This window comes from Gossypium hirsutum, chromosome A09 (assembly GCF_007990345.1).
Source record: "Gossypium hirsutum isolate 1008001.06 chromosome A09, Gossypium_hirsutum_v2.1, whole genome shotgun sequence".
NCBI lineage: Eukaryota > Viridiplantae > Streptophyta > Magnoliopsida > Malvales > Malvaceae > Gossypium > Gossypium hirsutum.
The window spans coordinates 81,827,604-81,953,521 of NC_053432.1; the positions used below are offsets into that span (position 1 = coordinate 81,827,604).

Sequence of the window (125,918 nt, forward strand, 5' to 3'; positions counted from 1 at the left end):
ATTTCTTCGTTTGTTACACGAATCGGATTAATTCAAACAAATTAAATAAGTCTCATTTAATAAGTTGACCTACATGTGACTCTATTTGCAATTGTCACAAGCTTGAATCTACAATCCATGGCACTAATATGTATATATTTGACTCCCTAATGTTTGATCTGGCTTCTTTCCGTTCATAATGTTACTATACAGGGAAGGAACTGGAACTTAGGAGAACTTCTTACTTATCCCGGAGGCGGCAGTGGGTTAATGAATTTATAGAAAGATTACGGACCCTGCAGGAGCTTTGTACGAAGCGGCGAATGATGGAATCATCACTTGCCCGTATTATTTCACTTGCCTCTGCTCTTAATAAGTTCAAACATTTCGTTTTGAACTTTTTGCTGGTTTTGCTGAATGAAACAAATCTTCTATTTGACTCCCTAAAAAAAGTATTTTTGGGTTTAAGCTTGATAATCACGGATAGAGCTACTCTTACAATTAAGGGCCGCTCAGATTTTATGTCCTTTCAAATTTTTAAGTAGAAATTATAATTTTATAAATTTTAGTATGGACTGGAGTCTGGACCCTCTCAACTTAGACTACAACCTACATTTTTATTACTTTTTAGATCCAATTATGCCAAATTCATTTGCAATTTTTGAACTTATATTTGTTCGTTTAGGAATGAAAAACACTTTAAATTTGTTGACTTCATTTTAGAAACTTCAAAATGTGTGGTGATTCAAAAAAGAACTTATGTGGTTATATGTTATTTTATGTAGATATTATTTAATTTTATATATATATATTGCAAGGTTATTTATTTAGATACTACTCTTTAATGCTTTTTAGACCCAATTCGAGCTAAATGTTTGATCTGGCTTCTTTCTGCTGATAATGTTACTGTACAGGTAGGAAACTGATGTTTAGGATTGATTCTGCTAACAGCTTTGTCCGGCAGCATGATGCTGGCTTGTATATTGATGTTGATGGAATCAGTGAAGAATTACTTGCTAAAACTAGAGGAACAGATGCCTATCGCAATATTGGTGCTCCTGGTATTTCCCTTGCCTCTGCTATTAACAAGTCATTAAACATTTCTTGACTCCTTCAACGGCAACCCGTAGCTCGCAAGAGATGATCTAACATGGTTTAAGACTTTAATTGGAATCAATGGCGGTGTAATCACTGCCCTGATTTCCAAGTCCTCTGGCAACAACCCCAAATCACTTCCGACTGAAATAATGGAATCATTTGTGCATGTTGTGCACTTGTTGGATTCGTCGCTAGCTTAGCAGGCCTGTACCTAACCACCAATATGCCGAAGAGCTTACCATTTGGCTGTGACCCTGAAGTTTCGACTCAAAAAATGGGAACTGTGGGAGGCCTTGCTAGTGCCTTTGGGTTCATATCGGGTGTGCTCTTGCTCTTGCCAAACAACCTATTCCGAGGGATCACAATGACCATGGCCTTTGCTGCATTCATAGTCCCCATCTTCATCAAGTTGCATCCATTTTCGAGACCACATCCGGACGGTCTGCTTCCGGGAGCTGATACAAACGTTCCATTTTCAGAAGCAGATGCAGACTTGGCGGATTGGGTCTGAAAGTTGAGAACCCTTGGGTTTTGATTATTATTTGGGAAGAATTTGAATTTGCTATCTCTATCGGGTGCATATAGTTAGCTATTTTATTAAGTTTTTCGATGTTCATTAGAGACTAAATTCAAAATCAACACTAAATGATCGGACCAATTGTTTAGAAAATTACAAAAATTATGTTCAAAAGATGTTCGGGGAAATTTCACAACTTTTTCAAGTAGAATTAGTGAAAAAAGAATCTATTAAAAAAAAAGGCTGCCCAGACTAGGGGTGAGCGTTCGATCGAATCGAATCAAATCGAATGAAAAAATTTCGAGTTAATCGAGTTGACGAATCATATTTTATCATCCTAATTTGATTTAAAATTTTCTCGAATCGAGTCGAGTGAGATGGAATTCGAATCGAATCGAATCGAATTCATTTGTTCGAGTTAAATTTTAAAAAATAATTTTGGGTCCTTGTAATCACTGTCACCCATCATAATAAAATTTATCCACCTTAATCAAAATTTTTATTAACTTTCATCACCTCATAATTTATTTATTAATCTTTTATATACGGGTTAGCTTATTTGCTTGCTTAGTTTTTTCAATTATCTTTAGATTCTTGTCACTATGTATTTTGGAATTAAAAAATATATTAAATGTAAAAATATGATTTTTTAATAAAAGTTATTTTAAAGATAAAATGTGAATACCAATATAAAATTTTAACATGAATATTTAATGGCATAATTAATAATTTAATTTTAATATAAATATTCAATATGACTAAACAATTTAATAATATAAATAATATAAAATGTGAAATTTAATTTAATAATATAAATAGTAGATATAAATAAAATTATTACTATTTATGTTTAGTGATTTTTTTTGGATAATTTTGATTTTTTATTTGAGAGTAAAAGGTGAGAAGTAAAAATTTAGGGGGAAAATAAAAAGTTTTGGGGGATAAAAGTTTGAGGGAAAGTAAATGGGGGAGTAAAATTTTGGAGGGAAAATATTAAAAAAAAGTGGGGGGATGGATTTGGGGAAGATAAGAGGTAGGATTGGAAGGAAGTAAATGTTTTAGGGGGAAAGTGGGAGGGAGTAAAAATTATGGGGAAAAATAAAAAATTTTGAGAAAAAGTAAATGGGAGAGTAAAATTTTGGTGGGAAATGGATTTTGGGTAGATTGGGGGGTTGGGATAGAAGGGGAGTAAAAGTTTTGGGGGAAAGTAGGAAGGAGTAAAAATTTTGAGGGAAAAGTAAAAAGATTTGGGAGTTTGGGGTAAAAATGTAAAATACTATAGTTTAATATTCGAATTATTCGAATTATTCGGGTTATTCGAATTCGAAAACTCAACTCGATTCGAACTCGAAATTCGAAAAAAAATTCGAGTTGACTCGAATAACTCGATTCGTTTAACTTGAAATTCGAATTTTTTTTTATTTTTTCGAGTCGAATCGAGTTTTGCTCACCCCTAGCCCAAACCAATCAATTTTAATTTTTTTTTGTTTTTTTTTTTTGAATCTACATTCCAATTTCAAATATAAAATCTATTTGAAAATAACTAAATAGAATTTTAATAGGTTGTTGAGACCTACAAAAATAAAACCTACTTAAAAATATAAATGAGTAGATAATAGCAAGTAAGGTTGTATCCACAAAGACTGATCATAATTTTATTGAGGGTTAGGAAATCAAAGACTAAATTTAAATTAAACTTAAGGAAGAAAGCAATAAATAGAAGTTAAGTAAAATCAACAAGGAAAAATTACAACCAAAGATAAAATCTCTGTTTGATTCGTAGATTTAATCATTAATACAAAGATGTCCTTAATGTCTTTAGTAAAGTAATCAAGAGGCAATTCATTTGAAATTAATTTCTTGGTCGGTAAATAACTTTATAATTCAATGTCCAAAATTAAAATTATAATTTTTATGTCTTACCGTTTTTATGATTTTTAATTTTTTAAATATTTTCTATTATTTCTATTATTATAATTTTTCTATATTTTTAATAATTTTAAAAAATATAATTTATTATAGGAAATGTACACTATTAAAATCATTCGCAATTAATCGGTTAAGTTCCGTCGCAACCTGTGCAAATCTGTAAACAGCTAGCTTCTTCCAGAGTTACAAAATTCAAAACCCATTATCACATGTTGAATCTAGACAAATACGCACTTTATTGAAACCATACATTGACCTGGCTTGACCTAAAGACGAAATAAAGGTGAGCCAAGATGTAAAACAGATTTTAGCAAACAAGAACTTTACCATGCTATATAATGGTTTATTAAAAATGTAAAAACTTCCATCAAAAAAACAAATGTAACTTAAACTAAACTACTGCAACTAAATTTCAAGAAGGCGATTGGTCCAAAACTGCCGCTCGTGAGTTGAAAAGCAGAGGATACAACTTAAAGAAGAACCAACACAAAGTACCAGCCAGCAAGCATCCAACTCATTAATTCTTTGAACTGCTCCAAATATTATCAAATTTACGCAGCGGATTGGGCTGCAAGCCTCTTCCGGGCTTCCTCAATGATCGACAACTTGATACCCTTGCCCTTAGGAAGCAAAACCCACAGCTTTGTCCCCTTACCAATTGTAAACACATTGCCAAGACGGGTTGCAAACTCGTGGCCAGCAGCATCTTGAACATGGATTGTCTCAAAGCTACCCTTATGCTTCTCTCTGTTCTTAATCACTCCAACACGTCCCCTGTTCCTTCCTCCAGTGACCATGACAACATTCCCGACATCAAACTTGATGAAATCGACAATTTTGTTGCTCTCTAAGTCAAGCTTGATGGTATCATTAGCCTTGATCAATGGATCTGGGTAGCGGATTGTTCGGCCATCATAAGTATTGAGGTATGGAATACCCTTCTGGCCAAACTGGACAGACCGAACTTTACAGAGCTTAAACTGCAGAACCGAAGATGAAAAGAACATGGCCAATCATTAGAATACCATCCACGGGATAAAAAATATGAAGAAAAACTAATGAAATATTAGACAACAGTAACAAGAAATATAACAAATTGAGGTGCATCGATACAAACCTTGGACTCATCACCGGTGATGGCATGAAGGCGGAATCGTCCTTTTGTATCATAAAGGAGACGGAAGTCCTCATTTGTCTTTGGAATTGACACAACATCTGGAAGTAGGAAATAAAGAATAACCACCAATACATAATTCAAAGACTTTGAAGCACACAGAAAAGGTACAAAAATAAGCATCATGAAAGGTGAACCATTAAAAAACTCTAGAAAACTAAATTATCTGCTAAAAAAATTTGCCAATTCGCCATGTACTTAAAAACTAGAATGAAAGGAATGACATCAGGCCGATTTGCAACAAAATGATTTGAGTAGAAGACATGCAAGATTCAAAGAAATGAAGCTGTACTTCGCATAAGTTTATAATTTGAAAATACAAAAAACTCCGTTTGATCCAGAAATCAAATTCTACATACCCATGAAACCAGCTGGATAAGTCTTATCAGTTCTAACCTTCCCATCTACCATAACATGCCTCTGCATAAGAATAGCAATCACTTCTCTATATGTCAGAGCATATTTTAATCTGTTTCGAAGAATGAGAACTAGTGGTAAGCATTCCCTGGATTTGTGAGGTCCAGATGATGGCTTTGGTGCCTGCATGAACAGAGAAATTATAAGAACACAAAATAGAGGCAGTGAATTGAACTGGTAAGGATGTAAAAGGGTTTTTGAGATAATAACATACAAATGCACCGCCAAGTTTGTCAAGCATCCAATGCCTAGGAGCATTGAGCCTCTTCAAATGTTTCTTCAACCCTCTAGCCTGCAACAGACAAGGAAAAATATAGCTTTAAATAAAGCCACAATGCATAGACTTTGAAGCACAAGAACTTTCACCAGGGAGAAAATAAGTCAACCCAGAACCAAAACGCAAAGTAGATTTCACACATTTAGAAACTAAATCCTAGATAAAATTGTAACAAACCAGATATAAAGGAACCTCTCATCAATTGAAAACTAATATAAAACACAATTAAAAGTAACCATATGATCTTAACATTCACTTCTGCAACTACACTTCCTATTTCCCCATCATGTGGAACACAATGTAGATTTCACACATTCAAAAACTAAATCATTGTTAAACTTATGGTGAAGCAGATATAAAAGAACCTCCCATCATTTCAAAACTACTATGAAAACACAATTAAAAGCAACCATTTGATCTTAACATTCACTTCAGCAACTACACTTCCTATTTCTCCATCATGAGAAACAATATTAAAAAAAAAAAAAGAAAGCGCTGTTGCCATACAAAACCAGATATTAGCTACACAAGAAAAAAAAAGAAAACCCAATTTCATGAACAACCCAAGAATACCCATCCAGCAAAAATCAACAATACATTCATTTTTTTAATAGAGAAATGTTACAAAAAATGTCAAAAAATAGGAAACCCGAGGATTGAAACGATAAGCAAAGAATTAACACAACAGCGAAGAGGAGAACAAAGAACTGACCATTTTGGTGGAATGTAGCTGTTAAAGCCTTTACTTTTCCAGGGAAGGTGCGAATAAGAGAGAGACGAAAAAACCCTAATCTATATACAGTAGCATTTTATGGTTAAAACTTACTAAATTGGGCGACCCGGAAGGAGGCCCAACTCTTCTTTTATCAATAACCTTTTAATTAAATAATAATAATAATATAACATCTGGTACTCAATTTAACACTTTTTCTAATTTGTATCATTATAGTACTTGTATTTCAGAAAAATTATATATTTTGATATTTAAATATAATAATGTTAATTTTTTTTAGTGTTCACTTCAGATTTTAAAAATTATTTAATGTGAGTTAATTGCTAACATTATTCAATTTGAATTTTATGATTTTATTAATAGAATAAATTTAGTGTAAAGTGTGAATTTGTTTAATTTATTAAATGTAATATGATAGATGTAATTTTTTTGGGGGTTTTAAGATTAATTTAATGAAAGTTATTATGAAGTTTCATCAAGTTAATCTTAAAATTCAAATAAAATACTAAAAATTAACATCGTTACCTTCAAATATCAATATAAATATAAAATTTATCCAACCTGAGTATCATAAAAAAAACACAAATATCTCATTAAAAAATCAAAATTTGGATACTGAATAATGTATTAAGTGAAAAAAATATATTATTATCATTATTTCAGTATGAAAAAATAAATTAATATAAAAATAGAAAACAACATGAAGAAAAACATAAACAGAACACGATAGAAGTGCTATAAAAAATAATACAAATTATATCAGCACAACACATACACGAATTCCCAAGGGTTTCAAAGAGTTTATGTTAAAAATAAAAAACAAATATTGATGATATTTGATTTGGATCGAATGTATCGAAAATGAGTTAGGATATCGACTAAATAGTGGTTTTGAATCAATTAATTAGAAACTTGATGTAAATGAATTGAATTAGGCAAAAATCAATTAAATAGAACGGTTGAAACGAATTTTTAATTTTTTATTATTTTTAATCATTTTTAATTGCATCGGCTTGAAAATTTATTTTTAACCCAATATAAATTAAGTAAACATTTCAGAATAAAGTCATAACCTATATGGAAATATGTATAATGTTTTTTATAAGATAATACTGTTATTAATAAGGAACTAAATAAATTAGTAAAATGTAATGCACAAATGTCATGTTTACAGAATAATCATAACAAAAAAAGTTAAGGGCAATATTATCGTGAATACATCACTGGAATAATTCAAAAATAAACTAGAGACATAATAACTTGATCAAATCGTTGAAATTTGCATCATATTATTGCCATCATCAAATTAACCTGAAAATGAACATTAATCAACCAATAAAAATTGTCAAAAATCTCAACAAACCTACTGCATTAGTGATGTACAAAAGACTAAGTCTCAAATGGTCTATTTCCTCATCATTGTATCAAATATGTCACCATCAATATAATCTATCATGATAAATCCCTTTGAGAACGATTCTTAATAGATCTAGTGACACACTTATATTGACAAATTTCGCATATACACTAGAGAATGACTACAAATTAAAAGTGAAAATAAAACCACATTTGCTTCAAAGAAAACAAACCGGGCAAAATAAAACCATAAAATTAATAATAAAACTGTGATAATATGGATTGAAATTAAAAACAAAATAAAACTTTAAAAAAATGTTGAAAAAACTATAATTAACAACTAGTCTGAAGATTGACAACACCACCATCAAAGTAAAGATTTAGCTTGAAAAGTTGAGTGATTAAGATTTTTTATGAAAAGAAAATAGTCAAAATCAATGTAATATTTGATTACAACAAAATTGGTTATTTAAATATTACATTCGATAAAAAGATTAAAGATCATTTTAATTGTAACACCCCTTACTCATATTCATCGCCGGAATAGGGTAGGAGGCATTACCGGAGTTTACCGAATTAATTTTCCATTAATACGAGTTAAATACTATTTATTTACTAAAACATGTCATGGTGTCCTTTAGATGGGCCTCCAAAACCCAAAACATACTTCGAGACCAAACTAAAATTAAATCGAAACCATAAGAAATTTTTTTTTTTTGCTCAATATAACCCCTTTATAAATATCTAACCTTCCCTGCAATTTTTAAAACCGAGACCAATCCAACCAACCAATTCATTTCAATCAATTTAATACAAAATTATACTTCTATTATAATTATACTATTTAACATACTCATCATTCTTTACTTTGATGTATATTCATTAAACAAGTCTTAATATTTATATAATCACCAAGCCTTATACATGCCATATAAATCAAAAAGGAAATTTACAAAAGCTACCGGAGATAATCTGGATAGTGTGATCCTCTATGTTGATCCGATCCTCCGTATACTTTCACGTCAATCTACAAGAGACATTGAATACACTCAAGTAAGCTTATAAAAGCTTAGTAAGTTCATAGGGATAAAACATAAATCTTACCAAATATTTATACACTTATACTATATACACAATTATTAAGTTCACCTGTCAATCACAGTCATTGGTGAGTTCCCTGTATAAACTCACTACCACTTATCCATTTCCATTAATTCTTTTGGGCCCATTTGTCATATATCATTCTTTAACCAAATTAGGGAATGGTAACGGAAAATTGAGTACTTCACTTTCACTTTGCCATAGTATAACTATGGTCTTGCATATGATCACTTATCACTTTTTAAAATCATAGTCCTGCCACGGTCTTACACTGATCACATTTATCACTTGTCACTGATCAGATAAGTGTAGCTAAAGCTACCACTTATCACTTATCACTTGTCACTGATCAAATAAGAGTAGCTAAGCTACCACTTATCATTTGTCACTTATCACTGATCAGATAAGTGTAGCTGAGGCTACCACTTATCACTTGTCACTGATCAGAAGTACTCAAATCCGACATTCCACTCAATTTGATCATTTATTCGATTTTCGGGTTGTTATTTTATTTTCTATTCATCAATAAATATATTTCATCATACATTATATAATTCATAAAATTAACATATAATCATTAAGCTTCAACCATATGAACTTACCTGGGTCGATTTGTAAAATTTGTGAAAATTCAGGGACTAATCAGCTACTTTTTCTTTTCCTCGACTTGCTTCGGGTTCTCGATCTATCATTGTAAAATCATTCATTTATCAGTATTGACTTCATCTTCAACCCGCTTATAAGTAATATTATCTATAATTTAATTGTTTACTTATGTATATTCCAATGCTGTCTATCGGTGTCATAGTCACTAAATTATTTTTATCTTTAGCTACAGAACTCCAAATTAGGATCCGATAATTTTATCTGAAACTAGACTCATATATCTTCTTATCATAAAATTTTTAGAATTTTTGGTTTAGCCAATAAGTACAGTTTATTCTTTAAAGTCACCCCTGTTCTGCTGTCTGACAATTCCGACCCTTCTTCACTAAAAATTAATTATCTCTTCGTACAGAATTCGGATGATGTCCATGTTTATTTCTATTGAAAATAGACTCATTAAGGATTTTAAAAATATAAATTTAAGCCCCTAATTATTTTTCTCCAATTTTTGATGATTTTTCAAAGTCAGAACAGGGGATCCCCAAATCATTCTGACATTGTCTCACAAAATCTATTATATGTTATGATCTACAATTCCGTTGCTTACACCGTTTCTTCTATGAGAAACTAGACTCAATAAGATTTAATTTAATATTTTTTTCATCTTCTAATTCGACTTCTACAATTTATGGTGATTTTTCAAATTTAGACTACTGCTACTGTCCAAAACTGTTTTAGTGCAAATGTTGATTTCGATTTTTGCCCCAAATTTCACAGTTCATACAATTCAGTCCTTGCTCAATTAATCCCTCAATGAAGCTAATTCTTCCCAATTAATGCTTTACCTTAACATTATAAGTTATTTCACAATTATTTAAATTCAGAATTTCCACATAAAACCCTAACTTCAAACTTTTTCACCTTTAGATCCCAAACATTCACTTTCTATTCAATTCTTTCAATAAAATCAGCGTATAAACAATTTAAAACTCTAATTCCATGCTAAATCATCATATAATTCCAGCACATATTCATATCAACTTTCAATTTCTTTCATAGAATCAAAAACTAATGAATTAAACAAGTGGACCTAGTTGTAAAAGTCATAAAAACACAAAAAATTCAAGAAATAATCAAGAATTGAACTTACTTGCAGTAAAAATATGAAAAACCAGCTTAAGAAAACCCTTCTATGGTGTTTTTGCTGATGAGAATGCAGAAAAATAATAAGAATTCTAGATAATTCCACTTTAGTCCTAGTTTATTAAGTAAATTTTTCAATATTCCAATTTTGCCCTTAATTCATCAATTTTCCTACTGATTTCATGCACCTTGCCGTCCAGCCCAAATAGACCTGGGGTCTATTTGCCTTTTAAACCCTCTCTCTTTTATCATTTAAGCTATTTAATCATTTCCCATAATTTTACATTTGTTACAATTTAATCCTTTTTATTCAATTAACTATCGAAACTTTAAAATTTCTTGACGAAACTTTAATACTAACTTATTAACACTCCATAAATATTTATAAAAATATTTATGGCTCGTTTTAAAAATTTTCAAACTCTCGATATCTCGTTTCCGATTCTAATTTAATTTTTTTATTTATTTCTAGTACACTATTCGCTATTTCAAAAATTTTCCTGACTTCACACTTAACTTATATTCACTAAATTATTAATATTTTCTACTCATTTGTCGGATTTAGTGATCTCGAATCACTATTCCGACACCACTAAAAATTCAAGCTATTACATTAATAACTAGGCACAATTCAAAAGTTAATTTGTTAAAACAATATAAATTTGATACAAAATTTAATAAATTAGAATTTGGAATGTCAGACCATCAAGACTCAAAATTAGATGTGAAAGTGTATATGAATTTATTGATACGTTGAAATCTTCAAATTATGTGATTTTGATCTTCCAAATTAATATACAAGTATTTTAAAGATAGTGATTTTTTTTTTGAATATTGAATGTAAAAAAAGTTACACGTGTAATTTAAGAATCATAACCCTAATATATAACTTTTGCATATTAATCTTATTTTCTGTTTAGCCCATCATTAATTAAAAATTAATTATTAGAGTATCTATACATATTTAATCTATATTTTATTTAATAACTAAAGTGAATAAAATTTAACTAAACTAAATCATTTTTAATTTAGACTAACATTTTATGATAATAAATAACAATATGTAATTAATAAAAAATATTTAAAAATTAATAAATTAATTCGATACTTTATAAGAAATTAAGAGATAAATCGAATATAACTTAACTCCGTTCAACCATTAAAAACTTATATCTTCAAAAAAAATTATAAGTGCAACTTAAAATTTACTAAAGCTGGTAGAATGAAATCATATAATATTTTACATTAAGTTAAACATTATATGTAAAAATAGAATAACAAATAATTCCTTTCAACTTATAGAACTAAAATTAGAAATTTTGACGGATTTGACCCGTTCAATTTTGTTTCAACCTTGAATAAAATCGTTCAAGCAATACGTGTATATATATTATGAAAATGAAACATGGTACACACCTTTTGGCTTCTAATGAAAAACGAATGTCCCATGAATTTGCAAAGATGCAGTTGAAAAAGAAGAAAAATGAAAAAGCAAGTTGACCTATCGTTGACCCAAGTTTTGAATTTGAACATTGACACAAACTTGAGATTTGGTTAAGAATTTATTGTCCCGACACAAGTAAAATACACTATATTTAGTTATTTACCAGGTCAAAACCAATCAAATTTTATTCATAAACAAGAACATCTCATGTCCCAGTGTGAAATAGATATATGCTATTATTTAATTCGTTTATTAAGTTTGTTCACGACTAAATTTAACATCAATTCGATTAAGAAAATTATAAAAATATTTATTTATAATTAAAAATTTATATTATTCAATAATTTTTTAATTTTTAATTTTAATAAAAATTAATAAAAATACGCATATTGTAAAATTTAAACTCACGTCAATTAGATTGATAAAATTTTAAATTTAACAATCAATAAAAGTTTTATTTTGATATATATTTTTTGTACATTTTTTTTTATTTTAATATGTACAATTTACTAATTTCATTAGTTATACATATTAATCATGTTGTTAATTAAGTTTGTATCATAAATCAACTTTTACAATTGATAACAACATGATGATAAACAACTATAACGGATTTAGTATTGTTAGTATGATGTATTTATGTATTTAAATTTCATTTTACTTACAATTTAATCTACTTTTTAAATTTTAATATCGTATATATTTTAATGTGTTATTATGATTAATTAATTTTAAATAATATGTTTTATTATTTTTTGTATGTTATTTTTAAACACATATTTGTATTCTATATATATAGTTTCTACACGCATATACGAGTGATATGATTTCTAGTATAAATCAATTCTTTATACACTAAGATAAACAAATATATATATAAACAATATTATAACATGAAAACTATAATATATATTATATTCGTGGGTGAAATTCTAAAACTTTACAAGTTGGATTAAATGGGTAATACATAATTTATTAAAATAATAAATAATTAATCAATAATTATTAAATATAGTAATTAAGTACATTGTACTTTTAAGAAGGAAACTCAAATTCCAACCTTTAAAATAATAATATTAAAAGGAGCCACTTATTAACCCTAAAACGATAATTTAAAATATAATTTGATATATACAATAAGCATTCATGATTCAAAAGAAAAACTTAATTTGTTAGGCTCTCTTTGAAATGGACATCACTTGTATGGAATTAGGACCCTACCAAAAAAAAAAAACATAAAATGATGGGAATTTTGAATAAAAACTTTGGGTGTGCTTCTAACTTAGATTCTTTTAATTGAGTTGGCCAAACCCAATCTGCTTTCTAACATAATTTATATTCACAATTGGAACATTTGAGAATTGCAACACCAAACCAAACACTGCCTTTTCCATAAATACTCTTTACATTGTAATTTCATTTTCTTAAGCTGAAATAAAAAATATATATAATTTTTTAAGCATAATGTTTATAAAAAGTTATTTTAGTCTTTTATTTAAATATTTAAATTTTTATTTTTTTTTATTTTTATTTTTTTATTAAATCACCCCACAATTGATGAAAAAAATTAATGTTTGTTAACATTGCTAATGCGGTATACGCTTGGATGACATTTTTAATTATTTTTTAAATTTTAAAAATATTTTATACTTTTTATACATTTTTAATAATTTTATTGATTTTTAATTTTTAAAAATAATTTCTATATTTCTTTGAATTTTTAAAATTAAAAAATAATTAAATATTTATGTGTCATCCATTTGTATGACATGTTAGCAAAGTTAAAAAATGTTAACTTTTCCATTCACATTGAAGTGATTTGACAAAAAAATATAAATTCAAAGGTTAAAAATAAAAAAATTAAATACAAATTAAAAAAAATCTTTTTATAAAATTAAAGGACCAAATAAATTATTATGTCTTATTTTTATTTATTGTTTTTGACTGAGCAGCAGTACCTTGACCCTTAAAACATGTGAAAAATTATATATGATTATAAATAATTAAAATAATTTGTGTATTTAATGTTTATTTATAATAATTACACTGAAAATATTTTATATATTCATATAATTTGTATTACAATAATAATATATAATATATAAAAGGAGAATATTTGATGCATTGTCAATTCATAAATCTCATACACCATCAATTAGCAGTGAGCGTTTAATCAAATTAAGTCGAATCGAGTAAAAAAAATTTGAGTTAATCGAGCTCACAAGTCCTATTTTATCATTTTAACTCAATTTTATTTTTTTTTGAATAGAGTTGAGTGAAATGAAATTTGAGTTGAATTGAGTTAAATCGAATAAAATTATTCAAGTTAAATTTAACAAATAAACATGTTAAATAAAAATATTATTACAATATAATTAATTTTATATTACAACACATAAATTTAAAACTATACATTATTTTATTATTTACTGATAAAACATAAAAGTTATAAGAATGAAGTTTTATCAAATATCATTCCATATATAAATTGTGATTAATCAATAATGTTATAATATTTATCGTATTCACACTGAAACCGTGTCTAATATTGCAGACAAACATTGTAAAGCATATTTTGACCGTTTCCTATTGGCCCACCTGTTTATTACGTGTAAGATGCTGGGCGTGTGACAAACTTTGAAAATGTGTTCTTACAATATATCATTTTGAAATTGAAAGTTATGCTTCTATTAATTTTGTCTTGGAGTTTTTTAAGTTTACGAATACGGCTAAATAAAATCATATGTATTTGTTTTAATTTATTTTATTTTTTAAATATTACTAAAAATACTTGACAATATTTTTACCTCTGTTGGTAGAAATTTTAACTTGTGAACTAAATAATTTTCCTTGATTTTATTAGTTTTTAATATAATTGATTTTCTATGAAAAAACTATTTGGAAAGTTGGTTTTTTTATATCAAATAATTATAGATTCAAAATTAGAATTAAATTTAAAAATTTTTAATTATAATATTTATAAAATTATTAATTAAATTAGTTTCATAAGTTAATTGAATATAAGCTCAATTGCAAAAAAAAATTAATTAAAAGATACTTAGGTTATTCAATGACTACATATTACATTAAATAACTTAAAGTAAAAGTTTAAATGTATTAAAAATTAAGTTGAAAATTTTAAAATGTTTTGGGTGTGGGTTCTGATATTGGTGTTAATTTTATATATTTTTATATAAGTTTTTTACTTCTTTAGAGTGTTATATAAATTATTTTTTATATAGTTTATACTTAATATATATAGGAATTTATATTATTCTACATTGACAATAATATTCATGCTAATTTAATTAAATTTCAACTGACATATATAAACTATTATTAAATAATATTTATGTTATTCCCTTTAATTATTATTTTTATAGAAACAAAATATATTACATTATTTAGATTCAGTTCCTAAATTTAAAATAAACTAAAACTTCAAATCAACTAAAGCGTTCTAAAAGAAACTCTTTTTGTATTAAAATTGAATTAAGATGCATTAACTAATAATACAAAGTTCTTAAAAAATATTTTTTTAATGTTAGTCAAAATGATAATTTGGGTTAAATTTTTTATATCAAAGATTAAAGGTGATAGCATGATTTTGACTTTCATAAGGCATGTGTCATGTGGTTATATTAAACTCTTTTTTTTTTTTTAAATCTAAATAATGTAAATGGACCGTCATCTAATCAAAACACATTCAATGAAGCAAAAATATCAATTTCCATGTAAAGTTGCTGGAATGCCATGCGTCCTAGAAAATACTGGTGAATGAAATGGACTGTTATTTATGTAGTAAATAAAAAATGGATATTTATCTAAAGTTTAAATTATATTGTTAGTTCATGTATTTTAATCAAATTTGAGGTTTAGTTTCTATATTTTTATTTTTAAGAGTTTAGTCCCTCTATTTTTTATATTTTAAAATTTAAGTTGAACTATTAATATCGTTAAAATTTTTTATTAAATTTATTGGTACGATATTTTAAAATAAAAATATTAAATTATTAGACATGTAATTAAAGTATGATATTGAAATTAACCTGAATTTAACAAAAAAATCAACAATGTTAACATTTGAATTAAAATTTTAAAATCTAAAAAATAAAAAAAATTTAAAATAAAAATATAAGGATTAAATCTTAAATTTTGGCAAAGTACATGGACTAATAAAATACTTTAACCTTATCTAAATCAACGATCACGTCAGTCCATTTAATACAACAAAGTTATTAAATTCAATTTGAATATCATTAAAAACACCTTTTTTTTGTCATTTTCTTAATTTTAGTGTCGTGTAGCCTTCGAAAGAAAAAGTTTTAGTGTGGTGTTATTCTATAAAAAAAAAAAATTAGTGTTAAAAGTTTTCATCTCATTTTTTAATAAAATAAAATAAAATTGAGGAGTAAAAGATAAAATAATATTTACATCGTTTGGTACCCATATTCGTACATTTATATATAAAATTAAAGTTTTGTATAAAATATATAGAATTAATTTAGTTAATATTAATATTGTTATTAATATAATAGGAGATAAATTTGAGTGCGTAAATTCTTTTTTTTATCCTCTATTTTTGTTAACAAAGTATTATTTTATAAACTTTAACAATATATACTACTATGTATAAAAAGAATGTCTTCCATGACACTTATCTTTTTTATATGAAAATATAATGTTTAAATTTTGGTTCTAATCTTTGTTTATATAAAAATTATTAAATTTTAATTTTGATCTCCATATTTCACTCAAATTTGAGATTTAATCAATATAATTTAATTTTTATATAATTTAGTACTTAACTTTTATATCATATTCTTTATTCTGATAAATATCTTGATGTAAATTCTTAAGAATTGTTAATAACCTTAAAATTCTCTATTAAATTCTAGTTTATTAGAATGTCAATTTTTGTTACATGAATACCAATGGAATTTTTTTTAAATTTTAAAATATTACACTAACTTTAATAAAAGAATTTTAACTATGTTAACAAATAAACTTAGATTTTTAAATTTAAAAAGTAAATAAATTAAATTATTAAAAAATATATTTTAAAATATACGAAGAATATAAAATCTTAGAGCATATTATAACCTTTAAAATTTTATTTTATAATTTAATAAAAAAATAATTAATGGCTGAAAACCATACTAATATATAATCATTTATGCATCAACTATTTTATTAGGGAAAGAATATTGCCTATAATTTGGATATTCTTCGAAAAAAAAAACAATTTGGATGTTCACATTACGTTTAAGTTATTATATTTTTTTATAATTTTTTAGTTATATGAGAAATTACGATAAAAATACATTAGAATCAATCATTATTTTTTATGATAAAAATTACTATTATTTTTTATGAATTAAAATAATTAAAATATATTATTAATAAAAAATTAATAACTAATATGAAAATTGGGATATAGGTAATGAGGAGCCTTAACAACAAAATTTCAATTTTTTTATTGTATAAACTTCAAACAATATATATATATATCATATAATTATATTATACAGAAATCATGGGATCCAAATAGTCATCCCATACAAGTAAAGGGAGTTGAAGTTGGGGGCACATTGAGTGAGAAAGTGGCCAACCCATCTCTATTTCTTATTAATTCTGATATTCTTAATCATCCCCATGATTAGATTGATGAAAATTTTTTATTTTTATTTATTAAAAAAACATTTCCAATTCTTAATTCAACAAAAGATAAAAGGTCGCAAAAGAAAAAAGAAAAGTAGTACAATTTCATAGCACCCAAAGCTACAAAAAGCAAAGAACCTTATTAAAGCTATAGAGATATAAATTAGAAAGAGAAACAGAGATACCCAAGATATTACAAATAGTTGAACAAAAAAAAAAGAGTAGAATATAAAAACCCCCCATGTAATAAAAAAGCAGGGAATGATAATTAAAATAGAAAAAAAAGAGGCTAAAAAGAAAATAAGAGGGTCTTCTATGGCTGGCTGCTACTACCTTTCTTTTCTCTAGCTTCTTATAACTCAGCTTTTTGAAGGGTTTGCTTGCAGAATTTGGGATTTTAGAAGCTCTCCATTTAAGGTACTTACATGATATATGTACGATCTCTTTCAATTTTTTTTTGGGGGGGGGGGGTTAGTATATTTGTTTGTTTAAGGTTTTGGGTTTTTGTGAATTATGTTGTTCATGATGAAGGTAATCTTTCTTCTTCTTTTTTTCTTTTTTTTCCTGGATGTGTGTTTATTATGTTCTTGGGGAAGGGGCAAGGAAAGGGTAAATAACTATAATTCTCAAAAAGTGAGCTTTTTTTTAAAATTTTTTTTACAAGGTTGTTTCTTTATAAGTATTAACCTGTCTTTTTATCTCTTTTCTCTATGTGTCAGATATTTTCTTGGAAAATTGTTTTCTTTTAACCTTTAAACTGCTAAGATTTTTATTTTTTTTTGCTGGTGTTTATTTTATGCCCTCGGAATCATGGATTTTAGGGAAAAAAAGTGGAAAATTCTATACCATTTTGTTGTTGTTGTTTTTTTCTTTGTTCTGCTGAGAGAAGTCTCTTCTGGAAAAGTCCTTTAAGGAAGTTTATGCTAATTGTCAAGGATTCATATATTATCTTTTTTATTATATATAAAAAAAATGACAAATATATCTTTTATGATGTTTAACAAAACAATTTTCTTGGACTTTTCTGCCTGTATTTATTTTCTGCAATTTGGACTGATATATTAATTTTCATCATTGCTTGGAACCTTTATTTAATGGTGTTAAGTGAGAAACTAGAGGCTGTGTTTTTTTGTTTGTTTAACTAGCATGGAAGCCGGTTCGGTTATGAAGATTCCCCTGTTTCTTCTATATACCCTTTGTTCGTAAAGAATTTTTCGATTTTGTATTTGTTTGATTCATTGCTGGTAGTGGATATAACCTTAAATAGAGCTTCTAGCCTGTTAATGGTATGTAACTATGAATTTTGAGTTCCTGGGATTTTCTTGTTGACCTTTCTCTTCTCTATAATCAAGCTAATTTTTAGTTATCGTGTTACATGTCTTGATTCTAGGCAGTTTCATGTGATTTCATGGTCGAGAACTTGAATTCTCGAATCTGTTATTTATGCAGAATTCTCGAATCTGTTATTTATGCATACTTTTATGTCTGCAGATAGAAGTATAGACATTTTGATAATACACGGTTCAGGGCTGCTGATATTTGGTTTTTCTATTTCATCCCATGCTTTGGCTGACACGGTAATGCTGGCAGTATGGGAAAGAAGGGAAGTTGGTTTTCTGCAATTAAAAAAATTTTCTTTCCACACTCCAAGGAAAAGCTAAATAATGTAAGTTGTTATTCTAACAATGATGCATATGAACTTCACCACTTCATCCGTGCTTTTGTTTCAACTCTACGAATTTATACAATCGTAGATGATATATGGTTGCTTAATTTCGTTCTTTCTCTTGTGTATGAGGTTTAAACATGCCTGTAGGTTGTGCTGGCATGAAAAACAGTTTTATGTTCTCAAACCAGTTTGTGATTACTGAATAGAAGAGCATAAGAACCCGGAATTTTGGAAAAAGGGTCTAAAACACAAGTGGATATAATTAGTTGCCTTTTGATGAACTATAGATGCATCTAATTGGAGTGTGAAATTTCTGATTGAAGTCGATTTTGTTCTATGTTCAGCTATTTAGCTCTATGTATTTGTTTCCGACCTCGTAGCATTAGCAAGCTCTACTGCATATTTTGTGCATACAAAGCAGCATAGTAAATTAGTTCTTTTTCCCTCTCAAAGACATGGTTTGGCATTTTTGGCTTGTAAAGCATGAATTTTTTCTACCTAAATGTTACTGAAAGGATACCTTATATTCACCATGGTTAAATCTTTTTCAGGAATCGGATAAAAGAAGTGATAAAGAAAAGAAGAAAGGCACAGGAAAATTAAGGCATGGAGAAACCAATTCCTTCCTTCCCCTCTTTAGAAAGCCCAGCAGTATCGAGAAAATTCTTGGGGAAGCTGAACGAGAGCAAAATCTAATATTCAGGCCTCCCACACCTCCGGAGCAGCCAAGAACACCACCTTTTATGCCTCATAGACCTGCATCTCCACGGGGTCCATCTCCTAGGGTTGCCTCTCCTAGGGTTGCTTCTCCAAGAGCTGCTTCCCCTCCACGAGCTGCATCCCCTAGAGCTGCTTCTCCACCTCCACCTCCACCCCCACCCCCTCGAGCTGCTTCTCCACGAGTTGCTTCTCCAAGAGGTGCTTCTCCAAAACCTGCTCCTTCTAGGATTGTTCGTCCTCGACCAGAACCAACTTTAAAGAACCAGCATGCTTCAGCGACCCAAATTCAAGCAGCCTATAGAGGTTATAAGGTAAGTCCTTTATTATTCTAACAGAATATTTCAACTGCAATTTGGGGACAACCGGTTTGAAAAGACAAACAATGAGAAATATTTGGTGGTTGAACTCGATAGAAGTATAGGATAATTAATATGTTCAATACTTCACGGGCAAATACTGGTATGGGAAGTTATTGCTTGCACAAGTGTGATCTATACCTGGTCACTTTCCCCTCCACTTTTCAACCTGCTTATATTAATAGATTTACTGAAGACCTTTCAATATTAGTGGCTATTACATAGGCTGAAGTAATTACCGAATTTTGCTTGTGCAAAAAGTTAATTACTATGCTACAGGTTGTATGCTGGACTGTGCTATCATGTTGTGTGATGCACGGTAGATTCCTTTAGATTGCCATGTTTTGCAACGATATTTGATTCCCTACTTGATTATCATGAAACTTGGAATACAGGCAAGGAGAAGTTTTAGAGCTTTGAAAGGCCTTGTGAGGCTTCAAGGAGTTGTGAGAGGTCAGCATGTGAAACGCCAAACTACGAATGCCATGAAGTATATGCAGCTTTTGGTGCGAGTTCAGTCTCAGATTCAGTCACGCAGGATCCAGAAGTTAGAAAACCAAGAACGACAACAGGCTCAGTCTAAGGAAGCAGAGAGTACCTTAGGCAAATGGATCAGCCAGGTAGTAAGTCGTCATTTCGTCATTGAATCTTAGTATTTCTTTTAAGTAGCTACAGCTTATCAAATCTTGAGATGCCCCCCTAAATCCAATCATTTGAATCATTGAAAATTTTTATACCAGCGTTCATTTGAACAGTAAAAGCAAAGAATTGCCTGATTTTTTTTCCCATTTTCCTTTGTACTTTCGAAGTAGCGTTGATATATTTCCATTAAAACTGTTGAATAAAGTAATAAATTAACACAATTCTTCCACCTTTAACCTTGATGAATTCTTCGGGTTCACAAGACACTTAGCGAACTTGAAGATCATGTATTCATGTACGTTTACTCTCTTCATAGCTGTTAAAATGTGTAACTTCGTTGAATCTTGGATTAGTCCGAGGCAGGCAATGAAAACTGGGATGACAGTGTGCTAACAAAAGAGGAAAGAGAAGCAAGAATGCAGAGAAAAGTGGAGGCAGTCATCAAGAGAGAAAGAGCCATGGCCTATGCATATTCCAACCAGGTACACTTTTTAAGTTTTACCAGCTGACTCCAATTTCGACTGTACCATAGTGTTGGATGGTTTATGACTATTATTTTTGAGTCTTCATTTTTCCTGGAGTATCCCTATCTATTGCATATCTGGATAATGGTACAAGTATATGGTCATCCAATAACCCTCTAAATCCATGGAAAAGTTAATATGTATTACACATACCCATAAAAACGACAAACAAGTTATTTTTAAGCAGGTCTCTGCTAATTAACTGTAGCTTCTGAGGTGATGGAGAAAACAGTCGGATGGGATTGAGCGTCAAATTGTAGGAAACTCGACTACATATTATCAAATATTTCCTTTATTTGCTCTCTTTATGATTTAAAACCTTTCTTCGTACAGCTATGGAAATCTACTCCGGGATCTGGCATTCGCTCTGGCGGATTTCCATGGTGGTGGAACTGGTTCGATCATCCACTACCGCCCGTCAATGCTCCTGGAAGCCAAGGCACAAAGAGTTTCCAACTCACCCCACCAAGGCCAAATTCCCAACTGAAGCCTAGTTCAAGGCCGCAGTCAAGCGGCAGCAGGCAAAGGCAATTCACCTATGACAACATCATGGAAACTCCTACACCAAAATCCACAAGGTCCACCATTCTCCATGCCGCAAGACGGATGCGAACACCACCTTCAAGTTCAAGACCAAGGGCTAGAGGAGCTGCTTCACCATTCGACTTGCACATAAAGGACGATGATAGCCTTATGAGTTGCCCACCATTTTCTGTTCCAAACTACATGAATCCAACAGTTTCAACCAAAGCCAAAACCAGAGCTAACAGTAATCCAAAGGAGAGGCATGTTGGTACTCCCCAAAGCGAGTCAAATCGGAGGCTTTCGTACCCATTAACACAAGGGATTGGTTCATTTAGGTCGAACAAAGGAAGGTCTGTAGCAATATGAGTGTTGATTCAACACCATCTACGCCTGCTACTATCACTGGTGGAAGAAAGCCATTTAACAGATTTGTGTGATTTATTTATTTATTTTTCTTTTTCTCTGATTTAACACTTGATTACTTATTTATTATTTATTGTGGGTGTGTTTTTCTTGATTGAGCGTATGTGTATGGTTATATATGCTGTGAGTTAAAATTTTACTGATTTAAACTACGATATTAGGAAATTGTGGTTTGAATATAACAGGATTTTAGGGTTTGGTGAGATATTATCGTCTCTTTCTCTTTCTTGTTTATTATTAATGCAAATGTTTTAGAAATCTAATCCCTTTGCCGGTCATGTTCTTCAAAATAAAGACTACCTCCTCCGTCATCAAGGAAGCTTCTAAAATCCATTGAAATCAGATGGTAATATTCTCTGTTTACCCTTTGGCAACCATGAAAGCAGCGAAGAAATCAATTTGCTAAAAAAGTTGACATTTTTGTACGAAAATCAAGGGCGGCACAAAATAAAAAATCCGATTCGTTTTCGTTATCAAACTGAAAAACTTCAAATATCAAATTAAAATTAAAGTGGAAGGTATAAAAAAATGTAGCGACTTGTTCGAGGCCACAATCAAAACGAAAAATTGAAATTTGATGGGCACGGAGAATCGCTTAATGATATCGCCAACCTTCAATGCAAATCACGCCATTTTTTTAACTCGACGCCTTTGCTCTGCAAATTGGCTTTCCTTTAATTTAAGGAAAAATAAAAGTAAAACCGACCACCGAAAAAGGAAAATTAATCTTAAAAAACAAAAACCTTGAAAGAAAACGGAGAAGATGAAGAACCTAAATAGATTGCAGAGTTAGGTTGAGATAAAGGGCGTTTATATAGGGGGTATAGGAAGTGAGCAGCCAAAACCCTAACCCTAATAATCGGAGAGATTCATTGACTTGAATTACGTCTGAAATGGCTAAACTGCCCTTATATAGTTTTCTTTTTTGAACTTACGGCCCTTGTAAGGTTTTTGGGCTTTTGTTAGACTTGTCTGGTTTATATGTGTATATGTCACTTTAATGGTTCATATTCGAGGTTAACAATTATCTTTTTTAATATTTTCCTCTTCAAAGTTTTAATTATATTTTTAATTTGTGCATGCTCTGTGTTCTTTTTTTAGAATACAATATATTTTTATCATTATACTTAATACTTATTGGTGACTAGTTTATAAATTTTTTTGGAATTCGGGGCTACCCTACTAACAATATGTTTCTAAAGACTTCATATAATGTAGCTGTATTATGTTTTTTTTTTAATTATTTCATAATTACATTTTATAATATTTGATACATTAATAATATATCATATAAAATTTAAAACATGTATTTGTTGATATTGTATGATATTATCTTTAATTTTTCACGTCATCCGTCTTCCAATTATATTTAAGTGCCACTATTGTAAGGTAACTTCAAAGAGAATGCACTTGTCATATATGTTAAAATTTGGAACCCTCGCCATTATTTTTAAGCTGTAAAAAATTTCTCCAAACTTAGATCGAGTTTTACTTACAAAGTTCAAGCTGAATCCAGGATAAAAATTCCACAACTCCTAAATGAGATAGAACATCCTTTAACAGAAATGTGAGAACTTTTCATTTGGCAGAATCCAATACAAGATTCATGCTGTAAATTGCAAGCAAAGGAACTTTTTGAGACAATGTTTAAACACTAGCAACACCATAAAACCAAACAAACTAGTCGGCATCCAAAATTGCTAAAGGAATTCAGACAAATTCATACATCAATGACTGTACAAGCAAAGATTGCAATTCAAGTTCACATAAAAAAGGTGCACATCCAGTGATTAGTTCCTTAAGCATATGAATACATGTGTGCAATAGTTAATGAAGCAAATGTTGCCAATAGCTTAGATACTCAAAAACTCCTGAGCCTTCAACCTGTTCTGGTCCCTTTTCTGAAATCAGCAATCAAGGGCCTTCTTTACTTTGAGCATCTGCCAATAATAACTTGAGGCAATATAAAAAGGGATAAGACAATATTCAGTCTCTGAAATTGGCAACTTTTTTCCAATTTGGTCCCTGAATTTTTTTGTCCATATTAGTCCCTGAACTGGGCATCTTTTCTCAACTTTGGTCCCTGTGATGATGTGACACTCTATGATTTTGCCACTAAAAAAAAATTATATGGACAAAAACTGGTAAGAGTTGCCAAGTTCCAAGACAATGTGGACAAAAGAAAATACCAAATTCAAGGACTAAATATTGCTTTATCCCATATAAAGATGCAGAATGACAAAACAGAATTAGCATATGGGAGAAATTTTCATTTAGCAATTTCCAATACAAGGTACATGCTATGTCTGGCTGCAAGAGAAACACTTCTGAGAATGTTTTAAACACTAACAGCAACATAAAGCCAAAGAAATTTGTCAACAGCCATAGTTTCTAAAGGAATCTTCATATATGTGAAGTAGTTAATGAGGCAACAGCTTTCAGTAGCTTAGATACTGCTAAGCTTTCACTTCGACTTGCTTTGGCCCGTGCTCAGGTATTAACAATCCGAGTCCTTCTTTAGTTTGAGCATATTGATTCTTCTTCTGATACATTGGATTTGAAGTCAACACCCTTAACCCTGAGTTCCTATCAATCTCCAAAACTTCAGGCAATCCATTGATGCAACCTGTCGACATTCCTACATCAATCCTTATTGCCCTATTATCACAAGCACCATTAATGCCGATCTCTTGAATCGTATGACCCATTATCATCCTTTTTGCACCAGGAATCGTAGCAAGAACATGTTCTAGAAGCGAACAATCACAGTTCTTGGCAAACTCATCCGAAAACTTCCTCAACCAAACAACAGCATTCCTCCCTCTACAATACTCCGGTGCTCGCTGCCCCATCGATCCATTAATCCAATCCCTCACCTCATCATTGATCCTTTGCAAACCATAGTCTACATGTTTCTCTAAAAGGCCACCGTGCACGAAAACTGAGTCTCCAACAACTAAAACAGTCAAATTATTAGCTAAGAACCTACGGGAGATTGGACCATCAGGTCTCAATGCAGCAATTCTGGCTCTAATACTATGAGAGAACTCTTCAGGGACTCTATGAAAAGATGGAGGAATCCCATGAAAAGGGTTCTTAGGGATTTCCAAACCATGACATAAGCTCTTCATTTTGTTCCCTATATCGTACCAATAAGCCCAAACATCAAATTCTTCTAAAGCCTTTTTAGTTACATACCTGAAATCACCTTCAATGTTCATTATCTCATGATTACCATTCAAAGTTATCAACTGCCCACCACTTTTAACAGCTTCACGCTTCAACTTTTCCAAGAAATAAAAGATTTTGAGCTCTTCCCCACCACGGTCAAGCACGTCACCAATCTGAACAACGGTGGTAGACCCACCGCACCAACGATCAGACCCATCAATGAGGCCGGCGAGACGGAAAGCTTGCTTGGATTTCTCGAGATCTCCATGGAGATCCCCAATGGCAACGAGACGGTTTGGGGAAGGGTAATGAGTTTGAAGAGGTTGTTGAGGAATCTCTTGCCGTTGGGGCAAGAAAAGGCCACTGACTGAAAAGTCTACGAATGTGTCGACGAATGAAGAAAGGAATGAAGGAAGGTTTTCGCATGTTAGTGATGATGATTGGTTTTGTCGTTCCATTTTTTGATGATTTGTGCTTCTTTGATGCGTTCGACAATGGGGCATATGTAAGTTCATTGACTAAAAATGGTGAAAGTCTCGCAAACACTGTAAATAGGCTCACAGTGAGCCCAGTGGGTATTGAATTGGATGGTTGGCCTTGAATTTGGACCCAATGACTCTTCATGAGAAAAAATAAGGGTTCGTTGAGCTGCGCCTGCATGAACCAAAGGCTTAAAATAAAACCTTTTATACAGCAACCAGAAATCCTATAAACCCTAACATCTAGTTCTCTCTGTGACTCTGTCCTTTTCTTATATCATATTGACTGAAAAAAAAGAAGAAGAAGAAATGGATCACATAGCAGCAGTAGAACAGCAATTAGTTTCAGAAAGAATGAGGAGGAAACTTAATGAAGTAAATATTGCAGCCCAAGCTCAACTTGCTCCGGTCCAAGACCACATCAATTTCACTCTTCAGGTTTCCCTCTTTTTTACCCAAACTCAGAATTTTACTCATTTTCTTGGGCATGTTTTTATTTTTTTCCAATTTTCCCATTGATAAAATCACCATAACTTCATGTTTTCCATAAAAATATGATTTCTTTGGGCTATTTGATTGCTTCTGGTAAATGAGTTCTGTTTAGTTCTTGCTTCTGAAATGTTAGAATTAAGTTGAGATTTAGAGGCTAAAGCTTTGAACCTGCTAGTTTTCTTAGATACTAAAAGTTTTTACATTTTCTTGGGCATATTATTGCATACCAAGTTTGTTTATTTTTCTGACTAGTTAAGATAATGACTTAAGCTTCTTGGTAGTGTTGACTTTTATTTATTTTGTTTAAATTCGTTGTGATGATTGGTTGCAGCAAGCGTATTTCAAATGTGCATATGAATGCTTTGATAGAACAAGGAAACAAGAGGAGATAAGCAATTGTGTAGAACATTGCAGTGTTCCCGTTGTTAATGCTCAACAGCATTTTGAGAACGAAATGGCCAAGTTTCAAGTACGTTTCATATGTTCTCTAATTTTCATTTCAAGTAAACTACTAGGGCTGCAGTATTCTCTTCAGTGAAAAGCTTTAAATTTTCTTCAATTTTTACTTCACTTTCTTGCTTCCACTCTACTTTTCTTCCTGTCCTTAAAATTTAGGGACCTTGCACAGTTCCTTTCCTTATGCTTTTTATGCTTATTCTGGAGCTTTATTTAGAAGGGTCTTCTAAAGTCAGCAAATTGAATGCATTGCCTCTCGAATTTCTTCTTTCACTTATAGGCATATTCAGAAAATCTAAGTAGTTGAACAGAGAGAATTTGTGGATTGTATGTGATGGAATGGCAATACTATCCCTTTCTTTGTTGTATCTAGCAAGCTGCCCGTGGTTCTGGTTAATGTTTGAGAAGTGTTCACATTATAAGTGGTGAGGCTGTGATTCTGTGAAGCATCATTGGACTGTTAACCCTCCCTTCTGTTTAATGAATATAGAAATCTACTATAAACTACTGCCATTGCGCTTCTTTCCTCCTTTTTTTTTCTTCTCTCTTACAGGAAACCATAGTAAATTTGAACTAGTTTCTGGAGAAGTAATTGGCTAGTTTTTACCTTAAATAAAGAGTATTTACTAGAAAATGCTCAAATGCAGCATATGACATCTTTGAGGTTAGTTTGTAAGTGCAGAAGAATATGCAAATGGGAAATAGTTGAGTGGAATGCAATTTGTAGTTTATATGTGCTGGAACTTAATATCTACCTTAGCATCCTCAATTTGGAGGTTGAAATGGGAAACTTGATGATATGATGAAAGGCCAGGAGAACCGGAATATGCAACAAAGAAGAGGAAACTGAGTTATTTGGAAAAATATTCTATTTCATCACTATTTCCCTGTTGGTATGATGGTATCTTAGAATAATCAATAGGATTCTTGATGTTTATATTCTGCTCTTTTGACCTTTCATCCAGATATTACACCATAATAATTTATTGATGGATAATTGCTCTAATGAATGTAGGAAAGGTTAAATCGATCCTTGATGGTCTGCCAAGACAAGTTTGAATCAGCTAAACTTCAACAAAATAAAGCCGATGCAATCAATGAGTTGGAGTCATGCGTCAACCAGTCAATCGAGGATAACATGAAGACATTGCCACACCTTGTTGGGAGAATGAAGGCTTCTTTCAACATTGGTCATTGAGCCCAGATGAGTATTAGAATATTGGTTGTAACCCATTTCTGTTCACTTATAGATTCTTATCTCAAAGCTTGAGATTTTATGGGAGGTGTCTACCTAACAATGCCCTTAAATTTATGGCCATCTGTGATAAGGCTTCACATATTTTTTACAGTTGAACAAGGTTTCCTCTTACCAGTTGATTTTGGTTTAAAGTAATACTTGAGAAGCTTCCTCCTGATGCTTGTTTCATGCGTTAATTAATAAACCTTGCTCTTTCAGATAATATTCAGATGACTGGAATAGTTAATTTACCATTGCAGTAAATGATAAGTAACTCTATTTTTCTTCCCAGGCCCCTTAGGTTGCAGTCTTGTCTGTACAAGAGAAAAGTATTCGTGTGGTAGGATGTGTAATAAATACATACATATATACATATTCAAGCTTGGGTGCGAATTTACAAGTATGCGTCCAACATGATTACCTTTAATTTTTTTGAAGTTTATTTCATGTATATGGTGTTATTGTCTGAATGCCAAACATGGGTAGATTTTTGACATGATTATATTCAATTTCTTTTGAGAGTTTCACGTATTTGTAAAGTCTTTGAAAGATGATAGGCAACATACAGGAACTTTAAGAAATTGAGTTGGAACAAATCGCTGAAAACAGTAAAATGAACAATCAAAATGACGAGTTGGAGCAACATAATTAACAAGTTCGGCAAAATTCCAGTCAAGAACACCCAGTACCGAATTGTCACTAACACTTAAAAGGGCAGCAGAATTCCAGTCAAGAATTTTATTGCTTTTATAACTCATAGTTGAAGAATTTCGAGCAATTGATTGGAAAAACTGTTTTTATTCATCAAAAAATACGGGGGACTTCATGGCTCAGGCTGCATTTTCTCACATTCATCTCGAATAGATTGGAAAAGTACCGAGGAGAGGTATCGCTCGCCAAAGCTTGGAAAGACAACCTGAGAGTATTCAAATACTTAATGAGTCATGCATATTACATGTTTGAAAATAGTACTATTGCTACCAAAAGAGAGAAGAAAAAGTGAACAATAGTTGGTCAAAAGCAAGACAATGTGTTCTAAGAATGGGAACCATGATTTTAGAAATGCTGAGAAGTAAAAGAAAGTGTAAAGAGTGGGAATTATACTTTTAGAGCATCAAAGTCAACAATAAAAGAAGAGGAAGGGGTTAAGGTCTGGAATAAAACACCTAATTAGGCAAGTTCGTTTACATAACATTATAACATTTAGGATTTGGCTTCAGGCTGTTCATATTCAGATGAGATTTCTTAAAGGAAAGACCAAGTGCTGGCTAATTGCTAGCAGACCACCAGCCAACTTCACATGTAACCTTCAATCCAAAGTACACTATTCGGTGTATGGAAGCTTCTATTCACTTCCAACCCCTACATAAGTTCAACCTTTATTTAACTTCTTCACAAGAGTAAAGCTATATTTCATATTTGTTAATAAAATGTATGCCAACTAGCTTCCTAGTTATATTTGATGTTTGTAAGTATTCTTACTTGAAAACTGTAGGTCATGTTCTTAATATATGCAAGAAAATACTTACTGCAATCAGCTTCCCAGCATTCTCCGGTCTTTTCCCCACCTTCATTGCAGCAGCAGCTGCAGCTCCAGAAGATATCCCAACCTGAAATTACATAGTATAATGAATCAAATTAGCAATGAAGGAATATAATAGCACATGCACAAGATGATATACAAACAGAATTCAGTCATTGCCTTTTTTTTCCCTAGGGTTTTGAAAGTCTTAACTCAGACCAGATGGCTTATTTCCTGAATGAACCAAGTCCAAGCAACCTTCCAATTGTTTAAGATTAGGTCAAGATTTTGAGTTACTAAGGTCATATGTAGAAAGAGAAATGACTTCTTCCCATTTGTATTTATTTCCTATTGCTTCTGTCTAAAAAGAAACTGCCTATTGCTTGGACCAACAGTTGGTAAAGGACCATTCATTTTTGCTTTCAGTCCGAACTTCGAAGTCACTTCAAAGTTGAAGAAAAATAACTTACCAACAAGCCTTCCTGAAGGGCTAATTGCTTTGCAGTTTCAACTGCTTCATCACTGGATATCTGTCAATTCAAATCCATCAGAAGAAGGTAAAGGACCATATATGACTTCAAGAACTGAAGCCATTAAAGAAACTTAATACAAAGCAAATCTCAACTACCACTTAGTTGATACTAAGGCCTCATAAAAGTTGACTTACAGAAATCACAAAAATTTAGGCAGGAAGAAGGAAAGCAAAACTCAGACCTCTATAACTTCATCAACCACATCTTGGTCCAAATTCCCAGGTATAAAACCAGCTCCAATCCCTTGAATCTTGTGAGGACCTGTATTTTTTTATAAGGGAGAGGTGGGGTGTCAATATAAGATGCACATTCCTAAAAATTGACGCATGAAAATAACCTGTATATTTTTATAAGGGAGAGGTGGGGTGTCAATATAAGAAGTATCTTCTCTCACCAGGCTTTCCACCGGAAAGTATATTGCTTTCTGTAGGTTCCACACCAATAACCTGATACATCCAAAGTCGATACAATCAGTCAGCCATTCAGTTGAAAAAAAGGCAAGGCCTGGCCCTTCTTGAAAAAGAATTTCTTTCAAGAAAATCAATAGTAGGAGATACTAAAAATTCAACTTTCTTTTACCATGAAATTTCTAAAAAAATTCTCCAAAATTCGATGCAATGATGTTCAGAAGGGCATGTGAGATAAATGCTATTCAGGGCCTGTTAAAAGCAGAATAATCACCTTAATATTGGGATTTTTTTCTTTAAGGAATCGACCAACTCCAGATATGGTTCCACCAGTTCCAATCCCTCCAACAAAAATGTCCACTTTACCTCGGGTGTCTTCCCAGATCTCTGGACCAGTTGTCTCATAGTGTATCTACAAAAGGAAACATGAATATCAGTCTATGGCCACAAAAGTCAGCAACGTATAATAAGGAGTGGTCGATACAAACTTTAGGATTTGCTGGATTGTCAAATTGTTGAAGCATGTAGGCGTTGGGTGTGCTTTTCACAATCTCTTCAGCTTTCTGAACAGCCCCCTTCATGCCTTTTGCTGAATCAGTTAAAACAAGCTCAGCTCCAAATGCTTTCAGTAGAACTCTCCTCTCCAAACTCATTGATGCTGGCATTGTCAAGATCAGTCGATATCCTTTTGAGGCAGCTATGAAGGCAAGGCCAATGCCTGTGTTTCCACTTGTAGGTTCCACAAGAATACTCTGAAACATTTAAGAAGAAATAGTGAGCATCATACCATAAGTACCAAATTTAGTTGTTGTACATATACCATAGATACACAGAAGTCCCATCTACGACCCATTACCTTTCCAGGTGTTATAAGTCCTCTTTGCTCAGCATCAGAAATCATACTATACCCTATCCTGAAACCAATTAAAAAAAGGATATTAATCTCCTGGTCTTCCCTATGATTAAAATTTTAATAACGAAACAGATAGTTTCAAGCCTCATCGAAGAGATTCTGGAAATTCAATTAGGATATATGAATAAATTTTGCTTGAGAAGAACTTAATTATCCATGTACACGTGAAATTCTTTAGAACCGAAAATGCCAGATTGAACACACCTTGAAAGATACCCTTTTACCAGCATCCAAAACTATGCAATAATTATAAAGACATCAGCATAGGGTTTGACATATATAAAAGCCATTTTATCCTAGATCTCATGGTAATGTTTTTTAACTATTAGCAAACAATGAGCTTGCTAACTAATGCATACAAGCTACAAGATGCTTATGAAAAGTTTGGCTACCTGTCCTTCACACTGCAACATGGTTCCATGATCTCAAGCTTGGCTGCAATATTTGCAACAGAGCCTTTCACAATATTGTTCAAGTACACCATTGGTGTTTTCCCAATAAGCTGTGTTACAAAACAACCAATAGAGCTAAATAAATAACAGAACAAAACACAACAAGAAATAAAAAGGTGTACTGATTAATAGAAATTCAGTTCTTTACTGATTAATAGAAATTCAGTTCTTTCTCCATTGAGATGGCTTGTCTACAAGCAAAATAGTAATGTGTTTCATATAGAAAAACCAGACTCAGGCAATGTATTTTTATAAATAGAAGCAGTCACCATGCATCAGGTACAGAAGGACAACAGAAGCACTAAATATAGAGAAAGTGAAAAGAGGAAAATTAGCAAACAAAAGAAGCTTGGAAACCTTCAGACAACCGAATGAAACTACCATCCAAAATCTAGCATATCTCATATGGTATAAAAAAACACCTTTTCTCCTTCCTTAGCTGGTAATAGTATAAAATTATGAATGCACGATTAAGTTTATGTTAGCCAACACGATCAAGAACATATTGCGATCATAATCCTATGTCTCATCTCTTTATTACCTAATAAATGGTGACATAAGAAAAGTGATCAAGGAAAACAAATTCCCTCATATAACACAATAGACTAGCAAAAAAAATTTTAGAGTTCCCAATGTGTTTTGATGATATGAATCATTTCTAAACATAAACTGAAGAAATAATCTTTCTGGGTGCTAAAGAAATAGTCTTAACTCACTCAGATATACGACATCCTGATGAAAGGAACAAAGAACTTCAATTGAGCTAATCCTAATACTAATCTAAGACTATTACAGACAGGAAAGCACAAAAGCCTATGACTTTTTCGGTTTTTATCTTCGTTAATTTACACAGTATTCACAAAATTGGAATTGTAGAGCAATTGAAATTGAGAAATTCATAAATAAATAAAAAACAAAAAGAAAACGTCTTACTTGGTGCCAGTTAAAAACACTTTTTTTACCAAAAAGTTTCCTCTAAATGTAAAGACTAATTCTACAAATCCCACAATTCCACCATGGAGAACAAAATTCACTCCTACGCAACAGTACACTAAGATTCTAAAAAGTAAAAATCATACCATCCTCCGTAGAAATTACACCCAATTTCTCAAAATTTAATTCAGAAATATAACAAAAAAGAAAACACATAGTAGCACTAGTATTAAGAACCCAGAAAGCAGAACTTCAAAATTTACAACCACCCATATCAGAAATCTATGCAAAGAACACACTGAAGGTCAATTTTCTGAGAATAAAAGCAACCCATTTCCTAGTCTAAATCAAATTCAAGGAACAAACATCAAATAAAGCATAAGAATGAGACCTGAGTAACATCCTCAGCAATGTTAAGCCCTTCGATCTCGGCGTCAGGCTTAACCGAGACAGCTTTACACACAACAGAGAAACCAGAAGAGTATCCTTTCCCATAATTAAGCTTCTTGAATCTCAGAGATGCAGCGGCAGTGTTAGTGGCGTGTCCAAAAAGACCCAGTTTGAGGGTGGAGGCAGAAGGGTCAGAGCAAGGCTTCTTCTTGGAGTTGCAGAGCTGAGTAGTCAACGGATTGAAGAAGATAGTGGAAGAAGAAGCGGCAGCCATGTTTTTCTTTCACTTTTTGGTGTGTTTCTAAAAGCCACAGATAAAATTTGTGCTTTGATTCGTTTCGTCCTCTGGCTTTTATATACGGATACACCTCACAATTACGCAAAATATTTAGCGTGTATATAATCAACCAGATATTTTGTACCAACCAGTGCATCCCCAATCATTCTAAATAAATCTCAAAATTATATATTATATATCAATTTTGATTTAATATATAAATTTTAATTTAATATAGTTGATAAAATTCTAGTTGTGATTCAAATAAATATATTAATTTATTTTTATATTAGATAAATATAATTATTTATATATAATATATAAATATAAAATGATATTATATCAATAATTGTGTTAATAATTTATAAAAATTTGATCAAATCAAAATTTTATGTATAAAATTATACAAATCAAAGTTTATGTATTCAATTATACATTAAACTATAATTCAGGTATAATTTTAAGATTTATCCCTAAAAATTAATAATAACACTTATAAAAAATTATTTTATTTTTTGAGGAAAGAAAATACTTTTAAATATATATTAGATTTATACCACTTCATAATGCAAGTAATAAATATTTATGTATATTTTATAAAAATTTTGAAAACGATAATTCTGAATCTTTTAAATTTTAATTTCTTAAGATCAGGTATAACCATTTAAATTATTTAAAAATGATAATTTTGAAGTTGATATATATATATATTAAATTGAAGTTCTAAAAATAAAATACAATTAAATTTAAGGGTAAGTATTTAGTAGATAATTTACTTTTTTTTATTATTCTAAAAGCAGCTTTAGAAAATTAGCATGATCTAATATTTTTAAATATTTATTTTTTAAGAATGTGTATTATAGGTTGTAGTAAAAAATATAAAAATTAATTACACGACACTTATCATACTTTTAATCCGCTCGTTGAGTCTAAAATATTTTACTAGTAATGTAACAAATAATTACTCTTTTTAAATAATCTCCAATCAAAAAATTTAAAAACTTTATAGACACTATGTAAAATATTTTCCCAAATTTAAACTAGACCATTATGACTAATTATTATAAAATATTATTTTTTATTTGGGATCATATCTTTAATTCTTCTAGGACATACCAAACACTTAAAAAAAAAGGGATAAATATTAAATTTATACATAAATTTTGGTCTAATATGTAACATGATACATTAACTTTGATTTGGTGCGATTATATATATAATTTGAATTGTGGTTCATATGTATTAGAGGTGTTCATGGGTCGGGCTACCCGACCCAACCCAAAGGCCCGCCCGAAATGTGAGACAGTTTGGGCAAAAATATAGGCCCGAAAAATAGGCTTGGACAAAAAAATAAGGCCAGTTTAAAAAAGGGCCAAGTCTCGGGTAAGGTATTTTTAGCCGGGGCCGAGCTGGTCCTAATTCACTAAAGGACAAAAAAAATCTGCATTTTTTTTAATGTTATTTTCTTGTTGTTTTCTCCCTATTTTGCTACCATTTTACTATTATGTTGCTACTATTTTATTATTATTATTATTTGGATATTGTATAAAACTTATTTTATTGTTAATTTTGTTATTATTTTAAAGGCATTTGTTGATTTTTTATTATTATTTTAGAGACATTTGCTTGTTAAATTGCATTTATCTTAGTACTATTTAGGTCTACATATTTTTTAAAATTTATTTTCAATTTATTGGGAAATATTTATTTTAATGTTTTTAGTATTTTTGATGTATTATATTATTTAAAAATAATATAAAAAATTAATACGACCGGGTCGGGCCGGCCCCCAATTTTAGTATTTTTATCCGGGTTGGGCTTGGGCAAAATTTTTGGCCCATTTTTTAAGCCTGGCCCAGCCCGGGCCTAATAAATGGGCATGATTTTTTAGTTGAGCCTGGCCCGACTCATGAACACCTCTAATATGTATACATGAAAGGTTATTTTTTATTGAATTGTACGCATTTAAATAAATGAATACATACATTTATTTTTATAGTAGATTAATATAATTATTTGTGTATGCAATATATCAATATAAAATGATGCTAATTCGATAATGTTATTAGTGATTTGTGAAAATTTAGTCAAATTAAAATTTCATGTGTAAATAAATTGTAACGGCCTAATTTTCAGTGGTGTCGGAAATGGTGATTTAAGATCACTAAATCTGAAAAGTAAGATTAAACAATATAGTAATTTAATACTTATGAGTCAAGTAATAATTTAGAAGAATTTGTGAATTGGTGAATTTGGTGAATTAAAAGAATTTATTAAGTCAAACGGGTAAAAAACGAGGTATCGAGACCTCGAATTTGAAAACCAAGCTATAAATATTTTTATAAATATTTATAGAGTGTCATTTAGTTAATATTGAAGTTTGGTTGATAAATTTTAACGTTTAGGTAGTCAATTAAATAAAAAGGACTAAATTATAACAAAAATAAAATTTGCTAGAATGATTAAATAGCTCAAGTGTTAAAAGAAAGAGGATTTAAAGGGAAATTAAGCCTAAAAGTGAATAGACTGGACGGTAAGAGCAAAAAAATCAGCAGGAAAAAAGGGAAATAAGGGAAAAATTATAAATTTTACAATTTTAACATATAAAATAAGGACAAAATTGAAAAATCTAGAGATCTCTTCATATTTTCTCAGCCAAAACGCCATAGAAGGTATGGATAAAGCTTTTTTTTCATATTTTTACATCATGTGAGTTTAATTCTTGCTTTTTCTTGATAATTTTTTATGTTTTTATGACTTTTACAATTAGGTCCACTTATAAAATTCATTAGTTTTTGATTTTATGGGTGAAATTGGAAGTTACCCTGGATGGGTAATAGAATTTTATAATGAATTATTATTAAATTTAAGTTCCAATTTCATATTAAGGTGGTTTTATTAAGTGATTTTGATAGAAAGTGGTATTTAGGACCTAATTGTGAAAAAGTTGTGAATTGAAGGTTTGTGTTGAAATTAAGAATATTAAAGGTTTTGAAATAGTTTATAATGATAAAATAAAGTGTTAATTGAAAAAAAATTAGTTCAATTGATGGGTGAATTGAGCAGGGACTAAATTGTAAAAACTATAAATTTTGGGATAAAAGTGCAATTTAGAAAGTTGAAAAACATAAATTATGAAGTGAAATTGAAATCAAATAAATGCTAATGAGTGAAAATATTTTATATTATAGATCAAGAATCCAAAGAAGAACGAGGAAAAGAAAAAGTTGCGGAATAGTCCCTAAATTTCAATATCTTCTAGAAATCAGCCGGGTAAGTTCATATGGTTGAATTTAGATGTTTATTTGTGAATGCTTGAATGATGTAATGTGTTATTATATATGAATTTGTTGTGGGATTGTGAAAATTTTGTTAATGAAAGAATAAATGTGGAAATGCAAATTAAAAAAAACGCGGGATTGAGTACGTTCGTATTGTGACATGTGATGAATTGACGAATAAGACCATGGTTGTTCCATGCAAAAGTGTGAAATGTAGGTATTTTATCATCCATCATGAGTTGTGAAATGTAGGTATGGTATTATCAAATTCATACTGAGTTAAGAAACGTAGGTATGACATTTCCCATACTATAACACCCTTCGCCCGTATCCCTCGCCGGAACAATGTTTGAGGTGCTACTAGATTTAACTCATCCATTTATATAAAACCAGACTGTAAAAATTTTTGATCAATTTTAAACTTTTCATACACACGTATATTATCCTTTAATCGGGCTTACAAGGCCCAAAATATTCATGAGGCATTATTAATTATTTACCAATATCTTAGTCTTGTATCATTTACTTACTCAAATTTACAACCCTATACATGCCATAGACTCGAAATACTAAGATTTACTTACGCCGATAGCGTAGACTTGACAATGTAATAATATCTCTGACGGCCTCCAACCCGATCTAACTTGGCAACCCTAGGGAATATGGGAAAGAAAAGGGGAGTAAGCTTTACGCTTAGTAAGTTCATAAGAAAACAATAAGCAACTCATTAACAAGTTTTATCAATGTTTACAACATAATCACAAATTCACTACAAGTTGTCTTCCTGAGCAATAGTCACTAAATTATTTATAACTGAAGCTACAAAACTCCAAATCAATTTCCGTTAATTTTCCCTGAAAATAGACTCATATTCTTCCATTAAACTTCAAATCCCTATTATACTCATCAATGGCAAATATCAAACTATTCAACGGTTTTGCAAAATAGTCCCCTCATTAGATAGATTAAGCAACAACGATCCCGAAAATATAAAAATAATTAAAAACGGGACTAGAAATGCCTACCATGCATTAGCTGAAAGTTGGAAGCTTCTTCCATGGCTTCTCAAGCCTTCATATTCGGCTGGTAAAAAGAGAATGAAAAAGATGACACCTTGATTCTTTTATTATATTCATTTTATTATTATTTTTAACCAATTTACAATATTAACCTTTATACACTTTATTTATTACACCAAATGCCAAGCCATCATATCCCACTATCTCTTTAATGGGCTAATTACCAAATAAGGACTTCTACTTTTAAGTTCTATATATATTTAATACCTTTAGGTTATAGAACACAACTTTTGCACTTTACACAATTTAGTCCTTTTTGTTTAATTAACTATCGAAACGATAAAATTTTTCAACGAAACTTTAATACCATCTTATTACCACTACGTAAATATTTATAAAAATATTTACGACTCGGTTTATAGAAACAAGGTCCCGATACCTCATTTTCTAAACCCACTTGACCTTAGGGTCATACCACTTGAACTTGATATATCACTTATAAAACAAAAATCACAATATCAAAAACATTTTTAAAATCACAATTAACTCGTAAATATTAAATATAATATTTACCAACCTACTCGTTCGGATTTGGTGGCCCCGAAACCACTGTTCCGATCAACTCTAAAAAAAAGGGCTGTTACACATACCGAGTTGTAAAATGTAGGTATGGTATTTCAATGAGGAAAACCATACTGAGTTATGAATTGTGGCACTGAACAATGATGTAATTCGTAAGCTGTTTCCTAATTTGATAAGAAGTAATACAAGAGAAGTGAACTAAATGAAAGAGATTGAGTAGTTGTTAATGTTTAGCTCAACTATGTGAAGTATTATAACAGTGGTTGTAAATGGCAAGAAACTTTAGTAAATGTTTTGGTATTGTTTGGAAATATTGTGTTTGATAAGCGTTACTTTTAAACCTATGAACTTACTGAGCTTCAATAAGTTTACTTGTGTGTGTTTGATATTTTTATGTAGACTGAATTGAAGTGAAGTTGGTAGATCAGATCAACACAACAAGGCATACTATCCAGATCAATTCCGGTAGCTTTTGTTTTATATTTAAAGATTTATATGGCATGTATAGAGTTTAAATGAATTGAGGTAAAGATGTTGTAAACTAGTTAACAATATTTTGTACTAAAACAGTTTTTGGTTATTAGCAGTAGTTTGACTTTGAAAATTCACCATAAATTATGAAAATATAATTAGAGGTCGAATAAGATATGAAATTAAAGTCTATTAAATCTAGTTTCACATAGAAGAAACGATGTAAGCAAAAGACTTTTATATCAGGAGATATTTGAATTTTTGTGAGATAAGGTCAGAGTGATTTCGAGCTCCCATGTTCTGAATTGTAAAAATCATTAAAAATTGTACAAAAATAATTATGGAACATAATTTATATGTTTAGATTCCTTAATGAGTTTATTTTCAGGAGAAACAACAGATAATATTATTTGAATTCTGTATAGAGAGATAACTAAATTTTAGTGAAGAGTGGTCAGAACTGTCAAGCAGTGAAACAGGAGAGATTTTAAAGAATAAACTGTACTTATTGGCTTAGCCAAAAATTCTGAAAATTTTATTTTAGGAAGATACATGAGTCTAGTTTTAAGAAAAATTAGCGGATCTTAATTTGGAGTTCTGTAGCTCCAGATATAAATAATTTAGTGACTATGACTTGAGTGGACAACTTTTATGTGAATATAGATAAATAATAGAATTTTCGTATAATTGTTTCGTAAACTTCGGTAACATCTTATAACCCTGTTCTGATGACGAATTTGGGTTAGGAGTATTACATAAAATCAGAGTTTATTTATAACATTGCACATTGCATCAAATTTCATATATAATTTTGATATTTATCCTTAAGAGAAAAGAAAAAAATTAATATTAAAATTATTTAATAACTCAATCATAAATAGAGTGATATAATCATAAAAAATATATTTAGGCTAATTTTTTTTTAAGAAATGCTCAATCGCTCAAATTCAAATTTTAGATATTTAAATTTTTATTTAAATATTTTATATAAAAATAATAAAAGATAAAAACATCATTATATTAAAAATCCGATTTTTATGTAATTTTTTATCATGTTATCGTAATATCAATTTAATTAGAAATATTATATATATATATAAGTACATATATAATACGTTAGAAATATTTAAGAAAATAATGTCTACATTCAATGAATGTAGAGGAAACTCAGTAGCCTTTCAAAGATCACAAGAGTCAGTCTGTTTCACGACAAGTACAGAATGTAATATTATTGTAATTTCATAGTCTCAATATTATTGTAATAATAATTTCATTTTTTTTTAATTTCATGGATGGTTTTTATACATTTTATGATGTAGATTATCATTCTTAAATTAGAATAAAACTAAATATATTTCATTATAAAATTAGTATTTAGGGCATATATATATTTGATATTTGGTGATAATAATATTTGTAATATTAGAATCCCATATGACGGCTTGATGGTCAAGAATATTCATTATCCTAAGTGTGGCCTGGATTTAAATCGCATTAATAGTGTTTGTTGTTCAGACTTTACTCTGTTATTGTAATTCACAAAAAAAAATTATAATATTAATTCAATAATTTAAAATAGCAACGATAAATAACATTTATTTATTTTTTATTAAACATTAAATTTATTATAAATTATTATAATATTTATTTTTTTATAAAATATTTAAAATTACTTATAATTATCTTTTTAATCTTTAAATAAAAATATAATACATTTTACCGAACTCACTTTATCCTACACTAATAACAATATCAATACATTTGAGTTAAAGGCTGAATTCACGTGTGTGTATATATATATATTACGATTTCTAAATCTACTACTGATTTCTTTTAACTTTATAATGGTGGTGGGTCTCAAAATTTTATGCGTACATTAGCCACAATGATATTTATACGGAACATGTTTTACGTGTTTAATATGGATTTGATTGAAGCTGGTCAACATTAAGTGCTACTTCAGACAATCATTGTCTATCATTTTTTACAGAGGCTTCGTTAGTTAACACATAAACTTTGCTACAATAAAATTTTTGTTAATTTATTGAATATAAATAATTAAATAATTGATTTTTAAGTTTATGATTTAAGAATAAAGTTAAAATATTATTATTTAATTGAATTAATGGTTTTTTTGTCTTTTCAAAGTATTTATTTAAAGGAGTCTAATAATTAATTTTTTATGTTTTATAAGTTTAAATCAATTTTTTTTAAATTCATAAAGTCTGAAAACAAATTTTTAAATAATTAAAGTAGATAAATTAAAATTTTAATTTTTTTTAAAAAATTAAGGGATGAATTCAAAATAACTTCTTTATATATATATAGATATTATAATTTTATTATATTCACATTACCATCAAAATTAGTCATTACAATTATTAAATTAAATGATTAACTAGGCTCAATGATAAGTTTAGACACTACTGTTTACATCTTTTGTCAAAATAACTCTAAATATATTTTTAGCTCTTTCTTGGCCATCAACTTTTATTCTTTTTTTAAATTATTTTTTATCAGATTTGATGAAAATACCTTTAAAATAGTTAATAGGATGATGTGGAATTTTATATGAAATATCTGTAACGAGATATAATGTGTGTATTCATTTTGAAAACTTTTTTTAGATAGTTATGTTTATTTTCTTTAAATTAAGAGTTACTTTTTTCGTGTAAGATTTGTTTTATTATTTTTTCACATGTAATCATTTTAGTGGATTATCTAAGTGATAAATTACATTTTATTAAAATATTCCACATCATCCTTGAACGTTGTTTTCATTAAATTTTGTTAAGAAATGGCTTAAAATTGGTAGTGGATTGTTGTTGTTGGTAGTGGGTTGTTGGTGGTAGTGGATTAGTGGATGGTTGTTGGTGTCCATTTTCAACCACAAATCTTTGCCAAAGTTTTGGACAATTATGTCCTTGAACTCTCTTATAAATAGAGAGGTTCATTAGCCATATTCATCATCCCAAACCAAGAGAGAGCAAAGCTTGTTCTTTGAAAGCTAGGATTTTAGCTTTCGGGTTTTCTATAGGGGTTGAGAGTTGTGAGGTTCTCGGGTTGTGTCTTGAGTGTAAAACACTTGTAATCTTCATCTTGTTATAGTGAAATTTCTTTTCGCCTCTGCCCGTGGACGTAGGCATTAAAGCCGAACCACGTAAATCCTTGTGTTCACTTTATTTTTCGTTCCGGTCAATTTACTTGTAGTCATATCGGAGTTCTCGAAACGATCCTTTCCGCAACAAATTGGTATCAGAGCGTAGTTGAAGGAGTGATAATATTTTCTGAATTGCCCTGTGACTGCAGCTTTGTCTGATCTTTCACATCAGGAAGAAAATATTATCATTCATTCAAAGGTTCCAAATTATGGCTACAAGTGTTTCATCGACTAAGTATGATGTCGAGAAATTTACCGGGAAAAATAGTTTCAGTTTATGGCGCATCAAGATGCGGGCAGTGCTGGTTCAACAAGGATTGCTAAAAGCATTGTCTGGTAAAGATAAATTACCAAGCACGCTTTCGGAAGAGCAAAAGGATGACATACTAGAAAGAGCACATAGTGCTATTCTGCTATGTCTAGGAGATGAAGTGCTACGAGAAGTAGCGGATGAGAAAACCGCGTCCGGTTTGTGGCTCCGGTTAGAGAGCAAGTACATGACGAAGTCATTGACGAACCGGCTCTACCTCAAGCAAAGACTCTATGCCCTGAAGATGGAGGAAGGTACACCTGTTTCCCAGCACCTGGATAAATTCAATTCCATTATCATGGATTTGAATAATATCGATAACAAAATCGATGATGAGGACCAAGCAATAATTGTTTTGTGTTCTTTGCCTCCCTCGTATGAGAATTTTGTTGATACAATGATGTACGGTCGTGATGACCTGACTCTAGAGGAGGTGAAAAATGCCTTAAGTTCCAGTGAGTTGAGGAAGAAAATCACTGGTAAGGTGGTCGAAAACAATGAAGGCGAAGGCTTGGTTGCTCGAGGAAGATCCAAGGCAAAGGGTGGAAGTTCAAGTAAAAGCCATCCTAGATCGCAGTCCAAGAAGAGAATACAGTGCTACTACTGTAAGAAGTACGGGCACATGAAGGTAGATTGTCCGAAAAGGAAGGAGAAATCAGAATCACAGGAGCAACAAAATGATCGTGCGAATGTAGCTGATGCAGATTCTTCAAGTGATGCCGAGATCGTTCTTGCAGTATCCGACTCTTACGCTGGTGGGAGATGGATTCTTGATACGGGAGCTACATTTCATATAAGTACTTCGAAAGATGCATTCTCAACATACGAGAAGCATTCTGGTTCAGTACTAATGGGAAATGACCACGCATGTCAAGTCATGGGGATTGGCACAGTTCGTATAAAGATGTTTGACGGTATTGTTAGAACTCTAACTGATGTTCGGCACATTCTAGAAATGAAGAAAAATTTGATCTCTTTGAGTACGTTGGACAAGAAAGGCTTTCGGTACTCTGCTGAAGGTGGAGTTCTCAAGGTATTCTCGGGTGCTTTGACTGTGATACGTGGTAATTTGGAGCGGGGCCTTTACTTCCTCGATGGTTCCTCGGTTACAGGTGTTGCGGGAGTGTCATCATCAGATGATCTAGATTCTGACACCACGAAGTTATGGCATATGCGGCTCGGGCATATGAGCGAGAGAGGCTTATCGGTGCTAAGCAAACGAGGATTATTGTCTGGGCAGTGTACAGGAAAGTTGAATTTCTGTGAGCACTGCGTCTTCGGTAAGCAGACTCGGGTAAAGTTCAGCACTGGGATTCACAAGACAAAAGGCACAGTGGATTACTTCCATTCTGACCTTTGGGGGCCTTCTCCGACAATTTCTAAAGGTGGTTACAGATATCTGCTTACCTTTATCGATGATTACTCGAGAAAGGTTTGGGTGTATTTTCTGAAGAGCAAGTATGAGGTTCTCATCAACTTCAAGCAATTTAAAGCTTTGATCGAAAATCAAACAGGAAAGAAGATCAAGCGATTCCGGACGGATAATGGCTTGGAGTTTTGCTCAGGTGAATTCAATGAGTTCTGCAAAAATGAAGGAATAGTGAGACACCGCACTGTTCGTCGAACACCACAACAAAATGGAGTTGCAGAACGCATGAATAGAACTCTCTTGGAGCGAGCTCGTTGCATGCGATCAAATGCTGGGCTCGGTGAAGAATTTTGGGCTGAAGCTGTTAATACTGCTTGTTATTTGGTTAACAGATCTCCGTCAACAGCTATTGAGCTGAAGACTCCTGAGGAAGTATGGTCTGGTTCTCCTGCTGATTACTCTGGTTTAAGAGTGTTTGGCTGCCCTGCGTATGCTCATGTAAATGAGGGAAAACTCAAACCGAGGGCGAAGAAATGCATATTTCTTGGATACGGCCAAGGGGTGAAAGGATACAGGTTGTGGTGTCCTGATCCGGTTTCGTCCAAGTTCATCATCAGCAGAGATGTGACTTTTGATGAGTCATCCATGCTTCGATCCACCACAAATTCCCGGGAAAAGGAGGAGTCAGATAGAATGGGAGATCACGGTGTTGAGAAGCAGGTGGAGTGTCAGGTGGACGCTCCAATTCCTACGGAAGGTACTTCAGTCCAGGATGATCAAGTTGAGGTGCAAGATTCCGATGAAGATGAGTCCCCTCAAGAAAAACCATATAGCATTGCCACTGGAAGAACGAAGAGACAAATCAAACCAAATCCGCGTTACGCTAATCTGGTGTCTTTCGCGCTCAGTGTGGCGGAGTCCATTGGTATAGAACCTTCCAGTTATAATGAGGCTGTCACGTGTGATGAGTCGGCACAGTGGGCAATTGCTATGAGTGAGGAGATAGAATCTCTTCACAAGAACCATACTTGGGAGTTGGTTAAGCCGCCAAGTAACCAGAAGATAGTTGGTTGCAAATGGGTCTTCAAGAAAAAGGAAGGCATCCTAGGGGTTGAAGCAACTAGATTCAAGGCACGATTGGTTGCTAAAGGCTTCACTCAGAAAGAGGGGATTGACTACAATGAAGTTTTCTCCCCAGTCGTAAAGCATTCTTCCATTCGTGTATTACTTGCCATGGTGGCCAAGTCTGATTTAGAACTTGAGCAGCTTGACGTAAAAACGGCGTTCTTGCATGGTGAGCTCGAGGAAACAATCTACATGCGTCAACCAGAGGGTTTTACAGTTCCTGGTAAAGAAGACCATGTCTGTCTATTAAAGAAGTCTTTATATGGATTGAAACAATCCCCAAGGCAGTGGTACAAGCGGTTTGATAGCTTCATGATTCAGCATGGTTACACAAGATGTGACTATGATGCTTGTGTCTATCATCGGAAGCTCTCAGATGGTTCGCACATTTATTTGTTGCTGTATGTTGATGACATGTTAATTGCTTCCAAAAACATGTCGGAAATCAACAAGTTAAAGTCGCAGTTGAGTGGTGAGTTCGAGATGAAGGATCTGGGTGCTGCCAAGAAAATTTTGGGCATGGATATTCACAGAGATCGCAAGGCGGGCAAGCTTCGTGTGTCGCAGAAGAACTACATTGAAAAGGTTCTTCAACGCTTCGGCATGGATAAAGCGAAAACTGTGAGTACTCCGTTGGCACCACATTTCAAACTCTCTGCAGAGTTGTCACCACAATCTGATGAAGAAAAGCAGCAAATGTCTCACATTCCATACTCGAGTGCAGTTGGAAGCGTGATGTATGCAATGGTTTGCACTCGTCCAGACATTTCACATGCAGTTAGTGTGGTCAGCAGATACATGAGTTGTCCTGGCAAGGAACACTGGCAGGCCGTGAAATGGATTCTCAGGTACTTGAGAGGTTCTGCAGATTTATGCTTGGTATATGATCAGAGTGACTGCACTAGCAGTGTCACGGGCTATGTGGACTCTGATTATGCTGGAGATCTGGACAAAAGAAGATCTCTGACGGGTTATGTTTTCACTTATTCTGGAGGAGCCATTAGTTGGAAAGCTGTGTTACAGTCTACCGTAGCCTTATCTACGACTGAGGCGGAATATATGGCGTTAGCAGAAGCAGTGAAAGAAGCATTGTGGATGAAAGGTCTAGTAAGCAGTTTGGGTTTACAACAGGATTTCACTGTTGTATTTTGCGATAGCCAGAGTGCCATACATCTGACTAAAAATCAGATGTTTCATGAACGGACCAAACACATTGATGTCAGATATCATTTTGTTCGGGAACATGTTACGCAAGGTGACATTGTTATCAGCAAGGTTGCTACCGAGAAGAATCCTGCAGATATGTTAACTAAGGTGATCCCTGCATATAAGTTCAAGCATTGCTTGGACTTGATAGGTATTCGGGATTGATTAGCGCCAGAGAGGCGTTTGGAAGAGGTGATCCAGTTCGAGGAATTCACTATGATGTTCAGCTTGGTAAATTTCAAGCCAAGGTGGAGATTTGTTAAGAAATGGCTTAAAATTGGTAGTGGATTGTTGTTGTTGGTAGTGGGTTGTTGGTGGTAGTGGATTAGTGGATGGTTGTTGGTGTCCATTTTCAACCACAAATCTTTGCCAAAGTTTTGGACAATTATGTCCTTGAACTCTCTTATAAATAGAGAGGTTCATTAGCCATATTCATCATCCCAAACCAAGAGAGAGCAAAGCTTGTTCTTTGAAAGCTAGGATTTTAGCTTTCGGGTTTTCTATAGGGGTTGAGAGTTGTGAGGTTCTCGGGTTGTGTCTTGAGTGTAAAACACTTGTAATCTTCATCTTGTTATAGTGAAATTTCTTTTCGCCTCTGCCCGTGGACGTAGGCATTAAAGCCGAACCACGTAAATCCTTGTGTTCACTTTATTTTTCGTTCCGGTCAATTTACTTGTAGTCATATCGGAGTTCTCGAAACGATCCTTTCCGCAACAAATTTGTTAAAGAAAAAAAAACAAAAATTGATGCTAAAAATACTCAAAAATTCAATTAAGACTATTTCGACAAAACATATAAGCATTAATAACTAATTTTATCATTAAACCAATTAACTCAAAAACTAAAACAAATTCGATCACATAATTTACATAACTAAAACTTGACTTAAACTTCCGACCATTTAAATTCCAAAACCTTATGATTCATTTAGCCAACCTTCACTGAAAACCTCTCTATATTCATAATTATTTTAGTGGCGAAGAACTTAAAAATCGAGGCTGTTTTCTTTTGGGATGCAGATTTATTATTACACTAATAATTATCTAATTTTATCTTTTTCGATCATCAATTAATTAACATTAACATTAAAATAAAAATATTCAAAAATTCAAGATATACACAGTAATCGTTTTGTTTTTTTTTCAAAAAAAAATTCGTACTGTTATGAAACGGTTTCAATATTTTACTTTTTGGAATAATAGAACGGACTATTGAGCAAGGTGGTGGCGGAATTTGAAATGGGTTTGGGTAACAAATGAGTCATCAACCCAGCCATAAATCATTAACCAAAAACTTTGAGATCCAGTCAGAAGCAAAAGCTATAAAGAAATCAACAATTTATTGAACTCTAATGAAATGAATAAGTAACCAATCTGATTACACACACAGTAGAGATAGACAAGCAATACAGTACACTACCAAGAAACATAGTGGGATTTACCAAACAAAAATGAAGACTTTAAAAGAACAGATTAATTGCTATCTTTAAACTTGGAAAGGCCAAGGCCAGTTCTTCAAATCCTCATCTGCAACTTTCCCATTCCCCTGTTTCAATGAACCGCCATTGCCCACCCCGTGGCCTTCCACCAAAACATAGTACCTCAACACAAACGCCAGCCCCAAAACCACCCACTGCAAGAAGAAAACAGCCACGCATAACCCGCCAGCCAGTTTCAATATCAAAACACCATCATCTTCCCTCACATAAGACCTCAAGTACCCCAAGAAATCCGACGTTCGGGTCATGATAAGAACCGAAACAGAGCCTTCGAATATTGATGTCAGCACCATCGACACCATGTAAGCCAAGTAGCGTTTGTTGGAACCCGAAATGGCGACGGAGCAACCCAAGACGACGGCGGCGATGGTGATGACATGGAGGAGGATAAGGAAGAATCCACACAGGGAAGGGAATAAGCGGAGGGAAAGGGTGAGGAAGATGCAACTGGAGGCGGCTCCCAATAGAAGGTAATTGCTGATTAAGAAGATTTTGTGGGTTCGTGTGTGGGATTGTGTTACTGAATTCTCGACTGAGAGACCCATTGATAAGAACTTGGGATTTGAGTTTTATGAGAGAATGAAAAGGAAAAGTGTTTGAATCAAAATTTCAAGCTTGAAATTTTGTTTTCCTGTAAAAGATTGAAGTTTTTTGATGAATGAAAGTAAGAAGACCTAGCAGAGTATATAAGGGGTTTTGAATAACGTTCGAATTTATGTACCAAAAGATGTTAACGTTCGAGTTTTTCAAATGGATAAAACTGGAAATGTGAACGTTGAGAAAGAAATTCACAAGCTTTGTAACGGCTAGTTTTAGCTCTTTTTATTCTTTTATTACAAAGTGCTTCAACAAAATAAAACAAATATACAGCCTGTCTTTTATCTCCTTTTTTTTTTTTCATTTTGCTTTTGAAAATGGTGGCCCGAAATTACTTTTTTTAGGGTAAATATATATTTTGGTTCCTAAACTTGGTTTTAAGGTTCAAATTGGTACTTAAGGTTTTTCTTTTGTCTAATTAGATACTTGAACTTGGCTGTTTGGTTCAAATTAATATCTGAACTTGGCTTTATAGTTCAAATTGGTTTAAATAAGTTATTTACTATAAGTACTAATTTGAAAAACAAACCAAGCTTACGTGCCAATTTGAACTAAGATGACAAGTTCATATATCTAATTGGAAAAAAAATTTAAGTACCAAATTAAATCTTAAAGCGAATTTCAAGTACAAAAATATATATTTACCATTCTTTTAAATAATAGCACATGTTTAAATTTCATTTTATATTTGCTTTGAAAATGAATGAATTAAATTAAAATTTAGATATTATCAAAAAATTAAAATTAAATTTATTTGCTAAAAACAAAGTTTGAATCTTCTGTACGGTTTTATTCAAATAAAAGAAATTAGATTTTTATAAATTTGAATATTATTACTAGTTATGACATTTTAAAACATCCTCTAAATATATATATATTGAAAAAAAAACTACTTTGCATATCCGTGTGTTTATTAAAATACGTGTAATTATTTTTATGAATTTATTTAATATTTTATAATTTTTCAACAATAATTTCTTATAAAAATTAAATCATACTGATGTTGTAATGCCCCAATTTTCGGGAATTCTGTGAATGTTGGCATAGGTTTAATTATGTTAGTGGGCCTCTAGAAGGCCCAAGCTTAAGATAGAATCCGACAATTTTAGTTAATTTTTGTTCCATAAGAAAAAGGGGGTGAAATTATGAAATAGGACCTATGTGAAAATGTTTGAAAATGCTATAGGCTAAATTGAAGTGGCCAAATAAATAGGAGTGCAAAATAGGAGGATTTGCATGACAAACCTCCCATTTTACATGAAGTGGCCAGCCATCATGTTGTTGTAGACAATATGAGCACTTGATATCCATAATTCATGGTACAAATTGATAATGAGTTAGGTAAATGTTCCATGATAATGGATTAGGTAAATATTCCATGATAATGGGTTAGGTAAATGTTCCATGATAATGGTTTAGATAAATATTCCCTGATGGACATTTCATGTCTTTTGTATTAAAGAATTAAATGGATGAAATATGAAATTTTATTAAAAGAAAAAGGGGTGAAAAGAACAAAGTTTTGTCTATCTTTGTTCATCGTAGCCGAAAGTTAGAGAAGAGAAAGGAGAGGAGAAAGCTCTTGAATGTTCGGTCACTTGGGGAAGAAAATTGAAGGTAAGTTCATGGTAGTTTGCTTCTATCTTGATGTTCATGAGTTCTTCTTGATTCTACCTTAACTCTTGAAGCATATTTTGGTTTTTAGTTGTGTTGTGAGCATTTAGTCATGAATTAAAATTAAGGAAATGGTTGTTGTTTCATGTTCTTTTGATGAAAAATGGAAGATAGGTGAAGTTGAGCCAAACAAATGAGCATGCATGTGCCTTAGATGCTAAGGGGAAAAATCGGCTAAGATGTTGTGCTTTAAAATGATGAAATGGAGATTATACTTAAGTAAAATCATAGATATGTGATGATTGATTGGTGATATACATGTTTAAATAACAAGCATGCAAGTTAGGTGTGAAAGAGTGATTTGGTAATAAATCTGCTTGAGACAGCAGCAGTAACGTGAATTTGGAAAATCACCATAAATTGTGGGAGATGAGTTAGAAGCTGCATAAATTATGTAATTAAAGCTTAATGAGTCTAGTTTCAAATGGAATAAACTAGAACATATTTTGAATTCTGTACAACGAGAAATTTGATTCGTAATGAAGAGTGGTCAGATTAGTCAAACAGTGAAACATGAGAAACTTTAAGAAAAATCTGGTATTGATTGGCCATACCAAAAATTCTGAAAATTTTATGGATAGAAGATATATGAGTCTATTTTCAAGGAAAATTAACGGCACTTGATTTGGAGTTTCGTAGCTCCAGTTATAAATAATTTAGTGACTGTTGCTCAGGAAGACAGCTTGCAGTGAAATTATGATTATGTGGTAAACATTGACAAAAATTTGTTAATGAGTTGCTTATTGTTTTCTTATAAGCTTACTATGATCTGTAGGTGTGGTTGGCCGAATATTGTAAGGGGTTAATACGTAGTTTGTATTTGAATAGTTAGATTAACGTGTTAGTAATCCAATTGTAGGCGGTTCGTGTGTGGATCTCGTCAGCATATCGTCGCAAACAGGTGTGTAACTGACACCCTCTCATAGAATAGATTGGCAAAAGCCGAAAAGTCGGTATTTTAGGAATTTACGAGTGTGCGAATGCTCGTAAGATAGTTGGGTTTGTATATTTGGTAATCTAAAGTAATAAACTGAAGTACGCGCGATTTCGTACATTTTGATAATTTGGGCTTAATGGGCCAAAGATCGGGTTCATGGGCCAACGGGCCCAATTCGATAAGTATGCGCGGTAAGTGTTCTGATAGTACGTAAATAGTTAGGATATGCATGAAAACCCTAAAAGTAGCTAAATTACTATAATACCCCTATGTATGGAAAATTACTGTTATACCCCTAGGTGCAAAATTACCGTTATACCCTAGGGTTAATTTTGACTGACAAACATGACGATCTGATTCTGTATGATGTATGCCATGATTATATATCTGTTGCATGGGGACATGGGTTATATTATGGAGGAAGCGTCCTGGTGGCTATGCCACAATTATCTGATCTGGTGGCTCTGCCACATATATCTGATCTGGTGGCTATGCCACAATTATCTGATCTGGTGGCTCTGCCACATATATCTGTTCTGGTGGCTCTGCCACAATATCTGTATCTGGTGACTTCGTCACAATATCTGGCAGCCTCGCTGCGATTTCTGTGGTGTGTAGCGGTTGGGTGGGTCGAGTAGTCTCCCCACATGGTGTAAGGCTGGTACGGGGGTGTTATGGATGAATCTGGGTTGGGTTTCTGCATAAACATGTAATATTTGTTCTGTTCTGTTATGGGCCTATGGGCTTTATTCTGAATTCTGTTCTGGGCTAAGGCCAACTTATTCTATATCTGTGGTTTGAGCTAATATAGGCTATGGTTGGGTTAATTTACACACTGAGTTTTCCCCAAACTCACCTCTTTTATTTTCATCCACGTAGGTAATCCCCAACCATAGTGGGCTTGGAGCTGTGAGGGAATTCGGAGTGGCCACCCGTTCTGAAAGTTTGATTTTCTTCTGGTGAACTGGACATCCTTTTATTTACGTTTGAAGTTTTGGGTTTTTAAATGTAATAAGGCCGCTTAATTATTTTTGATGGTTTTAATATGTATTACTAAGATAGGTATTACTTATTTTAACTGTTGAAATTGGATAGCTTTAGGGCGCGTTTTCAAAAACAACAATTGATTTCAAAATAACACGACAACAAGCAAAGCTTCCGCAATGAAAGTATTTTCCAAATTTAATCACTTTTCCTAAAAATGACTTAATAAAATCGGTTTCCTAGAAATATCCATGACGTTAAGGTGTGGCAATGGCGGTATGCATGTCTAGGATTGGATCCGAAGGGAGCTTGGTACTTAAGCAGTCCGATGGACTCACCACCTCTTTTCCGGTTTCCTACCTGGTGCACAACTTCCATTCACTTTAACCTATAATGAAATTATCTTTTAAAACACTAAGTAAGTTCTTCTAGATCAACAATATAAAATATTTTGAACGCTTCGATGTGGCATGTCGGATCCGGTCATAACGTCTGGGCCGGGTTTGGGGTGTTACAGATGTGTTAGTAAGTACTAGGTGATAAATGTCTTAAAATTGATTTAAAACTAATAATTATTTAAAAATTTTGTTTATATATATTGTTATATATGATATGGTTTGATATGTGAATGTATGCTAATATTGTTATATATGATATGATTTGATATGTGAATGTATGCTATCATATATTTTAATATAATAAAACAATTTATTTTCTCTTATTTATTACTTGATGAATTAGATAAAAAATAAATGCTATATGTATTTGATTTTTAAATCAATTTAAATTAAAATATTATATGACATGAGCAACAGGTATATAAAATGATAATTAAATTAAATTAATAGTTATATAATGTGATTAAATTAAAATGTTATATAATGTAATTAAATAAAGTTAATAATGGATTCGAAAACTATCCCTTAATTCAATGTTTCCATATACGTCTCTGTACATTCTTTTATATGATATATATATATATGACAAATGTTATGATATATATGATTGTTGCATGTAATTATATTATTTTGTGATTTGTATTGAGATTTAAATTTTAATTATAATTTAATGCATTATGCATAATATGATTTATTATTTAAAATTTTATTAATGTTAATGTTAAGAAAATTATATTTAAAACTTAAATTAAAAATAAATCACTTTATTTTGAAATTTAAAAAACTATTTAGAGCTCAATATTTTTATATATACTCTGGTCGCTTTTTTTTTATATAATATATACGATTTTTTTCGAAAGAAAGATATATCAAACAAATTATTCCAAATGAATATTTTAATATATTGAACTTAGCACTTGAGTCTAAAACCTACGTAAAAACATAAAATCTCCACGATTCTTAGTCTTACAATCATTAAGATTCAATGTTTGAAGATGAGTGGTGCCCATGAGTTTTTCTTTGACTTGTATTTCTTCCGGTTTCATTTCAAATGTATTAAAATTTTATGCACTTTTCTTGTATTGGTAGACAGATTAATGAATGCAGTTTAAGAAAATTTTTTTCTTAATTTAATTGATATGAATATTGTTGTGATTATAGGAAGATGTAAATTCGAATATACTAAAATTTTAAAAATGTATCACTAACATTAAGTTTGAAAGCAAATGATAAATGCTAACAATATGGTAGCGAGTAATATTTTCGTATAAGTTGTTTTGTGCATTTTGTGTTTTGAATAAGTATTAAATGATTTTTCATTTTAATTTAAATGTCAATGTGTTTTGATTGTTTTTATGTATCTTAAGTCGTTTCAATTGATACTAACTCGTATGTATATGTATTAATCTATATGAATTTTTTAAAGTTTTAAATTATTTTTATTTTTATAATTACATTATGAGAATAATTTATATTAAAATAATTTAAAAAAAATAATTTTAAACACCAATAAAATCAAATCATGTCATCAAATTTTAAAGAAATAATATATATATACTCTTCCCAAACTCAATTTACTTTAATTAAATTATTTAAAAAACTAAAATTTATTCTTTTGCATTATTATTAAAAAATATAACCATTCGTCATTTTGTTGACGTACTTTGATTCTGCCGAGCGCTTGACGAATATAGGTGGAAAGGTAAATCAACCGGCTGGTAGATCACACAAATGGCAACCTTAGATAGCACAGTTCAGATCTGCTTATCGCTACCACACAAACCAATGATAAGTTGATTTGGGACGGAAGATGGATTCATTGATATATCATGTGTGATCGGGAAGCTTATACGAGATCCGTCGAGAAGTTGTATTTAAGTTCTTTTCGAAATAGTATTGGTGCCCTTCTAAAATCATTACGCACCACAGCTTCTGTTTGCAGTTCATGCCATTGATGAGAAGGTACGAACCGTCGGGATTCAAAATTCAAACTCATATCTGTTATCATTCGAGGATATTTGTACGGGAGAAAGAATCAAGCTGGGCATTTTTAATTCATTTTTGGGCTTTGTTTATCAGAATATTTTCTTGGAAATAGCAATGGATTTTAGCTTTTCGAAGGCCCAAATTCTGCAACCACCTGGAACTTTCTTTTTCTTTCCATCCAAACAGCGACAAAATGTATCATATCAGACCCAACGTTTTCAGAGCATTCTCGATTCTGTCCACGTGTCACCACCCAACCCCCAAGCTTGCACCATTCACTGTCACACTTCGCTCTCGTTTCTTCTAATGACACTCCTTATATTTTCTCTAGCTCAGCTTAACGCCTTCGATTTGCCTTCTTCACAAAGAATTTTAGGTGTTTTTCTTTATTTCTCAGTTTCTCAATCTAAAAAAACCCTTCTTTATTCACTTCCAATTATAATTGTTGATATCTTTTATTACGTACGCTTGCAAAAATGGCGTCTTCGACTGCCCAAATCCATGTCCTTGGAGGTATGGGTTTCGCTTCTTCGAGAAAACCCAACCAACATTCATCCAGAACGGTTTTCTTCGGGCAGAGACTGGGGAAAACGTCGCCGTTAAGCGCCACCTTCTTACGACTTGCTAAAACCAAAAACAGCAACGGTAAACGGTACAATGTTGGGCCGGTGAGAGTTGTAAACGAGAAAGTGGTGGGAATCGATCTCGGGACAACTAACTCCGCCGTGGCGGCCATGGAAGGGGGGAAACCCACCATAGTTACCAATGCGGAAGGGCAAAGAACGACGCCGTCGGTGGTGGCGTATACAAAGAGTGGAGATAGGTTGGTTGGGCAGATAGCGAAACGACAAGCCGTGGTGAACCCTGAAAATACGTTTTTCTCAGTTAAGAGGTTTATTGGAAGGAAGATGTCGGAAGTAGACGAAGAAGCCAAACAAGTTTCTTACAAGGTTATCAGAGATGAAAATGGAAATGTTAAGCTTGAGTGTCCTGCCATTAGTAAACAATTCGCCGCCGAGGAAATTTCAGCTCAGGTATATTATATCGCTTGCTTCTTACTTGAGTTGATTCAGTTATTAAGTTATTTAATTTGGCGCTTGTAATTGTAATTGCTGATATAGATAGTTGTAACTTAAAAGGAAAAGCAACTTGAGTTAGAGTTTGATTCAACAATAATTGAGTCGAATTCGAGATCTTTATCTGAACTCGAATAGCTTATGAACATCAGTGTCTTGTATAGTCATTGTCTTGGTTCTGTGTTAGAAATTTAAAATCTTTCTATGTTAAAGGATTGTTTTTACTTTTGGATATAGGTATTGAGAAAGCTTGTTGATGATGCCTCGAAGTTTTTGAGCGATAGTGTGACCAAAGCTGTTGTTACTGTCCCTGCTTACTTCAATGATTCCCAAAGGACAGCAACAAAGGATGCAGGCCGAATTGCTGGGTTAGAAGTGCTCCGGATTATCAATGAACCTACTGCTGCCTCTTTGGCATATGGGTTTGAGAAAAAGAACAATGAAACCATCCTTGTTTTTGATCTTGGAGGTGGTACTTTTGATGTATCAGGTACATTGGCTTCTCGAGAAACTCTCTGCTTGCATCATTAAATTCTATGTTACAGTGAGTGACTTAGTAGTTCTTCTTTTATTGGTAAAAACCTGAAGATTTAACACCAGCAAATGCTTTGTTGTGTATCTGTTTATATGTTACAGTGCTAGAGGTTGGTGATGGAGTGTTTGAGGTGCTCTCTACATCTGGAGACACACATTTGGGCGGTGATGACTTTGATAAGGTAGGTATATGGATGAACGGACATTCTCCTTTGTGTTTTGTATTGTTCTAGTGCTGAAGCATGTCATTGTAACTTGTCTCACTTGCAGAGAATTGTTGATTGGCTTGCCGAAAACTTTAAGAGAGATGAAGGGATAGATCTTTTGAAAGACAAACAAGCTCTTCAGCGGTTAACTGAAGCAGCTGAGAAAGCTAAAATGGAGTTATCAACTTTGACTCAGACAAATATAAGGCATCACTCTCCCCCTATTTTTTTTGTCTTTCATTTGTGAAGAATTCTTTGTGTTGCTTATTAACGGAGCTTTTTTCTTTTTTCTGTTCCAGCTTGCCTTTCATTACTGCCACTGCAGAAGGGCCTAAACACATCGAGACCACACTTACCAGGGTTAAGTTTGAGGAATTGTGCTCAGACTTACTTGACAGGTAGGTTTTACTACTTTGATCTGTTTATTTAAAAAAAAAAAAGGTGAGGCAAAATCATGTTGCTCTTAAAATTTGGGCCTAATCTCTCGAGATTTTAAGTTTCTTGTCTATTTAATATATTTGTAGGCTCAAGAAACCAGTAGAGAACGCCCTGGGGGACGCAAAACTTTCCTTTAAAGACATAGATGAGGTGATTCTTGTTGGTGGTTCAACACGAATCCCGGCTGTTCAGGAACTTGTAAGGAAGATGACTGGCAAGGAACCTAATGTGACAGTCAATCCAGATGAAGTTGTCGCCTTGGGGGCTGCAGTTCAGGTGGGTTTTTTCGAGTTACATTGAAAGTTCTAAATTACTGTCTTCCTTTTGCAGTTGAATGTGTTAGTGTGGGTTATAGATTTTGCTATGACTTGTCTTATTTTTAACGTTATTCCTTCATTGTTGTAGGCTGGTGTTTTAGCTGGAGATGTCAGTGATATTGTGCTTTTGGATGTGACACCATTGTCACTTGGTCTAGAAACTCTTGGTGGTGTTATGACCAAAATTATCCCAAGAAACACTACGCTGCCAACCTCCAAATCAGAAGTGTTTTCAACCGCTGCTGATGGTCAGACAAGTGTCGAGATTAATGTACTTCAAGGTGAAAGAGAGTTTGTTAGGGATAACAAATCTCTGGGCAGCTTCCGACTTGATGGGATCCCACCAGCACCACGTGGAGTTCCGCAGATTGAAGTCAAATTTGACATTGATGCCAATGGTATCCTTTCCGTCACTGCTGTTGATAAGGGAACTGGGAAGAAGCAGGACATCACTATTACCGGTGCCAGTACCTTGCCCAGTGATGAGGTATGCATATCTGATATTTCTGTTGTGGCTCAGATGAACTGCTCTTAAATCTTAAGCTGTTCCACAAATTATATTGGAGATGCCTTTGTTTGATGAACCATTTCCGAATTCTGTCATAATATGCAGGTTGATAGAATGGTAAAGGAAGCTGAGAGGTTTGCACAGGAGGATAAGGAGAAAAGAGATGCTATAGACACGAAGAACCAGGCAGATTCTGTTGTATACCAGACAGAGAAGCAGCTGAAAGAACTTGGAGATAAGGTACCTGGTCCAGTCAAAGAGAAAGTAGAGGCAAAACTGCAAGAGCTCAAGGATGCCATTTCTGGGGGCTCGACACAAGGTATGAAAGATGCCATGGCTGCCCTCAACCAAGAAGTAATGCAGCTTGGCCAGTCACTCTACAACCAACCCAGTGGTGGCAGTGCTGCTGGCCCTACACCTGGTGGCGAAACTGGACATTCAGATTCATCAAACAAGGGGTCAGATGAGGATGTAATTGATGCAGATTTCACTGACAGCAAGTGAAAACGGGTTTCAACCATGAATGAGGACTCATTTCTAATTCCGATATGGAGGTTGGGGATTGAATTTTGTATCAAGTTTTGTTTCATGCTAGTGAAAGAAAAGTAGAAAAACCAATTTTAGGATTGTAGAGGATGTAATACCATATGTAGAATGCCCAAATAGTAAATTTGTCTGGGTGATGAGCCTGTGATATAAGTTGTTCAGTAAGATGGATATCTTGAATTCACACTTGTATATAATGAATGAATGTTAACGGATCTTGTATCGAGCATTGCCTTCTCTGTATAAGTAGTAACATCATCGATTATTTGCTTTTCTCAAATCTGAATGGAATCATTATCACCTTACAAGATTATTGATGTATGTTCCCTTGAGAATTTTGGGTTAGAATTGGCTGAAATCCTAAATGATACCTTAGAATTCAAAGCCATATAATTACATGTGTCACGAGTGCTGAAAAATATGCATCAATATTCAAGGTCCATCCATTTTTGACAAACACATGCATCACAGGGAAGCACCATAGCCAGAGTAAATAATACCATCCCCCTTTTCTAACACAATTATGGAGACAAAAAGCTTCTGAGAAAAGGAAAATAAGTCTTTCAGCTTTGAAGAGTTAAAAAATCTCCACTATCACCGTATCTGGTTAACTATCATAAAGTTGACGGCCATTTATTTTCAAGGATTAAGGTGGTGCTTGCATCAAGCTAATAGCTAATAGAGCTGGCAGAGGATTTGAATCCAACAGGAAGCAGAGCTTCGAGCAATACCAACCCTTTGTCCATTTCTATGCCACGTGCCCAAGGGGTAAGCAAGATAGGTCAATTATACCCAAGCATCACAAGATTGGACCGAAAAATGTCAACACCTAAGCAGATAAACAGAATGCTTCAATCTCTTATGCATAAAGACTGCATACCCTAATATTCCAGTTTTGCAGGAAAATGATAAATAACCACATAGTAATAGCATGTTGTTCATTGATAGTTCACAATGTGAAAATTAATCCATAACAAAAAAATGACATATGACTGCACCTATTTCTAACCAAAACCAACTTGGAAATCTGGAAATAATTACCAAACTTCTTTATTGGTTGTGGTTGATATGATTTGTTTGATGATTATTATAGAACTCCACTGATCTAACTTAATGTAGAGGACTTGTTTTTAGCGTTTAGACAGGTCAGTCTTTATGTAAACTCTTTGTTTACTATATCTGAGTGAGCCAGGTCAACTTGCATTCACCAATCTGATGATCAATTGAGATATTTTATTGCAAGAAAAATGTACTACACCTATGCTTCAGAGAGATCGGCTTTCTCATTCCTTGAAGCCATTGCGTCGCCAGATGGATCTTCTGAATCGGATGGTTTAGATTCATGCTTTGCAGCAGCCTGCAACACTCGGCTCTGAACATCTGACGATGAGGGTGAGGTTGGAAGTCCAATGCCATTGGTTTCTAACTTCCCAGAAACCCATGAAAATGCCTGAGCTCCAAATGTGACAGGAGCTAGCAACAACCTTCAAGAAGCATTTTAGTTAGATGAACAAACTGCTGTAGGAAGGATGAAGATTCTTGATCCTCTATCCATGAGTAAGATAATAACCATGCAAAATTACACATGAAATACCTAATAACTTAATGAGCAGCTAACTCATAGACGACCCAAACAGGAAGGCCAAGGTCAAACAATTCTACTTAATGTGAATAACCAACAGTCAAAAAGACATTTTTGACAAGTTCATAAGTTTTATTTAGTTCTCATCATTCTGCAGACAAAGAACATGCCACCCTCGAAGATAATGCATCAGCAACAGTTACCACAACCATTTTTTGACAATGGTATCATATAAGCTATACCGTTAATGTCCATATAGTTTGGACATGGGTATCAGACACGGGTGTTCAAGAAAAATCATGTATCTGAGCAATGTAGTTAAAAACAGTCTTTTTAACATCACGAATATCAGCATTGTAAGTGTTTTGAAGAGGGGTGTACCTTATGTCTTTCTTCAGATCCTCAGAGCTCTCATATGAAGAGACCCGCCCATAAATGGTCTGGTCAAAACACAAGCGACAATAATGAAGTTTTAGAATCACCAATATCAATAGGCTAAATTTATATGAACTGCTAAAGTATCATCTTCAAAGTAAAATATAGGAGAAATTGAACGAAGGATGTTCAGCATTAAAGCCTCAATTTACAACAATAGTTCAAAGCAACAGCAGTTTTTTTTTTTTTCCTTTTTTCCCAAATAGATTCAAAACATCAAAAGTTTGTTTTAATTTTGACAAACAAGGAAATTGATACCAAATACCAAGAACTTGACAACAACATGTTAAACCAGGAGGTTTGCATACCAGGACTAGGCCAAGAATGCCAATAAGCTGTAATGATTTCTCCCACTCTGAAAAAAGAAATGGAACATCAGTAAACATAAAAATGAAATAAAGTAAATAATTATGAAGTGCAAAATCATAGCAAAATACCTTGAAAATGATATTAACAAATAGAAACTTACCACAAATATGCATTACAGAAATACTAAGAAGTATAAAATGCATATTGGTAGAATACTTTGGGATAAGTCATAATCAATCATTGCTTCCAGGTTTCAATTTAACAAAAAAAGAAGGAATTGATATTTCAAGGAAGGACAAGATACACACCTAGCAGTGCATATATTGCTGCTACTAAACCCTGCCACAAAGATACACATTAGCATTTGATGGTTTTAATTTTCAACTGATATGGTTCACATGTTTCATGTAAGGACAATGATGACATTGGACCACCTTACTAGATACCACACATACTTCCAATATTACTTGAGCTAGAGTAATAATAGGAATACCCTTCTTTAGATAGTACATAAAGTAAACTATAAAAACTATATATCACAAAAGGAACCTGAGACTTACCACACCATACCCAAGAACTTGCACCGGAGAAGGACTAATTTCTTCTAATATTGCCTCAGCTTCCTGTGGTGAACACAAGTCAAAATTCCTTACATTAATTAAAAATAAAATAAAAAACAGTTGAAAACATTTTATTCAAAAAATTCAAGGATGGCAATTTGGGATTCCTAGATCAGTAATAATTTGGTTTGGAAGTGTCTTATATTAAGGTAGGATGTTCTAGCACTAGCCAATCAGATTTTAAGAATGGATGCTTAACAGAATATGGATATCTTAGCTGTTTATTCCCCTATTTCTTCTTCATTGCACCATTACGTAGTCAGCAAGATAGACCCTTAATAGATACATGCGTCTATATGCAAATGGGAGTGTTAAGTGGTAGTATTTCTGTGCTCACTAACATTTGAGGTTGAAGTGGTTCTGCATTCATGTTAGCCTCTTCATCTATAATTAACTTCTTTTAGGTAGGATGCCAAAACAAAGTAGAATGCGGTTCACCCATTCTTTTGTTCAACCTTAACCTAGGTTTGTACGCTTAGTTTAGTGGTTGGAACATGTATAACTGCTAACCAGATGACATAAAATTTCAATTATAACCTTGGATAACCTTTCGAATTGGTAAAGCTTTCCCAACAGTTTAAAAAGGAAAGAATACTCTTCATTCAAACATATCATCCATGCTGAGGACGTGTAAGTTGTAACTTTTTGATACAGTTCTTTGAACATCAGCTATAAAATAGCTATTGTACTTGGTAGCAGTAACATTAATATTGCAGATGAAATGAGACTAAACTACCTAAATCAATCAGATTAATGCAAGAGGAATTGGTTATTTTCCGCACTGACCAAGTATATTCTAATAAAGTATGTTACTTTTCTCCATCCTTTATTCTTGGTCAAATATTTTATGGATAAACTTCGGGCAGTTCTGTCTATAACATACAAACTCAGAGGTAGTTGAGACCTTCTAGATGAAAGAGAAAGAAAATACAATCAATTAAATCATAATTTTATGAATCAACCTTGGGCATTTTCTATATAAAGACTTCCATAAATACCTCATTGAGTATAGTAAGCGCTGTCTCTGGTTTGAGTTCCTTAATTCGCAGTCCCTGATTGACCCAAGACTGGAAGCCACCCTGGACCAGATATGGTTTCTGTGATTTAAAACCCAAATTAAATATTAGTTTATGCAATCAGTTTCACAATACCGAAAAACCTACATAAGTCACCAAATGCTTTCTGTAAGTCCTCCAGAGGTTAGAAGATAGGATATCTAGGGAAAAAAAAAGAGTTAGATTAGACTGAGAGAGCAGGCAACAATGCAATATTCAGATTCTGAAAAGATATATTAGGATTTAGGGATTTAACCATTTGGGGCCTGCATATTTATAAGTCTTAAAAAACTATATCAGACCAAATTAATTGAAAATTTCAACTTTAACTAGGCACCTATGCTGGTTATTTCAATTTGAACTGAACACATTCATGCCTTAGATCAAAGATTCTCTCAAATATCTAACTAGAATATTTCAGAGAAGGTACTGTAATATCTGTTACATTCTAGTTGCCAGACACGCGATGCTAAGATATGTATGTTAATTAATGAAAAGAAACACATACACCATCTGAGTTCCAGGTATCATAACTCTTCTTTTCCCCTAGTTTTGGGTATTTCAAAGCTATTTTCTTAAAGGAGAACTTTGAAAATTCAGAACTGCTTACCTTAATCCCAAGTTTTCTCAATGATCTTGCAATTCCTTTGGAACGACTACCATCAGCATCCATAATTATGACCTTTGACCTGTCCTACAAGTGGTAGAAAAAGAAAAAATATATTATGATATTCTATTCAAAGACCAATAACAATGGCCAGGCCCAGTAGTTAACTTTAGCTAGATACAATAAGAAGATTCTGGATGCGAATGATAAACCTTGGGACAAATAGAAATAGCTTAGCATAAGTTTATAGAAATGAGCTCAAGGTCTTCTTTCACTCTTTCTGCAAAGCTCTAGCTTAAAAAATGAACTAAAACCAGTGAAGAGGTAAACAATGAAAAACAAGAAGATACAAACCTCAACAATTTTCAAGTTTCGAATAACAGTGGCAATCAAGGTGTCATCAAGGTCCCTTCCGCTCTTCAATAGTTTCCGTATTGAGCCATTAACCTGAATGAAATGAAGACCACAAAGGGCAAAGCTTCAGGGAAAGTTAATAAAAGTAAATACTAATATGCATTGTTTATTTTGCAAAAAGCAATATTTGGCACTAAGCAACAGAGAAAATGTATTGAAAATTTGAATTTTAAGTAAGATAGTGATGTTCAAATCGACCTCAGGTAAAGATACACTAGCGTAACGAGACCGAGCTGCTCGCCGAAGATCAGGAATGCCGTCTCTCTCCCTTAAGACCTTGACAAAGTTAATGCCCAAAAATTAGCCGCTTCAAATTCAACAGAATGGTAAAAACAACTTTTAACCTCACAGAAACTAATAGATTATTAACCATCTACAAAGGCAAATTACGCCCAAGGAAGAGGGCATGAGAGCACTATGAGAACTAAGTTAATTCTCTTTGAATAGGATCTCAGAATACATAACATAATTCATGTTAGAAAATAGGAAGCCCAAAACCCATTTGAGCTTTGCTCGGATGAGGGGTGGGTAGGTTTAATACAGAGATCCTAAGTTTGAGCTTTAGTACTTTATTGTCATACCCAGTAAAAAAAAAAAAAGGCAAAAAAAGTTTATGGTATCTTGCCTCAGGCCGGACATCAATAAGTAAAACATTCTCCTTTCCAGACAAGAGCTCCAAAGTTAGTTGAGGAGATAAATCCCCAGAGTAACCACCGTATGCCCATACCCGGTAAAACACCCTGCACAAATCTGATACAAAATATAAACTCCCCTTGCAAAAATGAAAATATTCTCTAAAACTTATAATGAAAGTGAGCACATAAGAACATTCATACCATAAAGTGGCTGAGGTGCCAGTGAGAAGGAAAAATGGGACAACGGGATCATTTGGGTCAAAGCCTAGACTCCTTTCCAGCCCCTCAATACCAATGTAAACCTGCTTACAGCAAACAGAAATTAAAAGAAGAAGAAGAAGAAGAAGCTTACAACAGAATAATAATGAACTTGATGAAAAAAAGATCTATCCTTGAACTAGAAAATAGAATCCTAAGGGATTTTATAAGCTTGGACTCATTGTTCTATCTTTAGTAAAATAAATTCCTATCAGTCCCAACTACTCACTGATATCAACAAGCAGAAGTCTGTTAGTGGATCATCTAAAAACGTTAAAACCAGGAGTATATGAATACCAAAGGATACCTGTTGCAGGGCATCCCCAATAGGCTTTAAGGCTTTTCCTGTTCTCTCTTCATACAAAGTCAGTGTGTCTTTGATCTCCGGTGGAAGACGTTCCTTGGCAGAAGCATAATAATATATGAAAGTGGAAGCCCCGTTTGATAAAGAATCCTCCACTACAACAATTGTACGCCTCAACAAGTCAACAGCAAATATGTTAGCTTTACTTGATGCTTCCTTCAAGTCATTTGACAAGTTTGAAACCTTATTGTTAGCTAAAACTTGAGCATTATCTACAGCTTCAGAAGTACTCGTCTTAACAGAAGTTATAGAGGAAGTAATTTTTTCCAATAAGTTTTTCACAGCATTCTCTCCCTTGTCTAGCGAAGAGTTGACAGACTTGTTAACCCCAGCCAGAAAATCATCAAGACCAGTTTTCACACTGGATAGTGAATCATTATCAAAGTTCACGGAGTTAGATGCTGCAGTTGGAGTTTCGGGTATTGTGTCAATAGTTGATATGGTTTCAGGTCCCTCCATCCCTGTGTAATTATTTACATTTTCAACCGACCGGTTTGACAAATCCACAAGTTTCTCTTCTGCAGAAGATATGCTAGAATTTTCAACATATTTCAGTTCTCCATCTGTGGGTGACATTATTGCTTCAACTGAAGAACTCCATGCATTAGAAATTTTGCATTTGACATCAACCAACTCATCTGGGCAAGAATAACTGTTAATCAGGTCCATGGATACTCGTTGTTCAGTGCTTTCAACAAAATCGGAGCAGAAAGATTTTGTTGCTTGTGGTTTAAAATACATTCTATGGAGATGATTTCCATTTGACATGCCCAAAGCAGATTTGTCTTGAGAATTACATCTGAACTGAAAGTCCTTCTCATATGGAGTGAAAGGCCGGAACCCTCCATGGAAAGAAATCTGCTAGAGGCATCATTTCAAATAACGAAGGAACAACTTCTTAGACACAATTAAGCAATAACATTTTAAAGATATGTCACGATTCGGCGAATACATTTGTTACACAAGAAAATTTATACCTTGGCAAATGAAGCAAGATAAAACAAACGACATGAAAACTATGGCATTAAAAACTCCAAACAGGAGAAGATATAAGTAACCTTTGCTGACACACGACACTCCCTCAATGCAGCTCTATAGCTAACCAACTAGTACAAACTCGTCAAATACATGAATGAACTACTTCTTGAAAAACAATTAAGCAAAATGATTTTAAAGGTATGTCAGGATTTGGGAAAAAATGTTTACACAAGAAAAAGCATACCTTGAAAACGGAGGCAAGATAAACAAGCAACATATGATCTTCTACCAATATCCTAATAACATAAATTCTCAAAATGAATAGGACATATTAAAGGCTTCGAACAGAATAAGATATGGTCTTTACTAACATAAAGCATTCCCCTCAATGCAGCTTTATCCCTTACTAACCAACTAGGATAAACTCCTCAACCTTGAAATTGATCAAGTGTTTCATAAGCAGTTAAATTTCATAACTTGAAAGTTGAAACATTCAAGAATTAAAAAATGATTTAAACCCATTCACTCAAAAATGCAATACAATCGAGTCGGATAGTGTATAGAAGAGGAAAATTTATGGTTCAAGACAGTGAAAACTCCACCTGAGAATGTGAAGAACAACCAGCAGCGGCTGAGCAAACAGGCAACATTGATCAAATGTTTCCCAATAGCAAACAAAACTTGGTAAAATTCAACGAACTTTGGTATCCGCTAAAATTCAAAAAAAAAAACACATCAATCTCCAATATGTAGACACCGGATTAATGAAAAACACCAAGATCAAAAGATGAAATCTGGGGAAAGAACAAAAAGGACAATTTTTTAGGAAAGTTCAGTCAAATGAATCAAAAGTATCAATCTTCGAGTATTTTTTTTATATTTTCTTTACACTGATTCCTTTATTAGGTTTCTTCAAATTCAATCTCTAGACCATATTGCATTAAACAATACCCAAATTGCAGAAAAAAAATAACACCAAAAAGAACAAAAGGGTTCTTCAACATGGGATTCCCGAGAACTATATAAAAATCTAAAGATAAGATCAAATATTGAAATGGGTACCAAGTAATTCACTCACTAATGCAAGTTTATAACAAATTTGAAGGCAGCTGAAACTATAAACAAGTTGAGAAATGACTGAGTTGAAAATGAACTGTTTAATGTATAGTAGTGAGAAGGAAGGGGACTGGAGAAAAATGGGTGACGATGGAAAATCGTGTGGCTCGTTGAAGCTATTTAGCTTCTTCTTCATCTTTTTAATGGCTGACTTGGCGCCACCCTTCGCCACTTGTTTTGTGAGGGACAAATTTTCATATTCGCGTTTCACCGTCGATTTTGTCTAGGGACGATAAAAAAACATTAAAATTATCTAAAACCGGTTTATTGAGTGGGTCATTAGCGAAAGTTCCACAAGGTACCCGAAATTTTACCACACCCCATGAACTCAAACTTGAATGATTTAATTCAATTAGTTGATAATTTAAATTTGTTAATCTCATATTTGAATTTATCCGAATTCAAATTTCATCTAATATAAAATTAATTTAAACTCAATAAAATGATTCAACTAAGTATATCAAAATGATTCAACCATGATCATAATCAAGCCTAATTCAAACCTTATCATTTAAAATTAATAATTTAAAGTTTATAGACTTTAATATTAAAACATAAAACATAACTTTTAATTTTAATCGAAAATTCCATATTAAATTAAATTTAAATAATTAAATAATAAAAAATTAGAGGAAAATACCGTAAGAGAAGTAAGAAGATCAATCTCTTTTAATCATTCAACATGCATTTTAACAATATAATGGAGTTGAACTTTTATGCAGATCAAGGGTGAACTTCATACTTCATCATTAATCACTATCCTATAGCTAAATTTTCGTTTTTGTCACTTAACTAAATAAAATACAAATTGGTCACTAAAGTTTTAGAAATGATTTTTTTGGTCACCCAATGGTTAAGCCACACTTTTTTAATTGATATAATAATTTTAGTCCTCATTTTTATACTTTCTATCAATCTAATCCTCATTATATATAAAATGATAAAAATAAATTTCTTTTTTTAAAATTTAGAAAACTCTAAATAAAAATAAAAGTAGATAAAAATTTCAAAATTAGATAAAGTAAGAGAAAATTGTATTACATGTATAAAAATATCCAATATCCAATCCTAAAAAAAAAAGAAAAGAAAAGAAAAGAATAAAAACAATCAAGTAAAATGATTGCTTTTTTTTATTTTTTACCTCTTATGTTTCTTGAGACAACTTTTTTTGTCATAGGAAAAGAAAAAATTGATAATATAATTTATTTTTACAAATTTGGTTTTGAAAAATGATTTAAATGGATTAAATTTTTGAACTGAGTCTGAAAAAAAAAGTTCGTGATATATTTTGTATTTATTTGGTTAAAAATGACATCAAAATAAATTTTACAAGCTTCTATAATATCAATTCGGGTTTAGGGGCATGGAATTTTACTTTAGGATATTATTAATTTGATTTAAAAAAAAAAACATTTCGGAAACATGTTATAATTTAACTTTGTTTTGTTTTGTTTTGTTTTTAATTTGTTATCAAGTTTTATTAAATGAAAATTTTTTTATTTTCCATATATATTAGTTCTTCAATAATTTTTTTAAGATTTAATTTTTATAAAATTTTATATAGAATTTTCAAAATTTTAAAATAAAATTGAGTTTTTTTTTATAATTTTTATATAAAATCAAGGTTAAATTGACAGAAAATATAGAAGATGAGAGCTAAAATTGTTATTTTATGAATTAAAAAAGTGCCAAGTAAAAAAATAATTTTGAGAACTTTAGTGACTAAATTGTAATTTTTTTAGTTAAGAGATCAAAATAAAAATTTAACCATAACTTAGTGACTAAAGGTTTGGTTTACCCAAATGTAAAATATAGATTAAAAGAAAAAAACCCTAACCAAACAGGTCTTTAATATAGTGACGTGGCCATGGGTACTTGGATAACAGTTTCTGCACGCAACCGCAGACAAACTTTCTTTTTCCTTGGTCTTTTAAACCATTTTATTCCCTTCGTGCCTGTTTTGTCCTTCCGTTGTTCCCAATTTCCGGTCAGTTCATTTGCTTTTCAAAGTTTTTTTTTTTCAATTTTAGATAATAGAACATATTTATTTTCGTTTCTTTCATTTCCCAAAATTTCTCTTAATATTCATTCATTTCATTTTATAATTCTTTTTGTCATAGTCAATTAGTACTAAATTAGGTGAAATTGTGATTCTTTTTTGTTCAATGATTAATTCGATTTGAGATCGTTGTGAAAGAACGAGAAATCAAGTGGTCTTCTAAGTTTTAGCTTAAGTATTTATTTTTCTATTTTAATTCATTTTTTTAGTTTATTATTGCATGTTTTAGATCTCAGGAACAAGGAAAGCTAAACTTTGTGATCTAGATTTTGGGGAATTCATTTATATTTTATATCGCATCGTTTTTCTGATTCAATGCGATTGGCTTTTCATTCATGGGGAGTTTATTTCTCTTCAGATTTGAATGTATCTCTTGGTCATTTCCTCAAATTGTTCACGTAAATAAGAGAAATTTTTTTATTTAATTTTGTTTTAGCAGGTTATTGAGTTTCCCCATCAAGGATACTGAAAATTGTGGATTTTCAGGAACTTGTTAGTTGTTAGTTCCATTTCGAGCGCATGGAATCACCAGGTGATCAGATTTTGTATTTATTTCTTCAGGTTAATTGTGGTTTTTAGTGGCTGGTTAAATATAGTTTACTGCTTTAGCTGATTATATCTGGTTATACTTGTAGGTGGTGGTTCAAGAAGCACATCTGTTGTTGTGGTTACATTGGATACAGGTGAAGTTTATATTATTGTTACCTTGTCTTCTAGGAGTGACACGCAGGTTATTTATGTCGATCCAACAACTGGGGTGCTTCGCTATCATGGGAAGTTTGGTCTTGATGTTTTTAGGTCCGAGAATGAAGCATTGGATAATATTACCAATGGATCTCCTTGGCAGTGTAGGAGTAAAATTCATGCCAGAGCAATATTGGGTTATGCCGCCTTGGGAAGCTATGGGCTGCTTCTTGTTGCTATAAAGTTAGTTGCTAGCATTCCCTATTTGCCTGGTGGGGGATGCGTGTTTACTGTCGCTGAGAGTCAATGGATCAAAATACCACTTCATAATCCTCAACCTCAGGATAAAGGAGAAATAAAGAATGTACAAGAATTAACAGAACTTGACATTGATGGGAAGCACTACTTCTGTGAGACAAGAGATATATCTCGACCTTTTCCAAGTCGCATGTCCCTGCTCAGTCCTGATGATGAATTTGTTTGGAATGGATGGCTTTCAATGCCTTTTAAAAACATTGGGTTGACACAACATTGTGTCATTCTTCTGCAGGTTTTGCTTCATACTCGGTACTTCAATTTAATGCTCATCTGATTTTTTTATGCAATTTCTTTCTAGATAGAGTATTTGCTGGTTTACTATCCATGTGGTAGTAAAATGTTCTATTTGTGCAAGGCATGTCCTTGACTGTTTTGTTGTGACATTCTCCTCATGTATATACTTGTTGCTGTATGCATGTAGAATGAGAATCATTGCGTGAAATTGATAATTGATGCCAAATTGTTTAGTGGAGGAATGGATAAGTAATAAGTTATAGGAATTGGCGTTTTATGTTCCAAGTTTGGTGACTCTATGGAGGTGTTTCTAGACACTTATTTTGGTGATGTAATTGCTTTACAAGATATACTTTCCTCAGAGTATACATTCAAAACATGCATCTTTCGTAGTTGGTTTTTATCAATTTATAATCTGGATTAATTAATGATAGAGCATGAAAATACATGACTTAAAACATGAATCAGAGCTTCAGATCAAATCTCACAGAAATTCTGCCTAATTGACTTTAGAATTAAATAAATTAATGCAGTTAAACTTGCTATTTCCTGAAGCAGTAACACATTGAATGACTGGAATTTCTTATTTTATTGTCATCTTTGAATTTTGTTCACTTTTTCTTCTCTTATTGCTATTACTTGTTCATTTTGAAATAAATTTTGCACATAAATTTCACTATAAGAAAAATGTTCTGGGTAGTGGTTTTTTTTTTTTTTTGGTTGGGGTTGGGAACTTGGGGTGTTCCTTTAATTGTGTCTGAGCATCTAAAATAGCATGATTAATCTATTTTGTCTTCCCATCTTTGTCTCCTAAAAGTAAGCCTACAACTATATCATAATATCTTGTAATCCTGTTAAAGCAATTATCTATGTCTAACCTACTTTAATAATATTGGTAACAACATGATAATATAATGTCTAGATTTGGTTAATATAATACTTCTTTCTTACTTGATATTATTGTATAGGGGTTTGCAGAAAGTCGAAGTTTTGGAAGTTCAGGTCAGGTAGAAGGGATTGTTGCTCTCACAGCTCGTCGAAGTAGGCTTCATCCTGGTACTCGATATTTGGCTAGGGGCATAAATTCCTGTTTTAGCACAGGTAAGATGAAGTTACTATTTTTATCCCACGCCTATGTAGACATGGTTGCTAATACCTTCTGCTATCAAAGCTACTCTTTTCTTTTCTTTATTCTTTTTTTTAAAAAAAAAAAATAACTTTTGTTTTTCTATTTAATGCTTTATGTTGAATTGACTTATATATCTGCTGGGAGGTGATTGACAATAGCTTAAAGTGCATGGTTATACTGTTTCTTTGAGGTACAATGATGTGTAGTTTTGCACTAAAGTAACATGCTTGTAATGTGACCATGGCAGATGTTGTTAGTCTTGCTATGAGTTTGATGTAGCATAAATGTATAATTGGTTTGAGAATCTCTTGATGACACTTCACTTGATCTATACTAAAGTATTTTGAGCAATCAGAATGAGAACTGTGAAAATTTATTCAAGATGTGTATAAACTTGCAACCCTAAATTGGTTTAGATTCAAATAAATAATGAAACCTTCTTTTCAAGTGTTTCCACCTTGTTTTCTGTGTATTTCATGTCATGCAGGTGCAAGTTTCTTTATTATTGTTTAAATTATTATTATTATTTCATTTTGAATCACTCCATTTTGCCTTGGCTTTCATCCCACTTTGTTTGTTATTACATGCATTTTCTTGTGACTTAAAAGAACATTTATATTCATAGGGAATGAAGTAGAGTGTGAACAGCTTGTATGGGTGCCTAAAAGGGCAGGTCAAAGTGTACCTTTTAACACATACATTTGGCGACGGGGCACAATACCAATCTGGTGGGGCGCTGAATTAAAGATGACCGCTGCTGAAGCAGAAATTTATGTTTCTAATCGGGAACCTTATAGAGGAAGTTCACAATACTATCAAAGATTAAGCAAACGATATGATTCTCGTAACTTAGATGTTGGTGTTGCCCAAAATCAGAAGCCAAAGGCTTTTGTTCCAATTGTTTGTGTCAACTTGCTTAGAAATGGAGAAGGAAAGTCTGAGTGCATTTTAGTTCACCATTTTGAGGAATCGCTAAACCATATTAAATCCACTGGAAAACTTCCTTATACTCGAATTCATTTAATAAATTATGACTGGCATGCCCGAATAAAGTTACAAGGTGAACAACAAACAATTGAGGAGTTGTGGAAACTTCTAAAAGCACCTACTCTGGCTATAGGCATTTCTGAAGGTGATTATTTGCCTTCGCGACAGCGACTTAAGGATTGCAGAGGTGAAATCATCTACAATGATGGCTTTGAAGGGGCCTTCTGCTTAAGATCCCATCAAAATGGTGTGTTGCGTTTCAATTGTGCAGATTCTTTGGACAGAACCAATGCTGCTAGTTTCTTTGGGGCACTGCAAGTATTTGTTGAGCAGTGTAGGCGGCTTGGGATATCTCTTGACAGTGATTCGACATATGGTTACCATCCAGTCAATAACTATGGTGGGTATACTGCCCCCCTCCCACCTGGTTGGGAAAAACGAACTGATGAAGTAACAGGGAAAACTTATTATATTGATCACAATACAAGGACCACAACATGGAATCATCCATGCCCAGATAAGCCATGGAAGAGATTTGACATGACATTTGATGAGTTTAAGAGATCAACAATTTTATCCCCTGTATCTCAGCTAGCAGATGTTTTCCTGCTTGCTGGTGATATCCATGCAACACTGTATACAGGTTCTAAAGCCATGCATAGCCAAATTCTAAGCATATTTAATGAAGAAGCCGGAAAGTTCAAGCAGTTTTCTGCAGCGCAGAATCTGAAAATCACTCTTGAAAGGAGATATAAAAATGCAATTGTGGATAGTTCTCGTCAAAAGCAGTTGGAGATGTTCCTTGGATTAAGGCTTTTCAAGCATCTTCCATCTGTTCCTCTTCAACCTCTACACGTATGTAATTCTAGTGTCTCTAGATTTCAGGTTTAGCATTACAATCTGACACTGGTGGTAGTGCTGTACTGGCCCTGGCTTGCTAGTAAATGTTCAATAGACCATCAATCTTTTCTTTTACTTCAAATGATTTTGTTTTCTGGACAATTTAGCATTCGACTTTAAATGGGTATAAGAAACTCTCTGAAACAATTGAATGAGACCTTCGATGGTAAACTATGTTGCTCAAACCAAACACATGCATTCTTGTGGCTACCTCCTGTGATAATTTATTATAAGATGACAATTAACCAATAAGTTAGTAACTGATTCAGTATTTTGATTCGTAACATATGCTATTGAAAACATTGAGTTTGTTATTTGCATTACCATGCCACATTCCTTGGATTATAAGTATTTTTTAAACTTGTTTATTAGAGTTTTTTTGTTTCAAGTAAACACTCAGTTTCCACTTAAGGATTTATTTTTCGTCTAAAAGCAATATTTAATTTGAATGAGTTCTAGTTGATTTTTCTGTATATATCAGCCTACATTCACTATCTTACTGTTCGTCACAGGTACTTTCTCGACCATCTGGTTTCCTTCTTAAACCAGTTGGCAGTATGTTCCTAACCTCCAATGGTGGAGCTAGTCTACTGAGTTTCAAGAAAAAGGATCTAATCTGGGTACCAATAGTATTTCTTTTCATCATCTAGGAAAACTATTTTGTAACTTAGTAATTCTACTTTGCCCTTCTCTATATTGTTGTTATTGGGTTTTCTTTTTAATTATATGTTGGAATGCATGCATCTACTTGTTTCTTTCAGGTTTGTCCCCAAGCTGCGGATGTTGTTGAACTTTTTATCTATCTTGGTGAACCCTGCCATGTCTGTCAGCTGCTACTCACAGTTTCCCATGGTGCAGATGACTCAACTTATCCTTCAACTGTTGATGTAAGGACAGGACGTAACCTAGATGGGCTTAAGCTGGTTGTTGAGGTTCGTTTACTTGCATCGTCTTTCACCAATTCTCCTTAGGTTGTGAGGTGTATGTTTGCCAGTTTGCCTTGTATGATTGTAGTCTAATGCTTCTACCTTTAACTTTTATGAAATTCTTTTACGTTTTGCTGGGGAGGGTGGAAAGTAAATTGAGAAGATGGGAAAATGGGAGGAGGAGAAAAGCTAAAAGATGGAAAACATATCTTTTATTTCCATTGGTGTGCTTGGTAGGAAATATGGAAATGTGGAAATAATAACTAACTTCCTTTGTTGCTCGATAGAAAACATATCTTTTATTGCTCGATAGAGTTGAAAAATAAGATGAAAGAAAATGAAAATTATATTATTTTACCATTATTCCCTTTGTAAATTAAGATAAAAAGATAAAAATTTAAAATGGATAATCTCGTAAATATGCTTACTTAACTCACATCTCTCTCATTTTCTCTCTCATCATTCCAATTTGAAATGATTTGATTTTATGCATTAGGGTGAAAAATAATCATCTTTCCTACTTTCTTGACTCTCATTTTTCTTTCCTACCAAACACACTCAAAATTTATGTTCTTTTCATTTTTTCACCCTCCTTTTTCCATCCTTCCATCCTTACACTTTTCCACTCTACCAACCACATCCATAAATTCCTTTCTCTAAAGTTTCCCTTAAAATAGAATGGTTTTTCCATTCATGCCGATTTCTTTTAGTAGTTTTCTAATCTTGTTTTGGATTGTATTGACAGGGAGCTTCCATACCCCGGTGCGGAAATGGGACAAATCTTCTGATTCCCTTATCAGGTGCAATTAGTGCTGAGGATATGGCTGTCACCGGAGCTGGTGCACGCCTTCATGATCAAGTTACATCGTCTTTATCATTATTGTATGATTTTGAAGAATTAGAGGGAGAATTGGACTTTCTCACTCGTGTAGTGGCACTTACATTTTATCCTGCTGAATCTGGAAGTCCTATGACTCTTGGTGAGGTAAAGGCAGTTCTCATGTGTTGCCTGATGTTCTGTATGTCTTATCTAAATTTGCCTCTTTATTGCGCAATTACCGTGTTTGCTGGAATGGGTGTCGTATTCATGTATGGAGTGTTTGAGTAGAGGTTTAGTGCTAGATGAATAAAGTAATATGGAGCCATCAGAAAGAGATTGCATGGTGTTAATGTGAGGTATAAAGAGGCAAGAAGGGGGCTGGAGAGAAATTTGAGCTGTTAATGTGAGGTATAAGCAGTTCTCACTTTTCAGAAATGTGTTGCCTGATCTAGTGTATTTCTTTTATTCTAAATTTGCCTCTTTGTTGCACAATTAACGTGTTTCACTGGACTAGGTGACATGGGCATGTAATGGGTATTTGAAAGTAGAGGTTTAGTGATAGATGAATAAAGTTATAGGAAACCACAAGAAAGAGATTGCATCTGATTATTTTTGCTCTGCATTATTAATTTTTTATGCAAGAGCTCAAGGAGGTTGTAGGGAAATTAGAGCTGTTAATGGAGTAAGATCTTTCAAGCAAAGAAACTGTGTTATTGTGATTATGGATAGCTTTATAATTTTCATAATCATTGGGGGGAATTGCAGTTAAATATACTGTGCCATTTTCTTCTCTTAGATACAATGCTTCTCTCCATTCATCTGCAATTGCATTGACAATTTTGAATATTAATTCTAATTTTCTTTCCTACCTGCTTCTTTAATATGTTTCAGTCCTCATTTTATTTTGATTTAGGCAGTTGGTTTGCTAATGCTTGCTAAGTATTCTGTAAGTATTGAAATTATTTATAGGTAGAAATCCTTGGAGTTTCTCTCCCCTGGAATGGTGTATTTGCTAATGAAGGGACTGGTGCCAGACTAACTGAGCTTGCAAAGAAATCTCAAAAGGACAGCAATTCTTTTTTGCCCAGTTCGGACACAAACCCATTTTCTGGCAGTTCTCTATCCAGTCAAGCTGTGTCAATATCGGCAAAACAGGGTTCTGCAAATGATTTGGTTGACCTATTAACTGGAGGTGACATGCTTTCTGAACCCGTTCCTCAGCCAGTTACAGAAAATGTTACTTACGGGGGCGGTGACTTGCTTGATTTTCTGGACCAGTCTTTTGTGGACTATCATGGTCCTGAAACTGATCATAAACCCTCTACATCACAGGATGGAAGGCCTCAAGATAGTGCTACGCAGACGTACATAAACTGTGTAAAATTCTTTGCAGGGCAACGTATGGTATGTTATTACTTGTGACTTGTCTGTTTCTTTGACCTCATATGTTTGGGGAAAACAATAAAATCCTAAATATTCTCTCCATTGAAAGCTCTGGTCCTCCATGAGTCAATTGAGCTGAATGCTACTTATGATTCCTTGTCGTCTTCGTTTATTTATTTATTTTTTAACTTTTTTCATTTATGATTCTTGATTAGGTGATTGCTTTTTGTATTATGATGAGTTTACAGATGCTTCTTTGTTTTTTCTCCATCATATGTGTCAAATAGAAGATAAATAGGAATTGGTCGTAGAAAGAGCATCCAGGGATGATATTCTCATTGGTATCTAATCTGTTGTGTACATGTCCGATTTCATATTTGATCAATGGTCTGGTAGTTCAAGCTATGTATGTATGCTCATGAGGGAGTGAGAATTTATAGTTTAGTAATTTTGTTTTCTGGATCCTTTTACATCTTTTACAGGTAATGATCTCTAAAGCTTCCTTTATTCAATGGGAATTTACTATTTTTGACCATCCTCCCCTGGCCCCATCCCCAACAGTCATTTGCTCAATTGAAGTCTGCAAGAGAACCTTCTATTGTTACAATTAATTTGAACTTTTCTTTCAGTGATTAACTAAAATGTCCAAACTTGTCCAAAGTATAACCCATCTATACCAAAAATGAGGATTAATTCCTGGGAACATTATAATGAGGCAAAAGGTGATATATCTATGGGCCTCAGTTCCCTGTTTATCTGAATTGCTGCATCTCATCTTGATTGAGAAAGGTTACGGATATCCACCTATTCCTCTTCTTATTTTCACTGGAAAATACTCACAATGTTGACTTCTGATTTTTTTTTTCTTTGTGGGTGTAGCATGATCTGAATGCATGTATAGGCTATACAGAATATATATTCTACTTGTTACATGAAGTTCAAATAGATAAATATGCAAGTTTTTAGGTAATTATAATTATAGCCTGATAGATTATTAACTTGCCCATTCAATTTATCCAATTTTGCAGGAAAGAAAGCTAAACTTCCTTGAAGCCATGAAGCTAGAAATTGAACGCCTCCATCTGAATATTTCTGCAGCTGAAAGAGATAGAGCTTTATTGTGTATTGGAATTGATCCGGCAACTGTAAATCCAAATTTTTTGCTCGATGAATCATCCATAGGAAGACTGTGCAGGGTTGCAAGCACCCTTGCTTTGCTTGGGCAAGCTGCTCTTGAGGATAAGATTAATGGTGCTATTGGTCTTGGGAATATTGAGGATAATGTTATTGATTACTGGAACATCAGCAGAATTGGGGACTACTGTGCCGGTGGCAAGTGTGAAGTGCGTGCTGAGACTAAGGCAACTCGATCTGATTCCTCTGCGTTGCCATCTACAGAAGGTTCGAAATCTATCTTCTTGTGTTCTCAATGTCAGAGCAAGGCTTGTCGAGTTTGCTCTGCAGGGAGAGGAGCCCTTCTTCTGCCAAATTATTCAAGGGAGACGATGAATTACAATGGCTTGTCTAACCAAGTTGGTCTCACTACAAATCGTTCAGAGGCACTGGACAGTGTTATTTGCAGGAAGTGCTGTCATGAGATAATTCTTGATGCATTGGTCTTGGACTATGTTAGGGTCTTGATTAGCTCACGAAGAAAAGTCCGTGCTGATAGTGCAGCACATAATGCTCTGGATGAGGTTACAGGATCCTCCTTCCTGGGTAGCCTTTCTGAAAGGAGTCAGTCCTCTGGTAATCTGAGAGCTGCTAAAGTTTTGAAACAATTACTTAATAGGGAAGAATCGCTCGCGGAGTTTCCATTTGCCAGCTTTCTACATTCGGTATAATCTTGGCTTCTATTTTGATATGCTGATCACATTGTTCTTTTATTGATGCAATGTCTGGATTAGTTGAATGGTTCTCTTGAAATAACCTGGCTTACTATGTATTGGCATGATAAGAGTCTGCTACTAACTATCCTTTTAGGTTCAGCCTAAATCGGGAAGGATATGGAGGATTCTATCTTCTCCTGCTTTATGCTTCTTGTCTACCATCATCGTTCCAAGCTATGAAATGCATTGCATCTTTTGTCTTATGCCAATGACCTGTTGCCTCATTAAAAACAGGAACCTATTTGTATTTCATTATGAGGTTAATGGCAGATTTGATAATTGAACTATAGTTAATTGTTCGATTTGATACCTTAAGTTCAAAATGAACAATTAGGTTAAATGAAGCATATTTCATATTCATAAAGTGATGCTTCTCCAATGGCCAATAAAAACCTGACAGCTGGTACATTTTGGTAAGCTATTGGAGATATGTTGGGTTCCCTTCTAACGTAGTTAGAGAAATTTGCAATGTGTTCTCAAGTAGAAGCAAAGTTCGTGTACCCTAATTGCACATTTTTTTAAAATTTAGGTACCAAAAATCAAATATCTGACTATAATTGGGTTATCAAATGCATTAACGTATTTTTATAACCGCTTAGTTTGTTCTTCTTGGCAGTTGAATAAATTAGGAAAGCTATTCTTTTTGCTAGAAAGACTAGGTTTGCATATTAAGTGCATTGCCCCAATTTCCTATCATTATTTGAGTTTTGAGGCAAAAACTTTTAAAATAATTTTGTGATATTATTAATAAATTCAGTATGTGGAAAATTTTAAAAAAATTGATAAAATGGAACTTTTATCCTTTTTACCGATCTCAGACTTATCTAGCATTTCTAATAATAGACATGTCTAGAAAGTCAGGATGGAGAAAGTTTAATTTTTTGTTCGTAGAGGATGATTAAGGAATATGCGTGTACTGGTACTATGTAATCTTCATGCTACAAGTTTTATGCTTCATATTTTTTGTAGAGAAAAAAACCATTTGAGATGCTTTGATTTAGTCTTTCATCACCTAACCACATACAATGAACTGTAGGTTGAGACAGCTACAGATTCAGCACCACTCCTGTCGTTACTCACTCCACTCTATTCTGGATCACCACATTCATATTGGAAGGCTCCCCCTAATGCTACCTCTGTTGAATTTGTTACTGTTCTTGGCACCCTTTCAGACGTCAGTGGAGTTGTATTGCTTGTTAGTCCATGTGGCTATTCTGAAGCTGATGCTCCCTTGGTACGTATGCCCATCTTCCTGCTGTATGTTATCTTGTTGAAGTAAATTGATAAGGCCTACCGGTGTGCGTGCATCATTCTTAGAAGCAACTTCTAGTTAATATATTCTCAATTATGCATCACTCCCATATAGCAAATGTTGAACAACTGTTATAGTTTTAGATTAGTGTCTATTCTCAGTTATGTTTTAGTCCAGAAAATGTTGTGCTTTAGTTACACAAAGACCCCTTTTGACATGCTTCTAAAGCATAACATGTTTCTAATTTTATTGCAGTATAAAAAATACATTAGAATGCTTCCAAGATGGAAGTATAACAAGCTTCAGCATTGAATATTTAAACAATAAAGAAAATGCTGTTATTATTATTATTTTGGACAAACCAATTTTTTTATTCATCAAAACAAATATGCAAACCTACCATGAAATAATAGACTGCTTAAGCATTAAATGATTAGGGAATAACAAGAGTTATTGAAATCCGACTTAGCGCGTAGATCAGTAATTTTTTCCTCAAGTCTCAGGGTTGCACTGTCATCCTGTTGATTCTCTTCCATCTATCTCCTGAAATTTCTCAAGAATACTGCAAACATCTTATAGGAGTGAGAATTGCATCAGTGGAACTTGCCTTTATTCATGAGTCTTGCTGGCCAGTTAAGTACACTAGGCTAGCCTTGTAACAACTATAATTAGTGCTTTCCCATAACACCAACTACCTAGCTGCCTGTGTAGGCTATACAACTGTAGTATTTGCTGCTAAATATGCTTTGAAAAGGTACAAACTGAAAATAAATTAGCTCCAGTCTCAGCACTCATAAAAATTAAACAATTAACATTAATAAGAGATAGTGTTAAAAACAGGCTATTTCAATTATATTTTTCACAAGAAATTACATAAATATTTATAGACATAGTGAGCCTTACTTAGGAAACTTTACACTAGGAAACATACTAAATCTAGGGATACTGTACCTAAAAACAGCCTTAAAGTTAGGGATAAAATATTTGCAGAATCCTATTTGATACACTCAAATATTCCTTAATTAGGAAACTGAAATCTGACACTCCCCCTCAAGCTGGGAAGTGGATATCATCCATTCTCAGCTTGCTTACTAATTTCTGAAACAACTTCCCAGACAATCCTTTGGTAAGTATGTCTGCTAGTTGACCATCAGTGGACACAAATGGAGTGCAAATTAAGCCACTGTCGAGTTTTTCCTTTATAAAATGTCTGTCAACCTCAACGTGCTTCGTTCGATCATGTTGAACTGGATTATGTGCAATATTGATAGCAGACTTATTATCGCAATACAACTTCATTGGACCTTCCCACTCGATCTTCAAATCTTCCAAAATAATTTTTAGCCATAACAACTCACAAACTCCAAGAGCCATCGCCCTAAATTCAGCTTCTGCACTAGATCTAGCCACAACATTTTGTTTTTTACTCCTCCAAGTCACAAGGTTGCCTCCTAGGAAAGTACAATAGCCTGAGGTTGATCTTCTATCAACCATAGATCTTGCATAATCTGCATCAGTATAGGCTTCAAGGGTTAAATTCTGCCCCTTTTTAAATAGGATTCCTTTGCCTGGTGTGCCCTTTAAGTACTGAAGAATCTGATATACGGCTCTAAGATGTGATTCTTTGGGATTGTGCATAAACTGACTTACAACACCTACTGCATAGGCAATATCTGGTCTGGTATGAGACAAGTAAATGAGCTTCCCCACAAGTCTTTGATATGACCTTTTATCAACTGCTGCATCTTCTAGTGCATTTCCAAGTCTGTGGTTCACCTCTATGGTTGTCTCTGCTGGTTTACAGCCCAACTTGCCCGTCTCTGTCAACAAATCAACTATGTATTTTTGCTGAGATATGAATATTCCTTCCCGAGAGTGTGCCACTTCAATACCAAGGAAATATTTTAACTTACCGAGCTCTTTGACTTCAAATTCTTTTACTAGGCATTTCTTTAAATTCTCCATTCCTTCTAGATCATCACCAGTCACTATAATGTCATCAACATAGACTAATAAAGCAGTCACTCCCCCTGAAGATGAGTGTTTTACAAATAGAGTGTGATCTCCTTGACTCTGTTTATACCCCAACTTGAGCATTACTTTGGTAAATCTTCCAAACCAAGCCCTCGGGGACTGTTTTAGTCCGTACAAAGCCTTTTTTAGTCTGCAAACTACCTGCCCTGTATTTGGACCGAATCCTGGAGGAACATCCATATAGACTTCCTCCTCAAGATCACCGTGTAAAAAGGCATTTTTGATGTCAAATTGCTGTAATTTCCAGCCTCGGTTGGCAGCTAGTGACAACAACACTCTTACAGTGTTCATCTTTGCTACAGGGGCAAATGTCTCAAGGTAGTCTATTCCATACATTTGAGTGTACCCTTTAGCAACCAATCTTGCTTTGTACCTCTCCGAAGAACCATCTGACTTATATTTCACTGTGTACACCCAGCGACATCCCACTGGTTTCTTTCCTCTCGGTAATTGCACTAAGTCCCATGTCTTATTTTTTTCAAGAGCTTCCATTTCAACTTTCATGGCATTTTTCCAATTCTCATCTTCTAATGCTTCGGATACAGTTTTGGGAATGGAGATAGAATTTAGGCTGGTAAGAAAGGTTTTGTGGTTATGGGACAAGTTTTTGTAAGACATGATTAGGTACAAGGGATGTTTTGTACAGGTTCTAGTTCTCTTTCTAATAGCAATGGGAAAATCATCTAAATTTGCAGTATTAGAATTCAAAGTAGGTTCAGCAATTACCTGAGGTCGTATAGGAGAAGAAGATGATTGAACTTGCACCGGTGCCTTCTTCCTTGAGTAAACCAGTAAAGGACGAGTAGTGTCCTGAATTCCTCTTGGTGATTTGGGTGTATTAGGCTCTGTTTCAGGTTGTATAGGGGCCATTGTTTCAAGTCGGGCAGGTTGGTTAGTAGGCAAGAACTGAGTGGGAGTGTTTGGTTGCTGGACATGAGCTGGAATGTGGGTGTTTTGTTGCTGGACAGGAGCTGGAATGTCAAGAAGAAAGAATTCTTTGTCCTTATCTTCTGTGAATAAGATCTCCCCCTGAAGATAAGGACGAGTAAAGAAATTCTCTTGTTCTGCAAAAGTAACATTTGCTGTTACAATTTTTTTTTTTGTGGCTGGATGATAGCATTTGTACCCCTTTGAGTGGAAGAATAACCAAGAAAGACACACTTGATAGCTTGTGGATCAAATTTTCCTCTATTTTGAGAATGAACATGTACAAAAGCAACACAGCCAAATATTTTGGGAGTAAGGTTACTTGAAGTATTGAAATCAGGAAAGAATTTGCTAGAACTTACATAGGACTTTGAGATTCAAGGACTTTTGTAGGCAATCTATTTATCAAATGAGTAGCAGTTAAAACAGCCTCCCCCCAATATTGTTTAGGGACATTTTTTTGGAACAAAAGGGCTAATGTAATAGCTAAAATGTGACCATTCTTTCTTTCGGCAACACCATTTTGTTGGGGTGTACTAACACAAGATGACTCATGTATAATGCCTCTTTCCTGGAAATATGTTGAGAGAAATTGATTGAAATAATCCTTGGCATTGTCTGACCTAAACCTTTTTATTTCAGCTCCAAATTGTGTTTTGATCATGTTGTAAAAGGTTGGAAAGACAGACCTTACATCAGATTTTTGTTTTAAAAGAAATATCCAAGACACACGAGTACAATCATCAATAAAGGATACAAACCACCGAGCCCCAAAAATATTTGAAATAGTGGATGGCCCCCAAACATCACTATGAATAAGAGTAAAAGGAGTGAAAGTTCTTTTATTGCTTACTGGAAAAGAGGTATGTTTATGTTTTGCAAGTTCACAGATATCACAATGAAATTTTTCAACAGCCAATCCTTTGAACAATGAAGGAAACATAATTTTAAGGACTCTAAACGATGGATGACCAAGGCGAAGGTGATAGAGCCAAATTTGGTCTTGATTGGTTTTAATAGATTCGGATATGAAAGATGAAGGTGAGGAATTCAGAGCACTAACTTCTCCACAGGATTCTTCAAGATAGTATAGGCCATTTACTTCCTTAGCATGTCCAATCATCCTCCTCGTATTTTGTTCCTGAAAAAGACATAGATTGTGATAGAAAACCACTTTACAGTTAGAGTCTTTGGTAATTCTTTGAATGGATAAAAGATTGGTAAATAGTTTTGGAACATGAAGGACATTTTTAAGAGTAAGGGTTTTGTTTATAACAATATCACCCTGACCAGCCACTGTGATCACAGAACCATCGGCTACTGTTATTTTTCTACTACTAGGGCAAGGTGTCTATGAAACAAATTTTTGTGAGGAGTGGGTCATGTGGTCCGTAGCTCCTGAGTCAATGACCCAAGAACTTTTGGTGACTGTATCTGAGACTTTAGAATCTTGAGAAGAGGATATACCTGAAAAAGCCAAACTACAAGTACCTGTTAAAGAAGTTTTTTCCAATGATCCCAGCAAATTTTTTAACTTCTCAATTTCTTCTTTATTGAATTCAACAGGTGATTCCTGAGAATTATTTTTTCCATCCAGCTGTCTTGCTGTATATGCTCGTCCTTGTCCCTTTGGTTGTCCACCTTTTTCTGAAAAAATTTTATTTGTTGTTTGTGGCTTCCCATGGAGTTTCCAGCATCTTTCTTTAGTGTGACGGGCCTTTTTACAGTAGGTGCACCATACGGAATCCCTGTTAATAGGCTTTGTACGTTCTGTCTGTCTATTATCTTCACTATTTGGCTGCTCCAGGCCAAATCTCCTCTCACTTACAGCTTTTGTAACCAAGGCTGAACTATCCACTTGACTGTTCTCAACCATAACTCCTCTTCTTCCTTCCTCAGCACGAACAATTGCAATTGTCTCATTTAGTGATGGTAGTTCCTCTTTTCCAAGTACTTGAACTCTTACTGCATCAAACTCAACATTTAGTCCAGCAAGAAAATCATAAATTCGATCCTTTTCAACGAACCTTTTCAGGAGTGCTGCATCTTCACTGCACTTCATCTGAATGCACTGGTAATGATCCATCTCTTGCCATAAACTTTGCAACAGATTGGAATACTCCGTGATTGATCGACTTCCTTGCTTGGTAGATGAAATTTTAGTCTTGATTTCATAGAATTGAGCAGCATCTCGAACTTTAGAATAAGTCTGTTTCACAGCTTCCCATATTTCTTTGGATGTGTTAAGAAACATGCATGTATCACTGATTTCTGGCATCATAGAGTTCCATAACCAAGACATTACCATAGAGTCTTGTTCATCCCAAGCATCAAACTTAGGATCTCCTTCTTTAGGTCCAGTTCCGAGTAAGTGACTCAGTTTTCCTCTTCCCTTCAAGAACGTACGAACCAGTTGAGACCACTTCAGGTAATTTTTCCCATTTAGCCTGTAGGCTACTTGGATGTTCTGAAACTCACTTGTTGGGTTTGAGTTCACAGAAACTTCTGAGACATCCCCAGTGTTACTGATCTTGATAGTTTCAGTCATGTTTCGTTTGAACAAATTTTACAGGCTTGAGGGCTGGTTGGAATCAGGAAAAAAATCGCCAGACAAAGAAAAAAAAATCCCAGAAATCGGGCTAAAAAAGCTCTGATACCATGTTAAAAACAGGCTATTTCAATTATATTTTTCACAAGAAATTACATAAATATTTATAGACATAGTGAGCCTAACTTAGGAAACTTTACACTAGGAAACATACTAATTCTAGGGATGCTGTACCTAAAAACAGCCTTAAAGTTAGGGATAAAATATTTACAGAATCCTATTTGATACACTCAAATATTCCTTAATTAGGAAACTGAAATCTGACAGATAGAATGCATCAATAATCTCCCAATTCTGATGCTTGATAAAAAAAGCAGTGGTCCTCAACTTAAGTAGTTTCCTGCAACCCCAGCTGTGATACTGATAAGGCTGAATCTGCCTCAACTATTTGCTCTTAGAAATTTGTGTATTCATTATGCTGTCTTGTGCTTGTGCTATCAGCCCAGTGTGATATGGATGTATTTTGTACTCGGCCACGTATTCTTTCTTTGTATTTGAGCCAATTAAACTTCTTAGGCAGTACTTTAGAGTGTCTCCAAACTACTAATTAAGTGTACTAGTTTTTCTTTTAGGAAATGTACCAGTATTGATTGCAACTATTTGCTTGTCATGCATAACATAATTATGTATATTGTTTGGACATATCTGAATATGTGAGCTGCATTTGTTATGCACCTCTTTTTTCTGCCTCTAATAATATATTCTTTGATATTGTATAGCTACAAAGCTTATTATTCTTATTTTTGTCATGCCCTGTTATTTGTGTTTTGGTGTATCAACCTGTCTGTATCATATTGTTTCATTGCTCCATTTGTCATTGGCCTTTAGTTTCTTTTACTCGTCTAGCAATTTTGTTTCAGGTTTCATTTCTGCAATAAACAGGTAGTCTTTTTAAGTTTTCGCAAGGTTATGGATTCTTTTGAATAGCTTCTTCTGTTATTACACAGGTCCAAATCTGGGCAAGCAATAAAATAGACAGGGAAGAAAGGTCCTGTGTTGGAAAATGGGATGTCCAGTCCCTGATATCCTCGTCACCAGAATTTTATGGACCTGAAAAGTCAACCAGAGAAGATAAGTTGCCCCGTCATATAAAATTTACTTTCAAGAATCCTATTAGATGTCGCATTGTTTGGATAACACTGCGCTTTCAGCGGCCTGGTTCAAGCTCTGTAAATTTTGGGAACGACTTCAGTTTATTATCTCTGGATGAAAATCCCTTTGCACAAGAAACTCGACGTGCCTCTTTTGGAGGAGCAACTGAAATTAGTCCTTGCCTTCATGCCAAACGAATAGTGATAGCTGGAATCCCTGTGAAAAAAGAGATGGAGCTTACATCGTCAGAAAGCTCTGACCAGAGAAACTGGCTGGACAGAGCACCACAGTTAAATAGATTCAAGGTAATATTTACGCTTTAATCCACTGTTTATGCATTGTTCCAGTGTTTTGCTCTATGGTCATGATGTGTATGCATTGCCCTTGTTAATCCTTCTTCACTTTCAGGTTCCAATTGTGGCGGAGAGGCTAATGGACTACGATCTGGTCTTAGAGCAGTATCTACCTCCATCTTCACCATTGCTTGCTGGATTCCGACTGGATGCTTTTAATGCAATAAAACCTCGAATTACCCATTCACCTTCTTCAGATACAGATATCTGGGACACGTCAGAAACATTTTTAGAAGATAGACATATCTCTCCAGCTGTTCTATATATTCAAGTATCTGCACTCCAGGTATCTATTGAGACCTGTCTTTATGGTACTGCTTTTTAATTTTAACCTGGATATTAGTACTGAACCCTATTTTTAGATTTTGAAGAGTTCAGTACTAAAATTAGCTTCCCTTTGTCTGATTTTTGTTTCATACTATTTAACAATTTTGGCTAATTTTTACAAAAGTTACAATTATATTTTAGAAAAAAAAAAAAACTTTTTGTGTGCTATTCAGGATTAGGTTTTATCTTTACTTTGACATTTTTCTGGGGAACTTATTAGAACAATATTACAGGAAGGAATAGGATCCAACATGGTGACTATTGCAGAATACAGATTGCCGGAGGCCAAACCAGGAACAGTAATGTACTTTGATTTCCCTAGACAATTACAAACAGAAAGAATCTCTTTCAAACTTCTGGGAGATGTTGCAGCATTTACGGACAAGCCGGCGGAGCAGGATGATTCTAGTTTTAGAGCTCCTGCTGTTGCTGCAGGCTTGTCTCTGTCAAATAGAATCAAGTTGTATTACTGCGCTGATCCTTATGATCTTGGCAAGTGGGCTAGCCTTTCTGCAGTTTGACATTACTTTAACCCAGGTGGAAAAAATGGGTTTAAAGATTGGTTTTGGGTTTCTTTGTGCTTGTTTTCATATTCATATATATGTATGTTGTATATTAGCATAGAAATTAACAATTTAATATCTATTGGTGTAATGAATGATATGAGCCCTTGAGAATTTTAAGTGATGTATCTTACTTCCTGGATGAATTTGTTCAGAAAATAGGTCTTAGCCTATGTTAATGAGTATAAAATTGAGGCCTTGTTACAAGAAAATCCATGCTGCTATAAGTGCTGACCCAGCTGCCAACAAGTCTGAAATGGAGCCTCCTAACCAGCACAAGAGGTTGGTTTTTTATGTGCTACGACCTATGTTACTCGGAACTCTTCAATTCGTTTTAAAAAATACCTGTGTTTGATATCTATGTTCAAAACATGTTTTAATACGAGACATGGGGTATAATTCTCGAAGTACATAAACAAATTTTAGATATTAAATATATACTCGTCTCATAATAATCTGTAACATAACAGAATTTGTATTTGTTTTTAAGTTTATACAAATCTTTTATGTATGTATATATATATTTACCATGTTCATGTTTATTATTGCAGATTCAGCCTGAAGAAGCTGGCAAATGAATAAAGGAAAGCTAAGCTGATTGAAGGATTAAACATTCATAATGCTGCAGCTGGTGCTGATTATGAGGAAGATGACTGAATGCTGAATGCTGATTTCAAAGGCTCTAAAATAATCAAAAGTAATCAAAAGTACATTTTTCAAGTTATAATTATGTTTTTTTTTTTAAAGATTGAACATGATTTCATTTCAATTCAATGATTTTTTTTCCTGTACTTGTGCAAGTTTTCAGTTTCAATTCAATAGAGATTTCAATTTCATAGCTTTGGGATTGCATTGATGTGGCAGGTTATCATTTTAAATCTATAATTTTAATCCTTTTTTTTTCTCTCTCTTGGTCTTAATTTATAGTAATGTGTTTGATTACGGTGTTTTCTTTCTGTTGGTTTAAGTTATTGAATTGAATTATGCAAGGCTTTTTTTTGGACAAGGTTTGCTTATAAGACAGAATAAAACTTTATAATTTCATAAACGATTACTTAATTTAAATACAAGATTGTGTTAGTCTACATTCTAAAATGCCATTATTTTGAAGGAACAAATTGAAATAATATCAAAATTTTATTTGAATTTAAATATCTAAATATAAAATATCATTTGAAAATAGTATGATTTCTTGCTAAGAAAAAGAATGAAAAAATAAAAATAGTTTTCCTATTCATCTGCATAGAAGAACGTAAAGATTGAGCAAATAATTTTCATGCAAAATCCCACCAAACAAATACATATCCAATACACGGCATTTGCTTATAAAAGAATGCCAGCTCAGCCGGGACAATCTCACCCACAAAACTTATGTTTTATGGGGTTATGATTTGTGGCTTAACACCTTCGATTTGAGCATGAGTGTTGAAATTTGTTAGAAATTAATAAAATTATTTAAAACTAATTCATTTCTTAAATAAGATAAAAACTTATTTAGAAACTATAAAAATTTGTTTAAAACTTATTAATTATAAGAAATTGTAAATTATTAAAACTTATCAAAACTTGTTATTTTAAGTCAATCAAGTTGGTGAGTATTATTTTATTATTTTCTTATAATTTTTAATATATTTTTATAATTTCTTATAAATCATAATGATTATCTATAATTTTTTATAATACTTTTAAAATATTTAATAATTATCTTTAATTTTTATAATTCTTAATTTTTTTTATAATTTCGTATACCTTTTTATATTTATTTAAGATCATATCAGATGCAATATTTTAAATAATTATTAAAAAATTATTTATCTTTATAGGGTTTCATTTTTAATTTTTAAATTATTTAATAACTTGACAATAATGTCACATTAGAATAAGGTAGACATAAGGATAAAATGTACTTAGACTTACCTTTAGAGATTTTTATGAATCGGGTCGATGCACAAATCTAAAATATTTTTTAAGCTCAAATTTATTTTTGAGCCGGACGGCTCATCCAAAAAACTCATCTTACTATTAAAAAATATATATTTGTTGCTATTTTGTATTTTTTATAATTAAATTTTAATTAAAAATATTTTTTATTATTTAAATTAAATTCAGACCAGATCAACCGAAAATTCAAATGTTCTTGTTCAAGCCTAACCCAATTTAGGTTGGGCGGACTATCCCACCTAAACTAGTAATAATGTCAATCCTAAATCAACTAAGAATTAATCAGATTTTTCAAAAATGATTTGGGCTAAAATATGCCACGAAAATTATCTTTACAGGCTACACTGTCCATTTGAAAATCGGGATATTATTATTATGGGCTATTTTACTAATAAGGAATTTTCTTTGTGATTTGTCGTCAAATTGATCAAGAAACTCAAGGAGGTAAGGTAAGCTCTGTTTGCTATAAATTGTTCCCCTATTTAAGATTTTGACTAGCACTTTATTGTAGGGGATTTTCTTGTTTAAATTTGAATGAGATGGTTGGGTCAGTTTCATATGATCTTGTTCAGCTTTTGTTTAGGCTTTAGCGTTTTCAACTAATAACATCTTGAAACCTAACCTGTGTCTTTCGTCAATTTGTTATGAATTTTTGTGATGATGACCTGGACATTAATGGATATTCTTTTTAATAGAAAGCATAGGTTTTTAGGGTTGACCTTTTGACTGCATCTGGTTGAAAGGTGGTAGGTGTTTGCAGTTTCATAGCTAAATCCCATGTTATTATTACTTATATGGATTTTTCCTTTTGTTGATCTAGAAAAATATTTACCCATTAAGTTTTTGGTGGAAAATATTAGCTTTTATTTAGGAAATAAGGTGAGAATTTCGAGTTCTATGTTGCAGTATCAGGAATTTCGAGAATTATAAGGGATTAGGGCATTTTTAATCTAAGTTGTGAAATAACTACTTGTCTACAATTTATTGATACTTTCTTTTTAATAATAGAAAATTATTATTACTTCTAGGTTGGGAGAAAGCAGAGCTTAAAGGGTCTTTCGGTTTTTGTTTGTCGATCCAGTAGCTAGGTACGGAATACCTTACCTTTTCGTGTTTGTGTAGATTTCACAATAAATGTGTTATTAGTTATTACATATGAAGATGGCTTGCTGGGTTGAACTGTTAAGTTACACTTACTATATTGTCATTGATCGTGGCAAAAGAGAAAGCCTGTTAATAAGAATTTTGTTTGAAGAAGCGGCTCTAGCTGTTTCATTATGTTTGCTACCCTAGATTCATAAGCATGCTTGGTTTATATACATATATAGGTTAAAAATCTTGGCCCCTTTTGTGTGCTTTGTGGTTCATAGTTTCTTATTTACCATCACAGGATTATTAACTTCAAATATATTTCTGGCAAATTGATCGTTCTCAAAGTTTTGAACTGTCTTATATTTTTGCAGGGGTGTATTTCACTAAAGGTTTTGTCTTGGAATTACGATAAGGAAGATGAGTGGAGCTGGAGAAAAAGGGTCAACAACTACAAAAACACCTGCTGATTTCCTCAAATCAATCCGTGGGCGACCCGTTGTCGTCAAGCTGAATTCTGGTGTTGATTATAGAGGTTGGTCTCTTTGCATTTGTACTTTTGCTCTATTATTGTTTCCTCTATGCGTGGTTCTGTTCCATTTTGCTTTCCGAACTATTTACTTTTTGTATTTTGAGGATTGATTGTTATTTATTAACTTGCTAAATTAAGTGAATAATAGAGCACCTTCTTATTGTCTGGCATTAACAGTTAGTTTCAGTGGTTTTTGTCTGGTTTGATTTGCATAGTTTCTTTATTTTCATGCATTTATAGAATTTAGCGCAAACTCTCAGGAAAGAGAAAACGTAATTGTATTTTCTATGGTGACTGAAGTCTGTTTGTTAAGCAGCTTGTGAGGAGATTACTCACCTTTTGCATAATGTTGAATGAACATGTTGGAAGCTATTCAAAACTTATTGTGTTAACATGTTGTACTGTTATCGGATGTGATCAGTGATTCAGGATGTGTTGTCACCTTGCTGTTGTATTTTTGTTTCCAGTTAAGAGCAACGGAGAGAGTAATACTCAGAATGAATATAACAGGGAGACATTTATGTGTCATTATTATTATCAATATCATTTTCTCCAAGCTATTCAAGATACCTGTACAGCATTACGGTGATTGCCTGCATAATTTATGTTATGAAATTGCTTTATATAAACGGGTAGTAGTGGAAGTTAGAAGCTATGGGTCTATTAAGTGTTTTAGAAAACAGGAAAGCCGAGTTTTATGTCCTTAATGTTCCTCTCCTTTTGCAGGTATTCTAGCTTGCCTAGATGGATATATGAACATAGCTATGGAACAAACAGAAGAATATGTCAATGGCCAGTTAAAAAATAAATATGGCGATGCTTTTATTCGCGGAAATAACGGTACTTGTTATTCGATGTACTTATCAACTTTTATTTATATACTTATGCTGTCAATGATGGTGAATTTCATTTCATTTGTGCAGTACTTTATATCAGCACATCAAAGAGGACATTGGCAGATGGGGCTTAAGTTGTGTTGGCAACTGCAACAAAGAATCATTCTTATGATAAAATTGTTTGTAGAATCTTTAAGTATTTTAGATATTATAACTGAGAGCATTTTAGATCATCTTTAATCAAACTCATTGAAACTTCTGTTTCAAGCTTTGGAAGTAACAGATGCTTTCATTCTAAGCTATGGATTCGGATATGATGTGAATGTCAAATATGAATATATATGTCCAACATGAGTATGATTAATCTTTTTAAGTTTTTCTTTTAAGTATTTGGATGGTCTTTTAAAGTTAATAACTAAGTCCTGAAATTTTCAGACAGTACTTGAGCAAGGTAGACTCTATTTTAACTTACATCTTTATCATATTATGAATCATTTCTTTTCGATGCAATGCTAAGAACGAAAAAAACCGAAGTCTTTTAGAAAATTGAAGGTATCTGGTTCGAATTAGGTTGAATTATATATCATTCAAATTTGAATTATCCCAGTCCAAATATTAAAAAGAATTAGATTATATACTTTGAAATTATTTAAAATTATCCAATGAGATTTTGACCGTGTTGACAAATTTTAAGATTTTGAGCCTTTAAAATCGAGTTTCAAACACTATATCATCATGAGAATCTCACCATTTTATATAGAGTTATTTAGGTTTAAGTATAAAAACATTTAGATTTTTGATTTATTGTACTTCATGGTAAATTGATTATAGTTCTAAATAATTATACATTTAATTTAATTTATATTTATGATTATATCGATAATTATACTTGTAAACTCCTTATCTATACTATAGTAAAATATAATTAAAGTGGTATCATGGTGTTAACTAGACCATAATTGAGTCAAGAAATGACTAAAAAAACTGAGGTAGAATCACAATGATAACCGCAAAACAAATTTACAGGAATAATAATAAAATTAGAATTAGATAAAAGGCTAGAGAAAAGGGATTACAAACTTTTACATCCTCCCTCCCTGTCGTCGTCTACCAGACTGCCCAATTTGACAATGTCTTCCACCAAGATTTTGCCGTCTATCATGCCATTTCAACAAAAATAATCAAGTGGATAAAAATCAAAGGACAAGAATTTAAAAATGAATACATCTATGTCTTTATTTTTATATGGACAAACAAATGTTTTCAGCTGACCTTTACCTTCGGAAATATTGGCGATGAGTTCTTGGACACCCTCTTTGCCCAGTGTATCCTTTTAAGTATATAGCAGCCGCAGCCACCTCCTCAGCTGTGACTTTCCCATCGCGATCTCTTCAAAATCTCATATGCCAAAATATTGATGATGACGATAATAATCAAATTGTAAAGGATAATTAAACTGAAAGAATATCCCGTTGATTACAAATTATGATATTTCTAAAACAAAAATTACTTGCACCCTCTTGAGTTCTGAAGTTCATGAAATAGCACCAAGCTTTTTAGGTTATCTATGGGCCTTGTCATGGAGAAAACATCAATCTGCCACAATTTCATGTTGAATAGGAGACCCTTATCACTCCATATAGCCTAATTACCCAAACGTTTTCAACTTTAGAAACTTTATTTCAAGGTAACCTAGCCCTTCGGAATATTAACATGCAGGTAACAGTGTCAATGTGCCAATTGACATGAACACCAGTTACACCATCAAACTCCATTAATACTTTTCAAAAACAAACATAATATCGTGATAACAGAACATGATTTTGGACCTGTCAAGTAATCGCAAATTATCACCCATTTTTGCGTCTACATCATCAATTTCCTTGTCAAGACTTTGGAGCATAGCATCAACCTAGTGAGCAACAAAAATGGCAAGTACTTTGTGTTATATCATATGGCAAGGATGAGGGTAACTACAACAGAATTAAAGGTCCAATAAGTCTTACTTTTTCCATAAGCACTGAAGAAACTGCGTCACTTTCAGACACTTCACTGGAAGGATCAAATCCCTCGCGTGCAGCTCTATATGCTTTAATGACATCCTTTTCACCATCTGGGTGCTTTCTCTCTACCATGCTATTGTAAAATTCTATCTGCCAACATTGGCAAAATCCAACATCAGCAGGAACTAATATGGGACTGAAACAGAATAAGAAGTATCTATTTTAGCGATTTTCGAAGTTAAAAGCCGTGCAAGTAGAGACCAAATAATGTTTATAATAACCTGGTAATTTACAATTGAAAGGTCTGTACTAGTAAACATTTGAGTTTATAACATACCTCCTTATTGACAAGACCTAGGAACTCTTCACGCTCGCAGCTCACAGACTGCGTACTAGGAACAAAATGAAGTCAAATCTACATTGAAAGTGGCAATGCAAGGAAGAAGACAGCAGAAGAAAATCAACAAAATGACGGGAACTGAAGAAAGTTTGAAAATCAAGTCCTTACAGATGCTGAAGCTAAAACAGCCAATGCACGACTGATTTCACAAAAATGCTCTCGTTTTTCCAATGATCTTGCTCTAGCCTGTTCTTTAGCTTTGCCAGCTTTAGATTCCTTCATCCTTTCCAGCTCTTCTCTTTCTTTCTCCTCCACCTCCTATAAAAGGTACCAATTTAGAACCACCAAGGAATTCAAAGAAGCGCTCAAGTCCTGGAAAGCTGCCTTTGTGCTCGTTAGTGAAAACTAAGTTCAAAACCTCAAGACTCGAAGCCTCTACTTACAGGCATTAAGATTATGTCCAACTATTTCACAAAAAATAGGACAAACTAAGCCCCAAAGCAGGCCTCAATAGTATACAAACTACAGTAGATGAGACTATTCAAATGATAATAATATAAACAGAACATCTTCCTTTTTCAACCTTGATCAATTCTTCCTGCATCTTAAGGTACTCCAGCTTCCTTCTCCTTTCTGAAACAGGATCTTCAGATGGTAAAGCTGTTACAATAATGGTATTCACAACTTCATCCAGTAAAGAAGAAAGGGTCGCACGAACAGCATCTTCAGGGTTCAGCTTTCCTGATACAATATAGGCCCTGCAGAGTATCAAATCAAAATAATAGAAATTCAGATCTGATGAAAAAGAAAGGTAGGCATGTGCATTATGTGATGAACTTCGCAGAAGATCGGGTGGAAAAGGAAACATAAAACAGAACTTCAGATCACCTAGAAAGGATCAAAAGGGAAGATGGGACTCTGTGATTGAGAGACAGATCTATCCAATCCTGAAGCTGCACAAAGACGTTAACCATGTTAAAGAGTCACGTTAAAATCTACTTGATATTATAATTAAGTACAAGACCGATAATAGGAAAAGAAAGACTAACAATTAACAACTCCCTCTATGAGAATTTCAAAAGTAATTATAAACAATTCTTTAAAGAATAATTCCTTCCATAAAAATACAAGCCTATCCAATATAAGAGGAACTTGAAAAGGAATCAAGGAATTGTGCATCCAAGAACAGTAAATTAAGTAGAAAAAAATTTATTGTCCCACTAGAATTAAATCAATAAAACATAATGATTACAAAGATATGAAGCTACAAGATATAATATTTACCATACAGCATAAAACAAGATACAACAGTCTTAGCTTGGTTGAACATTGTTCATAACAGAAACATATGGCATAAAACAAGATATAACAGTCTTAAACATATGAAAAATCCAAAATCACTGTATGAGACCATAACATATCCCATCAGCAACTTATCATTTGCAGAGTCTCAAGCACTAAATTGGCAAAAGCAGAAGCAAATAAACACATTAAAAAACCTGTTGACGTATTTCTTCTACTGAGAGCACTCCAAGCATGCCTTGCTCCCTACACCCTTGACGAAGTTCAGCTTCTGATAGGGACTCCATGCCTTCTCCTGGAATCAGCTTTTCATCTTTCTTAATCCTTAAACATAAAGAATAGTTATAAGAAAATAATAATAACAACATTCATGGTGCCTTCATTAGAAAGTGAAGGAAAAGCTACATTAGAAAGAAAATCATATTTTAAGAATACCATACAAATTGCGGAATCTTCTATGTGAATAACCAACGAAAATCCCCTTGAATCATTGATCAATCTTTAAACAATTTTATATTGGGAATCATAATTTTCTTCTTCTAACCTAAGATGACACCACTAAATGAGAAAAGCTGACCATAAAAGAGTTTTATCATCTAGAAAAATAAAAGAGTCAACTATGCATATTTTTATCATCTGCTCTGTACAGAGCTCAGGGTGTGCAGCCTACTCCATGAAAGTCAACAAAATATATGGCAATATAAGTAACAAAGTTTCTTTGATCAAGCAGATAAACGAAAACAAAATGATGCTTCAGGACAGAACAACTGATTTAAGCACCATCACAGCATACAAATGTACCAGCTCAATTCTCCATATATGCAAAAGACTTTGCAGCACAATCCATGTGGCAGAACAACTGTTCTAAGTGCCATCATGGAATACACAAATTTACTGGCTCAATTCTCCATACATGCTAAAAACGTTGCAGCAAAATCCGTGTGTCAATAATGGCATTGTATAAGCTGGAAGGTTTTAGACAATTGCTCTCAGGCACCAAAAGCTTTAAAAAAGGGATGCCTATGGATTGCAAGTTTTAACTTTAACATTATGTATTTCAAATCTGTATGACCAAGTTCTGAACATGAAGACTACCTCAATCAAAAAGCCTAAAAAAATAAAGGAGAACTCATGCTGTATCAAGTCAAAAAAGCTCAGGCAAAATTAACCAGCTCAAGAAACTACAACCAAATACAAGTTCAAAGGAGCAGATCTTGGAAGAGTCCATTTACTCCTCTTGGATACATCCAACTCATTGACATTTTCTGCCAAAACAAGGTAGATTATTAATTTCAGATTGGATAAACAAGTTTGCCACTGGAGTCTCTTTCGAAGCATATAACGCAAATATGCGTCTGTTCCATAAGGGCTGATTCCCATATATTTGCACATATTTACCAATCGAGGCCTAGCAGAAGAAAATGGAAATGCAAACATGAAACAGAATCACACAATCTTGCTTAATTAATAATTTAATTTAAATTAATAGTCATTCAAATACAAAAACAACTAAAATGGAGACTAACCTGCTGATATTATCCAGAGTGAGATCATCATTAAACAGCTTGGCAAAGCCAATTATCTCCTCATTAGGTGCACCAGAACCCCTTCTGACCTGAAAAATACCAAGATATCAATTTTCAAAGTTAAGTAATGGGTAATGGAAATAACAGAAAATGGATACAAAAAATCGTGAGATAGGATCTTACTCTATTAAAAAATTCAACAAGATCTTCTGCAGTCCTCTTAATTTCTCCACTCCTTGAATTTTGAACCTCCTTTGCCATTTCTTCAACTGTATCTTGAAGGAACTTGGCATATTCAATTCTTGCATGGAGCTTCCTTTTCAGTGCTTCCTAATGTTCAGCAAGTGAGAAGAAATGCATTGAAGGAAAAAGAAGGGAAGGAGAGCAGTGGCATGCCACAGTGATATGCACAGTTTCTGCAGTAAACACAACAAAACTGTCCTCTAACAAACAGACATAAATATGAGTAAGTATAATCCAAACAAGCGCACATGTCAACAGTAAGCAAATGATGCTACCCAGCAATACAAGTAAAAGTAATTATGTCCTCGCACTCAGAGAAATCATGTGTATCCTATAAATTTAACTAAATATTTTCATAAACAAGGAAGAAAGATTCAATCTGGTTTGTACCAAAGGAAACTGGTGAATATAGAGAAAAATAGCTGTTATTATCCAACAAGAAAAGGAAACAAAATGGCATCAACAATTGAGATGCCTAGAGCACTCATTCAATAACACTGTTCCAAAATAAAAACCGTGTCTAATGTAGAACATAACAGAAATAGATAATGCCCTTAAATTGTCAAGATAGTGTTCTTTCCAAAAATATATATATTTTGTAGATTACTTTGTTATAAAATGCAAAAATTAAAAGATACAAGGCTACTTTAAAACATTCCTGATTCAGGTAGCAGGATCTATGCCCTTCAATGTATAACTCTCTGCTTCATGTTATCAACAATATCCCGATAAATATTATCACTTAATCCTTAATATTATAATCTCATCATGTTTTATATTATTGATTATTTTTCCCCTTTTTCTTTTTTTTCCTCTACTTCTTCGTAAGCAAGGTACTGAAGTATCTGTCTGTAAAAACTAAAATTCTAATCCATGCAAGAAGCTTAAATCAATGTGAACACAAATCTTTTAGAAATATCTTGTTCCCATTTTTTATTTCAATCAAGTAGATTTCCACCAGCAGTTCTTTATACTAAAAAGAAAATAGAAAATTGAATACATAATTTATTCACACAAATAATTGTAATAAATTAAGGTGGATGAAAACCTTTGTTGTTTGGAACAAACTAAACAACTAAAAGAGATAGCAGTGTAAATGTGACAAAAAAAATGTTGAATCATTCCCCAAATCAAGACTTCATGCAATTATAAAGAGCAAACCTAACTAAAATGTTTCCTGACTTTGCTAATAGAATAGTCTGAAAGAATGCCACTATACCTCTTTCATCTTGTCTTGAAATGTTGATGGCAACATGTTAGGGAAAAGTTTCAGGAAAAAAGGCAGAAGAAATTCCATGAATGGTACTATGATAAAAACTGAAAACGGAACCAGCCTAAAGATATCAGCACTAGTTCGAGTCAGCTGTTGCCTCTCCATTCTAGATAAAGCTTCTACCACCAACCAGCTTCAGCAGCAATCTTGAGCTGATCCTCATATCAGCCCAAAGTAGCTTAAAACCCAACCACTAATGTTGAAAAGTTGACCTAATTTCATGTTTCCAGCGAGCAATCTTCTTAGTCCAATCCTCCCTGTGAAAAGCAATAAAATATAAAACACTTAGCACATCATAAAGCAAGTCGAATCATGTTAACTGGTTCACTTAAAACCTTACAAAACTATTAAAGGATAAAATCTGACCTGCTCATAGAAGCTACAGCTCTTAAAGCAGGACCAATCCCAAGAATTGTGGCCCATACTCTTTGCAAAACGGATTTGGCACCCTTCTTAGAGTCTTGTAATCGTTTAGCTTTCGCTTTGGCTTTAGCAGTGCTCAAACCTTCAACAGCTTGATGACATTCTTCTGCAGATGCTTCATTTCTCTTTTTGGTAGACAATTCTCCATTTCTGTCATCATTAATAACCGGTTCCGATTGTTTAACAGTAGCCGTTGATGCAAGACGAACAGAAACGACATCAATGTGACACCCAACGGGGTATTCAATTGAAATCTTGCATTTCTAGGACCAAAAACTGAGATTCCTTTAGCTCCATAACTAAAGTATCCTAATCCTGAAAAATCCAGTTTTGCACCTAAATTTACATCCAGTTTCTTCACATCAAAACATTCGGATTGATGGAACATATTGAATCTATAATTACGTGATCCCAAATTATGAGTAAGATAGAACGTTCGGACATTCAAGTAGTCAAAAACAAATTTTCTCCTCCTTAAATTCGCTCTAGAAGCCATTATCAAGAGTTTTTCTAGTCAAGAATAGGAAGCATTCACAGTTCTAGTACAACCAAAACATTTCAAATAAATGAAAATTCAGCAAAAATTCTTAGAACCCAAACAATAAACCAGAAAAATGGGACCAAAAAAAAAAAACAAATATGCATAAAGAGAAATAACACAAAATACAAAAATAACCAATAAATTGCCGGATAAAAAAAAGAAAAGAAAATATTGATTACAGTTTATATGTCTGAGAAATATAAAATTTCCATCGATCAAAAAATAAAAATTTTTGAAGTTAAAGAATATTTTTAAAATAAATAAATAAAAGGCTGAGACTATAAAAGGTCGTTGTAGGCGCGAGAGACTTGGGTGGGTTTAAGCGGGGTTTGGGGAAACTTTCTCTAAACGAGGGTGTATTATTTGGCAACTTTTTAACCGTTGATATATTTTATCTTTACTTGGATGTTCTAACACGTGGCTGTTCAACAAGTGGCAGTTGTTGATTGTGTGTTAAGGGACTCTCGTTCGTACTATTTGGTAACTTTTTTTATTTTTAATTGTTTTATTTAAAAATTAAAATCAATTTGATCATACATATCCAAACTTGACAGAAAATTAATTTTACTTTAATTTTAAAGAGGTAAATCTTAAAATTACATATCAACTGTGATGAAATGTGTAATGCATACGTAAATTTTAATTTTGTGTAATTTTATATATAAAATTTTTATTTGATTTAATTTTAATAAACTATTAACATAATTATTGATATGCGACTATTTTAAGTTTACATATTAGATATATAAATAATTATATTTATCAAATATAAAATAAATTTATGCATTTATTTCTTTACATATATACAGTTAAATTAAAATTAAAGTTTCATATATATACATCACATTAAATTTCATATACTAAATTACACATCAAATTAAAGTTCAGTTGTAGTTTTAAAATTTATTCCTTATTTAATTGATAAAAATAGTTAAAAAAAAGATAATAAATTTTATTTCAAAAAATATAATAATAAAATTTAGAAGTTTAAAAAGTGAAAAGTCTAGGAGCCAGAGGCGAATTTACAGGGCGTTGGCATGGGCCCCGCCCCCCCTAAAATAGAAAATTACTATTTACGCTCTCTAATTTTTTTTAAATTTTAAATTAGTAAAAAGTAAAATTGTAATTTAGCTTCATCCCTACTAGGAGCATGGTTATCCAATAAAAATATTATCTAAATTTGCTCAAATTTATCATTTTAAACAAAAGTTTATTTAATTTTTAAATAAATATTTAATAAATATATTTTGTGACGTAATTTAGTTTTTATTAAAATTTTAGAACTTTTAAATTTAGACAAGTAACTCAATATTTATCAAAATAAATAAAATTTGTTTTATAATAAATATAATATTAAAATTACCCCGTAAATTAAATTTCACCTTATAATTATCATAATATGATGATGTAAAATAATAAAAGAATAATGATTATCCACAAATCGCTAATTGTGAAAAAAACAAAAAAACAGAGTAGATTGATATGATTAAAACTACCAAAATATAACAGATTTTACCATACGAAAAGAAAATAAATTGGAAATTAATAAAATTAGCAACGGGGCTCTCGTCATCCAATTTAATTCACTACTAAACATGGATCCAAATGCAATAAGAAAAGTAGATTAATAATGCTGATTAGTAATTTTTCCATTAGCGTCCATAACGTAAGCTTCTTTCACACATTATATATAGTAAGGAACTTTTCCAGCTCCTTGAGAGGGGAGGCACAGTTTATATAAGATACAATCTTTAAGATGAAGCTTCAAAAAAGATCGGAACCTCTTTCGTAATTCTCCATTTTTCTCTGCTTCGAAGGAACCGAGCTTTACCTTATTTCCTGCAATGATTTTGCATTATATTATGAAGCAGATTAATATTTTTTTGGAATTACAAGATTTGACAGAACCAAAGGCCAACAAAGTTATCTTCATTCACCCTATGCTTGCTAGATAGGGGTGTGTGCATGTCCGCTCACTTGCGTGTGTATGCAAAGTTGTACGTCTCATATATATGTGTGCGTAATGCTCATTTCTATCCTAAGTTCAATTTCTCAAGTAGAAGACACTCAAAAAACGCACACAGGGAAATGGCGCCTACAGATGTTTACATCATTTTGACTCCAACATAACGAAGCTAGTCCTAAAAGTTCAATATACGATATAGTATTTTCTAACAATCCCCTCTACTTTGCTTGTACCAGTAAATAATCCATTCCATTGTACTAACAGTCATATTACCAAGTCCTTTTGGAAAACCAGAAGGCATCTTAATCAGAAATTCAGTGTACAATAGCCTTGAACATTTCAAGGGGCAAAAGAAACAATCTCAACTCTTAGCAAAAAACTTTGGATATGTTCATGACAAGGAACTAATTTAAAGGAGGTAGAAGCATACCAAGGAAGCTTGAAGGTATCTTTCCACTTCCCATGTTTTGAGCAGTTAGCAAATACTTTGTCTAATCGTACAATGATCTCCGAAAAAATTGGTCTGACAACAGGATTTGGATCCCAGCATTCTTCAATCAGCCTGTTCATATATTACAATGATAGTAAAGCTTAGAATATTTGCTTATGTATAGTTAGAACAAAGATAAACCTTAGGAGGCACTGCAATTTTTTTCTCTTTATAGGAAAAGATAAGAAAGGAGATAACTTGGGTTTTTCTATTCAATTAAATTTACAAGGAACGAAAACAACAAACAGACGCATGCAAAACACTCTTTCGTTAATTCAATGAACTTAAAGCTAGAAAGCAAGAAAAGTAAGCTCTTCATATCTAATCCTAAACTTACTCTCTTAAGTCCGGAGGATAACTTTTTGACTTGGTCTTGAATGGTGGTCTTTTTCCTTCTAAACACATCAATTTCACAGCCTCTTCAGCGGGCATGTGATGAAAAGGTGTTACTCCTCCAATCATCTGAACTCGAACAAGAATTAAACAGAAACAAGGGGTTATTACCTAGTTTTAACTAAAATGCTGCTTTGAATAGCCTGAATAATTACTTCCCTCAACCCCCTCTTGAAAGATCCTCACTTTGACTTCTGATTCTCAGTCAACTCACTCTCTCTCTTGCACACAGAGGTGATCACAGAGGAAATGGTCACCACGAAGGAAAGAATTGAGCATATGTTTTCTTAAAAATACAACAAATTCACTGTCTGAAAGATGTCAGCAAGAAAAAACAAGGAATTGGAACTATTAAAGACATCTAAACTCCCTTCAGCCAGAATGTAATGTTTGTGTTAGTCGTAAACAAACTTTCAATAGAAAATGTACCTCATATAGCATGACACCAAAAGAATAAGAATCAACACTTCGATCAACTATCAAGTTTTTATAAACCTCAGGTGCCATATATATATCTACAATCAGAAAATGAAAACAAATCAGTAGCCACAGTTTTACCATTAGCAGAAAGAACAGATACATCGTACTTATATCAAACATCCAGACCAAAGTCTTTTTATAAAAAAACTCACTTGATGGATCAACATGAGCACCTGGGTTTGATAATTTTGCTTTGTCATATGATATGTTTGACAATCTTAACAAGCCAAATCCAGCTACCTTCAACTGACCTCCACTATCCATCAAAACATTTCTGGCACCTTACCAAAATTTCAAATATTAAAGAACAGTACATCACATGAGTACATTGAAAAGTTCAACTTGCAAATTCTGCAAGCATTATGTGAGCTTCTACAGCGTTGTCTTACTTTGGCTTTAAATCGCAGTGAATTATTGGATCTGATTTATATTCATGGAGGTAATTCATTCCCCTGTAATCAAGAAAAAGTAGTTATAAAGAAGAATCAGAAGAAACGAATTACTATACCATACATGTTTAAATAAAGGATAATGTTGAACAGAAGAACAGGGATCATATTCAGCGTATTATTGTTTGAGTTTCGCATGGATGACAAAAGTGATCGTACAGACAAATACTCTTGAATTACAAAAAAATTGGTACATGCCTCGCAATGTCAAGAGCAAAGTTTAAAGCTTTATGTGGCGATAAACGCCCTTTCTTGTGAAGGTAGCATCCCAAGTCACCCTGAAATACAGATCATCACCATAGTAATGTTAAAGAGGTGAGCAAAATACCAAATACTTCTCTAGACAAAGAAAATTTGCTGCCAGAACATTCCTTGAGGTATAACAGATTTCAATAACCAAACTCAAGAATCACACTGGAAAAACTAAAAGGACATACAATCTCTGGAATACGTTCAACCAAACTGAATTAAAACTAGGTGCAATAAATTTGAAACATCTGAAGTTCTAATATATAAATGGAGAAAGAAAACAAAGTCGAATCCATAAATGACTGAAGATGGTTGCGAGGTTAAGTCCGGTAATTAAGAAACTACTCCAGGCAATATATGTCTATACTGAATTCCTTTTTTCTCCACCACTCACTGCATAGTGACCTTGGTTGCAAAATAGACATCCATCCTAATTGTTTCCCCAGATCTAGTATTTCTGCTTGCATTTTATATCTTGAAACCATCTAAACTATATGGGATGAAACTTTCAGGCCTGCAAAGAAATCTCCATCATCTAGTAATCACACTTCTCTACTAACTGGAAAAGCAGTGTGTTTATCTTCTATCATAACTGGAAATACAAGCATGATATATACAGATAAAATAGACAAATCACAGAACACAAACGCAGACAAGATAGTCAAGGAGCATGCACGAGAAGAAGGGGAGACAAGCTTACGTTAGAATGATACTCGGAAACAATCATCATGGGAATATTTTGTGTAACAGCTCCAACAAATTGAACCACATTAGGATGTCGGACTTTCTCTAATATAGTTAGCTCATGCTTGAAAGCAGCTCTGTTAAGGGAAGAGATTCGAATGGAGTTTTGTGTTAGGCTCTACAACAAAAATCAGGGTAAACAAAAGGAAATCCCATCATCCCTTTAACAAGAATAGGAAAAATCACACAGCTATTAGGAAACAAGCAATATACAGTAGCCAAATAAGTCAAGTGCCAAACTCCAGAAACATTGAGACAACAAACTCATCTACTTAGCCATGTAACCTCAAAATCTGAACCACAACTTTTGGTGCCATTATGCCAGATGAGAAATTATTAAAGAAATCAGAGGCATATCCCTAATCAAACTACAGATATAAATGAAGAAGTGCATACTTGGTAAAAACTAAACCAATATTTTACAAATAAATAACTATAGTGTCCAGCCCAATATAAGGCTACTTAGAAAGTTGTTTTTATACCAGCTTTGTGCAGCATTAATTATTAAGACTAGAGTTATATTTTGGTCATTATTATTCCAAGAAATATCCCTTAGTTTCTTCTAGTTCGGAATTTAGGCTTCAGAACTCAATCTCAGCTGATTGAAAGAAAATTAGCAACCATATTCATTTCTTTCCCTTTTCTCGAGGAATGGTGAAAATGTGTATTGGAAAACATCAATTCTAAGTTAAATGCAGTCATAAGGCATTTAGACTATGTCAGAACCAGAATATTAGAAAAGAAGAAGAGGGTGTCAACGATTATCGTTTATATATACACAGTTATTTTCATGGTCCACAAATGCATAAAAGTGGAGTAAAAGTTTTAGACACCAAAATGGTAAGAAATAAACAAATTGTATTGCTATATTGACATCTAGATAGGAATCAGCATGTGGCATGAGGGAAACTTTCCAAGAAAGGCTAAGGAGCCAAGGAATGTATAAAGTTATATCTTAAGTGTGAATGACTGATGTCAAAAGGGAAACTGACTTCATAAGAGTCAAACACGTATAAAAGAAAACAAGATAAGTGCATACATGGTCTCAGGGTCTGAATAGCTGTCCTTATCTAGTATCTTTACAGAGACCTTCGTGCCATTCCATTTTGCCACTTGATATGATCCCTGGCAAGTGATTTATCAGATGTTAACAATCAATCTATAAAAAGCACAAAATAAAAATGAGAAAAAGGAGCAATGTAGCTTTTTGACTCATCCAAAGAGGGACCATAAATATAAATTCATCAAGATGCAGATCTGTAACATAAATCCCAGAGGCAAACTCTTACTTCCTAAAGTATGGTCAAAGGTATACCGAAAGTTTGCTTAAAGGAGCTACAGTATATTATTGGTCTAAAATTTAAGGAAATTATACAAAGTTAGACATATTCTTCTGGGAAAAAAAAATGAGGAAGTTTAGTCCTTTTGTAATATGATTGACAAATTCCAAGTTGTACAATAGAAGTGTAGAAAACCTTTAATCTTAAAAGGCTATAAAGAAAACATGTCCATCTCAGCAATCTAAAATGTGTTGCCGTCAAGAATATAATACAACTGGTTGTTTTAACAAATTACTTACAATGCAGATGCCAAAACAAAAAAGTTGGGTGCATCTGACATCCAAACTAATCCCTCAACAATTTAGTTCTTGTATAAGAATCATAAACGTGAGTAATCTTTCATCAATTCTAACAATTGCTCTCAAGAAGCATCAAGCCTCTTGAAAGTGGAACAGGACTGCGACAGGAGCCAGTAATCATGTCAAAGCTGAGCGAATGAAATGCAGAATACTATCTGCAAATTTAAGCAATCACCATTCCCATTGGGCAGTGGCGTAAAAGGAAGCAAACCTTACCTTTGTTATACCATCAGACTTCCGAACTTGGAGCTCGACTGGATTAAGCTCATACTCTGGAACTTCTTCAGGGTCAGAAACTGTCATTGGCGTCTTCCTGGTTTTCTAATATTATGTTATAAATTTAAGTATCAATGTTCATATAGGAGCAAATCGTTAATCACAAACGAAAATGTACAGATAGAAAAAGAAAAGTTATTAACGTACAGGAACACAGGCTCCACGGCTCTTCAAGATATTGTACACATCTAGATTTCCGTAGTACTTGGCGTCGGCAGCTGCCTGCCAACGGTGATTTTATTAACATTACATCACATGAATAAGTAATTAGCCGTATGCAGCATTATCAAGCAAATGAAAATTAAAATTCAGGGCCATTAGCATCTCTGCGCACAATTATCTAACTCATTTGTCTCCTTAACTTCTCATCCTAATTTGCCAAAGCCAAGCACCAGATGATTTACCAATCTCAACAAGATCCAAATTCCTAATATTTAATCACATAAATCATTCAAAGCTAAACAGCTTAAATATCTAAACAAAATTTAATCCCAAATTTTAAATCTCCTTTGGAAAAAAATGAAAACAATAGTTAGATTATCCAATTTCAACGAAACCAACCAACAAATATAATTTATCACAATCATAACAATAAATTGAAATGAAACCTGCAAATAAATCCCAATTTTCCCCACAATTCAAAGAACTATGGGCCTTAAAGAAAAGGAAAAAGAATGTACCGTGCTACCCCAACGATCACGGGCATCAATATTAGCATTCCTACTAAGAAGCAACTTAACAACCTCAACATGACCTTCACAAGCAGCGACATGCAAAGCAGTACGGCCATCCAAATCAATACCATTAACATCCATGCCTTCATTTAATAGATCCTCCACTCCTTTGGTATCCCCTCTACAGGCCATGAACAGCAGCTGCATGGTGGAGTCCAAATTCTCCGGCACCGTCAGCTCTTCCTGGACGGAACTCCTCTGAACGGGGTCCACGGACGACTGACGGCCGAAGTTGAACCATTGGTTGTTCTTCCGTGGGTCCATAGACGACTGCCGCGAGAATTGGCGGCTGAAACCCCGTTTTAACGCCCTATTTGAGAGCTGGCGGGAAACTTCCCTTTTTGTTAAGTTCTGCATGGTCGGTTTCTTGTGGTAGAACAAAAAAAAAATGTAATCCCAAAATCAGGTAATGAAATTAAGAACAATGAAATACAAGGCTTCGAAAGATCGAGAGCCGAGAGGGAAAAAAAACATGGGAACAAAGCTCAAGGCTCTCGATATCGAGCCAAGAGGAGAATGATCACCATGAAGAATCTAAGAAGGAGATGGTAGAGAGGGGATTTGAGATCCGAACCCAACGCATGCTAATAATATAGACAATTTTCAACTGAAAACCAGCGAAAATGGCGTTCATGATAATATATACTACAATGCAATTTGACGTTTAAAAAAAGCGCTAAAAGCCTACTAATTTAAGCAATTTCCTTTATATGGTGGATCTTATCCAGTAAAGCTTGGAATGCCCCCATTAACTGAAATAAACTCCATTGGCGGGAACCGGAACACCCGAACCCGATGATCAGTTGACCCGATTCGAATACCGAAACCGCCATTTGCTGCCTCTGCTTAAAATATTGCTCATCTAATGACGGTCGGTCTTATTTAGCATTTTCTTCTTCTTCTTCTTCTTTTTCTTTTCATGGTCTCTTTTCTTTCTCTGTTTCTTTCATGGCATCTCTTTCGGCTCCTCACTTCTCAATCCACTGCTCAAAGTCTGACTCAGACTATGCTCATAAACCCATTTGTTTCCCACTAAAGATAGGAGGACCCAGCAGCCATTTCCTCAAGAAACTAGTGCTCTCTTCGAGGAGTGTCAACGAAAAGATCTCTAACAACACTTGCTTTGCCAACTCCCCTGTTCCTTCCACTTCCACTCGATCAAAGCACGTTATTCAACCCACTCTTTTCCGTATTGGTTTTTTATTTCCTTCTCATTGCGTATTTTGGTTTCCTTAAAACTTTGTTTATGTAGGCTAACTTCTGTCTTCCTTCTTATTGCCTTCTGTGATTGAATCAAAAGGGTGAAAAGACACACGATGTCTGTGTTTGTCGGAGATGAAAGTGGAATGATTAATAGGATTGCTGGAGTTTTTGCAAGGAGAGGATACAACATCGAGTTCCTTGCAGTTGGCTTAAACAAGGATAAGGCACTTTTTACCATTGTTGTCTCTGGTACTGAAACAGTGCTCCAACAAGTTATAGAGCAATTATGAAAGCCTGTGAATGTTTGGAAGGTACAATGTTACCTCAAACTCTTCATTTCTATGCTTTTCTTTGGCTTTGTAAGCATGATATTATGAATGATTATCTTCCCCTGAGGTGAGGAATGTGATTTGTTTCACTTTGAACATTTTATTCACTCTTTTTCTGGTATGTATGTCCTGAAGCTGTTATCAATGGAGTTTTAAGTATCTCGATATTGTCCATTAGACTCATAGACTCATCATTTGCCATTCGTTCTTGGATGAGTATGAATGAAGACCAAGTGATTATTTGCGTTGCTTTTCTAAAAAAATGATAGTGATTCATGTTGATTGCTCAAACTAGTTCTTTTAATCTGATGGATAGGTTGAAGATATCTCAAATGAACCCGAGGTTGAACGTGAGCTAATGCTTGTAAAAGTGAAGGTGGATCCAAAGTTCAGAGCTGAGGTCAATCCTGCTATGAGCCTATGACGTTTTAGAATGTTAATAATATTCCTTTTAAATTCTATTCTTGTCATGTTTTTCCCCTTTTGATTGCCAGGCTAACCTTGTCTAGTTTATTAAATCATGTGGTTAGTGGATATCTCAGAACAATTACTGACTATTGAGGTAATGAATAGTAGAAATAACATTCCCATAAAGACCTAGCAATGTTAGAACACGAGCACGGCATGATAAAAGTAACTAAAACATAACATTAAAAATAATATGAAAACATATTGTCACAAAATCTATATAATATGAATTATGATATGACACAATATAAAAATACATGTATATACAAATTGTCAGGTCTAGCATAATGTTAGCATAAGTTAAACGTAAGAAGTGTTCTTTTTTTTTCTTATGGTTTCTGGGAGAAATTATATGATTTTAATGTGAATAGATTATCTTGTTATTGCTTTACAATTTTGGGTGCTTGCCAATATATAGGTTTCTGTGGTAGTGAATGTTGACTGAGAATAAAAAACTTCTAGTAGCCACAGTCTAGGACGTGTGACTGGCTAATTAAAGTACATAGGAACCAGTAAAAGAGGCCTCCCCTTCCAGTTTCTGTTTGGAGTGATAACTTACCTTTTAGGAAACTTGGAAACATTCTTTAATTAGCAAATGATTGTTTCTATAGAGAAAATCTTTTCCCTGAAGTTAGTCTAAGTTTATCCATTATGTTTGTGCAGATGCTTATTTTTAGAACCTTTTGAGCAATAATCCATAGGAAAAGATTTTTAAAATGTTCTATTGTAATTAAAAACAAGATTGAACACATGAGATATTTCATAAGTTGGAGGGACTCGGTTGCATTCTTGAAATGTTAAATAATGTGGTGAACTCAGGTAACAGGAGATCCTGGGAAGATGGTAGCTGTGCAAAGAAATTTAAGCAAGTTTGGGATCAAAGAAATTGCTAGAACTGGAAAGGTAACGAGCTTTTCTTTAAGTTGCTTGAAGAAAATATTCTACTTGCCATTTAAGTAGTCTTCCACCTGTCAACTTTATTTATGAGTTAAAGGTTGCTATGTTTATTCTTTATTTTCTGTTAGATTGCCCTTAGAAGGGAAAAAATGGGCGCATCCGCTCCATTCTGGCGATTTTCAGCAGCTTCATATCCCGATCTTCAAGAAACAGTACCAAGTAACGCTCTTGCACGGGCCACAGATAGATCAGTAGTTAGTGACACTGATGCTTCTGGAGGGGTAAGCATTTCACTAAGCTTTCGATTTGATTTTCTACTGAAATTTTCAAATTGTATTTTCAGTTTCTTTGTATTTGGAAGATGCTGTGCCAAAGATTAGCCCAATGGAGACTATCCATCCATCATGCTTTTGTGACTGTAAGTTCTAAACATGGGTATAAATTCAAACTAGGGCTTGTAGATTGCACCCTATAGGATTCTTACAGAAAGATGTCTCTTTATTTCTGGTTAGTAAAAGTAGTGAGCTGGTTATGTACATTATGAAAGCCTTTTGTTTTTCATTCGTGATCACATGGATTGAAATAATTAAGGATTGATGTCTTTGTTCTGTATGATAAGTCTTAAAACTAGACCATAGTTCTATAGTATGTGTTTTGTTGGTTATGTACACAAAAAAAACCTATAGTTCAGGTGTTTTCAGCAGCTTATGCAGGGAGATGTTTTCATCAGCCGTGTTTTCTCGATGCTCATTGGGGTGTTCTCATTGCAGACAATGTAAGAATGCTTATTTCTGGTCGAGTGTCTCCCCCCTCTCTCTATAACACATGCATGCTTATGCTTCTTTAGTTCTGTTGGCTGTTAAGTATACATGAGCAAGAACCCAGCTTCAAATGCACATCCACCTGTGCCTCATTACCTAAGTAGAACAAAGCTTTGATGCGGTGCCAGAAGCCCTTTTTTGTTTAGGATGTACCCCAAAAATATCAAAGTTCATGCACTCAATCCTTGAGATTTATCTACTTTTTGACTTGAGTAACCACCTAGTTTGTCTCCTTATTTCTTCTTTCAAGATTATATACAACTTCTTGAAGAATAATCTTCTAAATTGAATATTTTGTATATATGAAGCAATCTTCCAAAAACCATCACAATTACTCCTCTCTATACAACCTTTTAGAGTCCATTTCCACTATGATTGTACCACAAGTGTTGAATCTATTTGAACTTTCTTTGCAATTACATCCACTAGATTAGATGAGTCATTCCTTAATATGACACCTATACTAGCAGAATTTCCTTCTTCATAGGCGCCATCATAATTAATCTTATACCATCCCTCGTTAGTTTAGTTCACCATTGTTCCTCCACCTTAGTTCTACTCAATTCACCATCCTTGCTTTCCACAAGAACACCAAATTCCTAATTCTGGCCACACAATATCTAAATTTTCATATCATCGAGCATGTAATTGCCGTATAAATCCCAACCATGTCCATCTTCATTTTATTACCCTTACACCCATCAAGGATCATCACTATCATTCAATGTGATAACAACATTTTCATCAATATTGATGTCCAACTTTCCACCAAACCATAAACATCTAGCCCACTCACACATAGGAAGGAAATGCATTCAGCCATTTGAATTTAGGTGGGACATAATGCATCCCTATTCATAATGGCGGATTCAGGATATTAATTTCGGGAGAGTTAAGTTAAAGTTAGACGTGTTATGTAATTTTTTTCCCTATAACACATGTAATGTATGTTAATTATACTAAAAAAAATTAGATAAAAAATTTGTTCCACATTATATTTCCAAATATATAATCTTCACAACTTGCAACTGGGGATGGCTGCAAGGAGAAGAAACAAGGAAAGTAGTGTGAGAGTCAAAAGTGGAGATGGCTGTTTTCATATTCTAATTTTTACTCTCTAAATTTGACTTTTTCAAGAAATTTTTTACTTTATTTTTATCAAGAAATTTTTTTTAATATTATAAAAATATTAGAGGAGTCTACTTCTATATTTTGGAGGGTCATAGTCTGTATATACAAGAAGAAAATGAAAAATCTTAAACTTTGAAGGGATCATGCCCCTGAATTTCTTAGTTGCTTTGCCACTGCCTATTCATTAAGTCCTCTCTAAATGAAAACTCTCACTCATATAGGCTCCACAACCATTTTCACACCTTTCTATCTATAAGATATGAGGTTGAAGCACTACTGGTACATTCTCCTTTTTTCTCCTATCCTTCAAAGTATGATAACCAGTTTTCTCCCTAAGCTAAATAATTAATATATTTTATTTTAAGATAGTAATTTAAGTTATTTAATTTTAAAATTAGAATAATATTTGATAAAAATACTTTTATAATAATTACTTTTTATTTTTAAATATTTTTCAATTCAATCAAAAATTTTATAAATAATTAAATTATAGCATATCCATTATGAAGGTGAGAACCTTTATATAAAAATTTATTAAAAAATTGATACAAGAAGTCATTTATATAAAAATTTATTAAAAAATTGATACAAGAAGTCAAATGTGACTTCATGATAAAGTTGAGATAATAAAATTTTAAAACTCGATCAATGGATAACATAAACCCAATCAAACTCATATATAAATAATATAAATGGATTTTGATAATTAATAATCTACATACTATAAAATTTAAGATATTTATATATGGGTTAATATTTTATAAACTAATGGTGTATTTTTTTATTTTACAATATGTCTCTTTGTTTAAAATATTTTATTATTTTATTATACTCTTATAGGATTGTATACTAAATATTTTCTCTTTATATATTCGTATAATATTTTGAAAAATTATTTAACACAACTTGTGAAATTTTTTACGCTCCGAATTAAAAATTTACAAATATATTATAAAATATAATATATAAATAAAAAAATTAATTATATAAATAAACGTGATAATTATCACTCTCTCAATTCACTTATAAAATTTAAAAATTTTATTGAGTGACGGTGTATTAAATAATTGTGTTATATTATATTATAATGTAAGTTGATATGATGTATCATATTTTATTTTGGTTGAAGAAGGGAAATGCATTTCTAATTACCTTGGATCGAACTCTCGAAAGAGTGTCGACATTTTTCGAACAAAATCCTTTTAACTGGACGTACGGACGGTTTAAATTTCGCCGCCACATCTACAAATGAACCCATGATGTCCTCATATACTTTTAGGCACCAGCCTTTCTTACATCCTATCTCAAATTACTTTTCTACCCCCATCCCATTTTCCCCTCAGCAAAATTTAAATTCCCTCAATAAACATGACATTTTAACTGTGGGCATCAAATATGTACACATCGCAATTTCAACACATACATCAAAAATTGAATTTCAAAATATTTCTTAAAAAAATGCATTGCTGATTTATTATTTTCATCTCATAATTTTCTTTTATAAACGATTGAGATAAGAGTTTTATTTTTAATATAAAAATTATTTAAAAATCTAATTCAAAATTGCTATATTATAAAAATTTCAACGGATTTAACATTTCTCATGTGATTGAAGAGAGTTAATTTTTAAAATTTTAGACTTTTTAATATAATACTTAAAATTATTTATAGATTTTTCTCAACCCGTAAATAAGAAAATGATATGTTTTTGCGTACTTGAACTCATGTTCTCCTATACTAATAACAATACCAATTGAACTAACTCAATCTGTAACATTTTGGACTTTAAAAATAAGAGATTTATTGTTTGAAATATTAACATCAGCAAATAAAGCAACTATATATTTCACTTATAAATTAAATAATTTTCCCCATTATACTTGAGGGGGGACCTGCACTGCCTTTTTAAACAGATTATTAATGTATTAATATATTTTTATATCTATTAATAAGTAATAATATATATTTAACTTTTAATTAGATTTTAACACATCCACTGAGTATAAAATACAATTATGTAATAAATATATTAATATAAATATAAAAAAATAAGACTTTGTTGAATGATAAAATATAAATATATATTATTTAAAAAAATTATAAAGCTTATTATATATATTTATATTTCAAACTTTCTGTACAAAAATTATAAAGGAAATTTTCATATACATTAATAGAGAATTAAGTTTAAACAATAAAACTAAAGCAAGATGGGGGGTAATCCAGTAATCGCAAAAGAAACCATGTTTTGTTAAGAAATAATAAAATGAAGCTGACATAAAAATATCATCATTAAACTATTATCTTTATTTATTTATTGTGAAAGAAATAATTATCTGTATTCACACAGATATATATAAGAATGTATTTTCCCTCATCCCAAGATCCAACATATTCCTAGATTTGAGCACACACTTTCTATAGTGATGGGTTTTATGCTAAGAAAGAGCTTGAGCTGCTTGCAAGAGCTTTCATGTTTGTTCATGGATTTAGCTTCAATTCTAATGTCAGCTGTTAGATTCTCAAGCTTGCAGCTGTCTCGCCATCGTCAACCTTCTGCAAATCATCATCACCACTACAGGAGATACCATCATCCTATGTCTCCAATGGCTGTTCCAACATGAAATTATCATTTATTTATTGTCTTTCTTTTTTGTTTTTTGTTTGGCTGCATTTGAAGTTCATCATCCATGGTTTTTTCTCTCTATCTGGTTAGTATTGTTTATCACTTTTTTTTCAATAATATTATTCTCAGTTTGTAATTTTTTTTTAAAATTGTGATATTTTTAGATATTGAAATTTAGATGAGTTATATGCATGATTCTTTATGCATTATAGTTTTTCCTTTTTTTTCCCTCCTAATTTTATCTGATTAATTACTATCTATTATTTTAGGTTATTTAATTCATATAATTCTAGTTAACAATTATTTACTTTACATTTTCTCAAATATAGTATTTCAGAATTTGAAATTTAAAAGTAAAATTCGATTAATAATGAATCAAATTTTAAATTTAAAAATCAAAATTCTTAAAATTTAAATTCCTCGATAATTATGAAACGATTAAAAAGAATTTCAAGACAAAAGAAAATCAATAGAGATATCAGAGCTTTTGTTTTAAATTAGTAAAGAAAAAATTATAATAGTTTGAAGGAATATTGTAACAATGTAAGGGTAATGATAACTTGGAAATTATCATAACTAATTTTGAGCTCTTTTTACATAATCACCATGTTAATTGTAGGAGAGTGAATATAAAATGAAAATTGATCCTTCTACCTAATTAATTGAGGTTAGTACTTTTAATATTGTGTCTCAAAACCCTTTGTTTATCTTATCCTTCGACTCATGATAAATCTTATTTTTCAAATTGAGAATCACATATTCCTAACTAATTTATCTAACCAAATTTGAGTTTTACTATTTTATTTGATTTTGATATATATTTTCTCTAGGTATAATTAAGTGCAAAACTGTTATAAATCTTGAAAATTTCAATCTTTAAACTGTAACTGTTTTTTTTTTCTTCATTTATCTTCCTAGAAATGGAAATGCAAGTGATAAGTTAGGGATGGAAAATTTTAAAACATTATAATTTAAGTCGGTAATTTTACTTATTAAAGTAATTTTAAAGCATTTACTATTTAGAATAAGATAATATTATAAATATTTGATGCTTTAATGATGTATTTTTCTATGCATTAGTTAATATTTGATGTATCAGAGCGAGTTAAATTTTTGCATGTTCTAATCCTTTCAATACTTTATCGTTGTATTCTGAATCGATTGACTCTCAAATTTTATTGCTTAAAGTAATGTATTGAAATGAATTTATTTTATACACAAATAAAGGATAGAAACAAATAAATGTAGTTGATCTTGCAAACATACATATGCGCATATATTTTTTTGGGTTTGCAATTAAAAGTATATGTTTGGACTTACAATTGAATGTTTTGCTCCGTGCTTCACCTTCGACCAGTTAATATTGCATTTTTAACTACCAAAAATTCCGTTTCATCTTTTCTCACAAGGTGACATTATTCATGCTTATGTTTCCTTTGAGAACACAACATTTCTATATGCAGAAAATGTTGCACGCACGTTAATTAAATAAACGATAATGTAAAATATTTATTTAAATTATAAGATCAACCAGAACAATATAAATACATATATATAATAATAATAAAATAAAGACAGGACCGAAATATAAATTTTATACTCATAGGGAGCCAATACCATTCTTGAATTAAGGAGTATGAATTTGCAGGCCTAGAAAGGCTTAACTAGTCTAAAAATTTTGCGTCGCCCATGTGCACCCCCAACCCTGACAGGTTTTAGATTTGCACACCCTTACGCATGAGGAAAAACATTAGTTTAGTCATTTAACAACCACTAAGTTGGTTCATATATATAAACATATTCCACACTTTGATATCTAATTAATATAGGACTAAATTTTTCATTTTCCTCAACATAATTTACAAGTGACTTATTTTGAATATCAATTTCTCATTTATCACTCAATTATTTTGAATATATGATGTACTGTTGTAAAGATATTATGGAGTAGAATATAAAATCATAATTTTATGATTCAAATCTACACATTTAGTAATCGATCCTCAAAAATTCCAAAAACCTTTTTTTTTTCAACACTAAAAATAAATTAAATGAATTTGATTTAAAAATTTATGATGATGTATCATCTTCTAACGTAGGTATAAAGTAAGTTGTTCTTTCAATTCTTTACGCAATCAATCGTTTGACAATTGGACTTAATCAATGGTTTGCCAAGATGAATCTTATGGTTCAATTCAATGCACTAAATAGTAGATTCATTATGAACAAAATAATTTGACAAAGTTCGAAGGGATTTTTTTTTTTCAATCCTCGCTAAGACCTCCTTTTAACCTTTATATAAATGGACCCATCAAGAATCTCCCTCCGTCAATTCCACCTCCCCGACGTCGACGACTTCCTAAAATGGGCAAGCGACAAAAAAGTTACTCGTTATCTCAGATGGAACACCATCACTTCCAGGGAAGAGGCCTTGTCGTATCTCCAGAAAGTTGCTATACCCCAAACTTATCGTCGCTCCATTTGTTTAGACGATCGTTCCATCGGATACGTTTCGATCAAGCCAGGATCCGGCAATGATAAAAGCAGAGCTCGCCTTGGGTATGCAGTAAGTGCAGAGTACTGGGGACAAGGGATTGCTACAGCTACGTTGAAGATGGCGGTTGCCAATGCCTTCACAGAGTTCCAAGGCCTCGTAAGGGTTGAAGCTTTGGTAGAGGTAGAAAATGTAGGATCTCAAAGGGTGTTGGAGAAGGTTGGGTTCTTGAAATAAGGCCTGCTAAGGAAGTATGGGTTTTGTAAAGGAGAAATCAGAGATATGAATGTCTATAGCATCTTATCCACAGATATGATCAAGTGATGTTTATAGGCTTTCATAATTTTTTTGTGTTTTTTTTATATCATATTTTGTATCATGTTTTATTTAATTTTTTCAAATCATATTTATTAAATCTCCAAATCTATTTGAGTTTGGGAAAAAATCGAATATGATTTAATTATTAAAAAGTTATGTTGAAGCTCCACTTGTTTTTAATGGCGTGTTGTAATTAAATTTATTATGCACGATAGATGCATTAAATGTTAATTAAATAATTATTGATAGAAAAGTTGAATAAGTGGTTTTAAGTAAAAAAAATGTAAAAAATAAAAATAGGAGTGATGGTTTTTTTCACCAAAATAAGCATTAAAAAATAAAAGGGTATCCAAACAGCACAGTCTATTAACCTTATAGAAGCAGAGTGCATAAATGGATCAACTTGTGATATAATCACAATTACATAACATATTTTTATCTACATTTAAGACTTGAGGGAAGCTTTACTTACATCTTGCCCATGGTGTAATCCATTGCATCTACTAGGAAATCTGCAACAAGAAATCATGAATGAACAGACAAATGAATCTTGTCACTATCTATGATAAAAGAAAACATTCAAGTTAAGAGGATCAACTGACCTGCATCTTCTTTAGTAAAGCAGAGCGGAGGGGTCATTCTGAACACATTTCCATAAAATCCCCCTTTTCCGACCAATACTCCGATTTCTATGATACGAAAATGGGGTTCATTAGTGACATATGAAGTGAGTATAATCCATGCCTGGATAAATGTGGGGATTGGAAGTAACCCAACCTTTCAGCTGTTCCATTATATGAAGAGTTTCAAGCTTTGCAGGAGTTTTGAGCTTGTGATCAGTGACAAGTTCAACTCCAAGCATCAATCCTCTTCCTCTAACATCCCCAATAACTGCAAACATTCATACGTAGAACAATCAGCAATGCAAGTTATGAGAGGATGTCAAATGTACAATAAACAGGAGGAAGGACCGACAAAGTATGCTTACGATCATATTTATCTTTTAATGCAGTTAGCCTCTCCTTCAAATGAGATCCCACAACATGTGCATTCTCCTGAAGCTTTTCTTTTTCGATCACTTTCAGGACAGCTAACCCTGCAGCAGTACATACAGGATTCCCACCAAAGGTATTGAAGTAACTTCTGCGGGTCAAGACCTCTGCAATTTCAGGGGTGGTTACTACGGCACCGAGAGGGATGCCATTTCCAATGCCCTGTCCATGTAATTAAAGAAACATGTCAACGCACAAAAGCTAGCTGCAACTGAATGGATAAGCTGTGTGTAGATCAGGTTCTTAAGACAAGGCTAACCTGTAGTGTATGATGCTAATTACCTACTCTCTAACTCTTGAAGTGAAAATAGGTGATAGTGAGGGTTTGAATTTTTATCTCAATCATCATTCAATATGTTGTACTAAAATGTTAGCAACAGTAACGCATGTGATTTTACATCTATTATACCATGTACTCCTTAAGCAATCAAATTGAGAAAATGCTACCATCACAGTAAGCAAATTAACCTTTGCCATTGTTACTATATCGGGAACAACTCCATGGTTCTCAAATCCCCAGAAATGGCTCCCTGTGCGAGCAAACCCAGCCTGAACCTCATCAGCTATGCAAAGGCCTCCAGCTTTCTTTATGGTGCTATAAACAGCAGGCATGTAACCTGGGGCCAATTCGATAATTCCACCAACACCCTGTCAATGAAAACATAAAAGGAATGTTTAGGTGATGCTGTCTTCACAATGACGTCATGAGAAGTTGATAAAAAGGAAATGAAAGATTGAAGAAGAAAATGAATATTGGTGATTACCTGTATGGCTTCAGAAATGAAACCAGCGATGTTTCCAGAAGTTCCAAACTGAATAAGATCTTGGACATCTTTTGCATATTTCTCCCCTTCAGAACCAAATACGCCTCGGTATGGATCTGGGTTTATGGCATGATGAACTCCACTCTGATGAAGATGCTTATGAGTTAGGCATAATTATGCTTAATCATGCGATGCAATGGTACATATTCTTTACACACATCTTTGGGTAAATCCATTTACAAGAAGTTCACTGAAAAGTTTAAACAGTTCAGTGAATTTGTTTTCTCCGTTATCCTTTATTAATAGATTGAAATTAATTTAAACCAAAATGAAAAAGAAGCATGCCTTTAACTCTTTATATTCTTTCCAAAAGATTAATACTTATATTGTTTAGCATTTCAGGTGCTCAGTTCCTCAAAACATGAGAACAATAATGGACAAGTTAAGTTTCTTTAGTAACTAAGGCAACATTGGATGCAATTTGATTTACAATGTTCACGCCATAGCAAAATATTGTTGGGTCACAAACCAATAATAAGATAAGATCCACATAACATCAGAAGGTCATAATTATCACCTATGTACCTTAGTCGTTTCATGTTAAACTATTCAATACTTAAATGATGTACAAGACACGAATTCGGCAGCATGAAAATTTCAAGAATATACAATAGAAATACCTGGATAACATTGAACTTCCAGTTACTTTGGGCAGTGGCGCCCATAGTTCCTGCTGCATTCCCATGATACGCGTTCCTCAATGATATAATGTCATGGCATCCAGTATATAATCTCGCTATCATCATTGCTAACTCGTTTGCTTCTGTCCCTGAATTTGTAAAGAATACAACCTGCACAGCGACGTAAAACAGAAACACAAATTAAAATGCAAAAAAGAAGATAGAGAGATCAATTTAAATCCAAAATGTAAATCACAATTATTATAATAAAAGGCAAAGAAAAATGAAACATCCCCAATATCATGTAAAATGCCCGAACTTAATAGAAAATTAATCATCTTCAGAGAGAACCGTTTGAACTATATGGCCAGAGATCGGATAGATAGAGAGAGCAATGAATGACCTTGAGATTGCCGGGTAACTTATTGGCAAGGGCCTCAGCGAAATCAGCGATGGCATTGTTGAGGTAAAGGATAGTGGAGTGTTGTAAGCGCTTGGTTTGGTTGACGATTGCGTCGACCACATCAGGATGACAGTGGCCGCAACTCACCGTAGCAATCCCTCCAAATGCGTCTAGGTACCTTCGTCCGTTCTCATCGAACAAATACTGCATCCTCCCATCCACTACGTTCAACTACCCAAAAAAATTAAATAAATGAAAAACAATCAGCCAGATTTACTTCATAAAATCCAATGAATCTATGAAGCAGCCAAACAGATCAGTGAATAATTTTTAGTAATTTCTTCTTATTCGTCTTTTTTGCCTTGTTATATCTTTAATTGATAAAAGTTTTACATTAAAATAAATGAGAAACGTGATTTGAAAAGGATAAACACGTCACTATCGATTCGAAAGAGCAGTTCAATTCTACTCAAAGAGAGAGAGAGAGAGAGAGAGGAGAATTCAATGATTTACGCTACACTTAAATAGTATTAGTACAACCAATGTGAAGTTTATTGTTTCTGAATTTTTATTTAAAAGAAGAATGAATTGAGTTTCTTTTGAATCTGAAATTAAATTCGATGGATGGCGTGTTAAAATAAAACTCACGGGTTTCTGGTAAAAGTAAAACATGGAAGGGCTGAGATACTCCTTGCGTTTGGAAAGGATGTCAACGGCGGAAGGACCGGTATAAGGAGGCGGAGAGTAATCAAAGGGAGGCAATTTAGGAACAGAATCGATATTGTTTTTATCAAGCTCAGCTTTGTGAGCCACCAGAGAGAAGCAGCGTCGTCGACCAAATTGCCCCCGTCGCAGAGAATATGTAGTTTCCGATAACACCCTTCTCCATGGACTAATAAAACCGTGCACCATTATTTTTTGGATCTCTTTCTGGTTTTTACTTTTTGGAAAGAGAAGAGAAGAGAAGTTCCAAAAATGTAGGACTGTGTTTGGTGGCGGTATGCAATGTTAAAGGAGCGAAACGAGGAAGATGGTATTTTTATGGAAGGGAAGAATTGAGAGGGAAAACAGTTTAATAGGGAAGGGAAGTGTCTGCTGACGTGTACTTATTGTTCTGTTAGTTTGTCAAATCAAAATGCCTGTTCTTTTACCATGAAATTACATTTCTTTCATTGGGTTAGTATTAGCCGTCCGCTTAAATAATGCCACGTGTATGGAGAACATAAATGATCCTTCTTGTCTTTCATACGCTCCCTAAACTAGAGGTGTGTATGGCAATCCAAGCTCGCTCAAAAGGTGGGAGAGTTTGTTTAAAAATATAAACTCAAAAAATAGGATTAGGTAAAAAAATAAAGTCCGTTTCTTAAACGGGCTAAGCCTCAAGTAAGATATTTTTAGCCCGAGTTCGGCCCGTTTCGAATTCATTACATGACAAAAGATCTTTTTTTAATATTATTTTCTCCTTATTTTTTACTATTTTATTATTATGTTGCTACTATTTTATTGTTATGTTGCTACTATTTTATTGTTATTATTTGAATATTATATATAACTTATTTTATTGTTAAATTTTTATTATTTTAAAGATATTTGTTAATTTTGTTATTATTTTAGAAACATTTGCTTGTTAAGTTGCATCTATTTTAGTGTTATTTAAATATACATATTTTTTTAAAAATTTATTTTCAATTTGTTGAGAAATATTTATTTGATGTTTTTAGTATTTTTGGTGGTTTATATATATTTTAAAATTATATAAAAAAAATATAAAAATTAATATGGGCAGGCCAAGTCGGGCCCAAATTTTAACATTTTTTATTGGGTCGGGTTTGGGTAAAATTTTAGGCCCATTTTTCAGTCTGGGCCGAGCCTGGGCCTAAATTTTTAGTTGAGCCCGGCCCGGCCCCTGCACACCTCTACCCTAATCTATTTTAGAATCGTACGGATGGTTGAGAATTGAAAAGATTAGGTGACATCGATTATATCGGGTCCAATTAAAAATAAAAAAAGTCGGTTCAATTGGTTTATATTAATTTTTAGTTCAATTAAATTGATATTAATTTTTGAATTAATACCTTAATCAATCTATTTGATTCACGTTAAAATTTATTGACTAATCCTTATAGTATTTATAATTGTTATTTTCAATAAGCTCCTCTTTACTATTTGAAATTAATAATTTATACAAATTTTAAGTAAAAAGGAAAATAATGTCATTAGTCAAGTTATTTTTTTATTCTTATATTATATTTAATTTAAATATTTAATATTATACCTTAATTTAATATAATCTATTCTTCCTCTTCCCACCACTAATAATATTATTATTAATGTTATGCTCTATCAAAATCAGTACACCTTTGAAAATTTTGTTAATCTACTAATGTTTATCTTTGTAGATTTATTTTTCATTAATTTATCGTTTAATAAAAATCCAATTCAATCTCATAATTTGGATTTTTTTTTAAACCAAATCAGTTGATTAACAAATTTTTTTTAATGGTGTTTAGTGATTTGAGCTAAGGCATAATATTAAGGAAAAATATTTAGTACATTGTCAATTGAATTTTTAGACTTCATAAATAGGATTAGGCAGTTGACAAGTGTCGTATAGGAAATAATAAAATATTTAAAAGATAAGACACGTTACAAATTTTTAAAGTTACTTGTGAAATAATAAAAATATTTTATCAGTATATCAAATATTAACCCTAATAATAATAATATTAAATAGTCAAATTATATCAAATTGAATTATATAGACCAAATCCTCAATATAGAAACAAAAACAAAAATTAAACTTAATTTTGCTTAGGTTCATTCACTTTAGATACATAAAAATAATCTAAATTCAGAAATTGTCATTATTGCAGTGCAATTAAATTAATATCAAGGTAGTGTTAGAAAGCCACCTATTAATTAAATTTGGATGTAATTGAAACATTGTAATTGATAGGTCCATCGATTTGAGTGTAATTAAATCATCTCAATTATACTTTTCAATTTATAGAGGGATGGTGAGAATTAGAGTAATCATAAGGTAATTATACTCAAATCCAATTTCATAAAATATTTTTTATACAAGTTATAAAAATTATATTATAAGCATGAATATGTATGAGTGTTTGGGATGGTTATAAAAAAAATTCTTATATTATAAATCCTAAAAATATATTATAAAAATAATTTTTATATTTTATAAATGTATAATAAAAAAGTTATATTATTTAAATCCTAAAAGATTCTAAAGTTATAAATAATTTACATCATATAAAATTTTTATAATATATTTATATATAAAAAAGTTATGACCAAGTATGGACATAACTTATTTATGTGTCCATGCTATATATTGTAAAAAATAATATACTTATTCATAAAAAATGTTATAATTTTTTTAATCATAATTAATTAATTATAAAATATAATTTTCTAAATTTATGGAAAAAAATTTATTTATAAAAAATGTTATGAAAGTTTTGGATTATGTATTATAAAATAACATTTCTAATATTAACAACATCACTTCTTTCGTATAACATAAAAATTAAGGTTAGATTGTACTAGCATGTTTGCATGTTTCATAATTTCAATCATAGGAGAAATTGAGATGATCCATATTTTGGAGAGTACATAGAAGAATGAGATATTGATAATTTTAATGATGCAGATTCAAATGCAGATGATGATGAACTTAGTCAATGACCAACATATTATTATAAAGAGCATATATTAAATATTAAAGAGGAAATAACTCAACAAATATGCGCTAAAATAAGTATATAAAATTGTATATGATGTTTATTTTTCTTACTATTTTTATTAGTAATCATATTATCAACTACTTTTTAAAACTAACATAATATATATGATGATTTGATTTTAATATTTGTTACTTATTTAGAAATTATTTTTATCATACTAATAATTTTTTATAATAACCAATATTCTTAAAAATATAAATTATGCAACTGTGTAATTACAACTTATACTACCAAACATGACTTAGGCAATTACAATATGGTTACACTTTGTCAGCTAAATATGTTTAAAAAATTACAATTCTTTATATTGTAATTACTATCCTATTAGTTACATTTTTGTTTAATTACCTGTCTTATCCAAATAAACCGAAATAGATATTAGGTGGAAGAGGAACTTAATGCTAATATTATACAAATTCAAAGTTTTGGGGGTTATTCCTTTTACCACATAAAGTAATCTAAATTCATGAATGAAATTCTAGCTTTACAACTCCCTTCAACTACAAACAAATTAGTTTCCAACAGAAGTTTTAGAATCATAATTCAGATACATGCTTTTTTAATATATAAATATATTGTTGGATTCAACTTAATTTAGGTTTTAGTATACGTAACTAGTTAAAGATAGTATTAATTTTAGGGTTAATTATAATTCGTATTTTAGTAATATATATTTTTTAATTTCATAAATAAATTTTAAAAAATTATCATGTATCCCATTATTTATATTTTTTTGTTATAGTATGAAATTATACATGTGATTAATGTGATTAGTTAGGTAGTTAGGCTGTTATCAAGCTGGTAAAATTGTTAACAAAGGTGAGGAGTTCTTAAGTGTATATAATCATGTCTATGGGCACAGTTCAAGTAAGCAAAGATTAATATCATTCTTTGAACAAATCTTTCTATTTCTCTGTGATCTCTCTTCAAGTGTTCATTAGCTTACTAGGTTTCTATCATCTTTAATATTTTATTATATATTATAATATACTTATCATCACCCTATTTCTATTTTTGAAGTTTAAAAATTTCATTTCTCTTTAACCTTAACTATTTTCAAGTTTTAGGTTAATTTCTTTTATCTTATAAAATAATCTAAATTCAAAAATTAAAACTCTTACGACATGATCAAATTACGTTAAGTTAAACCGTAATTCATGCATATTTTTAACCCTTAAACATCGATATTTGTTTATACAAACAACCCCAATTCGAGGGATGACTAAATTGTTCATAAATTAGGCGATGATGATGACAACGATTGTGTGTGAGATTTCACACGTTAAAGCTCCAATTGTTATTTAGGACAAAATACGGTTTCAACATCAAAAGTATGTATTAGATGGCACCTTGTCTTAATGCTTTGCCTTGTAAGATTTCCACGTTTCTTTTTCCTCCCTACACCTGTTTAGGTTCAGCTTATTTGTTGGGTATGGAAACTAAGTTTTTCTTTTCTTGTGGCCAAACGTATATAATTTGGTTTACTTTCTAAAAAATTCATGTTTTTATTAAGCTGTTGGTTGAAATAATAGTCGATAAAAACATAAATTTGAATTCTAAAAATTGTGTTTATTAAATGAGCTTTATATATAGTCCAAAAAAAAAAAGTTAAGGGGGAGATACAACCTTGCTCGTTTGATTAAATGCAAAAAAATTTTTTAACCCCTCTTATAAATAAAACATCAAATTTAAATATTTTTAATTCTTCATTTAAAAAATTACATTTTTATCCTATAAAAACAATAATTTAATTTAAATATTTTAAGCTTTAAATGTTTCAAAATTTTACAATTTTATTTCTTAATTTCGCCCTACGTTAAACACTCTCAGTCCGATAAAAATGACTGAAATCTACTTTTTCTTTATTACTATGAATGTAGCATGCGTAGGGATGGGAGTTTTGTATTGGCATCTTTTGTAGAGAGTAAAAGCAAACAAGCTTTCTAATATATGCACGTGGACGACACTTAACAATTACTAAAAAAAGCAAAACATCCAAAGAAAGTGATGGGCGACGATAGTGATTGATTTTAAATCTATAATCATTATTTCAACCATGAGTTAGGGTTAATATGTTATAACCTAACTTTCCTTTTTTCTTTTTTAATATTATTTTCAATTCATCAAGTTTTATCATTTGAAGTCCATTAAGTTGGGATCTTTTTAATTTTCGAATTATGTAAGGTTTAATTTTAGGGTTAGGAATAAAATTCATAAGGGATTAGCTTATAGAAATTAAACTTTAATATCTTATTTGATTACTAACGTAATAACACGAGGAAAAAGCTTATTTGTTATATATGAATTATAATTGTTAGATATTAAATAAAAAATAATTAATACAATTTTAATCTTGAAATTAGAATGATGAGTAAAAACTCTTGTAAAATATAAGACCTTAAAATAAACTGTAACGCTCTTAACCCGAATCCGTCACCGAAATAGAGTTACGGAGCATTACTGGAGTTACCGATTTATTTATTAGATAATTATTATTTAATATTTTAATAAGATATTTTATTATTTTATTATTTTATTTAGTCTATATATATGTGTGTGTGGAAAATATATATCTATATATATACACCATCCATCTTTCTCCATGCATTTCATGTTAGAAGAAAAGAGAAGAAAGAATGTTTTATTTTCTTTACAATTTAGTCATTCCACAAAAAATTCATCATTTTCACCTAAAAATCAAAAGAATTTTCATAGCTACCAAGAGAGAAAAATGTTAAGGAGACTAAGTGGAGTTGGAATACCAAGTTGGATTCAAGAAATAGAAGCTAAATGAGAGAGAAAAATTAAGTTAAAAATTAAAATCAATGGGACAATGTAAAAATTTTAAGATTTCAATATATTT

At 32.6% G+C, this 125,918-nt stretch overlaps 13 protein-coding genes, 1 non-coding gene and 2 pseudogenes across 30 annotated transcripts; 7 read left to right on the forward strand and 9 right to left on the reverse strand.

Moving 5' to 3' along the window:
* Positions 1-3,742: 3,742 nt before the first annotated feature.
* Positions 3,743-6,245, reverse strand: LOC121206311 (40S ribosomal protein S4-like). Its single transcript, XM_041077188.1, has 5 exons — positions 6,104-6,245; positions 5,329-5,406; positions 5,057-5,237; positions 4,641-4,738; positions 3,743-4,503 (listed from the first exon to the last, which is right to left on the reverse strand). Exons 1-5 carry the CDS (start codon positions 6,104-6,106, stop codon positions 4,075-4,077), a joined length of 789 nt encoding a protein of 262 aa, XP_040933122.1. The 5' UTR covers positions 6,107-6,245; the 3' UTR covers positions 3,743-4,074.
* Positions 6,246-17,592: 11,347 nt separating this feature from the next.
* LOC121206313 (protein IQ-DOMAIN 14-like) lies at positions 17,593-22,499 on the forward strand (annotated as a pseudogene). The gene is made up of 6 exons (XR_005901395.1): positions 17,593-17,852; positions 18,927-19,101; positions 19,656-20,135; positions 20,576-20,800; positions 21,176-21,304; positions 21,680-22,499. The product of XR_005901395.1 is annotated as a protein IQ-DOMAIN 14-like (transcript).
* A 322-nt stretch (positions 22,500-22,821) lies between these two features.
* LOC121206941 (small nucleolar RNA snoR86) lies at positions 22,822-22,951 on the reverse strand. The gene has a single exon (XR_005902112.1). It is a non-coding gene; the product is annotated as a small nucleolar RNA snoR86 (small nucleolar RNA).
* A 1,592-nt stretch (positions 22,952-24,543) lies between these two features.
* Positions 24,544-25,980, reverse strand: LOC107928526 (shewanella-like protein phosphatase 2). Its single transcript, XM_016859775.2, has one exon. The coding sequence runs from the start codon at positions 25,978-25,980 to the stop codon at positions 24,751-24,753; it is 1,230 nt and encodes a 409-aa protein (XP_016715264.2). The 3' UTR covers positions 24,544-24,750.
* Positions 25,981-25,992: 12 nt separating this feature from the next.
* On the forward strand, positions 25,993-28,305 carry LOC107928528 (protein FAM136A). Its single transcript, XM_016859777.2, has 3 exons — positions 25,993-26,382; positions 26,768-26,905; positions 27,908-28,305. The coding sequence occupies exons 1-3, from the start codon at positions 26,254-26,256 to the stop codon at positions 28,088-28,090; spliced, it is 450 nt and encodes a 149-aa protein (XP_016715266.1). The 5' UTR covers positions 25,993-26,253; the 3' UTR covers positions 28,091-28,305.
* Positions 28,306-28,756: 451 nt separating this feature from the next.
* Positions 28,757-33,717, reverse strand: LOC107928527 (cysteine synthase, chloroplastic/chromoplastic). Of its 2 annotated transcripts, none has more exons than XM_016859776.2 (10): positions 33,281-33,717; positions 31,897-32,006; positions 31,448-31,505; positions 31,080-31,343; positions 30,866-31,003; positions 30,579-30,630; positions 30,366-30,445; positions 30,122-30,181; positions 29,659-29,739; positions 28,757-29,045 (listed from the first exon to the last, which is right to left on the reverse strand). In XM_016859776.2, the coding sequence occupies exons 1-10, from the start codon at positions 33,551-33,553 to the stop codon at positions 28,953-28,955; spliced, it is 1,209 nt and encodes a 402-aa protein (XP_016715265.2). In that variant the 5' UTR covers positions 33,554-33,717; the 3' UTR covers positions 28,757-28,952. The 2 variants fall into 2 exon arrangements, with proteins under 2 accessions (XP_016715265.2, XP_040933123.1); XM_041077189.1 differs by having other exon boundaries at positions 28,757-29,491; positions 33,281-33,716.
* A 13,684-nt stretch (positions 33,718-47,401) lies between these two features.
* Positions 47,402-48,291, reverse strand: LOC107943621 (uncharacterized). Its single transcript, XM_016877392.2, has one exon. It carries the CDS (start codon positions 48,120-48,122, stop codon positions 47,565-47,567), a length of 558 nt encoding a protein of 185 aa, XP_016732881.1. The 5' UTR covers positions 48,123-48,291; the 3' UTR covers positions 47,402-47,564.
* A 5,452-nt stretch (positions 48,292-53,743) lies between these two features.
* LOC107943622 (heat shock 70 kDa protein 6, chloroplastic) lies at positions 53,744-57,993 on the forward strand. Its single transcript, XM_016877394.2, has 8 exons — positions 53,744-55,187; positions 55,467-55,719; positions 55,866-55,945; positions 56,034-56,176; positions 56,269-56,367; positions 56,494-56,683; positions 56,813-57,211; positions 57,338-57,993. Exons 1-8 carry the CDS (start codon positions 54,630-54,632, stop codon positions 57,734-57,736), a joined length of 2,121 nt encoding a protein of 706 aa, XP_016732883.1. The 5' UTR covers positions 53,744-54,629; the 3' UTR covers positions 57,737-57,993.
* Positions 57,994-58,199: 206 nt separating this feature from the next.
* Positions 58,200-66,361, reverse strand: LOC107943623 (calcium sensing receptor, chloroplastic). 2 transcript variants are annotated; one of them, XM_041077192.1, is made up of 15 exons: positions 66,114-66,361; positions 65,638-65,746; positions 64,001-64,915; positions 63,637-63,737; positions 63,426-63,540; positions 62,999-63,076; positions 62,741-62,833; positions 62,390-62,473; positions 61,723-61,821; positions 60,665-60,727; positions 60,413-60,443; positions 60,104-60,150; positions 59,742-59,800; positions 59,037-59,262; positions 58,200-58,607 (listed from the first exon to the last, which is right to left on the reverse strand). In XM_041077192.1, exons 2-14 carry the CDS (start codon positions 65,683-65,685, stop codon positions 59,037-59,039), a joined length of 1,959 nt encoding a protein of 652 aa, XP_040933126.1. In that variant the 5' UTR covers positions 65,686-65,746; positions 66,114-66,361; the 3' UTR covers positions 58,200-58,607. The 2 variants fall into 2 exon arrangements, with proteins under 2 accessions (XP_040933126.1, XP_040933127.1); XM_041077193.1 differs by having other exon boundaries at positions 66,098-66,306.
* A 1,671-nt stretch (positions 66,362-68,032) lies between these two features.
* LOC107943624 (probable phosphoinositide phosphatase SAC9) lies at positions 68,033-87,427 on the forward strand. Of its 2 annotated transcripts, none has more exons than XM_041077191.1 (15): positions 68,033-68,138; positions 68,650-68,742; positions 68,846-69,444; positions 70,415-70,547; positions 71,201-72,417; positions 72,975-73,082; positions 73,224-73,394; positions 74,134-74,373; positions 75,178-75,612; positions 76,620-77,429; positions 78,517-78,714; positions 85,249-85,698; positions 85,802-86,032; positions 86,307-86,918; positions 87,188-87,427. In XM_041077191.1, the coding sequence occupies exons 2-14, from the start codon at positions 68,730-68,732 to the stop codon at positions 86,592-86,594; spliced, it is 4,893 nt and encodes a 1,630-aa protein (XP_040933125.1). In that variant the 5' UTR covers positions 68,033-68,138; positions 68,650-68,729; the 3' UTR covers positions 86,595-86,918; positions 87,188-87,427. The 2 variants fall into 2 exon arrangements, with proteins under 2 accessions (XP_040933125.1, XP_040933124.1); XM_041077190.1 differs by having other exon boundaries at positions 68,062-68,138; positions 68,647-68,742.
* A 1,359-nt stretch (positions 87,428-88,786) lies between these two features.
* Positions 88,787-91,407, forward strand: LOC121206315 (sm-like protein LSM36B). Of its 8 annotated transcripts, none has more exons than XM_041077194.1 (5): positions 88,787-89,026; positions 89,606-89,665; positions 90,041-90,201; positions 90,925-91,038; positions 91,122-91,407. In XM_041077194.1, exons 3-5 carry the CDS (start codon positions 90,087-90,089, stop codon positions 91,166-91,168), a joined length of 276 nt encoding a protein of 91 aa, XP_040933128.1. In that variant the 5' UTR covers positions 88,787-89,026; positions 89,606-89,665; positions 90,041-90,086; the 3' UTR covers positions 91,169-91,407. The 8 variants fall into 8 exon arrangements, with proteins under 8 accessions (XP_040933128.1, XP_040933129.1, XP_040933130.1 ...); XM_041077195.1 differs by having other exon boundaries at positions 88,824-89,021; XM_041077200.1 differs by lacking the exon at positions 88,787-89,026 and adding an exon at positions 89,029-89,124.
* Positions 91,408-91,950: 543 nt separating this feature from the next.
* On the reverse strand, positions 91,951-99,022 carry LOC121206317 (mitochondrial proton/calcium exchanger protein-like; annotated as a pseudogene).
* Positions 99,023-100,291: 1,269 nt separating this feature from the next.
* LOC107928424 (integrin-linked protein kinase 1) lies at positions 100,292-107,318 on the reverse strand. 5 transcript variants are annotated; one of them, XM_016859650.2, is made up of 12 exons: positions 106,052-107,318; positions 105,519-105,593; positions 105,312-105,416; positions 104,496-104,581; positions 103,413-103,533; positions 102,662-102,741; positions 102,404-102,466; positions 102,188-102,288; positions 101,964-102,049; positions 101,479-101,603; positions 101,082-101,213; positions 100,292-100,524 (listed from the first exon to the last, which is right to left on the reverse strand). In XM_016859650.2, the coding sequence occupies exons 1-12, from the start codon at positions 106,460-106,462 to the stop codon at positions 100,518-100,520; spliced, it is 1,392 nt and encodes a 463-aa protein (XP_016715139.2). In that variant the 5' UTR covers positions 106,463-107,318; the 3' UTR covers positions 100,292-100,517. The 5 variants fall into 5 exon arrangements, 2 of the variants coding, with proteins under 2 accessions (XP_016715139.2, XP_016715137.2); XM_016859648.2 differs by having other exon boundaries at positions 102,167-102,288; XR_005901401.1 differs by lacking the exon at positions 100,292-100,524 and having other exon boundaries at positions 101,081-101,213; positions 101,479-101,845.
* Positions 107,319-107,397: 79 nt separating this feature from the next.
* On the forward strand, positions 107,398-110,608 carry LOC107928425 (acetolactate synthase small subunit 1, chloroplastic). Of its 2 annotated transcripts, XM_041077202.1 has the most exons (6): positions 107,398-107,619; positions 107,954-108,037; positions 108,925-109,008; positions 109,131-109,283; positions 109,346-109,420; positions 109,773-110,608. In XM_041077202.1, the coding sequence occupies exons 2-6, from the start codon at positions 107,996-107,998 to the stop codon at positions 109,779-109,781; spliced, it is 363 nt and encodes a 120-aa protein (XP_040933136.1). In that variant the 5' UTR covers positions 107,398-107,619; positions 107,954-107,995; the 3' UTR covers positions 109,782-110,608. The 2 variants fall into 2 exon arrangements, with proteins under 2 accessions (XP_040933136.1, XP_016715146.2); XM_016859657.2 differs by having other exon boundaries at positions 107,403-107,619; positions 109,346-110,608.
* Positions 110,609-115,744: 5,136 nt separating this feature from the next.
* Positions 115,745-120,397, reverse strand: LOC121206319 (alanine--glyoxylate aminotransferase 2 homolog 3, mitochondrial). Its single transcript, XM_041077203.1, has 10 exons — positions 119,940-120,397; positions 119,292-119,522; positions 118,889-119,059; positions 118,209-118,352; positions 117,913-118,092; positions 117,381-117,606; positions 117,170-117,283; positions 116,995-117,081; positions 116,865-116,904; positions 115,745-116,314 (listed from the first exon to the last, which is right to left on the reverse strand). The coding sequence occupies exons 1-10, from the start codon at positions 120,201-120,203 to the stop codon at positions 116,275-116,277; spliced, it is 1,497 nt and encodes a 498-aa protein (XP_040933137.1). The 5' UTR covers positions 120,204-120,397; the 3' UTR covers positions 115,745-116,274.
* On the forward strand, positions 115,883-116,519 carry LOC107928549 (uncharacterized N-acetyltransferase p20-like). Its single transcript, XM_016859804.2, has one exon. It carries the CDS (start codon positions 115,883-115,885, stop codon positions 116,309-116,311), a length of 429 nt encoding a protein of 142 aa, XP_016715293.2. The 3' UTR covers positions 116,312-116,519.
* Positions 120,398-125,918: the final 5,521 nt, after the last annotated feature.

What these genes read in the sequence shown, in the direction of transcription:
- LOC107928526 (XM_016859775.2), bottom strand. Translation starts at nt 25,980, where the DNA reads ATGAACTTACATATGCCCCATTGTCGAACGCATCAAAGAAGCACAAAT.
- LOC107928549 (XM_016859804.2), top strand. Translation starts at nt 115,883, where the DNA reads ATGGACCCATCAAGAATCTCCCTCCGTCAATTCCACCTCCCCGACGTC.
- LOC107943623 (XM_041077192.1), bottom strand. Translation starts at nt 65,685, where the DNA reads ATGTTGCCTGTTTGCTCAGCCGCTGCTGGTTGTTCTTCACATTCTCAG. An exon ending in GTTGTTCTTCACATTCTCAG is followed by an intron (nt 64,916 to 65,637) that starts GTGGAGTTTTCA and finishes TGCCTCTAGCAG; the next exon opens with ATTTCTTTCCATGGAGGGTT. An exon ending in GCATTCTTGGCCTAGTCCTG is followed by an intron (nt 59,801 to 60,103) that starts GTATGCAAACCT and finishes TGTTTTGACCAG; the next exon opens with ACCATTTATGGGCGGGTCTC.
- LOC107928527 (XM_016859776.2), bottom strand. Translation starts at nt 33,553, where the DNA reads ATGGCTGCCGCTTCTTCTTCCACTATCTTCTTCAATCCGTTGACTACT. An exon ending in CCCTTCAGGAAGGCTTGTTG is followed by an intron (nt 29,740 to 30,121) that starts GTAAGTTATTTT and finishes ATGTAATTTCAG; the next exon opens with GTTGGGATATCTTCTGGAGC. An exon ending in ATGCTGGGAAGCTGATTGCA is followed by an intron (nt 29,046 to 29,658) that starts GTAAGTATTTTC and finishes GAATACTCTCAG; the next exon opens with GTTGTCTTTCCAAGCTTTGG.
- LOC107928425 (XM_016859657.2), top strand. Translation starts at nt 107,996, where the DNA reads ATGCTTGTAAAAGTGAAGGTGGATCCAAAGTTCAGAGCTGAG. An exon ending in ATCCAAAGTTCAGAGCTGAG is followed by an intron (nt 108,038 to 108,924) that starts GTCAATCCTGCT and finishes TGGTGAACTCAG; the next exon opens with GTAACAGGAGATCCTGGGAA. An exon ending in ACACTGATGCTTCTGGAGGG is followed by an intron (nt 109,284 to 109,345) that starts GTAAGCATTTCA and finishes TTGTATTTTCAG; the next exon opens with TTTCTTTGTATTTGGAAGAT.
- LOC107928424 (XM_016859648.2), bottom strand. Translation starts at nt 106,462, where the DNA reads ATGCAGAACTTAACAAAAAGGGAAGTTTCCCGCCAGCTCTCAAATAGG. An exon ending in TTTGCTCTTGACATTGCGAG is followed by an intron (nt 102,467 to 102,661) that starts GCATGTACCAAT and finishes TCTTGATTACAG; the next exon opens with GGGAATGAATTACCTCCATG. An exon ending in CACTGCGATTTAAAGCCAAA is followed by an intron (nt 102,289 to 102,403) that starts GTAAGACAACGC and finishes GTAAGGTGCCAG; the next exon opens with AAATGTTTTGATGGATAGTG.
- LOC121206315 (XM_041077194.1), top strand. Translation starts at nt 90,087, where the DNA reads ATGAGTGGAGCTGGAGAAAAAGGGTCAACAACTACAAAAACACCTGCT. An exon ending in TTCTGGTGTTGATTATAGAG is followed by an intron (nt 90,202 to 90,924) that starts GTTGGTCTCTTT and finishes CTCCTTTTGCAG; the next exon opens with GTATTCTAGCTTGCCTAGAT. An exon ending in TTTTATTCGCGGAAATAACG is followed by an intron (nt 91,039 to 91,121) that starts GTACTTGTTATT and finishes TCATTTGTGCAG; the next exon opens with TACTTTATATCAGCACATCA.
- LOC107928528 (XM_016859777.2), top strand. Translation starts at nt 26,254, where the DNA reads ATGGATCACATAGCAGCAGTAGAACAGCAATTAGTTTCAGAAAGAATG. An exon ending in ACATCAATTTCACTCTTCAG is followed by an intron (nt 26,383 to 26,767) that starts GTTTCCCTCTTT and finishes GATTGGTTGCAG; the next exon opens with CAAGCGTATTTCAAATGTGC. An exon ending in ACGAAATGGCCAAGTTTCAA is followed by an intron (nt 26,906 to 27,907) that starts GTACGTTTCATA and finishes TAATGAATGTAG; the next exon opens with GAAAGGTTAAATCGATCCTT.
- LOC107943621 (XM_016877392.2), bottom strand. Translation starts at nt 48,122, where the DNA reads ATGGGTCTCTCAGTCGAGAATTCAGTAACACAATCCCACACACGAACC.
- LOC107943622 (XM_016877394.2), top strand. Translation starts at nt 54,630, where the DNA reads ATGGCGTCTTCGACTGCCCAAATCCATGTCCTTGGAGGTATGGGTTTC. An exon ending in CCTTGGGGGCTGCAGTTCAG is followed by an intron (nt 56,684 to 56,812) that starts GTGGGTTTTTTC and finishes TCATTGTTGTAG; the next exon opens with GCTGGTGTTTTAGCTGGAGA. An exon ending in GTACCTTGCCCAGTGATGAG is followed by an intron (nt 57,212 to 57,337) that starts GTATGCATATCT and finishes CATAATATGCAG; the next exon opens with GTTGATAGAATGGTAAAGGA.
- LOC121206319 (XM_041077203.1), bottom strand. Translation starts at nt 120,203, where the DNA reads ATGGTGCACGGTTTTATTAGTCCATGGAGAAGGGTGTTATCGGAAACT. An exon ending in GGAAGTTCAATGTTATCCAG is followed by an intron (nt 118,353 to 118,888) that starts GTATTTCTATTG and finishes CATCTTCATCAG; the next exon opens with AGTGGAGTTCATCATGCCAT. An exon ending in TATAATGGAACAGCTGAAAG is followed by an intron (nt 117,082 to 117,169) that starts GTTGGGTTACTT and finishes TTCGTATCATAG; the next exon opens with AAATCGGAGTATTGGTCGGA.
- LOC107943624 (XM_041077191.1), top strand. An exon ending in AAATTCCTGTTTTAGCACAG is followed by an intron (nt 70,548 to 71,200) that starts GTAAGATGAAGT and finishes TTATATTCATAG; the next exon opens with GGAATGAAGTAGAGTGTGAA. An exon ending in TTGCCAGCTTTCTACATTCG is followed by an intron (nt 77,430 to 78,516) that starts GTATAATCTTGG and finishes AATGAACTGTAG; the next exon opens with GTTGAGACAGCTACAGATTC.
- LOC121206311 (XM_041077188.1), bottom strand. An exon ending in TTATCCAGCTGGTTTCATGG is followed by an intron (nt 4,739 to 5,056) that starts GTATGTAGAATT and finishes TCCTACTTCCAG; the next exon opens with ATGTTGTGTCAATTCCAAAG. An exon ending in TCACCGGTGATGAGTCCAAG is followed by an intron (nt 4,504 to 4,640) that starts GTTTGTATCGAT and finishes TCGGTTCTGCAG; the next exon opens with TTTAAGCTCTGTAAAGTTCG.